Source organism: Prinia subflava, chromosome Z (assembly GCF_021018805.1).
Source record: "Prinia subflava isolate CZ2003 ecotype Zambia chromosome Z, Cam_Psub_1.2, whole genome shotgun sequence".
Taxonomy (NCBI): Eukaryota; Metazoa; Chordata; class Aves; order Passeriformes; family Cisticolidae; genus Prinia; species Prinia subflava.
Window position 1 is genome coordinate 34,446,278 of NC_086283.1, and position 144,179 is coordinate 34,590,456.

General features: G+C 38.6%; 2 protein-coding genes and 1 long non-coding RNA gene across 6 annotated transcripts; 2 read left to right on the forward strand and 1 right to left on the reverse strand.

The window, feature by feature from the left end:
• The first annotated feature begins 14,458 nt into the window (after nt 1-14,458).
• Nucleotides 14,459-31,430, forward strand: LOC134563814 (uncharacterized). The gene is made up of 3 exons (XR_010083426.1): nt 14,459-16,478; nt 22,965-23,075; nt 26,687-31,430. It is a non-coding gene; the product is annotated as an uncharacterized LOC134563814 (long non-coding RNA).
• A 752-nt stretch (nt 31,431-32,182) lies between these two features.
• LOC134563811 (uncharacterized) lies at nt 32,183-83,455 on the reverse strand. 3 transcript variants are annotated; one of them, XM_063422111.1, is made up of 14 exons: nt 83,322-83,455; nt 77,846-78,046; nt 75,867-75,971; nt 74,909-75,030; nt 72,873-72,953; nt 70,703-70,825; nt 70,008-70,100; nt 68,452-68,512; nt 67,820-67,968; nt 67,150-67,353; nt 66,679-66,845; nt 66,108-66,259; nt 65,374-65,451; nt 32,183-32,771 (listed from the first exon to the last, which is right to left on the reverse strand). In XM_063422111.1, the coding sequence occupies exons 1-13, from the start codon at nt 83,413-83,415 to the stop codon at nt 65,387-65,389; spliced, it is 1,617 nt and encodes a 538-aa protein (XP_063278181.1). In that variant the 5' UTR covers nt 83,416-83,455; the 3' UTR covers nt 32,183-32,771; nt 65,374-65,386. The 3 variants fall into 3 exon arrangements, with proteins under 3 accessions (XP_063278181.1, XP_063278182.1, XP_063278183.1); XM_063422112.1 differs by lacking the exon at nt 32,183-32,771 and adding an exon at nt 46,019-46,147; XM_063422113.1 differs by lacking the exon at nt 32,183-32,771 and adding an exon at nt 55,660-59,594.
• Nucleotides 83,456-91,236: 7,781 nt separating this feature from the next.
• ANXA1 (annexin A1) lies at nt 91,237-107,466 on the forward strand. Of its 2 annotated transcripts, none has more exons than XM_063423101.1 (13): nt 91,237-91,351; nt 94,851-94,927; nt 97,122-97,215; nt 98,006-98,100; nt 98,819-98,932; nt 99,515-99,605; nt 100,560-100,639; nt 101,570-101,626; nt 103,012-103,105; nt 103,651-103,746; nt 104,744-104,802; nt 105,558-105,680; nt 107,097-107,466. In XM_063423101.1, the coding sequence occupies exons 2-13, from the start codon at nt 94,862-94,864 to the stop codon at nt 107,154-107,156; spliced, it is 1,029 nt and encodes a 342-aa protein (XP_063279171.1). In that variant the 5' UTR covers nt 91,237-91,351; nt 94,851-94,861; the 3' UTR covers nt 107,157-107,466. The 2 variants fall into 2 exon arrangements, with proteins under 2 accessions (XP_063279171.1, XP_063279172.1); XM_063423102.1 differs by having other exon boundaries at nt 91,273-91,351; nt 94,854-94,927.
• The last annotated feature ends 36,713 nt before the right edge of the window (nt 107,467-144,179 follow it).

Sequence of the window (144,179 nt, forward strand, 5' to 3'; positions counted from 1 at the left end):
TTTAAAAATTATTTATTCCAGAAGCTAATTATTATAGCTTCTTGTAAAAATTATATCATATATCTTCCATCCATATCTATAAAGGTCAGCCTGAAATCTCTCTCAGTAGGCCTTAAAGATGAAATGGCTGGATGAAAACTTTCATCTTTTCCAAATCACTGCTTTGTTTTCCAGACCATTTATTCATTTAAGACATACTTTATCTTCCCGTTTCTGTTTCCCTCTTTCACCCTTGGATTTTATGAATCATCTTCACTTTCCTAATTATTTTCAGCCTAGGAATGCTTTTAGCATACTGCAGAAAGTATTTTGTTTTCCTCATATGCTGTCTTCCTGTTTACTGTAGCTTTCTGCTATTTTCATTCTAGGACTCCTTTCCTCATCTTGAGTCACAACTCTTTCACATTTCACCTAAATAATGATATGCAATTCAAGGACTGTAACTATTTATAGGACTGTACTATTATTTCAAGTAGTGAATTTAACAACCCTTGGATATCACAGCTACTGAAGCTTACATAGTTTTGTTGTTAATATTTTCTTGGAAATGTTATATTCTGTCTAATTATTTCCTTTCTTTTGGTCAATAATTTGGTTGTTGCTTGTTTCCACTCCTGAAGGAACGAACCCCAGAGATTCCACACCTTGGGAAGTATGTTTTCTGACTTTGTGATAGTCCTTTGTATATTCCAAATCATAATATCTATTCCAGCTCAAAACTACCAAGTTCCCCTGTTTAATACAAGTTCAGAGAGGAACAAGAGCAGAAGTCCACCATGCAAGTTGTGATTAAGCTGTGATATGCCTTGCTGAATGACATTGGCTGTGGTAAAACATGAGACCAGTGGCTGCATGACCCTTAGGTCTGACTTATGTCACTCTGTGTCAGGAAGTAAAAGTTTTATGCTAGAAAAAGGTTGTAATTAGTTTTTCTATGTGTCTATTCTCAAAGACTGAAAAAAAATTAATAACCAAACACAACATACCAAAATACAAGTTCCCCTTATATCTGACCATACAATGGGACATCAAAAAAATTTTATCATTTTCATTGAGTTCATTGCAGTCTAGGTGGGTCTATATTGAGGCTCATTGCAGCCCCATATTCATTTTATAAGATTTAATTTAATATCCAGAAATGCACAGCTGAAGGCAGAGCTTCTAGTTGGGCTAGTTGGCAATCCAACTAATGAAATCAGTGTGACACAAGAACAAGACAGATGTGACCTGTAACTGGATTCTTGTCCCTAAACACAGTGTTAGTTCCATCTGTAATGCCCTGGCCTTTCCTAGCTGCCCTGAGATACCAGTCCAGGAGCAACCTTTGATTTTACTTGGCATTTTTTATGTCAGTGTATTCTGAGCTAATACTGTCTGAAAGCCATGATTTTGTTCTATGCCCTTCTAGCATTTCATAGAGAAACATTTACTTTATATTGTAGAAGAAGATTATTCTGAGAATTTTATTTATTCAGAAATTATTTTGATTTTTCTAAAGGTCATAAACTCTTGGAATTTTACATGCCATAATTAGGCACAAGCTTGTATTTTTTCTAAACAGTCTTTTTTTCTCTTTCATTTTCTGTGGGTTTTGTTGTTTGTCTGTTTGTTTGTTTTAAATGACTGCCATGTTGTCTTCCAAGTTGCCACAGTCCAGGTGCCTCCATTCCCAGCAATAGGGGACAATTAACTTAATCTTTGTATAAAGATGAAATTGTAATCATAGTAATAAGAAAATCTGGTCCATAAGTTTCTACAGAAAAAACACTTGCCCTTCATATATTCGCTAAAGAAATCCAATTCTTATTTTGTTCTAGATATGCTCAAAGGTGCATAGGTCAGACAAGATTGCATGTATTTAGCTTTAACCACCTCTAATGTCAGAGGGCATTAGAGTGCAAGGACTTAATTGCAGGTGAACAGAGAGCAGATTGTCTCTATATATGGTCTCTACCTTTGGGTTTTGTCACTTACAGCTCTGGGAACTTTTCAAACTGAGTCTCTGGCTCATCCAACGATCAATCAGAATTACAACCTGAATTCCACAATGCCTTCTAAAAGGGAACATAGCAACTTAAGTAACCTCTACAACATTGCTATAATTTAAAACACTGGAGGTAAATTATCTTCCATGGTGACTTATACAGTACTGTCCAAAGTTCTCTGGAGTAGGAGTTGCCCAGGATATGCTGCTGCACTCAGTAGTTGTATTGCATCATCTGTGATCAATTCAGACTGACTCTTGAATGCTGAAGTACATGCTTTATAAGACCTCACAATGTAAGAAAAAAGGAAAAATCTCTGTTGACACTATATCACTGTTACTAAAAATATTGATTATCTGAAACATTTTTTCCAAATTCAGAATATACAAGGAGTTCAGACAGGGAATTATTCAAGGATTTGAGCAGATTCCCTGTTGATACTGACAGAAATGAGCATTAAATTAGAAGTGTAAGATCTAAGGATCAAAAGCACCAATACATGTTTTGAAAGTGAAAATCTCTGAGAATTACAAAATCACTGGATTTTTGTTCTGAAATTCTCTACGCTCTGGTAATCTTTCTTATGACATTGCATTAATGGCAGTAGAACGGAAACAGTTCTACTGCAGCTTATTGTGATGTGGAAAGGCAGACACATCAGAAATGAGGCGGAACTGGTGTGAAATTCAAGTTTTTTGCCCATGTAAATTGAGAGTCCAAATCTGGGTAGAATGTGCAAGTTCTCATAACTCTAATTGCAAAGCACTGAAGTAAAAATGCCAATATTTTCAAGGTTATTGAGCAAATTCCTTTGCCTTTTGCAGAACACTATTATCCTGCATTTCTGAAAATCCAAGTGTTCCTTTAATGTAAGTACTAGTATCTCTGAGCACAACTAGCAGTTCTTCACTCATAAAATTTCTGTGATATATATACTCACAGACTGAGGCAGTAGACAGATACATGTCTATTGATTTGAGTTTGAAATTTGAACTCTGTTAATGAAAAAGTTTTCCTTTTTGCAGCCTGGACAATAACAGTGTAAGAAGAAATTTCTTGGAACACATTTCTCCATTCTCTTCACTCTCATGACAAGTGACAGGATTCAAGGAAATGACATGAAGCTGAGTCAGGGAAGGTTTAGACAGGATATCAGGAAAAGGTTTTTCATCCAGAGGGTGACTGGTGCTGGAAGAGGTTCCCCAGGGAAATGGTCACAGCACCAAGCCTGACAGAGTTCAAGAACCATTTGGAACACACACTCAGGCACATAGTGTTGCTCTTAGAGTGTCCTGTGCAGGGAGGGTCAGGAGTTGGACTCAATGATCCTTGTGGGTCCCTTCCAGCTCCATGGAATTCCTTCTGTGCTTCTGTGACTTCCATCTCACAATGACGTTTCAAAAGTACAATAATAAATTGTGACAGTGGGTAGGTTTAGGCTGCTGCATTTCATCATGCATGTTGGAGGGAAGGGATGCAGATCCAGAGGGACTTGAACAGGCTTGAGAGGTGGACCTGTGAGAGCCTCATAAACTTCAACAGTCCTGCACAAATGCAGGACAAAGGTTGGGGCAATCCAAATCACAAAAACTCTGTTGGCAAAGAATACATTGAGAGCAGCCCTAAGGAGAAGGACTTGGGGCTACTGGTGGATGAAAATATCAACCAAATAGACAAATTTTGACAATTTGCACTGACAGCCCAGAAGGTTAACTGCATCCTGGGCTGTGCAAACAGAAATGAGGCCATAAGGTCGAGGGAGGCATTTCTCCCCTCTGTTTTGCACTAATGGCACCCCACCTGCAGTGCTGCATCCAGCTCTGGTGTTCCCAGCATAAGAAGGATGTGGACCTGTTGGAGACAGAGGTGCTCAGAGGGCTGGTGCACCTCCTGCAGGGAGACACACTGAGAGTTGAGGCTGTTCAGCTTGAAGAAAAGAAAGCTCCAGGAAGATCTTACGGCAGCCATCAGTAAAGGGGGCTTGGCACAAGAAAGCTGGAAAAGTGAAGTTTCATGACGACTTGTAGTGACAAGAGGAAATGGCTCTAACTGAACAAGGACAGGTTTAGATTAGGTATCTGAAAAAAATGCTTTACTGTGAGGGTGGTGAGGCACTCACAGAGGTTGCCAAGAGGAGCTCTGGATGCTCCATCCCCGGCAGTGTTCAAGACCATGTTGGATGAGGCTGTGAGAAACCTGGTCTAGTGGAAAGTGTCCCTGCCCATGGCAGGGATGATGGAATTAGATGATACTTAAGGGCCCTGCCAACACAAATCATTCTATCAATCTATGATACTAAATAAATTTTTAGAATTATTTGTTTCTCTTCATGCTAGTTGGACATCTGCTTATTTTGGCTTTTTTTTCTTTTTTTTTTGGGAGCGTGAATCATAATGTATATTGATTTTTGGAAATAGATATTTTATTTTTGTATATGGGACAATATACTCATTAATAATGATTAAAATGTGCCCATAAAAACATCAAACTAAAATAAAAGGAACTGGAGATATTATGGGACAATGCAAGATTGAGTAGTGATGCAGGAATTATTACATCATTTAAATAACAATTATCTCTAGAATCCATTTCAGTTCTAGGAAGTCATATTCTTTATAATACAAATTAGAAGACTTTCTATTTCATAATTTCAGAATTTCTTAAAAGTTGCAGGAATATTTGGTAGAATGTAGCGTCTTTTGCATCCTTAAATTGAAATGACTTGCAATTGCTTTTTTTCTTTTTTTTTTCAGTTTATCATTTAAATATCATATAAAAGTAAAAGGTATAAGACTTTCTGCAGAGAAGGCAACCAAGCAGAAACAAATAAAAAGACCCAGCATAGTCTGCTGCAACAAAAGTGTATCTATTTCTAGAGAAAGAAAAAATTTCTCACAAAACTGGGATAAGACCTACAAAAAAACCCATAACTGGCTTGTAAATGTCTGTTTCTACATTTGCCCTAAAATATGGAATATAAGCAACTCTGTTTTACTCATATCAATAGAATTTTCCATATTGTCCTGATTCCTGCTTATTTTTCGGTCCTGACATCAAATATTTGCCATTAAGGTCATATAAAGAGTAAATTAATAAGTTATCATATGACAAAACTATGGGTTTTTCAATTAGGCTAAATTAGTTTTCATGTCAACAGAGCAATTTTAATTAATAAATGTCAAACATTTTACTATATCATAGAATTCAATATTTACATATTTTTTTGCAATGCTGGAGAGTATCTGGTCTGAAAAAAATGAGAACTCTTAATAGAACAGTATTATCAGAACAATGCATTAGTTAATAAATGAGTACAGTTCTATTATAGACTATAAGCCCAGTCTTGGCAGCACAGAATGACTTATATTTAGAATATCTTTTTGTGAACCAGAGCAAATTTATTCCTGTTCTTCCTGTTAAAAATTAAAATATTTTTTTAAACTTGTTTTTGGTACACAATTCAAATGAGGGAGCAAGTAATAAGTAATGCAATAGTTTAAAGGCTTCTCAAATAATTGATTACAAATAAAGAAAAAGATTTTATGACACAGGTCACAATAGGAGCTCTTATCAGTGAACTTCATGAATAATTTGAAGCAAATCAATTGAAAAACTGGTCAGTGTTAGATCAGAATCAGACCCAACACTAGTTATTAACCTACATTGTTAGCAACAATTACTGCCAAGTAATTTTCAGCATTTCCTCCATGAACCTTTGTTTCAAAGCCAAGTTTTAGACAGCCTCAACTGATTTTACATAATTGCTATGTGTGTTTTTTAAGCCTCTGTGTCATAATTGTGTTCTTCAGCTATGAAAGACTCACAAGTGAAAACAACCCTCTTTTTTCTAATTTTAAAGTTTTGAAGAGAATCCAACAGAAGTCTCTGTATAGCTAAAAATAAAAGTAGTCAGAAGTATATTTGGCATCTACCTCTTTCTTTGATATTTAGAAACAATCCTCTGAATGAATATTCCTTAATTTTTTTACACCATTTTTATTATATTCATGTTAGTATCTTATATTAATTATCAACACCATCATAACTACTGTAGTTTTGAAAGGCTTATTTTTGTGTGTTTGGATATAGGATGTGTTAGGTCCTGAGTTCTCTGCAGGGAAAAAAATCCAAATCTTTTTACTCAAGATGAGCACCTTTTCCTTATATCGTGGTGGTTAACTGCTAGAACAGATTTTGAAATTTGCAATTAATAGAACGCATCAAGAGAACGTCAACTGAAGTTGCAACTGAACTGATGTAAAACTAATACGAAGTCCATGATTATTTGTTTTTGTCATCCTGTCACCCCACTCCCCTCTCTATCTTGCTATTTATTATTTATACTATTATTTCCAGGAATTTCCTTTGGAGCTGGCTGGAAAACATGCTTCAGAGATAAATAATCTTGAGGTAAAAACTCCCCTTTACAACACTTGAAATATAATTCGAACTGCTAAGAAAAAAACATATTTGCAGTAGGAAAGTTACTTATTAGGAATAAGAACTTGGCACAGTGACTAACGACACGGAATTTCCAAATTGACTGTGACAATCAAGCACTTCCCTTCTATTGTAATGTCAGTGGAGGGTTTTGATGGATTTCCAACTCCTCTATTACCCAACTTTTTAGTTTAACTTAAACAAACAAACAAATAATATGAAGCAAGACCTGCCTTTGTTTGCAAATTTTAGAGAGGCTTCTGTGGATGCTGTCAGAGACTGCTGTTTCTAATGAAAAGTGAACTTTAACCACGTTGTATATCTATGCATCTCTGGTCTGGGGGACTAGGACTCAGAATTCAAATTCCAATATAGAATAAGACTTTTGCTGCACATTATGAAGAGTCTCTGTTTTCCAGCTGATAGAGTCTGCTCTCTTTTTAAGGTAAGATTTAGTAAGATTGAGTAAGATTTACATTATCATGTTCTGCAGTTAAAGTCTTAATTTCAAGTTTAGATGTAGCGAGTTGGCTACATTACCTTGTTATTTGTTATTCCCATTTTTCTCTACTTTATCATGATTACAGAATCACAGAATGAGCTATTTTGGAAAAGACCTTTGAGTTAATCAAGCCCAAGCTGTGACCCAACACCACCTTGTCAAGACCATGGCACTGAGTGCCCCATCCAGGCTTTTCTTAAACACCTCCAGGGACGGTGACTCCACCACCTCCCTGGGCAGTCCATTCCAATGCCCAATTGCCCTTTTTGTGAAGAAATTCTTCCTAATGTTCAAATGATTACAATCCAATTCTCATGTGTTTGTTGGTAGAAATATTATACTACTGTGTGGATGCTACTCATTAGCATCACTGGTGAATGAGAATTAATAGCTAAAGCAGTTGACGAGGATTTTTAAAAAGGTAAAATTTAAAAGGTTTTAAAATTGATCAGTCTAGTTTCCACAGAGTCCTGTCAAGAGCTTTTGCATTCTCTTGCAAATCTTCTGAAGGAGTGGTTTTAAGTCCTGGTAATCATCTAATTAAATAACATTTAAAAAGGGATATGTGTTGTGATAAATTTGAAGTGTATTAGTAGTTACTGTAAGATGCCTTGAATGCATTTCAGGATGTAAAATAGATGATAGCAATGTAGTACAGGAAATCAGGTTAATAACCTACACTTTGGGAATTAATCTTTTAGCTTTGCTAGACAAATGTGTTAGCAAGCAGAGTTACAAAAGCAAACACAATAAAAGCAATAGTAAATCTAGGAAGGAACCAAACTTACAATGAAAACCATACCCCTGTACGTGGTGTGTGACATTATTCACTTTTCATCTAAAATTAAAAGTATTTTTTTGGATATGCTACCTGTGTTGTCTGTTTGCATTTGTTGTTTATTGCAGATAGATAGAACTTGATTCACTTTTTGGAGCTGATTCAATATATATTTCACTTCTCTTCTAAGAAGAAAATAGGAAAAAGAAGGAAAATTCTTTCTCAAAGGAGTAAGAATGTTTAAAATGGGAACGTTGTAGTCCAATAAAATGTTAAAGTACTTCATTAATTTATTGTAATTCTGAGGAAAAAATGCCTACAAACATTTTCTGACTGCTACAGAATTTATAAGAAAACAAGAATAACAATTATTTTGTTGGTTTTTTTTTTTTTTTGGTGCAAGGTGTGGTTTGTTCTACTTCTCTTTCTATTAACACATGAAACTCTACAGCCCCAGAGTGTTTTTCCTGTTTGATATTTTGTTACATTAGGCTAATGCTCTGATCATCTGTGGATTCAGCCCTGGTAATCTATATTATTAAGAATGTAACTAAATCTCTTTTTTAGATAATTTTTGTGTAACATCATCTGCTACCAAAGTGTCCCAAAAATAGACTCAAGTTCAGACATTTAAAGCAAATCTCTGAGGAGTTTTAAATATTTTTAAAAAGTAAGTTAAAATTATATCTATTTCAATTTAGCTGCACAAATTATAAGGCAATAGAATAACTTCAAACCTCCTTATTTCTTTTAATTTGTGTAAGAAAAATTATGAGAACTGAGAAGGTCAAGGCTTTTTATTCCTGAGATAAATAAGTATGTTGATAACATTTTAATGCATTTTTCAACATCTTGCTGAAGTCTGCCAAATACATATTCTCTGGCATATTGTTTTGGTAGTGAGAATGCTAGGTTTTGTACACAGTAATTATACTAAGTACAGGAAAAGTTCTTTGAATTATACATTTCCTGGATGATAGTCGTATTCTGGAGTGATAATGATAGCAATAAATTGAAATTTATTAGGGCGATCAGCACATCATGTGGAGAAAACAGAGGCAAAAATAAATCAATGGCAGAAGACAGTGGTCAAAAGCAGTGTTACTATTTAAACTATCTCTCTCTCTCTCTCTCTCTCTCTCTCTACATATATATATATATAACTAGTTAAAGCTATAAATCTGGCTTGAAAAACGAAATTATTACTTCTCTTCCTTGTTTGCTTAGCTTGCCAGACTCTACTGACACAGAAATTTGGCAGGTAGTGTAGACAGTATTTAATCTTAAGTATAAATTCACAGTTGCTTTGCTCAGAGTAGTGTTTACACAAAACTACTCCTTTATTACTACTTTTATTATTGTCAAGAAAGATTTAAAATTTCATCTCAAAACTAAGTAAAATTCTGGTGTTTTCTCAAAACGTCCCCTGAAATTTTGTATTAATTTGGCATAGGCAAGTAGGAAAACTTTTACTTAAACAGCAGCTAAAAAATGGAGAGACTGAAGGGAGAAGGAGCAGAGGAAGGAGAGATTGCCAAACTACATACGAACTAAAGCTTAGAACACTAATCGAGAAAGTTTTGATGAGATGAAGATAAGCTACTGTGGGCTGAGATATGAATTAGAATAACAGAGTATTGTTGTATTGATCTACTTAAAAAAGCTGAGTGAATGTAAGCAAACTTATTAGGAAAAATCTCAGCAGGAAACTTTGGTTTTGTAGTTTGCACTCTGAATATTTTCCCATTCTAGCTTAACCATGGCTAAATCCTCTTTGCCACCTCAGTGAGAGCAGAAATACAATTTACGTTTCCTTGTTGTGGATAAACATCCATTCCTCTGTGATGTGCCTTTTGAAGAGAACTGTTCCTAAAGCAAAAGTCCAATTTTTCAACTGCTGGAAGCTGGAGCATGAACTCAGTTCTGATTTCTGCATAGGAACCAGTTTTTTTTTTTGTCGGCAGAACAACTTTTCTTCTACTGTATCTAGTCAGTTGACTACAGTAGTTGGGGGATATACAAGGACACTCAATCTCTTTTCTAACACTGAAATTTCTCATTTTTTCATTCACCATTCCTTGATAAATCTCCTTTCCCTGTGTCTTGTTTTAAACCACTGCAGTACACTAGAAGTGTAAGTGGTAAAGCTGGCAGCTACATTCTAGATACACTCGAGTATGTTCTATTTTGTTCTTCTCTCACAGGAAACTGTTTCACTGATGAAACTGCAGTATCAGTTGGGACTCTATGGTCTATTAATTCTTACACTTTCTTGTCTGTTTTTCACAAGGTTACCTTTCCTTTTTTATTCTTTCTTCAATAGCAACTCTTTCAGCAAAATCTGCATAACTAATTTATTGTGAGAAATCAAATTTAAAAAAATTAAAAACATACTTGTAATAATTATATAGTACCTGTGTAATACCTGTCTAATATTTTACAACACTCTAAGTTCTTAGAAACTCAAACCTCTCTATAAATTCCTTTTCAAAGTGTCCGTCTTTGCCGAGGACACTTAATGATGAAACATAATACTGTCATAACTCTGTGAAAAGAGAAGAAAATATCTACTCAGTAGTTTTTCTCAAAACATTACTCAGGAGTGTTCTGAGAAAAACTACAGAATTGCTGTTCACTGAGGAGAAATTACATAAGATGCAAGTGCTGCAATTTGCAAGGAGGAGAAAGAAAAATTTTAAAATGAGAGCATGTTTATAGCTAGAAAAGGAACATAAGTTCATATCAAGTCAAAGAGTACTGTTAAGTTGTCTCAGGATGGAAGTAAATTTATCAATAGCTTTAGTACTCACAGTTCAGAAACGTTCAATGCTTGAGGAGTTGCATTTTCAGTTCCCCTTGTACAATCACAACTATCCAATCATAGACAGCAGTTTTTGGATGGAAGGATAATCAGTTTAAGATGTTCTGGAAGACAAACTGCAAAAGTTTGACAACAATATTCTCATGATTTATTTTCCCATTTCTTCTCTTTGTGATAGCATGTAAACCAAAGTAATATGAATATTTTGTTCTACTGGACTATGAAGTATTTTGTTTTAATGTAACTAAAGTTGTACAAGTAAAGCATTTTAAAAGAAAACATCAAATACACTAACCATTTTTATGAGGGTAGAGAAATACCTATCTTGCCATGCTACCTCTGTGACAACTCTAAGAGTGAATAAGGGCAAAATTTCAATAAGGCATTTCAAACCCATCCCCTTTTTATCTATCCAATCCTTAATTCCATCATGAACTGAAGTACAGAATTAGTTAAATAATATACACTGACAACATGTTCTGAAGGCTATGTACTTTTGTACATTATTTCATTGTTCAGTTTATAGAAATACCACAAAGATTATTTCTTAAAATTAGAAATTTAATAGAAATTTGTTTTAGAAAAAGTTTTAAAATTTCAAACACAAGAATGTCATAACTTCACACATATATCCAAATAAAAGTCCTCAGAGTTATTTTTCCCCAAACCTGACCACAAAACAAGAAAAGCTGCTTCCTTTGATCTAAAAACATATTACTTCTCAGAGCTCTAAATTTTATATACTACTAAGTTTTCTTTAATTTTGGAATAAATATTAATGCTAATGGAAGTTTAAAAAGAGTAGCATAAAATTCATTGGCTCAAATTAAGACTTAAAAAATACACTAGCAACCAAGAAAAGATACTAACCTGAGTATTATGCAAGGATATTTTTCAAACAGGTTTGTGCCTGTAGCTGTACAGCTGATATGGAAAATTCAGAATGAATATTAATAACAGAAAGTACTTTGCTTGATGGTGAGCACTTGCAGAAGCCTGCAGTCTGTGTAATGCCATGCAGTGGTTTAAAAAGGGAGTGTTTGTAAAAAAGGGATGGTCAGCAAAAGCTGGAAGGATATTTGGGTAGTTAACTCCATTACAGTAAGAATATGCCCACTTTCTCCTAACAATTTCAGTTATCTATCTCCATGATTAAAAATAAAAAAGGATTCAAAATTCTCTGGATAAAAGATGAAAAAGATTTTTGTATAGATTTTTGTGCTGCTCTATGAAGATGCAAAAATTTCTGTATCCAACAAGTTGTACTCATTATCACTAATTTTTTTTCCAACATTCCTTTTAACAAATTAAGGCTTATTAATCAACAAAATTTCCTACTGAACCTCTGGATTCTGAGGAAATTAATAATCCTATTAGTAATCCGCATGCACCTCTGCACAAGATGATTCTGGTTGATCATAGTTAGCATTTTTCTATATAGCCTAAATTATTTAAGTCCACAAATTTTATTGCTACAGCTCAAACATTATACCTGTGGTTGCCTTTATTCTTTTATTACCTCTTTTCTGTTTTTCTGGATTTTTTTGTTTAGCTAGCAATATCAGCTTTTATGTACTTTTTAGCAACTTGTCTAAACATATAAGCAATGAATTTTTAAATGATAGTCTGAGTTTTCATTCTGAAGGGAATTTAAGCACTATATGAAATCCAAAACATCATTGCTTCAGGTGTCAAAATACCATTGTTTTATCCTACAAGTATATTTATCTCTGTGAATCTACCTCTATATGTCTCAAAAGTAAGTCTGGATTATCTACAATGTGAGCATAAGCATCAGCAGCACAAGATAAACTATCATTATGCCTAACTTATTTAGAGCAGTTTTTAGTATCAAAGTTGCTGATCCAGTAGGAGCAGTGCCCCTTAAAGGATAGTTTATAAAACAGTTGGCTTTAAGCTTTTGTAATATCTCTGGTTAGACAACCACACGTATGAATCTCTATGTGCCACTAACCTCTACAGGACACAGACACCTTTGCATTACCTGTGCATTTTAGAAGATACTTTTCTCTTGGTTCTGCAGCTGTTTATTATCTTACCCTTCATTCTGAAGCTTTCACAGACTGTCATATTGAGCGTGGCTCAAGCTGAGCTTGCTGTCGAAACTGTGTCTGAACTGAACTTCAGAGACAGCAGTGAATTGAGAACACTTGGGGCTGTAGATTCTGCTTTGTGTTCCCCAACAATCTTCTAGACATTCGTCTCCGCTTGTGACAAATGCCTACCCTGGTTTATTACATACTGAAATGCAAACTTTTCACACCACAGCATTATCTTTCTCCTACTCTTGCTGCAGCAGTTTATATGTTAATGGAAGACAGGGTTTTTGTGTGTACTTCACAGAAAATCATGCTGTTTTAGGCATGTAACAATTTCAGGAACTGGCCTATTGCTTTGACATGAGGAAATCTACAAGATATGAAAGAACCCATGGTTCTCATAGGAGCATATGAAGGGATAAATATCTTTACTCTTGAAGAATCACCAGTATATATGGGTGATAAAGTGGAAACTATTTTCTCCCTTTCTAAAATTTTTTTTCTAGAGACCTTTTTGATAGATTTTAGATTAACTTAGTTTTACTACTCCCTCATAATATTTTTCTTTCTGACTAATAAATGCATTTATATGAGTTCAAACAAGTTTAATGGCTCTGTGTAGCACTAAAAGTGATATAGTCTCAGATGTCAAAACTTCATAGAATTATTTATGCCATCACTGAATAGAATTATTAATTTTATCTAGTATAGAGATTTTTAAAGTCCTGAATTTTTATTAAAGTATGTTTCTACCTTCTTCTTATGACACTCTTACATTGTAATCTAAAACACATACAGAAAGAGAATTGTATAAATTAAACAGTCTTAATTGCCAATACTGGAATAGAGGTGTTAAGGTAAATTCTTTTAATTCCATGGGTGAAGAAAGAACAATTTTTCATCTCTGGTGTAAAGTAGACCCACAGTAACCACTACATTTTTGCATTACTATAGAGAGAAAAGGTCAAATGAAGGAACAGTATAAGGGCCAAATCTGTCTCCTTACTGGATTTACTGCAGTTTGCACATAATTGTACAAATAGCTGGGGAAATAAATAAATAAACAGTATATTAAGAATAAATTATAAAAATCTCCTAAACTTCTTGCAACATCTACTTATGGAGATATTTGCTCTCATGTTGTCTATGCCCAGCTAGAAACTTCTTGCCCCCTGCACCCCAGTAAAATCTCCAAGGATGTCTTTTTGAGGGAGTATTTTCTTCTCCAGTGCTGTAGCACTCTGGTGTGTTCTGATAATCAAGCTTATACTTTGTCATTCATTAAGCATTCCTTTTGTGTCTCATTAGTCTGATGTCTTGCCTGTCAAAAAGAGATATTTCTGGCAGAAATAAAATTATTTTTTCTTAATATGTATAATAAGAGTTTGATGGCAGTACTTTTAATGTCTCTGTTTTCTTTTTTCCAATAGATTTTTCATTGTATATCCTGGGCATCAGATTTCAAAATAGACAATTGAAAGTTGCTTAACTTTAAAGTTTTATTGCATTAGCATTGCTAATTAATGGATAAATTGCTAACAAATTACTGTCACACAACTTCATATGTATGCAGACACATACATATCAAATCAGCAATTTAATGTAACAATTATTATAAATGAGGCTGTCTATAGTTCATGATTCTTACATAAAAGTCTTTGAAGATTCAAACTTTACATATTTATGCATTTACATATGCACATGTAAACAGCCTAATAAATGCTCAAAAGCACTCACATTTATGTTTAATGCAGGCATGTATTTTTGCAAAGCTATACCTGTCTTTCCTAAGCATGCATTTCATCTAAAGAGCACAGTATGTAGTCAGTGAAAAAATGTAAGGCCTTACCTTCAGAATCAGGGCTTGATTTCTTAGTTGTGTTATAATTCACTTCCACAGCACACTCTGCCCTAATGTCTGTAATCAGCACTACAGAAAAAATACCAGGCATGACCTCTATATATACACAATTCACTAACAGAAACAAATGAATACTTAGATTCTTGTTTCAGTTCGACATTTATCAAATGGTACTACTGTTAGAAGGAGATCCTTCAAGCAAACAATCTGCATTGAATTGGGAGTGATCTTGATGATACACTTCAGGGAAAAAAAGGACCGTGTTGTACAACACAGTAGATGAAAATACCCGCAGCCATTACACGTACCACTCATTCTGTTAACCATGTAATATAAATTGTCATTTTGACATGTAGACTATTTCTCTTCCTCCATCACCTCCATGTCAATCCAATTCACTCATTCTTGCCAATGATGAAAAAAAAAAAGAGAAAAAAAGAAAAAAAAAAGAAAAGGAAACAAGGAAAGATTGTTATCCCAGATCTGCATTTGTGGAACATTTTAAAGCCAGTTAGGTTAACCACTGGGAAGATGTTAGTCTAGATAAGAGAATCCCCACTGTTTTTCTGTCTCCCTTAGACAATGAAATCACGTAGTTGTGTCTGTGCCTCTGTTTTGGATTGTTCTGTTTTTAACACATAACAGATTGAGGGCTGCCTACTATTCCTAATTAACTCAAACTAATGAGAGAGCGAGTGGAGGGAGTGCCAAAAAAAGAAAAGAGATCATGTGTTGAAAGAGGTTGAATTACAACTTAAAGGGGATGGAGAAAGAAAAAGAAAAAGGAAGAAGGGGGAGGAGATGCAAATACCATTAAAGCTGAAAAGTAGGCGAGATGAATCGCCTGAGAACAGATTTGTTTTTTATTTCTAACAAGAGGCAAAGATGTCTTGCAAAAACACCGAAGAAACATAAGCAATACAATATTGCTCTAATGTTAGATTACAGCTTCTTTTTAGAATCTGCTTCAGCACCCACTGCTGTCCTGCTTATTCTCTCATTCTCCTATTACCAGTAAGTTAGTTGTTTGGCTTGTTAGCACAGCCCCTAATTAAACCAAGATAAAGCAAGTAAAAGTCAATTTTCAGGTGTGCACATACTGAGTGACATGTCATGTTTAGGAGAATGCCTTTTTCCCCTAGGCCCAAAAGAAGATTCTGGCCAAGGCTTCCATATTTCTGTGCCTGAGGTCTCCTTTCTCTAGGAGTTAAGATGAGGATGGGAGCCTGTGGAAGGCAGAGAGGACAGCAGGATTGTGTTTGCTGTGGTTGCAGGCTGTAGGACTGCCTGGAGCCAGACCTCACCTCTCCAACCGATGTCCCTGCTCCATTGATTCAAGCTGGGCAGGAGAAAAGAAAGGCAGAAAGGAATGGGTGAAGGAGAGGTAGAAGGGGGCACCAGACCAGGACAGGGAGGAGGGGCGAGGCATTGGGGATCAGGTTGCAAGAAAGAAGTGCTATGAAGAAAATAGATTGTCAGACCAAGGGAGTGGAAGACATAGAATGAGTCAAACTTTCACATTAACAAAATTAGGGAAGCACTGGGAAAGCAGTGAGAGAGGCTGAAAGCCGCCTGGAGCCGAGCGAGGAGGAGTTTTAGCAGACAATGTGCTGTGGGTGAAAGGAGAGAGGTGGGAGAGGCAAGGACTGGGGTTGTAGCCTAGCACCCACTGCTCTCAACCCAGAACCAGAAGCTCTTGCTGTGCCTGTGTGTGCCTGCACACAGGTGTGCACAAGCATGTATGTAGTGCTTGCTTCTTTACCGTGGCCCAGACTGGGGTTAATAACAGCACTGAACAGTTTAGCAAAAGCCACGGGGATGCGACAGGTAAGCAGGAAGAAAACAGCCAGCTGGCTTTGGCTGGCTGCGGTTCCTTGCATGTGACGAGGCCAGGTTGTTGCCAGACTCTGTGCAGACGAAGCAATGGGCTGCAGCAGAGGAAAGGAGGCGCCGCCAAGCCCTGACAGGCTGAGGTGTGACCTGACGAATCCTAACCACCCTGGACATCCTCAGGACAGCGAGGGGAGCAGGGTGAGCGCAGCGTGCAGGGACACAGCCGCGGCTTGGGCTCGGGGCAGAGGGAGTGGGGCAGAGAGGATGGGAAACCGAGCCCTACAGCAGCTCGGTTAAGACTGAACACAGATGCAAACTGAATTACAAATTCAATCAGCCGAGGACAGAACTTTGCATCAAGGTTTTCTTAGATTTTTTTTTTTCCCAAGAAAATTTTTGGCATAATTTTTTTCACATGGGGGAAGATAAATTTAAAAATTCCAACTCCTTCATCTCATTAACAACACAGAACTTTTTTTTTGGCTTGGATGATTTTTTTTTTTTCCTTCCCAGTTTGTATTTTTTCCCTTGGAGCAGGATATGTCCTACACAAGAGATATACAAAACTTAACTTAGCTTTTGAAATGTACTCTGCAACATAAGCAAATGATAAAACAGCCTAGATATCTGTGGCCCAGGTGTATCTTTGCAATCACTAAGTGGCTTTAGACATCCATAGAATTTAACATTCCACATTGGTGAACGGACAATGATCAAAAGGAAACATCACAGATAGTGCAGCTGTGGGAATATTCTTTTTGAAGATATGTGTGTATGTCCAGGTCCATATGGACCAGAGAATTTACTTACCTGCAAATATATCTCTCTCGAAAACTTTCAGGAGAAGATGTTACAGTATGCTGAGAGATATTGTAATTTAACCTGGCTCTAACACAAGCTGTTTAACAAAGCAAAGAAGACAAGGGAGTGTGAATTATAGTTTTAAAATCAAAAGTAATGGAACAAAATTCTGGTTATCTTTAAACAGTTCCTATCATGGGAACTACAGACCTACTAGTAGGCTTAAAAGCTAGCCAATAGAGATGTGAAGGAATACATGTGTATATATAGGTCAATTGTGTTTTGCATTCTCTGCTGTCATAATTTCCTGAAAAATAAAGGAAATAAAAAGAGAATAGATTAACTCAGTTAGACTGTGGTGCTAATAATGCTAAGATGATCCTTGTGGGTCCCTTCCAACTCAGAATATTTTGTGAATGATTACTGAAGAGAAAAAACAGCATATATACTACAGTTTATTTCTCTTAGTGATGCAAAGCCAGTAGATTGTACTTTTGTTCTGAGTAAGGTAGATTTGACCCTGAGGGAGAGGAGAAGCCTCAGGTGACTAGAAGCTGGCTAACTTTGTCCTAACTTTCAAAAACCACAGAAAGATTGACCCTGGAAGACAATGGTCTTTTAGTTTCACTAATACTGCCCAATAAAGTTATGGAGAAGATTATTTTGGAAGGTATTAAAAAAGTCCTAAAGGACAACACAGTCACTGGTCACAGCCAGCGTGGCTTCATGAGAGGGAAGTCCCGCCTATCAAACCTGTGATCCTTTCATGACAAGGCTAACCACCCATCCTATCAAGGAAAGCCATCTGATGTACTCTTTTTGGATTTCAGTTAAGCTTACAATAGTGTCTCTCCCAGTATCCTTATGGATAAAATGTGCAGCATGCGGCTGGATAAAAGGGGTGGATGAACAACTGGCTCATGGGTCAGGCAAAAGGGGTTTCAGTGAATGAGGTGGCATCAGACTGCTGATCTTTCACCAGTGGGGTTCCACAGGGCTCCATCTTAGTCCTGTGCTCTTCAACATCCTCATAAATGACCTGGATGTAGGACTGGAAGGGGATACTAAACAAGTTCATAAATGATGCAAAATTGGAAGGAACTGTTGACTCCCAAAAAGGCAAGGAGGCCCTGTAGAGAGACCTCAAAAATCAGAGAGCTGGGCAATCACCAGCCATATGAGTTCAACAAGGGAAAGTGCCAAATTCTGCACCTGGGATGGAACAACCCTGGTTGTGTTTAGTAAACTGAGGAATAACATTTTGGAGAGCAGTGCTGTAGAAAGGGACCTGAGGGTCCTGGTCAGCGGGAGGTTGAATGTGAGTCAGCAGTGCCCTGGGAGCCAGGAGGGCCTAGCCTGTCTTGTGATCTCTTCTGTTTGGTGACTAGTGACAGGACCTGAGGGAAGGCATAAAATTGCATTCAGGAGCTTTAGCTGGGATATTTGAAAAAAGTTCTTCACCCAGAGGGTGGTTTGACACTGGAACAGGCTCCCCAGGGAAGTGGTCACAGCACCAAGCCTGACAGAGTTCAAGAACCATTTGGACAATGCTCTCAGGCTCATGGTGTTACTCTGGGAGCATCCTATGCAGGACCACGAGTTGGACTCAATGATCCTTGTGGGTGCTTCCAACTCAGAAGTGGAATCCCTTCTGTGGTTCTGTGACTTTCATCTCACAATGACATTTCAAAAGTACAATAATAAATTGTGACTGTGGGTAGGTTTAGGCTGCTGCATTTCATCATGCAGTCTCACACTTGGGAGTGGTACTTTACAGAAGCCATATTATGTGTTGATTGTAGTCAGCATAAAACAGAGGGACAGTCAGCTGGGTGCACTTTTTTACCACTGTTTTACCACTTTTAGACATGACTAATTATAATGTAACATTTCTGCACACATGTCACCATTCTGTCTCTTTTTACTGGAAAATACACAGGTAAGAAATCTCTGGTTCCAAATACCTATTAAGAACACAAAGAAAACAAAATAGTTGGTCTGTGTTTTTGCCAGTTTTAACTGGCAGATCCTTCTGTGTACACATTGATAAATGAAAAAGATCACTATTTTACGAAGTTGTAAATTAACTTATCTTTCTGAAATGGGTTTTGTACAGTGTACAATCATGAGGTGAGCAAGGGTCTGTAGTGAAGTGGAGTTTACAGGCAGGTGCAAAGGACAGCTGCTTTATTGGTAAAAACCAGGCCTTTTTAAGCAGTTAGGCCTTTATCAGTGACATAATTTTAAATCATAACAAACATAATTCAATCAATGATGATACACCATGATGGGAACACGTAATGGTTATATAACTTGTTTTTCTACTTCTAATCCATTTGAATCACTTTTTTATAGTCCTTTTTTGCTTAGCCGAAGTAGAGGGCCTGAGCCATGATTTTACAAGGCTTTCCCTTTCTGTGCAACACAGAATCACTTTTTTCCCTTTATCAAAGAGACTTTTGCACTCATTCATAAATCCAGATGAATGTTTTATGCCAGCTGAAAATTTGCATTCAATGCAATGAAAAAGTAGGAGAAAAGGGAAAGGTGATGACAATTTGGCTGAAATTCCAGAACAAATAGGCAAAGCTCTGTAGAGAACCATTAATAAACCTGCTCCATACACACATTACATTACATATTTACACAAAGCTAATGCAGACAGTCCTCTCTCACTAGACTACAAGACTGTGTAACTCTTCTTTGACTAAATGAAGTTGTGACAGTCTGCTTTAACCATGGAAAACCATGATGCCAGAAATAGAGTTTTGCAACTGCCGTGAGACTTCGGAAACTAGATTGCTGTAGGATTAGGCATCAAGTATTTGACTCCTTTTGCTCTCAGGAAGGCTGAAAATGGATTGAGAATATAAGGAGGGGATACAGCCTCCACTTGCATGTTTTGCCAGTCTGCTTGCTAAAGGAGTGTTAGACTAGTCTTTCATTTTCCAAACTGACACAGTAATGGGAATGCATGCAGAAAAATTAAAATCAACTACCTGGACAACTAAAGGTTTTCCAAAAATCTATGTGTATATATATGCATGTGGAAGACCCAAATATCAACTCACACAAAGTAACATCCAACACCTGAAGAAGATGAAAAAAAAAAGAAATGAAAATGTGTACTTCTGTTATAATCGTAATGTAGGAAAAAAGAGGAAATACTTATTTTACAAATAAAGAAAAACTACATTCAGATTATAAATGTGTTGCAATAAATGAAGTTACACCAGGTTAAACCTTTAATCTACTAAACACTTGTGCTACACATCTGTAGCAGTCCGATTATTATTCAGTGGAACTCAATTTAATATTGAGTTGCACAGAATAATATGGAATTTTCATTCCTCTCATTCATATCAAAGTATTATTTTAATTTCTGTAATTATCTTCAAGTTATTCAATCAACATTTGTTTTGAGGAAGTATGCAAAATCAAGCCATTATTGTTTTCTGTGTGATAATTATCATAGACTTCTTGAGCAAATAACTTCAGAATTAAGTTTTGCTTTTAAAAGACAATAAATATTCTAACTGTATTAAAAGTTTATCTGGAAATCTGTTCAACCTCCTCCTTCATAATAGGAAAATGCCTTCAACATTTAGCTCATTGCATGGTAACAAATATCCCATAGATATGTTGATTCATTAGCAACCACTTGCACATTGAATTTTACATTTTACTTGAAAAAGTGTTCTGTGAATTCTGCAGGCTGGAGCTCAGTGAATCTGTATGAGACTTCTGAGAGCATGAAAAGGAATCAGTATCTGAAATATACCCTCTCCAATGTGGTGTTTTACAAATGCTGAGGCCACGCAGAAAACAAATCTAAGCTTTCTTTTTAAAATAAAGATGGCATGAAACCTTCAATTTTGTAACAATTATTGGATCACAATTGGCTCACTATTCTCCTGTTATTTTGTGTTCTAGCACACTGTGCTAGCAGGAATTTCCTAAAGCATTTGCTTTAACATAGTTTCCCAATACTCCTGCTTACTTGAAACCCAAGTGAAATGCTACCAATGTTACGAGATGTTTTGAAAAAATATGTTGTATCTCAGGTGGAATGGTACCACCTTTACTGGACTTGGTGGGAAAGAGTCCAGTAGCTACCAGCTGTGTTTTGGCCAACCTGAAAAATGACAGATAACTAAAGCAAATTGTCTCACAACCCCATGACCAGCAGTCCAAGGTCTCCTCTGGGAGCAGCCCTCTGGGCTCTTCTGAGGCATGACACCTGTACCAATACCCCCATCCCAGTGGGATGGCTCTTGGAGCCTGCCAGCAGTCCAGTGGGCAATCCTTGAGAGACTGTCACTAGTTACGAGGCCTCAGCTGATATTGCACCAACACACACATACTCCTCGAGGTACAACAGGGCTCATTAAGAGGTGCTAGGGAATTTAATGTGGGCATTTGACTGAACTTGAGGGGAATTTTGCATGGGTTCCCTCAAACACATGGATGTATGCAACTCTTTGTCTGTGTGCAAGTATGAGTTAGTTATGACATGAATGTTCTTATCCTGAATTAATAATTAATTCACCGCTATAAATGTTGCCTATCTTTTTGAATAAGTGTATAGATGTTAAATTAGTCAATGATTAAGTGCTACTATACCCTTTTGAACCCTTAATATCTTGTATCCACATCATTTGTACTTTAACCCTTTTACAGTCTCTGTAAATCACTCTACAATGATTTTAGTCTGACTTCCTTATGTATGATTCATCCATAAGAGTGAACCTTGCCACTGAGCTCTGTTAAAATTGTACTTTCTCAAATTTATATATAATATATATAAAATATAATAAATATATAATACATATTATATGTGTATATATACATATGTATATATATATAAACCTGCTCTTTTGTCAGCAGCTTTGATAGCAACTCTTTAAAAGCCTAACAATTAATATGTGACTTGAGGCTATCAAGCACAGGCATTAGTTCAGAGACAGATGTGAACACACAAGAACAGTCAACAGTCTTAGCATCCACTCTTAGCAATTCTGTACATCCTGCTTAAATTATGTCAGGACCTCACTGGACTGTGACTATCCTACCCACTCATACATGGAGCAATTACCTGAACAATGCAGCATTCGACAACCCATACCCAAGTTTTCAATCGGTTCATTTTGTGTAAACCCTTTCTACATCTTTGTTTTTCTAGCCTTGGAATACTGAAAACTCTAAAATAATTATCAGCACTCAGTGTAGACTTATGCCTAAAGCTAATGTCACACCAAGTTTACATCAGCACAACTCACTGAGTTTAGTCACACTAATGTAAAACTACCCCAGCAATGAAACAAGGTCAGATCTATATAACCATAGGTGATTTACATTTCAGTTGTGGTTTTTGCTGTTTGAAAATGTTTCTTCTAGGCAAATATTACAACACCTATTATGTCTCCCTTACTTCTAGAGTGGATTCCTGAGAAACATAAATGTGGTGCAACATTGTGCTCACTAAAGCTAAGTATCTCCCAGTAGATAGTAGTGCACTATTCACAGGGGAAGTCATATGTTAACATATGGAGAAATTGCCATATTACTCATCTTTTTTTTATTCAATCACTTGCATATCAGTGGAGTAAAAGGGGGTTTTGGCTCCTATCCATCAGATTTTGTCTTTGTTCTCCTGTAGAATGTGCTAACAGTCTGCAAGTCAAGCTAACAGGAGCTTAGGGAATTCAGGCAAGTCCATCCCCTAAATACTGTCTGGCATGACTGAATCTCCAACTGCATCATTTATCATGGGTTAATTTCAGGCACTGGTATGTTCACCAGAGAAAAATAATGTATGTTAGTTTGAAGGAAATGTAAAAATTGTGTGATACAGTATACTATTTTTACTGAACTTTTTTTCAGGACAAAACAGCCTCCTTAAGTGAACTACATGTCTAGTACACCTCAGTGCACCACCTTCATGCAGCATACAAAGTACAGCTTAGTTTAACTTGATATCTCTTGGAAATTAAGGTAAGCAGCAAACGCTTGCTACCCGAAACACAGTATTTAGCATGCTGAGAAATGGTAAAGATATTCAGTACATATTCCACGTTTACTGTAATTCAGATTTTCACAGTAAGACAAAAATGCCTAAATGTTCAATATGCTATAGAAATCTTGCATATCTGGCTCTGAGAAGCAGTTGTCTAGGAAAATTCTAGGCACAACACTGCTAAATTTGTTGCCAAGCAACAAAACTCTAGCTCCAAAACTTATGGTCATGTTTCCATAAAAAATTGAGTTAGAGGACCTTCCCCCAAAACAAATGCAATGGATGAGTCTTAGATGAATATTGGAAAATTAGTACAGCAGCCAGTTTTATGGGAAATGCTTCAGTCATTGTGTTACTTTTTACAACGTGTGGCCTTGTAGTTGTAAAGGACAGGACCAGAACAGTCAGGAAAATGCTGGAGCTTTATGAAGTGTCACATATTGAAGGAAGAGAGGACCAAGTCCCCAGAGCCCAGTACTATTCAGGGTGTGAATACTGTGGTACTGTGACAGCCAACAGATTGGCTCTGCAACAAGTGACTCACCAGGATTTCCAGAATGGGGCAATCAGAATCTCTCAGGAGAGCAATCTGTTTGTTCTGCAGTGTGGAAGTATTTGTGTTAATTACAGTTTTAAAGTAACCTTAAAGTCTTGTAGTTTGTTGTTCTGAGTTTTTATTGTAACGCATGAATAGTTAACTGTGAGGAGATCAATTTGTACCTTGTCATGGTAAGTTTAGTTGAATTGGAGCTAACCAAGCTGTGAAAAGAGCCTGTTACATGAAGCTTTATGTACCACTTCATACAACAAGCCTCCCTACTTTTTTCATTATTATTTTTTTTCTTAAGTCTACCTTTTTATTCTTGTTTTTCTTTGAAGACAGCAATGTATCAATAAAAAAACCTCTTCAGTTGCTGTTTCCTTCTGTGGATGACCACCTGCAAAAAATTTGAAGAAGAGATTTTACTGATCAAAGGGATCTGATTTAGCTGATTAGTCATTCTTTTAGGTGGAGTTTTGTTACCTTTATGAACTCTCATGTTCTCCTGAATTTTATATTTTTTCAAAGACAGCTGCTTTCTCAGTAAAGTGTTACTTGAGTATAACTACTCGTCAGGTATTTTCTACATTAAAAGAGACATGAAACCATGAAAGAGACAATGAAGGGAGAACAAAGAAAAATTCAGTCTGGGTTCTGAATTCATGGAAAGCAGATCAAGCATGCTCCAGAAAAAGAAGCTTGGCTGTGGAATTTTCATAAGCTTCAAAATTTTCAACCCCTTTTTGGAACATTAATTTATTTCTGAGCTGTTGAAACACTCTTTTCTAGAAATTCAGAACAAAAAATAACTAGGTGGGAGCTACTGAAAGCACTTTCTATCTTTTCTGTAAAACTGTCAGTTTTATTGTCAGTTTTACCCTGAGAAGTCATCTAAACAGTTTTCTTTGTTTATTCATAGTTGCTAACGGGGTTTGTCTTTACCACATCTGTATGAGAAATGTCTAGAGTCCTATTCAAGCCTATACAACCACATCACAAACTATAAAGCTATTTCTGTGTGTTGATGTGTAGCTTAAACACTGCCTATATTTAGCAGTGATATCTGGGAATCATGCACTCAGCCAGACCTTTACATAAACAATAGATCAGTGAAGTGATACTAATGTAGTGGTTATGTGATGAATTTAACTGCAATTTAAGCTCAGGTGAAATATAAATAAGAATGAACTTTGTTCATGATCTGCTAAGAGTAAAATTGTATTGGTGTTTTATTTCATCAGTGTCCAGAAATTGCTAATTCCTCTCATAAAACAATTTCTTGTTCACAGACTGTTAATGATTTAGTTGCTTTTCTGGACCATGTTCTGTATCTGCTTTTTGTTATACAAATAGCAGCTATAAATTTTTGCACTTATTTCACAGTGTAACACAAGGTGTTACATTTCCAGACTCAAACTCAGTATGAAGCTTTAAAGTGTTTATATTTTGTATTAAATGACTTGATAATAATATTATTCAACAATTTAAAATTAAAAATTCATTACAAATGAATAGTAACACTGTGTTACCCATTTTACTAAGCATAGTGGTGGATTCGTTAAAAAAGTAGTGTAACATTGTAGAGGATCCTAAACCTTAGATGAGATCTGTGGCAGAGCAAAGTAAATAAGAAACTAAGATAATGAGATACATAGAAGTCAGTAAAAAGTAAGACTCCTGCAACACAGGCTCTTTGAAGTCATTGCCAGAGATTTCAAACAATCTGTACTTAAAAGGTAAAGTTAAATATCTACTACTATTTCATGTGCAGCCATGCATCCTTGAGGTCTGTTCAGTGATGTCTGTCAAAACAGAGTGACTTTGGTGACTTTGGTGACTTTGGATGGATGATTTCAAAGGGGTAAAAAATGACTGCTGGGTGATTTCTTCTCACCAGGAATGACACCAAGAGGGCTGTAAGGAATTTTTATACTTTCTGGCACAGTGGCTAAGTGTAAGCAGAATGTAAGAGCAAGAAATGCTTCATTTCAGTGATCTATATTGCACTGAAGTAAGGAATAATTGCAGTATGAATAGACATTTTTGATGTCATTGGAGGATAACCTTTTGGAATGCATCCACAGAAAATGTGTTACAGAGCAGACCTCAGTGACTGGGTGACAGAGCCTATGGTGCCCCTTTTACCAAGATGGCTGCAGAATTAAGTAGAAATTATTTACTAACATTTCCAGCTTTCATTCACAGTAGTATAGTAATATTTAAAGATGCACAGTAAGGACTAAAGGAATCACAGTTAACATGGTGATTGAATACACAGGAAGAAGTGTGCCCTGGGAGTATTAGAACTACTTTTCTAGTTCAGGGACTGGAATTTAGCCTGAGGTGAAATTCCTGCTAGAGAACCCTTCCTATAGTACTACACTAGACTAATAAGAACTCTTTTTATTTTTTTCCCCCAAAAGAAGGAATGTAAATCAAAATGTTATCTTGGCAAGGAAATGAAAAAAAAAAAAATCCTGACTAGAGTCCTGACTGTTAGTTTTCTAGAGTACTGAAATTTCTCCATGGATTACATCTCCAAAACTCCTGTAAAAGCTGAAAATGATACATAAGATTACTAAAAATCTGAAAACTCTGGTTCTTTCAACTTGAGTCCAAAATGTCAGTCAGGAAGCCATATTATTCAACTAATATGGTTTGTAGAGAATTTGAAGATTCCCCCCTCCTTCCTCTACTTTCCCCACTGTCTACAATTTGTAGTTCACAGCCTATTCTGGCTGAAGAGAGAATGGAGTAATTCATGCTGTATTTCTGAATTATACAATCCATTAAAACTCAAGCCTTCTTTTCCTAACCACCATGCTATGTCATGACACCCTAATTCATCTATTCCAGAAAAACCTTGGTCCCTGGGATCAAATAATAGAGTGGGTTTTGACCACACTGTTTAAGGTTAGCCTTTAAAATGCAGAGGTGCTTGAGATGCCCTGTGGTTGGCTCCTCAATGCCCTAAGGTGACATTTTCTATGCATACACTTTAAATCCAAACTTCCTGAACTAATGTGATGCTGTTTACCTCTTCTACAGTGTCTGCACACTGAATTGCTGAGAAGGAATAAAGCCTGCCAGAATTTTGCAGATACCACAGTTTCTTCAAAAGTCTACAAGGTTTCCCCCTGAAGGATGTATTTGCAGATGGATTTTTTTCTTCTGAAGCAGCTCAATAATTTGCTTGAGAAGAGACACTGAAACCAAACTTAACAAGTACAGTAGCCTGGCATTTCCCAGTAAATGGGAGAGCTCTTTGGCTGTGCAGTTATGCCCAAGGGGTTTGACAGAATCACAGAATGGGTCAGTCAGGAAGGAGCCACCTTCTGGTCCAATCTCCATACTCAGTCAGGGTCATCCCAAAGCACATTGCACAGGACTGTGTTCAGACAGTTCTTAGGTGTCTGCAGTGAGGGAGACTCCACACCCTCTCTGGGCAATCTCTTCCAGTGCAGAGTTACTTGCACAGTAAAGTTCTTCCTTATGTTCGAGTGGAATTTCCTGTGTATCAGTTTCTGCCCATTGCTGCTTGTCCTATAGCTCAACATTGAAAAGAGCCTGGCTCCATCCTCTTGGCATCCTCCCTTCAGGTACTTACAGACATTGAAAAGACCCCTCTCAGTTCTCCCTTCTTGAGGCTGAGCAGGCCCATCTCCCTCAGCCTTTCCTCCTGAGAGATGCTCCGGTTCCTTAATCATCTTTGTACCCTTCCCCCGGACCCATTCCAGCAGTTCCATGATCCTGAGGAGCCCAGAGCTGGACACAGCACTCCAGATGTGCCTCACCAGGGCTCAGCAGAGGGGCAGGATCACCTCCCTTGAGCTGCTGGCAGAGCTCTTCCTAATGCACCCCAGGTCAACATTGGCCTTCTTGGCCACAAGGACACACTGCTGGCTCATAGACAGCTTGTTGTCCTTCTTTCTGAACCACTGATATTCCTGAACTAAATTTCCTTTAATATGAACTTCATATGTGTTCAGCACTATTTTCACCCTATTTTTTTTATTATGACACAGAAGGACTTATTTCAAAACATTAAACCTATGCCTCAGAACTATTTTGCCTTGAGGGCTAGATTATTCATGAACTGGTAAATTTTTCTAGTTTGTGGTTGTCTATAAAATTTTAAAGAATTGATGGCTACTCCTACATTGACATTTAAATGAGAAGCAAAAATCAATATCTATTTGAACCAGCTGAAAAATGACCCCATGGCAAATGCAGGAGCTAAAAGCACCACTTAGTTCCCCAACCCTTTCCTCAGAATGTGCCTGCATAAGAAATTGCCATGATTTAAAATTCAACTACAGGTGAAAAACCATGTCCCCACTCACTCAAACCCTTCTCTCTTCCCTCTCCATCCCAGTGGAATAAAGAGAAGAATCCAAGTAAAATTTGTATGTGGAGTTAAGAACTGTTTATTAATAAAAATAAAGTTAAATGAAATAATAATGATAAATAATAATAATAATAATAATAATTTTTAAAAAGTGGGAAAAAGCAAGTGCTGCACAATACAACTTCTCACCACCCCTTGACCAATGCCAAACCCCCCTTTCCTGAATCCAGATCAGCTTATCCTTCAGGTAATTTCTCCAACTTATATAGTGGCCACATTCTACGGTGGCCATGTTTCATGGTGTGGAGTACCCCTTTGATCAGTTCAAGCCAACAGCCCCAACTATGCTCCCTTCCAGTTTCTTTTTTGTATTTTCTTATTGACAGACAAGGAAAAAAAGTCCTTGAGTTAGAATAAACACAACCTGGCAAAAGCCAAAACTTCAGTGTGTTATCAACACTATTCTCATTCTGAATCTAAAACACACCACTGTAACAGGTTCTAAGAAGAAATTAACTCTACCCTACCTGAAACCACAAAAGGAATGATGGGAGCCAGCCCTTATTCCATGCCATACCATATATGTCATGCCAAGTTTCACTCTCCTTGATATCCCATCACCTTTCCTACTTATCTGTTTTGATAGATACATATACAAATATTGTTCTCTAAGTCTATGGAACATCTTTGTCAAATGTTCATTAAATGTCTGCACAAAAACCCAAACACAACCAACAAAACAAAACAAAACAAAAACTCAAAAAACACCAGCCAGAAAAACCCTCAAAATTTTGAATTCACGTAGTCCATGATTTTGGCCTTTATTCTTGATAACAATCTTTTGAGCAGTAAAAATGTGGTGAGATAGTGGAGGGTTAAAAAAAAATTGTACAACTTAACCGCGGGTAGTTGAGGGGGAGGAAGGTAGAAGACACACAATCTGAACTTGACGTAGCCTGGCTTTGGAAAAAACGTCAGCTTCTGCAAGTAGCTTCACACTATTGTTTTAATTGAGTCAAGTGTGACTCCAGCCCAGGAGATAATTGAGAAGCATTGTTTTAACCAAATCAAATATAACCCAGAGTAAAGCGTAGGTATGATTTAAGATAGTAACTAAGAAATAAGATAACCAGTATCTAGGGGTGGAGGTTAGTTAACATATGTATAATTTGAAACTATAAAAATCACAAATCGACTCTGTATTCTTGGGCACAAGATTTAGGCATTGTATGCCCCTGTGTCCTGCGTGCTCAAATAAAGAACCGCATATGATGGCCTTTGTGTGGTTATATGTTTTCCTACGCTAAAAAGATGTTGGGTGGTTGGATGTTGCACAATTAAGTCAGTTCTGATTCCAGTACTGGTGCACTAGTTCAGTTTTATCAAAGTTCATTCTTCATTGGTGTGATCAGAGGAAAGTCAGGCTCATACCTACAGAAGGCTTGTGGTTAAGAGCAATACCATGAGGTGCTCAGTGAGGAGATCCACATGTAGTGATCACAAGAGTGGTAATACACAGTGCTGTAGTTATAAACATAATTCAATTTAATTCATCAGCTATTCTCACCCAAAATCAAATCCCTGTGGGGCACACTCCAGACCTTCCCCATTGTCCCATATGACCTGCACCCCAATGACAGGGCAAAAGCACCATCCAACAGATGGGTTTGCCTTTGCCTGAGGCAGGAATAATAAAGATAGTTTCCTCCAGCATGTTTTTATTGTGTACTACAGGAATTTTATCCTGTTCCACAGGACACAAAAATTTTGATTGGGCTGGGCCAGCCTTATTGCAGATCCTCTGGTGTTGACAAACCAGGTGGCCTTTGCTAAATGTATATGCCAGTGTTTGAAGGTCCCACCATGCATTGCTCTCGCTGTAGTCTTTAACAGTCTGTTACATCATTTGATCTTTCCAGAGGCTGGTGCAAGACAGGGAATGTGATATACTCACTCGATGCCATATTCTTTGGTCTAAATGTCTGTGAGGTGGTTTTAGAAATGAGTTTCATTTTCTGATTTAATTCTACCTGGAGTACCATGTTGCCATAAGATTTCCTTCTCAAAGCCTAGGATACTGTTCCAGGTGGTGGCATGGGACACAGGGTATGTTTCTGGCCATCCAGTGCTTGCTTCCATCACCATAAGCATAATAGTGCTTGCCATCATGGTCCTGGGGCTGTGTGACAGTCAGTCTGCCAGGCCTTCCTGTACTTACATTTCAGCCATCATCCTCCATATCAAAGAGGCTTTACCCACTTGGCCCTGCTTGACAGCATCACATTTCATGATGGTGGATAACTAGGAGGTAGTATACACAGTTATGTTCGCCCTTTATCACCCCTGTTGGATGTCCTTCTTGATGTCCTGAGGTGTCATCGACCCATCAGGCAAGGAATAACTCACACTTATTTGTCAGTCCAAATACAGCTGAGCCATTCAATTCTAGCAGCATGATCCCCCTGCTGATTGTTCTGATGTTCTTCTGTGGCCTGACCCTTATTATGTGAGCATTTCTGCAATCTACCTTCACAGGCATGTTCTCCACCTGGGCAGTGTTGTCTTGCCACAATGCAGCAGCCCACACAGATTTACCACTACGTTACTATTCCTTTGTTGCAGCCATCCCCACAGGGCGTTTGCCACCATCCATGAATCAATATAAAGTATCATCCCTTTCTCTTGTTCAGCAATGTCTAAGGCCAGCTGTATGGGTTCCACCTGTGCAGGCTGACTCAATTCACCTTCTCCTTCAGCAGTTTCTGTGACTTGTCACAGGGAACTCCTATACACAGCTGCTTTCCATCTCCAATACTTTCCCACAAGACAGCAGGATCCATCAGTAAAAAAGGCATATTGCTTCTCACTTTCTGGTGATTTATTATATAGTGGGGCCAATTCAACATATATTACCAGCTTCTCTGGTGACATTCCAAAATCTTTGCCTTCTGGCCAGCCCACGATATACTTCTAAGATTCCTGGAGAACTGAGGTTTCCTTTCCAGGCTCATTGTGTGGTCAGTGTGACCCACTTACTCCATGTAGCATCTGTTCCATGATGTGTAGGGAAGATCCTCCCTTTGAACACCCAATCCATCATGAGTAGCCACGGTGCCAGTCGGAGTTGTGCTTCAATCACCTCTGAAGTGGCTCAGACCGTTTCATATGCCACCAGTATCTCATTTTCAGTTGGACTAGAGAGGACTTCCGATCCTCTGCATGCCTCAGTCTAAAAACCTAGAAGTCAAACTTGAGTGTCCCCTGGTGCTTTCTGCCAGAGCCTCCAGGTAGGGCCATTCTTACCAACTGCAGTACAAACACAATTTTTACATCTTGCCCTGTTTGGAGGGGCTGGAGTGCTACAGCATGAACTATCTCCTACTTGATTTGCTCAAAGGCCTGTCACTGCTCAGGGCCTCATCTGAAATCATTCTTCTTCTGGGTCACTTGACAGAAAGGGCTTACAATCAGACTGTAATTTGGAATGTGCATTCTCCAAAATCCCACAACACCTGAAAAACTTGAGCTACATATCTCACTGAAGGTGGTGTTTAGTTCACTTTTGAGTGGGGGAATTGGAAGAAAATTCCTGAAAGAAAGTAAGAGAGGTTCTGTTTTGTTGTGATGATCTGATTGTTTTGAAGCTGAAATGCTGAGTACAAGCATAAGTTAATCTTCAGCTCCTGTAGAACTTGCTATATTCATTTCTGGAGTAGTAAATGAATATAGACAGATCTGGTGAGACGTCCTTTCTTTGCAGGACAAAGAGATCACTACAATGATTACTAGAAGTTGTCACTATAGGGAGTAGCTAAGATTTCCACTGATTTTTAAGAGAGATTGATCAACTCAACTTGTTATACTAGTGCAGGTAATAAGGATGGATGCAGCATTACTGCATAAAAATAGAATAAATAAAAGGTATTCATAAAAAAATAAAAATAAAATAAGTCTTTGGAGTGGTACTTCTCATGGAGACACAGGGAGCAAAATTTCCACAAGATGTAAATAGTTTAGTTCTTGTCATTTCTTTACTGTACAAATGATGAAAATTTTTACATCCAGGATCTCAACATACTGCTTAAATGAGATCAAAAACTTATATTTCTTCAAAATACATTTTTGTCTTTTTAGGATAAGAAAATGTAAAATAGTACCAGCTTTACATAGTTTGTTTATTGACCAATGGATAAAATTTGAAAACTACTATAGGATACTATAAATATGTTCCCATCATGGGAAGAGGTATTAGTAGAGTCCATGAATCCTCAGAAGATTATTAATAAGCAAAAATATAACAGATGAAAAGAACAAAAGAAAATATAGCTTTATTGTGTAGAAAGGCTGAGTGAAAAGTCACCAGGCAATACAATCATGCCTTTCCACACACAGTAAATAGAAGAAACAATAAAGCTCAGCTGTGGAAACAGATAGCTGAAACAATGAAAACAACACACTCCAAACATTCAGAGATGAGTGAGTGGAAACTGAGTGATGTGACTACACACTGATAGAAAAAAGGGAATGGCTAAGGGATTGTTTAAGGGGGCTTTGGGGCAAACATATCACCATTTGAGTCAGATTAGTCTTGTTAATATGTCATTTAAAGGAAGAGCTAAGAAAGATATTCAGGATAAAGTGTTGACCAAAAGCAGGAAGGGACAGTGAGCACAAGGACAATTAGTTATATTCTAAGGGGATCAGCACATCCATGCAGCTTTTGAAGATATGCTCAAGGAATGTCTTTGTAGGAGGCCTGCTTCCTTCTGTCTTCAGGTTTCCAACCTACAGAAAAACATGAGCAAAATAACAAATAATTGCTGAAGCATGAGGATTAGGTTACTTTTCAGGTTGAAAGGAGGCAATACTCCTTCTCCAGAGAGAAGAAATGGCAATTGAGTTGACATGACTGATTTTGTTTGGGAGGTTACAACAAAATTTACATACAGTTCAAATGTGCTAGATCAGACTCACAGCAGATTGCACTTGAATAACATACATGATAAGCACTACCAAGGTCAAATGATAAGGTTCTTTTAATATGTTTTTTTTTCTTCTTTGTCAGAAAGAAGATTGATATAAAATACATATTGCAGATTTTTATAAATAATTTATATATTATTATATTTATATTTATATTATATTTATAATTTATATATATTTATAATATAAATAAGCCAGATACGGTCTTCACTCTGAACTAGCACTTTCTTTTTATAGTGCAGAAATACCTCATGAACTTCATCCTTAAAGTTTATTAATCCAAGAACTTTCACACCTTCTACAAGCCAAAAGAACCTCAGGATCATGACAGCAGTTTGGGGAGGACTATTTTTTACTTCCTACATTATTGCAAGCCAGACACAGGATGTGAGTTTAGCAAGGAAACAGAAATACTGTAACTGTTCCACCCAAAGAACAGGTCACACTTTAAGAGCAAAAGAATAGGTGAATTGGATATTTACTGTTTTCATATAAAGCCAAATAGGAAATGCCAAAGAAAAACATGAAAGCTCACAGGAACGTAATTGTTATTTAAGTGTGGAAGTTCAAATGAAAGAAAGCAAGAAAGCAAGCAAGCAAGAAAAAGAAAGAAAGAGAAAGAAGATCAATTGCACCTCCTTGTGGTCTTCAAAAGAAGTGATGAGTCATAGACACATGGTTGTTGTAGAGCTTTCTGACGCAGATTACTGGGAGGGTGGTTGTGGATGGGAATTGTGGATGCCCCAGCCTTGGAAGTGTTCGTGGCCAGGTTGGACAGGGTTTTGAAAAAACCTGCTCTAGTGCAAGGTGTCCCTGTCCACAGGGGTTGGAATGAGGTGACCTTCAAGGTTTCTTCCAACACTAGCCATGCTATGATCCTATGACTATTGCAAAATTGACATTAAATAGGCATCTGTAGTTTGTTTGCTATTTGCATAGGAATTGGCCTACAGAAGGGACATATTTTGAGCAGGTATATATGACTATATCAAAGCCACAAATCAAATATTGTCACTATTCCATAAAACTGTGACCCAAATGTTGGCCTCGTCTCCCCACTGCCTATTATTCACCCATTTCAAGGGCACCATGTCAGGTTCTTTTTTTTTCTCCCTTTCTCATTCCTACTTTCAAATACCATGTAGCAGCCTATCTGACAGAGACTGTTCAATTATAATGACAGCCACAGCTGACTGTAGAGCATTCAAAGTTATATTTGGGCTGCTTATGCATCCATAGGATCTTCAAAGATCCACTAATTTCACCTTGCTCTCCTTTACAAGCTATATCTACTACAGTCACAGTTTTGATATGGTTTCACCTTCTAAGCGGTGAATAAAACAAGAATTTAACAATATGTCTCCATCACTTCCTTTCAATGTCAAGCAGAAACTGATCAGTATTCACCAAACCAGATGTTTCCCTGGAACTGAATGGGAGAATCTTTTACTTGGAAATCAAAAATTTCCAATTTCAAAGGTGGATATTAAGATATATAAATTTCTCAGTAAAAAATAACATAACATATAACATAACGTAACACCTCCAACCCCCTCCCAAAAAACCTCCAACCCCACAAAAAAGTAAAAAAAAAACCCAAAAAACCCACAAAAATCCCAAAGCCAAACAAACCAAACATCCAACAGCAACAAAAAAAATCATAAAAATACTGTTTTCTAAAGAGAGATTACAACATCAATGACAAACAAGAAAACACCGGTATTAGTAGCTTTAAAGTTTAACTTTCATGTATCTTTGTATTAGGAACATCTAGGAAAACAGTGACAATTTTCTATTCTCTGCTTGTTTACTCTACTTGAGATCATGTGCACATGAACATACAGAGTTATTTTTAAATCTGTAATATAGTCTTGGTTTGAGTATCTCCTTATTGTTTGTTATTTTCAGATAGATAAAATATTTCTAACATAATTAATTCAGATTTTCTGAAATTGATTTCTGTATTTATAGAAAGTTTATTTTGTGAAGGTGCACTCCATAAACTACGTAACAAATAAGGAATTAATAAAGATCTTGTTCTTTCATTAAGCATTTCATGCTAAATATTGTTAGCTGGAAAAGTACAGAATCTATTTCAGAATACTCATTTCTTTTCTGAACCATCCTCCTATTTATTAAATACTGCAAAATAATATTTCCAGCAAAAGTAAATAATTTAGGTCCATTTTCAGAAAACACCTGCATAACCTCTGTATTCTCTTTAGTCTGAAATGCTTATTTGCAAATTATCTTTTCTGTCATTTTACATTCCCTGACCAGAAAACCTGAAGAAAGCCGAATTTCCACAAACAGTATCCATTGAAAGCATGGCATTTGTTTAACATAAAAGGCAAAAAAAGGCCTGAATTTCTTTGAATTATCATTCTTTGTGACCAAAGTGGGAATGAAATGGCCTAATATTAAAATTTTTCAAATAATATTTGATGTTCATAGCCAAACTTCCATTGTCAAATCACAGCCAGAGCATGCCAGCTTTTTTGCTGATGGGACAACGAGATGCAGAGATACAGATACAGATACTTATTCTTTGGAGGGCAAAACTTGTTCTTGCAGACAGAGAAATTTATAATTCATCCATAACCGCTGGTCCTAGTTGCCCTTAGCACTGGTCACAGACTGTTACAGGAATTATTCAGATACTATGATGCAACTCTGGTCATCTCTTCTGAAGCTGTTCAGAGCTTCTTATCTGGAAGTTGCAATTGTCATCAGGCTTCTTGGAAGCAGTGAGGGAAAAGTCTCTCACATCTTGCCTAGGCATGGGATTCAACTTATCATTACCTGACATAATTTCTGGAAAGATCACAGTAGGATTTGGTACTCCAGAACACCTGGAAATATAGCTTTCACTCAGGCAATTGTGGGAGCTTTCAGTAGAAACACTGGGACATTTAGGAATGCCTTAATTAACTGTGGGCGCTTAATTTTGCCAAATTAATGCCTTTGTTCGCTTTGATAGATTGCTGTTTGAATAAATGCAGCAATTCACTCTCTGTAGCATTTCTTTCTATATTTTTGTATGTGCAGCCCTTGAGTGAACTGGGCTGTGTGATACAATCCTCTGTTTACAGCAAGATAATGTTTCTACATTAAAGAATGGAGCACTTATATGTGTAAAAAACCTCTGCATTTAAAGTTCATCACAAAAAAATTTTGGGAGAAAGTGGATTGTGGCGGTGTGTGAAATTTAGTTTATTGAGTTTGTTATATGTTCCTTTGTTCCCTCCTCATCCACGTGTACCCCTGAGGCAAGTGACGTAACTGTCAGTTTTCTGTCTGTCAGAAAGCCCGCGAGTTTTGTATTTCTCCCTGTCCCCTGGTTGGCAAAAGTTGAATATTGCACCTGTCTAACGGTCCCTATAACTCCCTCTATTGGTTGTTTCACCTTTACCCCTCCCTGACACCCTCTGTATAAAAGTGTACGCAGAACTGCCCTCGGGGCAGTTGCGAGAGCAGGCGCAGGTGGGTATATTGTGCTTGCTGCACAATAAACATCGCTACCTTGCTGCCTCCCACCCTGCCTCTGCTTCGTCATTTTAAGGCTGCTGCCAAAGATCTCTCTTAACAAGAACCCACAGGAATCAGTATCGTCACTCAGTGTACGAACTGGTCCTCGTACCTTGTCACGGTGCCTGGGCTAGCCGTGCGTGGAGACGCTGAGGTCTCGAAATAGCATCGTGACATAAATTATGGTGCCCAACATGGGGCTGAGAAGAGATCCACGGAGCTCTCGAAAGCCCATGGAAAAAGGACTGGCAGACCCCACGCCAGGTGTGTGGTCTGAAATCGTGGTCTGTGAGCGTTGCAAGCAGCTTCGGTTGAAGCAGCCTCGTGGACTCAAGGAAGAACTCCCAGAGTGTCGGGGAGGTAGCGCTACCCTCTTCGCACTCGAGGGAAGGCGTAGCCCCCAAAAGCAGAGGTACCCTGAGATGGGTTTTTGCATCCGCCAGGAATTTGGTAAGTATCCCCGCTGTTTCTGCGGAGCGGGTTTCGGTTTGGGGAAGCCGCCGTCAGAGAGAGTCCGCGGAGAGGCTGGTCGCGCGACCGCCGGGAGCGGAGCGCTTTTGCTCGATCGCCAGTTTTCGGTTTTTCCTGGCACTTTTCTTTCTTTCGGTTTGTTTTCGCAATTTTTGTTTTGTGCGCGAGCGCGGGTGTGCACGTGTGTGTGCAGCCGCTCGCGTGGCAGTCGGCGGTCGCTCAGAAGGAGCGTGTTTGTGGCAGCCGCCTTTTCTTTTCGCGCTGTGCGCCGGTAGGGTTCGCAGATTTAGCGAGTGCGAGGTGCCGGTCTTTTAAAGACGCAGCAGTTTTTTTCTTTTAAACATGTATTTTCTCGATCTCGGTTTAGGGAAAGTGCCGATTTAAGATCTAAGCGGGGGAAGAGATGGGTGCTTCTTCCTCGTCAGTACAGGATGGGATTTTTAAGGTTCTAGTTGAATTGTTAGAATTTAAGAAAGCTAGGTTTTCTAAAAGTTGTGTAAAGCAATTTTCGCAATGGCTTTGTGTGAACTTTCCGGAAATCTTGCGAGCACACGCCCGCAGCCCGCATTTTTGGAGCGCTGCGGAGCAGAAATTGGCAGATTTGGTAGATGCAAAAAGCAGAGACCCACAAAAATTTGCGGCCTTAATTCTGCAGCTCAAAGCTGCCGCGGCGGAGTTCAGAGAATTTGAAAAAGAGCCATTGTGAGGACAGCTTGCCCCGGTTCGCCCTTCCCGCAGCCCCAAACCCTCTCCCCGCAAAAAAGGAATTTTAAGGAAAGCGGCAGACAAAAGGTCTACCAGCTCTGGTTTTTTTCAAAATTCCTGTTCCCCCCGCCTGCATAGTCTGGGCCGGACTGCGCGGGATGCTTCTAGGAGCCCTGGCCCGGTGTCTAGAAGCCCTTCCCGCACCCCAATTTCTCCCAGTTCCAAGCCAAAAGTTTATTACTTTAAAGTTACTGCGCCACAGAAGCCTTGTGGTGGTGGCTGTGGCGTCCAAGATGGCGGGGACCGCGTGGTCGGTTCACCATCCCCTGCTCCTTGTCCCCACAATCCTCTCCCCACCCTTCACCCCACCCCCTCCTGTCCTCTATCCCACCCACCTGCCCTGCCCCCGAGCCCGCCCATGGACCCACCTGCCAGGCGGGGCCACAGGCGGAGTCCCCGGCGTGTCCCCACCCCGGAATTCGGTCAGGTTGTTTGCTTGGTTCCCACGGTGACGCTTCCGGTTCCCACGGTCGGAACCAGGAAGTAAACAACTGGCAACCAGGATGTCAGCAGGCTTGCTTCACTGCTGCTCCGGTGACATTCAGGTGCTCCCGGGGGGACACCAGTGACAGTCTGAATTGGCAATCTTTTTCCCAAGAGTTGATTAAGGATCTCTGTAAAGCCCACAGAGAGTACAGAAGGGAAAGCCTGTACTTCCGTGGTCTCCTTACAGCTGATCTTTCTAATGCGACAGTACTTCCTGCTGATTTAAAGCAGCTGTTTTCATGCTTCATGAATGTCACAGAGTTTAAACTCTGGGAAGCGGCATGGAAGCAGCTGGTGCGGGAAACACTTCCACGCCTTTTACAACAGCCAGATACCACAGTGGATGGACAAGGGAATGCAATGTCCCTTGAGCTCCTTTGTGGTGAAGGCCAGTGGAACTCTCCTTCCACACAAGCCTCACTGATTCCCTCTGCAGCCCTCACACCAATTAGAGATCAGGCTTGCAAAGCGTTTTTAGCCTCCAAACCCACGCTCCCTTGCCACCTTATACCATGATCAGACAGGGTTCATCTGAGCCTTTTGTAGATTTTGTGGAGAAATTGACTCGTGCTATTGAAGTGCGGGTCAGGAATGAGAGTGCAAGGGATCAGATTTTAGGAGAAATCGTGTTTGTTAATGCAAATGATTTGTGTCGTTCAGCAATTTTAAGTCTTCCTCTAGATCCACCCCGCACACTTCATTCCATGCTCCAAGTGTGTCAGGCCAAGGTCCCTTTCCTCAGCCATGGGACTCAGACTCAACCAGCTCTGGCATATTCTCTCCCGCAACCTCCACATGTGGCTCAAGCATCCCCTGCAGGCCAGACGCTGCACAAGCCTTTCCAACGCCACTCGTCCTTCCATGGCAAGCAGCAACAGCAGTGCTACTTCTGCGGAGAAGGACACTGGGCTGCCTCCTGTCCTCACAAACACCAAGGACATACGACAACGCCCCGAACACCTGGGACTCCTCCACCTTTTCAGCAACAGCCAAAAAACTAAAAAGGGAGCGCAGGTCCACCCAGCGCGAGGACTCTAATCGGGTGGACCAGGTGGGGAAGTCAAAAGGGGGTCAACCAATTTGTGAAAACACACCGGACTGGAGAATTCTCTCTCCTGAATTTGAACTTGCAAAACCAATTTTAACAACTAATTCTCTTTATGAACCTTAAAGGTTGCAGATCACAGAGCCTCTGATTCTAAGTGACCACGACTGGCATTTTGTTATCGTAGATCCTTGCAGTGTCAGCGACTGGCCATTGGTAGAGTGCAGTAAGTACATCATCGTTGGGGACTGCAAACACACTCCGCAAGAGATTGAGGTTCTTCCTGGGCGACTTGTTAACTGTCCCAAACGCCTCATCCTCTGGCTGCGTTGTATTCACCCACCCACATTCTTGCCAAAAGGGCAGATAATTGCACAGGCCATCTCATTCGGGTGCTTTGGCCTCCAGAACAACACAGTCACAGTTAACAAAGTACACAAAGTAACAACACAGAAACCCAGGGTGAAGTGTACATTTATATTGGGTGGGGAATCCTTTGATAAAGATCTGCTTTTTGACACAGGAGCAGACCTGACTCTCGTCCCAATCAAGGACTGGCCAACGCACTGGCCACTGGAGGACATGGCAGATCACGTCCAAGGTGTGGGAGGCCTTCAATTGGCACGGCAATCTAAGAGCGTGGTGAAAGTAAGGAGACCAAATGGACAATTGGCATCTGTACGTCCTTTTGTTTTAGATTATGAAGAGCCACTGCTTGGTAGAGACCTCATGGCCCAGTGGGGAGTCACAATTAGCATTCCTGAACCCCCACAAAATTTTTGGGCAGCGGCCGCTGAGAAGCGCCACATCCAAAAACTGAATTGGAAAACTGATAACCCAGTCTGGGTGGAACAGTGGCCGCTGGCAAAGGAGAAATTACAGGTGCTTCAGGAGCTCGTAGAAGAGCAATTGAAAAAGGGTCATATCGAGGAGACTAATTCTCCTTGGAATTCACCTGTCTTTGTAATTTGGAAAGCTGACAAGACACGGTGGCGGCTCCTTCATGACCCCCTCCAAATTAATAATGTTATCGAAGATATGGGGTCTCTCCAACCAGGAATGCCCTCCCCAACCATGCTCCCTTGAGATTGGAATCTGGCAGTCATTGACATAAAAGATTGTTTCTTCCAAATTCCTCTACACCCTGACGATGCTCCACGTTTTGCTTTTTCGGTTCCTTCCATCAACCGAGAGGCCCCAAGGAAGCGATATCACTGGCGTGTGCTTCCACAAGGTCTGAAAGTCTCTCCAGTTCTGTGTCAGCAGTTTGTCGCTTCCTTGTTGTCCCCTGTGAGAGCAGCCACGAAGGAAGTAATCATCTATCACTATATGGATGATATACTTGTGGGTGCCCCGACAGATGATGCACTGACACACACACTTGGCCTTGTAACAGATTCGTTAGTTGCTGCAGGTTTTGAGCTGCAGGCAAACAAGATTCAGAAGATGCCACCCTGGAAGTACCTGGGCTTGGAAATAGGTAAGCGGACCATTGTGCCGCAGAAATTGGAGATCAGGACAAAAGTCCAGACCCTTGCTGATGCCCACCAACTCTGTGGTGCTTTGAATTGGGTAAGGCCCTGGCTGGGTCTGACTACTGAGGACCTAGCCCCTCTTTTCAATCTTGTGAAAGGGGGAGAGGAGCTGAGTTCGCCTAGGGTACTTACTCCAGAGGCAAAAACAGCACTTGAAAAGGTTCAAAATGCAATGTCTTCCAGACAGGCACACAGGTGTGACCCAGACCTGCCTTTCCATTTCATCATCCTAGGAAAGCTGCCGCATCTGTATGGCATCATTTTTCAGTGGGACCAGTCTGCAAAAACACCCACACAAGGTAACAAGGGCCAAGGCGGGAGAGATCCTCTGCTGGTTATAGAGTGGGTCTTTCTCAGCCACCAGCAGCCCAAAAGAATGACACAGCCACAGGAGCTCATGGCTGAGCTCATCCACAAAGCGAGAGTGCGGATGAAAGATCTGTCTGGTTGTGACTTTGAGTGCATTCACATGCCAGCTGGCTTGGAAATGGGCCAAATGACAACATCCATGTTAGAACACCTGCTTCAAGAGAATGAAGCATTGCAATTTGCCCTAGATTCCTTTACAGGCCAAATTTCAATTCATCGGCTGGCCCACAAATTGTTCAATTCAGAAACAGCATTCACATTGGCAATGCAAAGTATTCAGAGCAGAAAGCCCCTCAAAGCTCTGACAGTTTTCACAGACGCGTCTGGGGCTTCTCACAAGTCAGTTCTGACTTGGGAGAATCCTGAAACTCAGCAGTGGGAAGAAGATGTTCAGGAGGTGATTGGATCACCTCAGATTGCTGAGTTGGCCACAGCCGTTAGAGCCTTTGAGAGGTTTCCTGAATCATTCAATTTAGTAACTGACTCCGCGTACGTGGCTGGGGTGGTATCTAGGGCAGATCAGGCCATCTTACAAGAGGTGTCCAACACCGCTCTGTATGAGCTGCTCTCAAAGCTTGTAAAGCTTGTCTCCCACCAAGAGCATCTGTTTTATGTGATGCACACGAGATCACACACTGATTTGCCAGGGTTTATTGCTGAGGGTAACAGGAGAGCTGACGCCCTCACTGCTCCTGCAGCAATAGCCCCATTGCCAAACATATTCGAACAGGCAAAGCTCAGTCATCGGCTTTTCCACCAGAATGTGCCAAGCCTGGTCAGACGTTTCCACCTCACACGTCAGCAGGCCAAGGCAATTGTCGGCTCATGTCCATTGTGTCAGTCCCACGCCGTGCCCACACTGCATGTTGGAGTCAATCTTCACAGGCTTCAAAGCTGAGAGCTCTGGCAAACAGACATCACACACATTGCAGAATTTGGAAGACAGAAATACGTTCATGTATCTGTAGATACTTCCTCAGGTGCAGTTTACGCCTCTGCGCAACCAGGAGAGAAGGCACAGGATGTCATTAAACACCTCATCCAGGCATTCTCCTTTATGGGTATCCCAAAGGTCTCAAAACTGACAATGGCCCAGCGTACAAGTCAGGTGAGTTCTGCAGCTTCCTGCAGCAATGGGGAGTGGAGCACAAAACAGGCATCCCACACTCCCACACAGGCCAAGCGATTTTGGAACGGACTCATCAAGAAATCAAAAGGGTCCTTGCACAACAACAGCAGGTACTGAAGATTGAGCCTCCCTCTATCCGTTTAGCCAGGGCACTGTACACGATCAATTTTCTTAACTGCAGTTTTGAGGTGTTTAACCCACCAGTCGTGAGACACTTCGGATCAAGTTCTGATTTCCAACAAAAAGAAAAGCCACCAGTCCTACTCAGGTCTCCTGAGAGCGGAGAAGGCCCATATGACCTAGTGACCTAGTGACCCATATGACCTAGTGACGTGGGGACGAGCGTATGCCTGCGTCTCCACGCCCACTGGGCTCAGATGGGTCCCTGCAAAATGGGTGAAGCCCTTTAGGAAAAAGCAGGGGGAGAGAAGGGAAAATGTACCGCAAGTCGCTTCTGCGGCACTGCGCCGCAAAAGGCAAAATTGCACCTGGCTGACCCTGCCCATTCTCTGGGAATGGGAGGGCCCCTCACCTTTTTCTTATTTTCAACCATCATGCTAATTATTATGTGTTTTAAAGTCTGTTTTTCAGTTTTTTAGTGTGATAGATCCAACCCAGACCAGGGAAAGTCCACAACCATGGCACATTTCCTGCTGATGATTCTCCTCCTCACCACCCTCCTGGCTGCCCATCATGCCAGAATCATCCCTCAGAAGGAGGCAAACGTCTGGGCCACCCTCGCTACACCTACAGGCCAAGACCACATTCGCATCAGCAAAACCTCAGCCACAGCTACAACTGAGGACATCAAAGAAGCCATCAAAAAATGAGGGACTTGGTGAGCGAAATCAAAGAAGAGACATCAGACTGGTTCATCGACCTTTTTAAGAACTTGGGACTCTTGGGTTGGTCTGGATCCATTTTGAAAACCTGTTTGTTTGTATTATTTGTATTTATAATTACTTTACTTGTGATATGTTCTATTAGAAAGATGATTCGTAAGTTTATGTCTGGTACTACATCTCCCCCAAAGCCGGCTGTGAACTGTGTCTCCATGGCAACTGTTCCTGAGGAAATTGAATTGGATAACTTAGAAAAGTCCTGGGAGGACAAGAGCCTCTATGAGGAGCAGTGGTGGTCCGTGCAGTCAGGGTTCAGAGACAGCTTTTCTGAGTCTGAACAGCAGCCTCCTCCATGCCAGGTTTGCTCATCTTATTAAAAGAAAAAGAGGGAGATGTGGCGGTGTGTGAAATTTAGTTTATTAAGTTTGTTATATGTTCCTGTGTTCTCTCCACATCCACGTGTACCCCTGAGGCAAGTGACGTAACTGTCAGTTTTCTGTCTGTCAGAAAGCCCGCGAGTTTTGTATTTCTCCCTGTCCCCTGGTTGGCAAAAGTTGAATATTGCACCTGTCTAACGGTCCCTATAACTCCCTCTATTGGTTGTTTCACCTTTACCCCTCCCTGACACCCTCTGTATAAAAGTGTACGCAGAACTGCCCTCGGGGCAGTTGCGAGAGCAGGCGCAGGTGGGTATATTGTGCTTGCTGCACAATAAACATCGCTACCTTGCTGCCTCCCACCCTGCCTCTGCTTCGTCATTTTAAGACTGCTGCCAAAGATCTCTCATAACAAGAACCCACAGGAATCAGTATCGTCGCTCGGCGTACGAACTGGTCCTCGTCCCTTGTCACGGTGCCTGGGCTAGCCATGCGTGGAGACGCTGAGGTCTCGAAACAGCACCGTGACAGTGGGTGTCATGGTGCCTTTTGAATATATAATCTTCAGTCTATTATAGTGGATTGACCCTGGGCCAGGTACCCAACAAAGCACCCCTCTCACTCCCTTTCACAGTTGGACAGGGGAGAGAAAATATAATGAAGGGTCCATGGGTTGAGATACAGACTGAGAGAGATCACTCATTGAATACTGTTGTTGAACCCTGGAAAAACTGGGGACTAGAGTAACGCGAGACCAACCAGTATGGTTTCCAGCACGTACTCCGCTTTATTCCGCGAGATGGCCGGTTAAGTACAGAGCGAATAGTTTACAGTTAGCAGGTGCACTATGATAGGCGGTGAACATACAGAAGTATGTAAGCAATCTAGGATTAAGGTGGCTACGGAGATCTAGTGCCATTACCTCTATGCTGCGAGTGGCCATACCTTAACACATACCTAGTAGGAGATAAGTTTATCTGCTACTACGTATGCTGAACGTTTTGCGGCCTACTAGGCCCAGGCCTGAGGCCTAGTTTGGCCTAGTTTGGAATAGCTCAAATGGTATCTGTGAGCATATCATGCCCACGATACCTGAGAAACTCGGCCACAGTTCCCCCTCTTTCTTTTTGGGCTATCCAAACTGACGTTAAGGCACGGTCGGCTAATTTGCGCATGCATTGTATCAAGCAAGGCACTATTGTCAGAACTACTATGACAGCAATAAAGATCATTATACCAAAACGAATTAAATCCACAATCCACCCGGTGAGATTCCAAGACTTCAGCCAATTGTCAAACGGAGTGTTTTCAACTACAAGGTGTTTCATGTTGTCCCTCAACTGCGCTAACTGCTGATGTATCGACCGTGAGTGGTCTGATAAATTCATGCAGCACATGCCTTCAAACTCTTCGCATCCATGCCCCTGAGCCAAAAGAAGGAAGTCAATCGCGGCTCGGTTCTGGAGCACTGAATGGCGAATGCCACTAACATCTTCAGCAAGCTCACTCAACAACTTCGTCGTTATGTTAATCTGTTTCCCTGTCCAGCAGGCTAAATGTTTCAGTTGTGTGAGGGCTTGTGCTGAAGCAACTCCTGGGGCAAAAATGGATGCTGAGATCACGGCTGCAGGCTGCCATAACTTAACTTGATCTCTGCAGTCAGGACCTAGTTGAGACATACTGCGCTTGACTCGTTGAGCCTTCCTTGGCAAGCCTAGAACCTGGTGAATACTAGGTGCGAACAGAGTTAGTTTACCAAAATAACACGGTCCTCCGACACTGTTTGGAGGTACTGTGGACCATGCTCTATCTCTGCAAACTAAAAAGATTCCTGGTGGCAATCTCTTAGCAGCTGTTGTCAATTGCGTGACAGATCTGACCCAACTATTACAATACTCAGAGTAATTGTAATACAATGGTGAATGAGGGGACAGCCACGTAGCGTGGCCTTTCAATTGCTGCTCATCTATGATTAATAGACTTGAATTCACTGCAAAGCGCCCAAAGACAAGACAATAGTTTCCTGGCACAGAACCTAAAAGATCAAACTCCTGAGGTTCTGGACCAGCAGTTCTAAGGTTTCGCGCTATGGCAGCAGCTTGTGGCCCTAAAGCACCTTTTGGGTCAATGCTGACAGGGGTTAAAGACTTGAACTCTGCCATGGAGGTCAGTGGAACTCCAATCAAGCAGGTTCTAAAAGGATTGGATGGTGTCGCTAGAGATAAACAAAAGGAATCCTGTTTAGTTTGTTTGGCCCAAGTAACCCACATGTTCTCCCTTGTGTCAATGTTAAACATCCCTGCTCTTGTTTTTACTACCACACTGATTAAAACCAACACCCTCATGCTTAACATTTCACCCATTGTGAAAAGCACACAGTGTAGCACGCAGGCTATCAACCTAAAACCCTAACCAATAACTTATCGTGCCTCTAAGTATCACACAATAACAGTGCAATGATATAGTATTAAAACAGTCAATTTTCAGCACTCTCCACGTCTTCTTGAGGTGCTTCAGGCAAGTCGTCGCTGTCTCTGTGAGTGTCTCTAGGAGTGTCACCGCCGGTTGGTATCTTTTCCTGTGGACACGCACGAGTAAAGCGACTCGGCACCCAGACAGGTCCTGCTTCTCCTGCAGAAACACACATATAACCGCGACCATTAAACAAGACTGGACTGGGTCCCTGCCATTCACCCGTTCTCATGTCCCTATGATATACGTAAAGTCCTGGAATTGCTTGTGGTCTCCCTTCTTTCACAGCCTGGTGGTGGATGACAACTGCAGGCTCTTCTCGCCCTTCTGCTAGGCATAAGTAATTTAAAGTGAACAGTACTTTAGATAAACGATTGGTCACATCGAGGTCATTGCTTTGCTTCTGTTTTGTGAGATACTCTTTCAGCGTCCGATGAGCCCATTCCACAATGGCTTGGCCAGTAGGAGAGTGAGGAATCCCGGTAGTATATTTGACTCCCCACTTTTGCAGAAACCTAGCAACTCGTTGTCCCGCATAAGCTGGACCACTGTCAGTTTTGATTTCTGCAGGCACTCCCATCACTGAAAAGCAAACAGTCAAATGTCTCTCAACGTGCAGAGCTCTTTCCCCAGTTTGTGCTGTGGCCCAAATGAATTTGGAGTAGGTGTCAATAGTGACATGAACATATTTCAACCTTCCAAACTCTGGGATGTGTGTTACATCCATTTGCCACAGTTCCAGGGCTTTCATTCCTCGAGGATTCGTGCCTAGGCCAAGACCTGGCCCGTGATGACTGCATTGAGGGCAGGCACGCACAATCCCCTGTGCATCGTTCATAGATATTTGAAATTGACGACGCAAAGCTCTAGCATTCTGATGGAAATTCTCGTGGCTGTTGCGAGCTCTTACAAATTTGCTTTCGGGAGGGACATGGGCAACGCAACTGACTGCAGCATCTGCCCGTGCATTGCCTTCTCCCAAACCATTGCTGCACTGATGACTACGAATGTGCATCACGCAAAAGGCATGCTGACGCTGTCTGAGTATGCTCCTCAGTCATAGAAATAGTTCTCCGAGGCGCTGATTCTGAGTGGTCTTAATGAGTGCATCTTCGATTCTTTGTACCACTCCAACCACATACAAAGAATCTGACACCACATTAAGAGGTTCCTTATTCCAGGTTTGCAAAGCCCAACACACTGCTCCCAGTTCCAGGGTCTGCAAGCTGTCTCCGGCTTCACTGTGGATTAAATGCTGCTTCCATTCTCCTTGCTGTTTCCACACACACACAGCTCTTTGTGTCTTTCGGCCAGCATCTGTATAAACTGTTCTGCCTTCCACAGGTGTCATGGAACACAAAGGCTTCTCCAGCCACTGATGGCGTGCAATCAGAGTCCACATCGGACCCTTTGGCTGTCGGTTGTGAACCACACCTGTAAAACCCAACAATGCTTCTTGCAGCTCCACAGAATGTCTCAGCTTCCAGTCCAGATCTTCATTTCTGATCGGAACACTGATATCTGCCGGTTCTTCCCCATCAATCTCTAAAATCCTATCTCTCCCTTTCCTGATGAGCGCGGCAAGGGCTTCTGTTCTTGTCATAACACGACTCTTTGGCTGCACCGGCAAGAACACCCATTCAATCACACCAGCTGTCGATTTTAACCCAGACTGGTGTTCCCCCTTTTTCTTTTGCCATTGAAAAATGATGGCAAACGGACAGACATCTGCGTTGGAGAGGAACAGTGACAGTGGCAGGTGTTCTATGCGGCGAATGCTCCAACCCCGTTGTAGCTTCTCTGACACCTTGACTAAGGCTCGTTGCTGTTCAGGGGTACATTGTCGAAGGCTACTGGCATCATTACCATGTAGCCATGGTAGAAACGGTTGCAAGTCCTCATTGGTGATTCCTACAATGGTACGAACCCATTGCAGGTCTCCAAAAAGTCTCTGAGCATCATATAACGTTGAAATGTTGGTATGTAAAGTAATTTTCTGCGGCCGGATTTGTGCACTCGTGATCAGCCATCCTAAGTACTTCCACAGGGCTGATCGTTGTATTTTTTCCGGGGCCACAGGCAGACCACGATGTTTTAACTGTGTGACTAGCCAGTCCAAGTCCTCTGTGGGCAGAGGCTCCTTAGTAGCAACAAGGATGTCATCGACGTAGTGATAAATTATTGCATTGAAAAAACGCTGACGAATTGGCTGCAAAGCCCAATTGACGAATATCTGGCACATGGTAGGCGAGGTACGACTTCCCTGAGGAAGGGTTACCCATTCATATCGTTGTGCTGGCGCTGCTCTGTTAATAGATGGCACAGTGAAGGCAAAGCGCTGAGTATCTTGAGGGTGGAGCGGGATAGTGAAAAAACAGTCCTTCAAATCGATGATCACAATGTCCCACCCTTGAGGAATCATGGTCGGTGCTGGCAAGCCTGGTTGCAGAGCACCCATCGCTTGCATCTGCTCATTAACCTTACGAAGGTCATGTAGCAGTCTCCATTTCCCTGATTTTTTAGGGATGACAAAAATCGGTGTGTTCCATGGACTCACTGAGGGTCGAATGTGACCTGCTTCTAATTGTTCCTGCACCAATTGCTTGGTAATTCGCAGCCTCTTCTCTGTCATTGGCCACTGCTCAACCCACACAGGGGTATCAGTTAACCAGGTGATTTTTAAAATGGGTGGCTGCTCTGCAGTGGCCACTAAGGAAAATACCGGTCAGTAGTCAAAACCATCCCTATTTGGGAAAGCACATCTCTTCCTAGCAGCCCCAGAATCTCTTCATGCATTGGCACAACATATAGATGAGCCACAACCACTTGTCCATCTTCAAAGATGATCCGAATAGGATCTGCGCTTATTGAGGGAACAGTCAGGCCTCCTACGCCCACAACGCGGGTATAGGGGGATTTCAAAGGCCAATGAGAAGGCCAATGTAATTTGTTAATTAAAGATATGTCTGCGCCGGTGTCTGGAAGTGGTTCCATGCCAATAATTTCATCGCCCCGTTGCAGCTTCACTGCAATCCGTGGCCGCTCGTGTAAATCCGCTGTAAGGAAAACATTGTGTCCCATAGATTCAAAGCTCCCAGCTCCGCCTTCGGCTTCCGCAGGCTGCTTGTGGGACTGACGACGTGGCAGGATGTTCTCAAAGGGAATGATCTGAGCAATCCTGCTCCCCTTTGGGATTGTCACAGGAGGCTGCAGGGCATAAACCATTACTTTTAACTGTCCAGTGTAATCTGCATTGATGACTCCTGGCACCACCATAATACCCTGTTTGCTTGTGGAGGCTCCTCCCAATATCAAACCTCCAGCTGAGGAAATTGTATTATAGATGGGTTCAGAGACATCAGTTGGGATTAGGGTGACTTCTTTATCTTGTAAGGTGACCTCTTCTGCTGCTGTTATGTCCACACCAACGCTTCTCCACGCAGCAGGTCTGGTCTGTCTCAATGAGTCATTTTTGGGGTCCGGTGGGCTGAGGCATCGATTTGTGTCTTGGCACGCTGCCTCGGCGCGCTGGCCGTGAAGTTTCCCTGTTTCCTGCAGACCTCTGTGGCATGAGTGTCCACATTGCAGTTGTGACACCAAACAGGCTTTTGGCAGGTCCGCCTGAAATGACCCATTTCACCACAGCGGATGCACTGGGACTTTGCCGCTGATTTTTTGTTATTAGTAAAACGGTTAAAGGGCTTTCCTGTCAATGCAGCTGCGATAACATGTCCCTGTTGCTGCATTGCGTTTTGCATTGCCGCTGTGAAAGCTGCTGTTTGGTTCGTCTGTTCTGCTCTCGCTGCTCTCACCAACATTTCGTCCACGCCACAGCCTTGAGGGAGGGAGGCCAGGATGGTTTTCATGCGTGCGTTGGCATTCTCAAATGCCAGAGAACGAAACAGATGGTCTCGCACCTCCTCAGGCAGATCTGGGGCATCTCTCAATGCCGTAGAAAGACGATCAATAAATTGAGCAAACGATTCGGTGGCTCCTTGCTTGATGTTGGCATAGGATGGAGGCTTCTTTTTGTCTGGCACCAACAGCAAAGCTCTGTAGGCTAATGACTGGGAGAGTTGATGGATTTCGATGGGAAAAGTCAGCTGTACATTCGTTGTGGCATAGGCTCCTTGGCCCGTCAGCATGTCCGGCTGAATCCCATAAAATGGATCTCCCACTGTTTGATGCCTATTGGCTTCCTCGGTTGCCAGGCGTCTCCACTCTCTTTCAAAAATGAGAAATTGGGATGGCGTGAGCAGAAGTGCTGCACTATTAGAACTGTCAGCAGGGCACAAGAGGTCAGCAGTGAAGATGTATTGGATAATACTTTTAGAAGCTTCCGCACGAATTCCATACTGGCTAACTGTCTGCTTTGCAGATTGCAGTACTTTCCATTCATGTGGTTGCCATCTGGCAACGTTCTGCTCAATCACCACAGGGCAAGCTATAACATTGGCTGCTTCAAAGTCCTTATCGAGGATGGCATGTTTTTTAACTTCGGCCCAGCGGTTCAGAAGCGGATCAGGTTGTTCGGCAGGCAGCGCCATCTGCTGGGCATTGGATGGCAATGCCTGCTGGCTGTGTATTGACGACAGAGGTTGTACGGTACATGGTTTCTGCGGGAACGTTTTGGATAATTCAAATGTCCTTTGTTCCAGCTGACTTTGCCGGTTAGAGAGCTTAGCAAGCTCTGCTATAATTTGCTGCAGCTCCGTTGACCTCTGCAGCTTTTCCGGCGATTGCGTTGCACAGCTGTTATCAGGTTTCAAAACTTCCTCATCCGAGTCAGATTCTGGCAGAGGACAGTGAGACGCCTGTGGGTGGGTGGCGGGTCCCACTGATGCAGGCTGTGGGGGTGCAGGGATCTCAGGTTGAATCGAACTCACGTTGTCCGATCCGGACATGGGCGCCGCCATGTTCTCTGTTTTTGTTTTTGTCATGTGGCCAGCTGACGTCAGCTCCCGTTCCGGTGGGGAGGGGTTCGGCTCCACTCCGCCGGTGGCACCGCCTCTGAGTCCGCCTCCTTGCTGCGTCACTTGTGCCCGCCCTGCGCCGCTGCCGGTCCCGCCTGCCTCCTCTTTCGCCACGCCCCTCAGGTCTGGCGGCTGGCTCGTCTCCTCCCCCACGCCTTTCTCGCCGAACCGCGGCAAGGACACTTCCGGCTTCTCGCTCGGTCTCTCAACCGCATGGCTGGCTACGTCTACCACATCATGAAGGGACGAGCAGAGGGGGGCCGCGTTCCCTTTCACCGGATGCGTGGAATTAATTCCGAAAAATCTCGCAACCCTGGATACTTTTTTCCACTCTTCCGCTTTGGAAGAAACGGTCTCCGGTTCAGGAGAGCAAGGGGCCGTTCTCTCCAGTGTGGATATCGCGGCTTGGGCAGCTCTGCGCTCCGCGGCAAAGGTTTGTAGCATATTTATAATTTTCTTCCACGTGACGCCTAACTCTGAACAGAGTTTCGCGTCTTTCCCCAGTGAAACTACCGAGTCCCACAGTAAATCTCCGATCTCCTTCCATTCTGTCTCGCTGAACAAAAGCGAGGGCTGCTGTAACTTTCCTCTCTTTTTAGCCCATTGGGCCAGCTGATTTATATCAGAATCTCTGATCTTTTCGCCCCGTTTCGAGACAATGGACGCTAACAGCTGCGTGGCAGCTATGTAATCGCGTTCCGTGAGTGAATCCATCCGCGCCGCTGCTCTTACCTTCTTTCCGCTGACAGTGGGTGGCACTGTCGCCTTCTAATCAATCCAATCAGCCGACGCTCCCCAGCCTGCCTCGGAAATTCCAGACTGTAGATCGCAAGCGACACACACACGTCCGAAATCAAGCGAGGTCTTCCAGCATTTAAGCTAATTAATTGACAGCATTGAAGCTAAATAATCCACAGCATTTAAGCTAAATAATCACACAGCATCGAAGTTTATATTTCATTAAAATCCAGGGCTCTGTCTCTAAGTTTCGGGCGCCACTGTTGTTGAACCCTGGAAAGACTGGGGACTAGAGTAACGCAAGACCAACCAGTATGGTTTCCAGCACGTACCCCGCTTTATTCCGCGAGATGGCCGATTAAGTACAGAGCGAATAGTTTACAGTTAGCAGGTGCACTATGATAGGCGGTGAACATACAGAAGTATGTAAGCAATCTAGGATTAAGGTGGCTACGGAGATCTAGTGCCATTACCTCTATGCTGCGAGTGGCCATACCTTAACACATACCTAGTAGGAGATAAGTTTATCTGCTACTACGTATGCTGAACGTTTTGCGGCCTACTAGGCCCAGGCCTGAGGCCTAGTTTGGCCTAGTTTGGAATAGCTCAAATGGTATCTGTGAGCATATCATGCCCACGATACCTGAGAAACTCGGCCACAGAATACCATCATTCAAATTCAGAGAGAAACAGATTCAAATTAGAGATACTAATTGAATTTATTGCTAACAAAATCACAGAAGGATAATGACAAGTAAAATAAGATCTTAAAAATGCCTCTGTAGTGAGTTGTTACCTGCTTCATAAAAAGCATGGATGTGTTGGTAGACAAGAGGCTAAGTGTCAGAGGCTCCAGCTAGCCATGCCTCCTGCTGCAATGGGGAACTGCTACCAGAATGAAAAACTGTGACAGCTGAGCTCACCACTCAAGAATTTATTTGCTTGGATGCTGTTCAACTATTTATTAGTACTTGTGATTGGCTAAGACTTGCCTGGGTGAGGCTGCTGGTCTTTTGTCAGCCTTTCAGTTCTCTAAATGGCACTTGCTGTTGCATGAAATGGGAAAGCCGTGGTGCTGGGTTATGACAGATAAATTTTACATGAAAATATCTCTGATGCCAAAAATGAATTTATTCAGGGTGCAAACATTGTTGGTAGAAAGTCAGAGCATAAACGGAATGCCAAATTAAGCACAGATTCTCATAGCAAATATCTGATCTTTCTGCAATCTGATCAAATTTTGTCCCCATAGATACAGCAGTGTTTTTTTCCTGGAAGACTCTTCTGCATCTATGAATATCTGCATAAAAGAAAGCTGATGAGGCATGCAAACTAGAAGGGATCAGTGTCTTCCTGTAAAGGCGTAAATTTGTTAAACAGACTGGTTCTTCTGGGGATAATCTCTTGGTTGTCAGTTGCAATCTAAATGGTTGTAAATACAAATTTTGGTACTTGTACTTCAGGTCCAAGGGAATCATCAAAATTTTAATGGCTGTCCTCAAGCTGAACACCCTGGACAGCATCTTTTGCTGGTGGTTTAAAATATGTCAACTTTGGCAGATTTTTGCCTCAGGTAGGCTCATTAGTTATTTTTGTTTCCTTTTAAAAAGGAAAGGTTTTGATGTTTAGTGGAATACCTGTACATAAACACTGGGTGAGAGTGCTTAATCTCAAACTCAGATGGTTAAGATGTGAAGTGCATGCTATCCACTCATTCCCTAGGAAGTACAAATCCCCTGACTTTACAGGGAGGCAAAACCTTTCTGAAAATGGGTGTTATTACAGCTGGATTGCACACAAAGTGATACAGAGATAGGTCATAGTTTAATCAAGCATCAAGCACATACTGATATTTTCATTACAGTTTGAAAAGCAGGGTTTGTTGAAGTTTTTTAGACTCTCATTTCTGCCATAAAGGTAAACTAGAAACACAAATTTTGCTTGTGTCCAGTTTTAAAAATCACCCCACACTGGGTTTCAACAGGTTAAAATATCTCCTCTGGCAGATGGGACTCTACCTGATTGTTTAGACTGACGGACAGTTCAAGTGTTATAATACTTCAGGTAACATTCCTATCTCCAGTGTCTCTTAGCACAATGGCACAGTGACTTCAGATTACATATGCCGTGCATAGCTCTATTGCTGCAAAATATCCATAAGTCTTTTAGATCTTTTTTTTGCCCTGTTTTTGTATATGCTCTGTGTCTGTAGATTGACTTATTAAGCATTTAAACTGGGGATTTTTGAAAGTCAACATTATCTTGATTATAGGGGGAAAAATGAGCAAACTAAACAAGGAAATACATTAGTCTATATTTTCATTCCTTCTTTGAAAGAAAGTTTAATATGGCTTGGTTGTCTAGAATTATCTACATCAAACATTAAGTTGGTGTGGCATCTACACATGTCTGTCTCAAATGAGCCCTTTATGGTCACTCAAAGCACTGCCATGAAATACATCAGCAAAAATGGTTTTATTATGGATTTATAAAAACACAATTTAACAAAGTTGGATGGCAAGGCTCACTCTATTACGTACTACATGGATGAAACATACAATGCAAATTGAATCAGAATTGAGTTAGAATGCATAAAGGTAAGGGAGACTCTCCCATTGAATGATTAATTTCACAGTGAACCCCTTTCTTTGTAAACTCCTGATAGGGGCTAGATCCTGTCTTAGTCTCATAGACGAACAATGATTTATACCTACTGAAATCAACTATATGGATTTCATTAATATTAATTTGGCTAGTTATCAGTCATTTACCAAGGATTTGTTCTAAGAGACCTTTTTGCCTTGGGTAAGAAAGGATATCTCAGTCTCAGGTAGGAATCTCAGACTCTGAGAGACATGCTAGCTTACACAGAGAATCACTGGAATGCTGTCTTGGTACAGCTTTAGAAAGAGCTCAAATTTAACTTACCTATAGATCTGTTACCAGTAGAAAGTCTGTCAACCTTGAGGAGCAACCTTAAGATTTTTTCTTAAGATTCTCCCCTCAGCTCAAGGGGAGATTGCTGTCATGCATCCATGTTATCGTGTAGGGAGAGCTCAAAGAATGCTCATAAAGGCTGTCATTTTATGGGATAAAGTGGTTGGCTCATAGTCAAAATGCATACAATGGGAAAGGAAGCTCAGTGCTGTAGCAGGGGTCGAAGGCCTCCAGGTAGTAAACCGTGACTGACCAGAGTACTGTAACACTGGCCTCAGTCACGTAGCACTGAGCAGCCCGCGTGCAGACTGACCCCATCACCTCTGCACAGTGGCTGCAGCAGGACAGTGATGCCTTGAGTTTTAGTTGTCACGTTTTCAGGTTCTGTGTTGCTTAGGTCTAGAGGAAAGAGAAAGGGAGCCTGATCTGCTTCTTTTTTTACAGTTAACCTACTGCAGCCCATGATGTAAATTATACTTGTTCTGCCATTTGATTCACAGACCCACAGCCAGCCTGTTGAACACTCCTCTAGGGAGTTAGTCAGGAATGACAATGACTATGACAAGAATGACACCACAGGTCTCAAGGTGGAAAAGAAAGATGGTTCAGCACAGCACTGTCCCACCTCCATGGGACCCTCTCTTCAAATCATAACTTTTGTGTTGCAACAGTCAAAATGTTTGAGAAAAAAGATGCTTATGCCTGGTCCTCCACATTAATCATTGGAACTGTAAGTGTAATTTTAATTAAAGATGTAATATAGGAATTTATATCAAAATCTGACTTTGGGTGATATATTTCAGATATGTAGAACACTCTATTCCCTACCAAAACCATGCTTTCCATCTAAAAAGCTAACTACAGGTTAAATACCAAAGTTCAATATTTAAGTTGTATCCATAAATTAAAATTTGGATAGTAAAACTACAACATAAAGTCATTTTAATGGAAAAAATTCTTTTTTCTCTTCCACTTCCTCTGTATTTGCATTGCACACCTAATATAATGTCTATGAAACTTGAATTATTTTTTCCTGTGTATACATTGGGCTTTGTTTACACTCATGAAACTGATTTCTGTATCATTAGCCAAATCAAATATTTTGTACAGAAAACTGTATTAATACATCTAATGTAAAATATAATGCTTAATTTTATAGGTTTGGATACTACTACAGCTAGATGTATTTGGTGTTTTGTGGTGGTGCATGTTCTTTTTATCTTTAATGTTGTATGTAAAGCTTGGTTCTTTGTACAATTCAGTTCTATGTACCCCTACCCCCCCCCTAATTAATATTCCTTTGTTCTCTCCTTCTCCCTCATAAGGGGATATTTTTAGACCTTGCAGTTAAGTGTCCATCACCCTTCCCGCCTTTGGTTTTCCCCTCCCAGTTCTCTGTGATTAGTCCGAAGTGCCTTTCCCCTCCCCTGTCTACCCTAGAGACTGTATCCCATTGGCCGGAGGCGGCCAACCCCACCCCTTTCTCCTCCCCTTTTGTCCCCCTTAAAACCCTGTGCACGACCAGTATCTGGGTCCAGATTTGGGCTCAGAGCTAGGCTAATAAACCTTCTCTGCTGCACCATCTCTGGGTCCTCCTTTTTCCTCTGCCTTGCTGCTCCAGCACATCCCTCCTAAGCCCCTTCAGGGACACAGAGCCCACAGGAGTCAGTTCTGCTCGCCCTGCCTGCAGACTGACCCTAGGCTGCGCCTTGTCCCGGTGCCTGGGCTAGCTGGGGGCGAGAGCCAGTGGCTCCAGGAGGCACCGCAGCAGTGTTTAATTAAATTTTCTTTTCCAAACTCACAGGACTGTACAGCAGAAAACTAGTAAATGGTCTGAAAATTTGTCTCTATAAAAATATTTTAAATATTGATGAAGTATGATCTCTTTAATTTGAGTACTTCACTTGGATCTATGATTTAAATATGCAGCAAAGTTCTGAAGCATGTACCTCATTTCTCTTATAGTCAGTTGGGAAAAGTTATCAGTTTTGCAGGACTCCAGAGACAGAACACCACGTAGAACACAAAGAAGACTATGAAACATTCTTTTTGGAACTTCTCTGTGACCTCTCCATAGCCTTTTGTAGAATAGCACTGTGCAAGCAGAAGAAAAATGGAGAACAAGATACATATCCTGTGTGTGATGCTGTGGTTGTGGTCAAATGGTATGGTACACATAATAATGTATAATAAGGGGTATACATAAGAATGTATTTTATAGTAGTGTATAAGTACCAAAGAATACAAAAAAAACCCCAAAAACAACAACAAAAAAGGAGCTTCATTTGCTGAAGCTATGTATTTAGAAGAAGCAATCAAAGATACATAAAAGGACTGAGAGGTACTAAAATCAGCAAAAAATGCAGTTGCCACAGCAAAAGGCCAGTAATTTAGAACTGACAACTCTCTCGAGGCACTGAAGAAAGCAGTTTTACCAAGAATTCTCTGTCTGTCCCATGGAGGACTTGCTTGACTTGCAGATTATGCTGCTAATGTCCTCATGTGTCAGTGGGATGGGTTTAACTGCCAAGTGCCTCCAGACAATTTCAAATCAGGTTAAGTTTTGTGTGTTTTAATGAATTAAAAATGATTCATACTGCCAAAGCCACATATATGTCCTTTGCAGAAGGGATGAAATGCAGAAACAGAGAAATAAAATGGTGGAAAGGAAATAGAGTCAACAGTAGGAACTTCATAAATAAGGAGAAGGCAAAGAGCACTAATGCTGAACTAATGAAATCAAGACAAAGGAGGTAATGGTGGAAGCAGAGGGTTCCAAAGCACTCCGATTGCCTTCACTGCACAGGTGAGGGTTGAGAGGATTAAGCCCTGGTATTGACCTTGAACATGCCAAAAAATTTGCAGAAACATAGACTAGCAGAAACATAGACTATTTTCTCAGGAAGCAGTAGCCACACCTGCATTAAACCACAGAGAACGCTAAGGCTGTCCTGTCATCCAGGTGATCAGGAAATGAGGTCATGCTCCAGCCTGAGCCTATGGCCACACTGCCTCACTCTGCCACCAGCAGAGAGGGAGCTGGCACAGTCAAGCCTGAGTTCTACCCCAAACGTGGCAGGGATGCAACTGGCTGCTCTGTTTGTTAAGGTGGGCCCAACACTGTAGACACAGCCAGAGTCTGCATCATCAGAACCAACACTGCTCATGGGCACAAAGTAAAGCAAAAACCGCCTCTCACTTTAGGATTACATTTGTAATAAAGAAAAATATTATACACATAGCATTTGGACATGCTAATCTGTCTGATAATAATTTTCATTTATGCCACTGTATCTACAGTAGTCATTTTGAGAGTAAAGAAACAGTAGTTCATTTCTCACAGTACATTTCTTACTAGTGGGAAATGCAGCCTGTAAAAAATTCTTTTAACTATGACACCAATTTGATGGGAGGCAATAGATCTAGATGTGCTGAATGAAACTAGGATGCTATGCTTTCTCATTCATTAGCAAACTGGGGTTTTGGTTTTTATTTCAGATCATAACCCAGTAACAATTCAATAATTTAATTTTCTGCCCTAAAAAGTATTTGCTGTTTTATTCAGCTTAGAGCATCCCACATGAAGCAGGGGTCCTAGAACACACCTTAGATCAGTGCACTTGCACGAATTCCCCTTACAGGAATGTCAAGGGTACTTTTAGCCCCAAGTCCCATATACCTCAGATTGAAGTGAAGCCTACTACTTATGATATTTAGGATGTAATGAGAAAGATTTTTGGATGAAAATTTATCCTTTTTTTTAAATTTTGAAATAATTTCAGAGACATTTCTAATGTTCTAAATATAGGTGGTATAAAACCCACAACTAATGTAAAAGTTCCAGATTTATCAAACAGGAATAGAAAGTGTTTTTTAGCTGTTATTAATATTATTACTCTAAGCTTTTAATTGTTATTAATGAGAATGTCAGAGTATTTCAGAATAGGGACTTTTAGCTTACATTTTACTGCCAAATTTTGTTTGTTTGTTTCTTTTCATTTGTTTGCTTTGTTGTTTTTTCTTTTTTTTTCTATTTTTTTTTCTGTGCACATAATGACTCTTTACAGGACATCCAAATAAAATTTCAATCATAAATTTATGGGATCATATTTTAGTCAAGAAAAATTCATTATTTTATGATCAAGATAATTTTTTTTTTCAGAACAAAAGATTAGATGAGCTAAATTAGAGCTATGGAGAGTTTTCTTTAAGATTACTTGACTTTCAAAGCTAAGAGTCTTCACTGATGAGAGAAAATAATTTTTAAATTATGTTTCTGGATAATGTGATTTTTCCTGAATAATTATTATTTGTTCTTTCATTGTACTCCTCTGTAATTTGATTACATTGCTTTTTTAATCTTTTCTTTGTTTCCATACACCAGAGGAATAGTGAAGTAAAGTTTTCAGGGACAGTGTCAAATGATTTGCATAAACCCAGGTAGATGATGTCAGTTGCTCTGCCCCGATCCAGTGCTGTAGCCCCATCACAGAATGATCACCGGATTTGTCAGGCATGATTTCCCCTTTGTAAAGCCATCTTGGCTGTTACCAAGCACCTCTTCATTTTCCATGTGCATTAGCATAGATTCCAGGAGAATCTGCTCCATGATCTTGCTGAGCACTACGACTGACCAGTCAGCGGTTCCATGTGTCTTCAGCTTTCCCCCTTTTATAAATGGGGGTTTTATTTTGCCTTTTCCAGTTATTGAGGACTTCATCTGCCTGCTACAGTTTTTCAAAACTAATGGAAAATGTCTTAGCAACGATGACAGCTTCCTTGGGATCCTTAGATGAATTTCATCAGATCTTCCCATGAACTTGTACATATTCAGGTTCCTTAGGTGGTCTCAATCCTGATCCTTTTCCATAGTGGGCTTAGGGTTTTCATTATCCCAGTTCCTGAGTTTGAGTTTGCTCTCAGCTTTGGTAGTGCTGCTGGAGCACTTCCTGTTAAGACTGAGATATAGAACTCATCAAGAACATCATCCTTCTCTTTGTCCAGGGCAGTCAGGTTTCCTGTTTCCTGCTGCAGAGGGCCTGCATTATCCCCAGACTTTCTCTTTCTTATAACATCCCTATAGAAACCCTCTCTTTTATCCTAGGTATCCTTGGCCAGGTTCCATTCTACCTGGGCCTTGGCTTCCTTAACCTTGTCTCTAGCTTCCTTTGCAATTTTCCTGTATTCCTCCCAGGCCATCTGTCTTTTCTACTTTCTGAAATCCTCTTTTTTTACTCTGAATTTGCTCAGCAACTCCTTGTCATTCATGGAGGCTTCCTGTCATTTTTGCCCAATTTTCTCCTTGCTGGAATGCATTGCTCCTGGGCTGTGATTCTAAACGAAAATGACACTGTTTTCTTATTCTTATTTTTATCACTTATTGTATATTGATTAGCTTAATTACATTTAAAGTATGTAATGACTGGTATTTAAAATGATATTTTATGGATAATTTTAATTAAAACCTAGTTCCCAACCTTAATGTTGACATTTTATGTAAGACCAATAGCCTAGTATCGAAATTATTCCTTTTCTCTTTGTCACATAATTAAAAACAGATATAAAAGCTAGCAACTTGCATATGACAACATGAAATTGTTTCAGAAAACTTGCATAGACATGAGATTAGGTAAGGGAAAGAGCTAAATTATAAGCTTTAGAGTCAGACATTCAAAAAGGTTAGAGAAAGAATAAGAATAGTGGGAAAATTTCTTGATAGATTGAATCTATTCACATGAGGACTATAAATAGCTAACAAAGCTAAACAATAAAGTTAATAAAAATAATATTTTTGGATATTTTATTTTACACTTCTATATGTAAAACATTCAACTACTTTGCACTATACAGTTTGATAGCTGAAACACTGTTCAAAAGTCTCCTTTGACTTAAAACAGAGTTCTGGCTTACTACATGACTTCCACTCTTTAAAACTGATTTAAAACTGCCCTTAACTGTCTCATTACCAAAAAATCAAAATTCTGACAGCAGTAAAAAAATCAAACAGTGTCTATGTGTACATTCTGCATATAGATTGTATGTAGCTTTTATAAATATTTAGGTTTTTCTCAGTGGTGGACTGGAACTGGTTCAGTTCTGTCTACAGCTTGGACTTACTGCCAGTGTTGCTGCATCTTGGAGTGGTATGTTCTCAGCGAAGTCCTCAAGAACACCCTCTCCCTTCTAGCTGTCTTTGCCTACAGCATCTTCACATAATACATCTACACTTCAGTGACGTCTACCTCGTTTCTTTTCTCTTTCCTTCCCTTCCAATAGTCTCACAGTGCACTCCAAGATTTGAAGCACGGTAATGGCACTCAGACATCGTCTTCCCAGTACTACAGTTCCTAGGAGGACGGTTCCCAAAAGGACAGTGATGAGTACCCATCAATTTGTTTGCACAAAAGCACCGTCACAGGGATGTTTCATTCGTACAGAGTGTTCTTGGTGCACAGGTGATTCAAACCTAGACCATGCACCTTATGAACAGACATGCAGTAAAAAATTTTAAGCTTGTGGATGGTACTATTTGAATTATAGATCAGTGCTGAAATAAGAATTTTTTTCAGCCTATGATATGGGACTGGATGTAGCTGAGTAGTTCAAATAAATGACTCAGCTCCAGGTACGCATGCTTAACAGATGACAAAAAACCTCAACCAAACTCTAAAAGCGCACATTTGGTATCTAAATTTATAGTGTGCATTTACTTCCAGATCTTCAAAAATGATCTTCAACAACTACTTATTAGAGACAAGTTGTTGTTTTCAACAAAACCCATCATCTTCACATTCATTTAATTCATTACAACTACAATTTCAAAGCTTGTATTTTAAAGTTTTCTTCCTATCTGTGATTTATTGAATTTTATCTTTCATTTAAACAAAACAAAACAAACAAACAAACAAAAAAACCACAAAAAAACCCCACAACAAAAAAACCCAAAAAAACCACCCCAAAAACCTCCAACCAAACAAACAACTCCCCCCAAAAAAACCCAACCCCAAAACCAAAACCAAAAACAAATAAAAAAGAGAGAGAAAGAGAGAGTGTTAAAAGCTGAAACACCTACTATGGGATAAATGCCAGTACTTTAAAACAATTGATAAATAATTTGAAGTGAGACAAAGCAAAGTCTATTTTGGAGGATTGTGCTTCACAGATGAAATTTAGTAGGAGCCATCTCTCTGCAGATATTGCCTGTGGAGGCATATTAAATGCCCCACTTGAGACAGCAAAAGCTTCTACACCCCATCCACTTAAAACAGAACTATACATGTTTGACTCAAAAACTCTTTTGCTCAGTCACAGACTCCGTCAGGTCATTGCTAAGCTTTTTTAAAAATTTCTTTCTTTTAGAACAATTCTTAAAACTATTTATTCAAAAGCATAAAGTTTTCAAAACACTTAAATGTCTGTGTAAATTTTCTGGTATTTAGTGAACCACATGTAATTACATGCTTCCAATTTTTTTGTCCACTCAAAAAGTACTTCAGAAAGTGCTTTTTGCATCACGCTTTCTCCCCGAATGTCAAGCTCCTTTCTAAAATAGGGAGCTTGTTTCAGTATTGGTATCTCTCTTTGTGTTTCTTCATTATCTGGTAAACCTAAAAACTCAAATCAAAACCAAACACAAAAATGCAACAAATGATACGGTTAAAAATTAGCAAAAATATAATTTACTCTTTACTTACCAATGAAGAACTCTGCATTAACTTGACATGATAGTTGTTACCTTATCATTATCCTACTCTACTTATCTAGGTAGGGTAAGTAATTATTTAAATGTAATTTTGAGTCCCTCTACTTTGAGATTCAACAGCCAAAATATTGTAAATCCATTACTGCACTCTGACTTATGATGCATATCTAATGTATATAGTTGGGTAAATTTCAGCAGAGAATCACAGAATGAGTCAGATTGGAAGGGACGACTCTGGGTCATCTGATCCAACCGCCCTGCTCAAGCTGGGTCATCCCAGAGCACGTGGCACAGGATTATATCCAGATGGTTCCTGAATATCTCCAGTGAGGGAGACGCCACACCCTCTCTGGGCAATCTCTTCCAGTGCAGAGTTACTTGCACAGTAAAGTTCTTCCTTATGTTCGAGTGGAATTTCCTGTGTATCAGTTTCTGCCCATTGCTGCTTGTCCTATAGCTCAACATTGAGAAGAGCCTGGCTCCATCCTCTTGGCATCCTCCCTTCAGGTACTTACAGACATTGAAAAGGCCCCTCTCAGTTCTCCCTTCTTGAGGCTGAGCAAGCCCATCTCCCTCAGCCTTTCCTCCTGAGAGATGCTCCGGTTCCTTAATCATCTTTGTACCCCTCCCCTGGACCCATTCCAGCAGCTCCATGATCCTGAGGAGCCCAGAGCTGGACACAGCACTCCAGATGTGCCTCACCAGGGCTCAGCAGAGGGGCAGGATCACCTCCCTTGAGCTGCTGGCAGAGCTCTTCCTTATGCACCCCAGGACAACATCGGTCTTCTTGGCCACAAGGACACATTTGCTGTCCACCAGGATCTCCAGGTCCTTCTCCACAGAGCAGCTCTCCAGCAGGTCAGCCCCCAGCCTCTGCTGGTGCATGGAGTGGTTCCTCCCTGGGTGCAGCACCCTTCACCTGCCTTTGCAGAACTTCGGATGGCTCTTCTCTGCCCATATCTTCAGTCTGTGGAGGTCCTTCCGAAGCACAGCACAGCACAGCATAGCACAGCACAGCACAGCACAGCACAGCAGTGGTACCAGCCTCTGCTCCCAACTCAGAGTCATCAGCCAATTTTCTGAGGAGGTATCTGCCTCTTCATTGAATCCACTGAAAAATAAGTTAAACAATACCAGGCCCGTCACCCTGGTTTTTCTGAGTTTTTCTAAAGCCTTCTGCTTTGTTCATAAGATGAAGTCAGTTTTTTAGTTTCTGCACATTATTAGGAGTCAGTTTTTCAGTTTCTCACGCCTTGGAATATAAACAAACCTTCTTCTTTCTGTTTACTGTCGTTTGTTTACGTATTTCCCAGCCTGAAAATAATGTTGATTGACAGCTGCTCTGGCCAGTGGGGTGAAGGGGTAGTAACCCCAGCAGCCAATCCAGAACTGGACCCACAAATGTATAAAAATTAAAGAAATAAACAGGCTCGCTCTCTTTTGGAGGAGCAGCTCTCGCACCACAGACCTCTTGCCTCTGTGTTGTCGTTTCCCATGTAGGTTTTGACACCAGGCCCAGTATCAAACCTTGAGGGACACCTCTAGTGACAGGCCTCCTATCAAACCTTGAGGGACACCTCTAGTGACAGGCCTCCAACCTGACTCTGTGCCACTGATTATGGCCCTATGGGATCTGCCATTCAGCCAGTTCTCTATACACCTCACTGTCTACTAACCCGGTCCACACTCCCTGAGTTTGCCTGTGAGGACGTTGTCCACAGTGTGGAAAACCTTGCAGAAGTTGCATTAGACAGCTCTCTTCCCAGGAGATCCATCCAGGTAGTTGTTTCATCATAGAAAGCTATCAGGTTGGTCAAGCATGATATACCTTTAGTGAATCCATTCTGACTGCTCTTGAGCATCTCTGCCCACAAGGATAGAGACAGCCTCCAGAATGAGCAGCTCCATTGCCTTTCCAGGAATTGAGGTGATGGTTCTCTGTCCACTCCTTCTTGTCCTTTTTGAAAACTGGGATGAAATTTGCTTTTTTTCCAGTCTTCAGGCAGCTCTCCTCAATTCCATAACCCTTCAAAGATGATAGTGAGCAGCCTTGCTATGATTTTTACCAGCTCTCTCAGCACTCATGTGCATCCTGCCAGGGTCCATGGACCCGTGGATGTCATTTGCCCAGTGTGAGAAAACTCAATTCAAAGAGTTATTGTTTTCAGCTATATACTCTGATGTACATTCACATAAGGCCATGCTTCTTTTTTAACCTACCCTTCTTTTGTAATAAGCAAGGAATCATGTATCCAAATCATTAGATTTATGAAACCGGAGCTGCTGGAGCATGTCCAGAGAAAAGCGAGAAAGCTGGTGAAGGGCCTGGATTACAAATATCATGAGAACTGACTGAGACAACTGTGGATTTTTAGCCTGGAGAAAAGGAGGCTCAGAGGGGACCTTATTGCTCTCTGCAACTACATGAAAGGAGGTGGGAGTGTGATGGAGAAGTACCTCTTCTCCCAGGAAATTAATTATAGGACCAAAGGAATGGCCACAAGGTGAGCCAGGGGAGATTTGGATTTACATGGAAAGGAAGGTTTCTTCATGTAAAGAGTTGCCAAGCATTGGAATAGTTTATCCAGTGAACTGGTTGACTCAACATAGTTGGAGGTATTTAAAAAACTAAGTAGATGTGGCACTTAGGGACAGAATTTGGTAGTCAACTTGACAGTGCTGGGTTAATGGTTGGACTGAATGATCATAATGGTCTTTTCCAACCTAAAGAGTTCTATGATTCTAAGATATTTTACTTGTAACAGACATCAAGGGCCACCAAGATGCATAAAGGCTTGTACATGAACAACCAAATACATACACAGGTGCAAAATAGAACAGGGGAATCCCTTCATACACAGAAAACTGTAATCCTGTAATTCACTAGTTAGCAAGACTATGTAATTTTTGGATGTAATTGTGCTTAGACAACACAGAAAAAGAGCAAATCTTAAACCCCCTAAAAATAGCTAGGAAAATAAGCACATTGATAATTTCTGTAAAACCATGTTGGGTGATACATCATAATGTATTACCTTGATTTCCATGTTAAACTTCTGAATAAGTTCCTTGGAATGGTGTCTCTGTCTCCTCAGAGCATATTGCAGGGTCTTCTAGAGAGTTCCCATAATTATATAGATACACAGGATCAATACATAACCTAGTAAATCTTCTAAATTAGAAATCAACAATTTTTTTTTCAAATAGAAGAACACATCCACCTCCCTTTCCGTAAATCACCAAGACCAACCAGGCTTTGTGTTGCAGAATCATAGAAAAAGCAAATCAAATATTTGAAGACAGATTTTCTGCTAGTTCCACTAGAAGAGCACATTGTATTAAATTTGTGGAATGGGTATTTTTAAGTTTTCTTGAAAAGGGGTTACTGCCTCATAAAGTCCATGTTTTTTATTTCATTCAGTGTATGTCTGCCTAGTCTGGGGAGATTCTGGGTGCATCTACCAGAATCTCAACATGCATTGAGATATTTAGACACAATGTAAAAAGACATCTATTTTCAAAATGGTAAAGATACCAAAGAAAACATGCATGGTGGAGTGTAAGTTTGGAAGTCTTGTGTTTACAAGCCATGACCCACAATTAGAATTCATATAATAGTTCATTAAAATGCACAAAATGGAAGATGTGGCATGGAAATCCTTAAGGCATGGCAACATGTTCTTTATTGCTACACTCTTGTTTTATGTATTCAAAAATATGTTGGCTGAAAATAGTTAAGCTTCCATGATTTGACAAGAGGATTTCTCACCTGACCAGGCTACATAAAGACAATCCCTTTTAATCCAGTTGGGGATTTCTCCCGTCTGAATACAATCAAACACTATTTTTTCTGTTTCAGCATATCCTAAATCAGACTTTGCTTTTCCAATGTTTCTGAAAAGCTTCATTGGGAGGTGTGTCCTAGCATGAAAAAAAAAAAAAAAAAAAAAAAAAAAAAAAAAAAAAAAGTAGACGTTACTTGTAAGAAAGTTAATTTGTAAAGCAGCTAATTTGTAAGGAACTTCTTGCAGAAAAGGTAGGAAGAGAAGACATTGATGTTATATTTGGAAGCATAGGGCTTCCAAATAAGCTTATTTCAGCCTATTTTATAAAACTTGCACAAACCAGTTAAGTCAAAATGTTTTTCTGCTTCTTATACAAGGTATTTCTATGTTACTGATTTCTTTCATAATATAGATGTAGACCCTACTGTAATACTTTCCCCCATGAATAGACATGAAAACTGTAACAGCCTTCTCCAATATATATTTTCTCTCTGTGAAAATATATATATTTTTCTATGTTATTTCTATCTTTGTTTTATTAATTATTCAATATACCTTGTGTCATCCAAAAGTTTGTTTCCACAAAATATTTCGTAGGACAGAATGTCAGCCTGAGCATTATTAAAAACTTCTTCCAGATCACCATTTTCATCTTTGTTCTTCCTGATAAGCTCATGGATGCATTGTTGTGCCGCAGGGACATTACAATATATGGTGTGAACCTAACATGGATAAAAAATTGCAGTTCATATAACTGAAAGGCTAGAAAAACATGTTTTTCCCCGTGGTACCATTCTCATGCTTCATTAATTTATCTTTAAAAATAATGCCAAATAATGAGTGCTCAAGTTGGTCTTTAATTCCACATGTTACTCTGAAAATATTACCTGTAAATTAATGTGTACAAAACAACGTTTTACCATTTTTAAGACTATAACATTAATAAACTAAACTGCACTCTTTTTCTTTCATGAACTTCTTAGAAAACCCATTAAACTTTCATCTTTGCAGAAACTGTATTCTTACCATCTTGATAAGAGATTTCAAGAATATCAGCACTGTCATTTGAGGTTTCATTGCCTTGTTAAATCTTCTTTTGCTTTGTAGGAGCTCAGTGATTTCCCTCTCTCGTTTCTGTAAAGATTCTTGTATCTCATGCAGGATGTTGTGTGCCTGCCAAAGATACTGCTTTTCCACTGACCAGTCAGTCTTCCCTTCTTTATTATCTGCCTGCAGGCAACAAAGACATTTATACACTAAGCCAAAGTCTAAATTTTGGTTGCTTTCATACAAAACTACTAAGATTTTAATGGGCAAAGTGGAGCAGAAATGGAGAAAAGCAAATGAAATATTGAATATGATGGTTCTTTGGTTCCAACATTCAGAATATGGTTTTAATAAGTCAAAGAGGTGGATACTTAAAAGCATTTTGTAGCAAAATGTGTGCTATCAAATATATAACAGCCATAGCACACTATTGGTGATTCCTGAACCAATGAGTTTGTTCAGTTATTGTGTAGTTTAATCATTCATCATAAATGTATCATTCTCAAGCCATGCATATATTTGCACACCTTAATTACTATCAGTTAGGCCCATAGTTGATTTCAGCTTTTACTAGAATCAGCCTGATTTCCTTTGAAATATCTGCAGCAATCCCATAAACAACCAGTTAAATTTCCATTTTTGTGCTCACTTGTTCTGTTTTTAACACTAAAACCTCTGACACATCTGAATGTTCTCCTTCTGTCTTTTCAGACTTTTGTTGAAGAATTTTTGTCTGGAAATTCATGAGGTCTTGCAATCTTTTCACATGTAAACTGATATTGTGAAGTTCCTGTAAAGCTGAATTGAAAACAATAGAAAACCAGGTAAGAATAAGTTCAGCATTTCTAATCTGCAGTTCCAACAATAGTGTCTCTGTGAAATTATCTCCCTTTAGAAATCAAGACTTTATCAGCAACCAATAATTTTTTATAATCAATATTCTATTTTCAACAGTAATTATTTTTAATTTATTTAAACTCAAAGAATTATTAAGGTTTCATGCTTTGTTTTGCTTTACATTTCCAAAGGAAAGACTACAAGTGTTGAAATAAACCTACTGAGAAATTATGTTGAATGTAAACATCAAGATGTACTAAGGAGTTTCAACTCAATACAGGCAGTATTTGTGGCTTCATCATTCTTTAATTATTCCACCTGCGCACACAGTACTGAAAAATAAATACTTGTATTGATTGCAGCAAGTATGCAGCTCAGTGTAAGCACAAAAGCAAACAGGGAAGAAACAGAAACAGATCAAGAAACTGCATCTGAAACACTCACTCAGTGTGTGTTGTGTATAAAGGTAATCTTGCTTTTTACACAAATTTTCTAGAATCCACACCTGCAAGACAGGAAAAGAAGAACAGCAAAAAATTAATACTCTACCATTTTCCATTATATTTCCTTGGGAAGAATAATCAATAATATGGAAATAATGTTGTTGCTGCTTATGTGTACAACCTACACGAATGGGCTATTGAACAGTAATTAGATGTCACTGGAAATAAACCAGAGACTGCTCTGGCACCAGTGTTTTCACAAGAGCCTCAGTCAAGGGGTCATACACTTACACTTTCTTAAGCATCTGTCCACATTACTGAAAGGATAACAGAGACAAAAATATTGATTCTCCTGAAAGAGTTGAATAACAAAAGCTTTTGGAAGGATTCCTATGGCAACCCTGCAGAAAAGCTTGTACCAGCATTATCTGCCCAACAGAAAATATTGCTTCTTCCCACAAGCTTTACAACATAGTATCCTCATCACTTTTAACTCTTTGTTATAATACCTTTGCTATATTTCTTTGATATATAATAATTAGGTCAAATGATCTGTAAACCCCATAGCGTCTTTTTGTTTTGTTTTGTTTTGGGTTTTTTTTTGGTTTTTTTTTTGGTTTTTTTTGGTTTTTTTTGCATTTTATGAATAAGGCCCATCTCAATGTGTTTGAAAAGTGAAAACCCCGATTTTAAATACTGATGCCATGCAGAACTTAAACGGAAGGTGGTGCTATGACACTTGAAAAGAGAAACTAATAAACCTGCCTGAGAGCCTCACTCAGAAAACATACTGAATTCTCCATTCAGTTTCACGAATTAAAAAATAATCTGCCTCATAGAACCCGCCCCCTCCCACCCCCACCTCTCCCCAGCTCAAGGTTGGGTAAGATCTTCCTGAACTCGTGTCTAGGAGAACTGCAGTGAAAACTGGCTGTAGCAAAGCAGTGTTGCAAAATTAAAGGAAGAGTTGCACATATTGAACAGAACAGAACCCTGAGCAGAAAATAACAAATATCAGGCCATGTTTACCAATGTTATCTATTAAAACCCCCTATGCTAAATTAAAGTGTCATTACTACAGACAAATTTGGAAAGCCTCAGGAACTTTAGGGAGTTATTCTTGGGAACTACCAAATAAGGTAATTTTTCTGCTGTTTCAGCCAGATGAAATGCAATATTACAATAATTAAGACAATGAGAAACTTTTATTGATTTTTAATTTCAATTGCTAAACAAGGAAGAAACAATGTGCTGTACCATAATTTAAAAATTCTTCAAAAAAGGACACAAAATGTGGAATGCAAGAGAAATGACCATCTAATATTTTTAGTGGAAAGAAAAATATAGTAAGACAAAGCAGCATATGTCATCTTCATTTCTGTTTAAAGGGTGAAAACCTACATTTTGCTCTGAAGAAAAGGAAGGCAAATGCATAGTAGCTCAGGACTATGAAGATGTATATATCTAAAGGTAGACAGGCAGGCAAAGAGCACACACTGGAAACAGTAGCAAGAACACCATCTGACTCCAAAAAAACCCCACAAACTTTTTCTTTACCTTTTCTTCTCTCCAGTTCTCTGTTGTTTGTTTCATTTGGTAAAGAAGCTCTTTGTTCTCTTGGATCAGTTGTCTGTTTCTTTCTTTCAGGCTCTGAAGGCAGTAAAATAAGGCAAAAGGGATGACAATTGCAACATTATTTTTCAGAAAGGCATCCAGCTTGAGGTTTTTTTGTTCTATGCCTCAAAAAGTCTTAACATTTGGACCAGGCTGCTAAGGCCTGTGGACCTTAAAAAAAAATTAAAATTCCTCATTTAGCAATGACCATCTGTGGCCAGAGGTAGTCAGTTTCTAAAGACCATTTCTAAATGCTTGAGGACCCTGAACATTTTTCCTCAGTAGCAGAACAGGAGGAACAGGATAAACCTTAATATCTATTCATCACCAAATAAGCAGCACACATCCTGTATATTCTAGGAATATCCTTCACACATTATTTACATGAATGCAAAGCTATTTCCAAGTGCATAGGACAGCTAGGTCAAGCTATGGAAAGTAGTTTGGAAGTATACTGTGAAAAACCTTATTCAATTCCAGAAGGAAAAAAACATAGCTTATTTAAAATAAAATTTTGCAAACTGCATGTCTTCATTTAACTGTTCGTTAAAGAGACTGTTAATTATAACACCTGTTTCTGCAACCTCTGTAAGTACTTGCTGTGCTTATCCCCATGTAAAACGGAAACACTTGTTTACCTTAACTGTATCTTGCCAGTCTACGTTGCTCTTGTTCATGAGCTCTTGGTAAGCTTCTAACTGGGATTTCAGACACCTAATTTTCTCACTGTAATGTTTCTTTATAGTAGCTATAGTCTTCTCCTTTATAAAAAAAATATTGAGAAAATAAATAGTGAATGAGAACAGAAAGTCAGGCATGATAAAGGAAACGATTTCCACATCAGGCTCCCTTTATTCACTTTATTCAATGTTTTTTTATTGTCTGCAGACATTTACTATTGATCACAGGAGGTTTCTGCTGTCATTCATTGCAGACTTCAAGCAAAACTTGCTGCTGAAATAACATATTTATGTCTTCTTCTGCAGAAATAAAAACCAAAGCCTTTCTCAGATCAGATCAGAAGGAATTCACCCAAGCACAGCTAAGCAATTTTAAAGGAATTAAACTTATCTCAGACAGGGAAAGATTGGAAGTAGCATTAAAAAAATCCACACAACAATTAAAATGAGAGCAATTCTGTGAAGTAAGAAAATTACAGTCCCTGTGTTTGTGTCACTGCCCAGCATACTGTTGTGTCTTGCTAAGCATTGGTGTTCTTCACTGCTGTATTTCTCTTCTCTTAGTGATGTATATTCAGTTGAAAGTGGAAGATGTGACTGTGCCAGTTACATCCCTACCAAAGTACAGAAATGGATTTACACTGGTATTACAATGCTTGTGCAGATGCAACAGCCTGAGAGCAAGATTAAATACTGTTCTACACCAAAGGTTATCTAATCTTTGTACACTACATACAGGAAATTCTCTAGATTTTACTTTACATTCCAAAGAGTTTGTTTACTTCCCCTTGGTGGCTTTAGAGGAATTTCTGAATCTCCTCTTTCTGTGTGGCCAGAGTAAACTTTAATTGTGTGGAAAGCATTCCTCTTCATAGGAACTGAGGGCATGTCAAACTCTGGGATCAGAAAAGGAGAATGTGCTGGTTTGAAAGGAAACCAGTGGGAGACCCCAACCCGAGCTACAATTTAATAGAAAAATTAAAATAAAAATGCAGCAGTACAAAAACACTGACAGAGTCAGAATACAACCTGACACCCTGTTGGTCAGGGTGTTGGTAGCAGTTTGATAAAATGGTGGGTACAGTCCTTCTGGAGTGACAGATGTGATTCTGATGACGCAGTGATCCTGTAGAAGGATGCATTTTTCCTCTGAAGGTCCAGTGGTGGTGTAGATGGGTCTGGTCTTCCTCTGGGAATCCAGTGGAAAAAGGCTGCTGTGGTGTTCAAACTTCAGATTATATCCAGGCTTGGCTCCTCCCCCTGGGTGGAGCATCTCCCAGCAGGCTGGTATAATTTTATCATCATGCCATGAGACTTAATGGACCATTATAGAAGATATTCCTCCTAGGGGGAGGATGGGCCATGGAAGAGATAAAGAACACTGCTCCACCTGGTTTTAACAGATGGTGACAGAATACGTACTTTTGGTTACATCTTGCATTGCAATCTAAGACAGAGAACGATGTGACAAATAAACAGAAATGTGAAGTTGTAACTGCAAGAAAAGACTGCACAATGAGTAGCGAAAGATGATGTAGGTAATTCCATGTTTTTTGGGAGTATTGGCTAATGGAACACAGAAATGCTTCCACTATGGAGACAGGTATTGTGGAATTTTGGTCACAGGAATGGCACCTCTGGATCCTCATTATCGCCTTGAAGGAGTTTACAGGTGAAGAGCTTCTGCTATGCTGTAAATTATACCGACAAAATATTGCAAGGCTAAAACCAAACTAAGCAGGAAGCAGACAAAAAATACCCACAGGAAAAAAATTCATAAAGGCAATACAGGCTGTCACAGCCCTTAACAATGCAGTAATTCTCGAGAGACACAACCTACAGAAATGCAAATATTGAAACCATGGTGTCAGTCATGACATAAAGATACTATTAAGAGAAAATTTTAGTAACAAATAAATTTTAGAAAAATCTCTGGCATTGTACCAGACAAAAAGTAAAAGCAGACTTCACAAAGTTGTAAGATAAAATACACTTCAAGATACACTGACATTATTTACAGACACTAAGAATGGTACATGAATGGAAATGTAATTGTGAATGAAGCAGATTTTATTCTTTACATCACTTTGATTAATGGTCAATGGTTCTAATGCTCCAGGATAATTACCTGTTTTTCCTTCCTTATATTGTCTAGTTTGGTGATCAGCTTCATGTGTCTGTTTTTCATTTGCTGCATGTCTTTTACAATCTGTAGAGGAAGAAGAAAATTATAAGATTAGAGTACTAGCAACACCAGTTGTAAAGAACCAGAGATAAATAGTCTAGAACTGCAGGCCAAAACTGTCAAGCTTTAATAATAGAAAGTATGTTACTCTATTGAATAAAAGTCTGTGAATAACTTGAAATGGAATCTCTCTTTTGGTCCTAACATTGCACCTCCAATTCTTCCTTTTTATGGAAGACAATCATTATAATAATTCTAATGTTCTTGAAAAAGAAGAGTAGCATTGTGAGGCCTCTAACTGGGAAAGAAAGGGAAGCAGTGGGGAAGATCGCATTTTTGCATTTAATAGTTAGAAAAACAAAGTGGTTACAGAATACACTGTATTTTATTTTGTATTTCATTAAAATAATTTGAAATCCTACAAAACTGATATAACTTTAAGGTACACTGGCATTTTTTATGACTAAAAAAGAGATGTGTACACCAAGGATGGACAAATTGAGCATTTTCCTGCCTAAAAGTAAATCATTTAAACTTTAAATTGCATCAGGTTCCTCAATGAATCTCTTTAATTAATTTTGTTTTTAATTCAATTCATAATAGTCTCTAAAGGAAAATTCCACCAGCTCCCCTCCTAGCTTCTGCTGTCCACTGTTTTTTGGCATACTTCTCTGGTAGGTGCAATATCAAGTTTCACTGACACGTGAATGAAACTAACAGATATTGCTCAATCAATTACAGCAGCAATGAACATGATCATATGTAAATTATAAAGATCTAGAACTGTTTCAGAGATTTTCTTGGTTTCAGTTCTTCATTTAAGCTTCACATCATGCAGATTCTGCTGACAACAAGTAGCTCAGACAATTTAAAAGAATAAAATCTCAGATTATTTATTCTGGCTGATGGATTAGTTGAAAACAGTTGTTGTTTGCATGGATCTAGGCTGACAGATTAAATCTTTATGAATATTTACAAGCAGTTGATTTAGGAATAAGGAATCTCTGTCTTCTGACACTGTCACAGTTCAAATGACATAAAAGAAATCAAGCAGCAATGAAGTCTTGAAATATACTCTCCTACTTACCCTTCATTCACAAAAACTACTGTGGAAGTAGACGAATTTTAAAGAGACACAATCAAAAGTTTAAGACACAAGAAAAGTCTCTTTGAGGAGAAGACTGAAAAGCTCCAGATGGGCTCCAGATCTCATCACCCGTAAAGATCTGAGTAATTTTAGTAATTTAGTAATTGCTTCAGGTATTTAACTTGTGTCTTACAGCTAGCTCAGCAGTGTATATGTAGCCTGTACAAAAGAAATCACCACTGAACTTTTTTGACTCATACTAAAAGATCAAGAATACAAGACCATATTTAGTGGAATAAATAAAATAAGGAAACCGGTAAGTCAGGATATATGTATATTTGTATTTATTTGGTATACAGGTGAATGCATACATATGATGTTCCATAACTTAAATATGGCTAAATGCAAAATCAGGAGTTATTCTACTTTTTGGCACCAAAAATATTGTAATAGGAAAAAACCTCACACTTCCAGTCACATACCACTTCTAGAATCAAGAATAATGATGACAAATATATGTAAGAAGGCAAGGGTTTTCTCCAAACACAGTTACAACGGAGTTTTTATCTTTAGACATTTACCTGGGAAAGGCATTTAAGCAACTTATAATCTCATCTAAGTCAAGATGGCACTTTGATAATAATGTTCGCATTTTTATATCAATATTCAAAATTTAACTGCTGGCTTCCAAATGCAAATCAAAAACCCAACCTACTGGGCAAAAGGATTGTGTGAATTGAGTTCCTACAATGACAGTGATTATGACAACTCATCCAGTTTATCCTGAGAAAAGAGATGCTGATTAAAATGCCAATTTTTAAAATATTGTAAACTATCCAGTCATTGGGGACTTTCTTTGAGGGATAGGGATGTTTGCTTTAGGTTTTTTTACCTTGATGATATGCAGTCTAGCTAAACTGTACGGAATGTAAGGCACTTCTTCAGCTGTACATTCCTCCAACTCAGTTGCTTTGTGATCGGCAGAAGAGCAAACTCCAGATGTGGTAAACTGATCTAGTGTGAAACAAAATTTACCTTATCACCTAAAATGCACTGCAACTTCACATGATGTATTATATTTTAAATTTTTTAATTAGAGTTATTAACTATCTCCTTAGTTTGTTTGTTGTTTGTTTGTATCTTGTTGTTTGTTTTTGCTAATAACAAAATAGACTCCTGAGAGGAGAAATACAACTCAGACTTGTCAGCTTTTATCTCTGGACACCTTCATACAAACTTATGTTTGACAATTACTTGTTCCTGAATAATCTGATATTAATTACTTACATATATTTATGTCATTAAAACTAAAAATTAAGAGTCAGGTTAAAAAAAAACATGCAGAAACAGGTTGCCTCTTAAGAAAACTGGCTTTTATCACAACTAAGAGGACACTTCACATCCTAGGAAACTACCTTTTACAAGTTATTTGATAGACACGTATTTTTATTAGAGTATAGTATACATTTTAATTTTTTTCTAATCTTCCTTTTTGTTAAATAAGAACATAAAATTACTTCTTTCCTCCCAGTTAGATTGCTCTGGCTTAATACTGATTTCCTATTGAAAAATTAAGTATCACAAGTCTCAACCCACTATCATTCTTAACTAACAGGAGTATAAGCTCAAAAATACTGATGTAATTATCTAGAATAGTGACTTGTGTATATCTAAGCTAAAGAATTTTGTTTGAAAATCCAAACAACAGAGCTTAATTCAATCAGAGCTCATGTACAAGGGAAAACAAAAAACCACAAACAAAAAACTAAAACAAAAAAATAAACCTCTTCATGTTGTTTAAGGTATTATCTGTTCCAGAAAACAAGAATAATACTGCTTTATAAATATACCTTTGTCTTGAGTTCTGTCTTCACGCCATCCAATCACGGAATTCAGAAATGACCACTTGTTTATATTCATTCCAAGCTTGTGCAACCATGAGTTTCCTTCTCCATCTATTAATGAAATTCAAGTGCAAAAATATTGTGAAAATCATTGACATTTTTGCTCTGATTCTCTTTGGCTAAAAAGTGTTTTAAGTAATTAACAGGGATACAAAATGTGAGAGACGGGGAAGTAATTCAGAAAACCACAAGCATGAGAAGGATGTGGGGATTTGTGTGAGACCTGAATGATCCCACTTGATCCTGAAGATAGAGATATTGCATACAAAGGCTATATTCTGGACTTTTTTCTCATCTTCTGTAGGAATGTTTTCAAAATGTTATTTTAAAAAATTACAAAATAAACTGGATTTTGTCCAATATCTTGGAGTGTAAATGTGTGTGTGTATTAAGAGGTGGGGCTGCATCACATTTTTACATGGGGTGTGTCTGACTCAGGTTTATTTGTGAGCACTCTTGATGCATGCAACACTTTTGCCGAAAGAAAACCAAGCCATGACACCTTCAAATATTCTCATGTGAAATAGAAAACAGTCTCTGAAAGAAGTCCTCTGACTCTTTGAATTCATACTAACAAATATCTATGGCTGCATGTTGCTTTTACTAGCTGTATTGTAAGAGGATGCACTGTTCTAAAATACAGTCTGTCCAGCTACCAAATGGATCATCTGATCCTCTTAGGTACAGCCATAAAAGTCTTATTTTTCAAGATCCAATTTTGGTGATTTATGAAATACATAAAATACATGTTGAAAAGATACCTTTGACTCAAGCTATTCTTTGATCTGAATTCATTCTTTTCATCATTATACATTACATATATAAAAATATGAGCTTTTGTTCTGCTAATAATGTCATTGAAGGACACAAAATCTGTATAGAACAGCTGCTTTTTAAAAGACTTGACATCTACATTCTTTTGGTTCACATTTTTTTGGTTTTCTTTTTGCCATCTTGGAGACTCATAGCAGCCCTTCACTCCACATAATCCTACTTTAGGCAAAATTGGCCACATATGCATCAATGCTTGCCGACCAAGAGCATAGGGTCTATATTTTCCTTAGAGTAAAGATTAATCAGACACCCAGATTTCATTTCTAACTTAAAAAATACATTACTACATCATGTACTGATGCAACTGCAAAGTTTGTCTTCCATCTAGATAGACCATTAGGAGGAAAAATATTTGAAACTCCAACTGGCTAATTAATGAATGCTGATTTTAGCATTCTGTTTAACTTAGCATTTCACAGAGCAAGTAACTCTCAAAGCTACTGAAGAACACTTTTCACACCACTCCCGTGAGCTGACTCACACAGAACTCTGTAGTGTGAGAAGGATGAGACATCCGTAACTGTTTTTTCCATTTCTTTCCAATGCTTCTGGTCAGAGTGCTCTCAAAGGGCACTCTGGGTATGGCAGCTCCTTGCAGTTCAATTCCTTTAGAATATAAGACTCCTAAACCAGACATCTCTCCTTTCTCAAATTACAGCTACAATGAAGTATCCAGCAGAGTCTAGGCAGCTACATCACTATTTCTGAATAACTACAACTGTAGTTTTCAACAATTTTCAGAGAGATTGGACACTTTGTTTCAGAAGTTACAGATACAGACCATATTAAAAATCTAGTCCTGTTCTGATGGTTTAGTTTTAATAGGCACAAAACCAGTATGCATCTGTTGTACATGAGGAGCTTGAAGATCACATCCATAAGCTATAAATCATGACAGGGACCCTTCCACTTAGTCCATACTGATTTTACCCATGTTCAAGGTATATGAGCACTGTTGACAATGTGGACTATAACATCTATACAGTTCTGCTTCTGTCACTCTACAATACAGATACTGCCACTACCTCTTGTGGAAAGCAGTGAAGTACAATCTCATTCTGAACATCTGAGGCACTACTAGTACCACTTACCCTCCTTAGGCGTGTCTTCTACCACAACACTTTCAATGACACACGAAGGATGTTCCTGCGCGTCCTCTGAACAATCAATAACGCTGCCTGGTAGAAGAACGGTGGAATGTGTGGTGGTCTGTGGTTTAGTTTCAGGCTCAGCTCGTACTGGATCTTTGCGGACCTGCCAGCCTGAAAGGTCAACACTTTGCCCCCATGCTTCTGAAAAACAAACAACATAATTGTTTTTAATAAAATGCTAGGGAAAGGCATTCAGTTGAGTGTCTTAAAAACAAATTTTGTGAAACAAGACCAGATTTGTAATATCACACACCAAAATGGATTTAATATCAAAATATTGCAAACTGTCAATATTTTAATTAAACCTGGGTGACTTTCTTAGAAACTGATCAGAGCAAAATTTTGGGTTTGGGTCTTTCTGTCTTTTTTGAAATCTAACATGATTTGGTGATTTAATCTTGGTTTGATTGTCAGATTTAGCTGAATTAGTAAAGCACATCAAGGTTTGTGAAATAAAGTAGTCAGAATTCACCATCTATCCTGAAAAAACCTAGCAAGTTTTCCATCCAAAAGCACATCTCAAACACACTCCTCAGTATATAACTCTTGGCCAACTTTTGTCTCTGGATATCTCTAAGGTATTTCATCTTTTTTATGATTGATATCTATTTCCACAGAAAAAAGTTTTCTTGATGAATTTTAAAGAAACCAAAGATATTTATGAGCAAAACCTTTTTTTGTTTTTTTAATACGTTGCCAATCTCATAAGTTCTGTAGAGAAACATGTTGCTTTTCTGTCTCTTCAAGGTTTATGGAAGAGCCAGGAAAAAAAACAAACCCTTGATTCTGAACATGAAATACAAACAACAGGTTTTTTGGGGAGCAATTATAGCATATGCACAGGTATAAAAATGTAGGCGACTACAAGTTCAGCAACTGAACTCATGTCTTTGAAGTAATTTCAGCTATCTGGCTAGGGTTGTCAGCACTAGGACTTGCTCACTGCCTGTCAACATCACAAAATAAGTGCTAAAACCTTTAAAACTTGGTCTGTGCCCACTGAAAAGCCTGAAAATTACACTTAAAAGTGGTCATAAAGAATTATGATTATAGCAAAGTTATCATTGAAATGACCATGGACCAGTTGAAGTTCTACATAGCTAATGAAGCTGCCAGAATGTTTTCATATGATGGATTACAAAATAAAGCTCAGAAATGCAGTATAACAAATCTGGTTTAACTAATGCTTCCCTCCCACTATCACCAGAGTTTGATTTTTTTTTCTTGGTCAATTCAGTAAGTAGCACTACCCAAAGAAGCAGCACAAGAATATGTTGCTAGATTGATACCAATTTCTGCTGTGGTTTAAGCCTGTCTGGCATCTCAGGCCCATGCAACTGCTTCCTCACTCCCCCAGAGTGATGGGTGAGTGAATCAGAAGATAAAAGTGATAAAAATCATGGGCTGAGTTAAAAAGAGTTTAACAGGTAAAGCAAAGAGCTACATGCAAGCAAAACATCATAAGGAATTAATTCACTACTTCCCATTGGTAAGTCAACGTTTAGTCATCTGCAGGAAAGCAGGGCTCCATTGCATATAATTGTTACTTAAAAGACAAATTCCATAACTCAAAAAATCCTTTTTTTCTCTTAACTCTAAATTTGTATTGCAGCACACAGTATCGGATGGCACTGGATATCCCTTTGGATGGTGTTGTGATTTAGGAATGGTAGTCCCCAGTTCAGTGCCTGCACCAAGATTTTCCTAAACTACACACCACTCTCTTATAATGTAAAACAAACACTCTTTTAATAACTTTGTGTAGAGGGGCTGTCTGAGAGCAAGTTTTTTTTTTTTTTTTCTTGTCTGTCTTTTCTTTCTGTTGATGCACAGACTCTCTACTATTCAACATTGCCCATTGCAAATGCATTGCAAATGTATGCAGGCAGGCTTTCTTACAATAATATCAGCAGACTGAACAGAACCTGTCCCACCCCCTGTGCTCTGACAGCAACAACAGCAGTGTGAGAGAGGACTGGTGGGAGTGTCCTTAAAGGGTGGTTCATTAGACTAGCCAAACTGAAAGAGAAGACCATTGCTTCTGGACTTGGGCAGAGAGATATAAAGAGTGTTTCTTCCTTCATCAAGTGGAAAATGGAGCATGAAACTTGATGTGCATAGAGAGTAACTGTTCTCCCAGTGTCCCGACAAGCAAGACAATAATTTTTCCCTTTGTGGCTTACAAAAAAGGGGAAATCGTCATTTTTTTCCCTTCTGCTAATTACTCAGAGAAGGAGGAATGTAGCAAAGTAGTTGCAGTATTCAGTATACCTAGTGGTTGGAAAACTGTCGGGGTGCTCACTCAGAGCTTACCGGCTCTGTCATTAGCCAGCCCAGATGCCGTGACAGACGTTTGCAAGGGTCAGCCTGCACGCAGCGCAGGCAGGGCTGACTCCTGTGGGTTCTTGTCTTATCAGGGGCTCGGGTGAGCGATGGTAATTCCACAGGCAGTGGAATGAAAGGAGGAAACAATTCCAGATGAACAGAGGGTTTATTACAAACACCTCTCCAGCCCGGGACTGTTCGGGGGGAGGAGGGTGCAGGGGGTTTTTGTCAAGGGCGAGTCAGGGGAGGGCAAAGGGGGTGGTCAGCTGCTTCCAGCCAACCAGGGCAGGTTGCTAGGGGATCCAGGGGTAGGAGAACATATTTTGGACTAATCAGGAGAGAGTAGGAGGGGTTTTACAAAGGCGGGAGAAATAACAGACAACTAACCGTGTGCCACATAACAGGTGCAGGTGCAGACAGGAGTCATATGAGTTAAACAAAGGAAGCATCAGGGGGAAGGGTTCAGAGAACCAAACGAGTACAAAAATATACAAAGCATAACCGATTAAATCAATACACTGCCACAGAAAACGGGCCTTCTGAACACTCATCTCTTTTTTGTGCATGGAATAGTGGCTTTCTCTCCTATTTGCCAATTGCCTGGATTGTTTCTGAAGTCCACTCCTTCCTCATTAGTACTACATCACATTGGTATCAGCTGGTGTGAAGATTCATACCAGGATATCTTTTATAATGTCATCTCATCCCCTGAAAGTGATTTAGCAATAAATTTGGACAGTGTATTACAAGTAAAGGCTTATTTACAATGTTACAAGCTACAATTCAGTTCTTTTACAGAGGAAAAGGTATTATGCAAACATTTTCTTTTTACTCTGTCTGGTCAAACCACATTTTTATCTCTAACATTCTCGGGTTACACTGCCTTAAGAAACAACCTTGCCCAGTTGTATTGCTCAACTGAGCTGACAACCAAACATGTTTAACTTGTTATTCTTCAGTTCTGAAGTAAAGGTTAAACAGTCAGTCAGGATAAATATGTGTGTATATATATATGTAGTATATTGGCAAGAAGAAGAGAATACATAGCAGCTATCACCTGATAAGTTGCCAGTCTGGAGCAAAACATCCATGTCAAAAGTCGATATTCCAGCTCGCTACCACAGAATGCAAAGCTTTTCTTGCTGTATTTTGTTGATCTTTCACCTTGAAAATACAGGTATTTTTGATGATTCTTGCATTCATACAGAGATGCCGGACGAAATGCAAGAATGTAGATTTAATTTTCCTTGGAAAAAGATGTGTGTCTGTGAGTCTATTGATAGGCAGAGTTTTTCCTTCATGTTCATTAGACCTGAGATTCCATGGTATTACCAGACTGCTCATTCATTAGTCATCTGCCTGACACTACAAACAGACCACAGTGCCCCAATAATGGTGCTATTCATCTCTAAATCAGACATGGCAATTCAACCTTAATCTTTACTATTGCATTTACATTTTAAACATAATGCTTGAGAACTATGACATCTGAGGAAAAACTACTTTTACAAATATTTGTGTGTGTGGTAAGGTCTAATATTACATAAGAGAAGAGTGTTCCCTCATGATATATGGACAGAATTCGCAGGTTGCATAGAACAAGCTGTAAATCTTCCTCATCTTTCCTTGTACTGCTTTTCAGCACCCTGATCCCTAAGGTGGGGCAAGACAAACCACCCTGCATTTTTGTTACAGGCTTTGCATAACTGCTCATTTATTTTTTAATTATACACCCTTGAGAAGGAATTATAGAATCTGGCCTTCTGCTTTCACTTATCCTAACCCTAAACACATACTTAATAAAAGTCTCAAACTATCAATGGCTGGGGATGCTGAATGTTTCAACTTTTAAAATCCAATCTTGGTTACCTGTCAGCCCTCAAATGTGGCCACACCTGGGTTTGTATCAGAAAAAAAAAATGAAGCCTGAACAGCCACAATTGTTTTTGTAGGAGGCAATCTGCAAACAACAATTATTTTAAGAGTACAAGTGCAATTTAAAGAGAATTTTAAGATATCACTGTTAGAATACATGTTATCTCTGTGGAAAATCTAGGAGGAAACCCATAACTTTTGGCAATATAATATTTTTTCTTTTGTTGTCACGTCATCTCTTCTTTGAGGCATAATCCTCATAATAAGGGAAACCTTATTTGCCTTGCAGGTTAATTTTTTTTTCAGGAGAGAGAAGTTAAAATTTCAGGAAAGAAATAAGCAGCAGGCATGTGAGACTTTGAGAAAAGATCTAAGTTTGCAAAAAAAACCCAAGTCCTAGATAAAATAATGGCAAAAAAGAAATTAGGACCAATTTAACCCATTTTTAGTCACTTATTAGTAAAAATGATTTATGTTTAAAATCCAACTGAAACTCTTTTTCCTTAAATTCAATGCTTGCTGTCCTACAATCAAATTGATGATTTTTGAAGATTTCTAAACTCAATCTTCTGAGAAATAACTAAAGATTCTTACATTATTAGACAATTTTGTACTTTTCAGACATTCTCCAGAAGCCATATTAATCCGCCCTTTGATGATTTCCCTGTACAGTCTCTCTTGCTCATCTTCTAAGACTGTATTTCCTGAAATTACATAAGTATTGTGCCTGAAATACTCAATAACTTGTTGAACTGTGAAATGTCAGGCCTATTTTTCTAAAAAATCACAAACTATTTGTAAAACCGGCAGTGACTTTATTTAGAAAACCTTAATTCATCACACTTTTTAAAATGCTTATTAAGGCACATATACAACTTTCCAAATTACCCCTACCATTCAAACACACATTTCCTAGGTTAGCAAGACAGCTTTTGAAAAAAAATCTGCCATGTTTAAAACTATTCTCATTCATTTGTGCTTGTCTTTCTGTATGCAATCAACTTAGCTCTTTTAGTATGAATTTCACATGCACGAGTTCTTTTCTTTTCTTCCCCTGAAAAACAGATGGTTGTCCTCTTCACACTTTGCACTCAACTTATTTGAGAAAATAGTGGCCTGGCTCCACCCTTTCACTCTCAATTGCTGTGTGTCATAATGCAACATACACAAACACTTCTTGTTTTTACTAAATACATACTAAGTCCTAAACAATTACCTTCATCCATGGTTATCCGTCTGTTTCTCAGAGTTTCTAGAGAGATGAGAGTTAACTTCTGGTATTTTCTGAAAACCTCCCGTACTGTGTACATAAATATTTAACCTGCAAAAAATGCAAGAGCCTCACTAGGCAACAGGATACCTGGAGAAAGTAAAATAGACATGGATCAGGTTTCTTCTCACCAACTCCTGTGTCAGGCAATGTCTGTTTTGCCAGCAGACTAAAACTTACTAGATGAAGCTCAGAGCTGTGGGAAACTTAACCATAAGTGAAAAAGAAATACAGGTTGGTTCTATGTATATCTGAAAGCACAAATACCCACAAAATGAGAAGGGCTTCATTAGAATAATTTATAATTACACTCTACACCTGTTTCAGCTGGAGGAGTGTGAAACATGATTCTCTTGCTACACTTCCAGGAGTAGTCAAATTGATAGGGTTCCAAGTTGTATTTTATACAATCTCAGCTCTATTTTCATATTAACTGAGTGATTAAATTGGTCCAGATGAAGCTGTTACTCGATTAGAATAAAGTTTTCCCTGCTCTTTACAATATTTTTTCAAGGAAGTGTTTTGCCATTTCCCTTGTCTGCTAATTAAAGGTAAAACAAGCCCACAAATTTATCGCTGACTATGCCATTATGCTGTGACTGGCCTCAGCTGAGACAGGCAGGTTATTTTGAACTGTCTCTTGGAATAACTCCAGGCACAAAAATTCTGATATATTCTTATATTAATATGAACAAAATAGCAGCAGAAACAGGGACAAGCAAGTACTATTTAGCAATTGCAAAAGAAAATACAGAATGAGATTTGCAGGCTGACGTGATGCAGCCTGGGCAGGTGAGACCAGTGGCTCAGGATTTCTACCTCATTGCTTTTTGTATGTACCCCACCCTTATGACAAAAGGGACTAAACCAGGAACTTGCCTCAATATTATAGTACAAAAGGAAGGCTTTTGGTATCACTAACTCAACAAGCAGTTTCACTGTGAGTTTACAGGAAACGGCTTCCTTGTGAACTTTTGTACAAATAATCTACAACAAAAATTTAATTTCCATGACTATTTGCTCTACTGTGCTAATTTGAATATTTTACAGCTTCAGTAGGATGTAAAAAATACAGCATGGGACCTATACAAAAGGCTCTTATGAGAGAGTTTTTTCTTTTTAAAAAGGAACTATTTTGTGATTTTTCTTTTTTATGATAGTAAAGAGTATTTCTGCCATCCTTCCTCTTTCCTCTTACAACAGAGGAAAAAAAGAATAAAGAATGGAAAAGGAGAAAAAGAAACAATAGAAAATCAACCATCTGAACAAATGAGGGTGTTTGATTTAAAATAGTCACAATCTTACAAAAATAAAAGCATACTTGACAGAGTATATTTTCAAATTATTTTTACATTAATAAATTAGGTAAGATGTATTAGGACAATAACTACTGCTAAATGAAGAAACTGGCAAAGCAAACACAAAACATTGTATTCCCAGCAGTATTTAAATAAGGTATTTTGGTTTTCTACTTAAATTTTTAATTTTCACTGTGATGTTTCTTGCTTTGTTTAATCTTTGAGGGCTGAGTAGCAGTCCCATTCTTGAACTAGAATGTGACTGTGCTAGCTATTAAACAAACACAATAAAACAGATTGGTAGTGTCACAGATATCTAGAGATCATTCCTTTCAGTATGTTTGTTTTGGCTGGTATTCTTGCTAATTTTACTCTAATAAGAATCTTTACCTGACAAACATTTACTTTTTTTTACTGAAAATGTCCTTCAAAAGATCCCTGCAGTAATCAGTTACTCTGTATGTATTTTTCTTAAATTGCCATCATTGGGACTCACTATACTCACTGTACTCACTCACTCTTCTCTCTTGTATTTTGTTATCCATGAGAGCTCATGCATAATTATGTGAAGATAAATTTGTATGGCTTGGAGTTTCATGTTCCTCTTTGTATATTCCCAGTGACTTTGATTGTCTTGAGAAACTTGTAACAGCTCCATAAGTAAGTAATAGGTAATTTACACTGGTATATAATTGGGCTATGTTTGAAGTGTTGCATCTGCATACTTCTCCTTTGAGGAAAATCAAATGCAAATCAAACTCTGAGTTATGTACCTTTAGGCAGTTCTACAATGGAACAAATTACAACAAATACAAACATGTCTTGAACCTTGCTCTCTCTGAAGGAGAAACAAGCTTAAACACTTTAAAATTTCCCTTTAATCACACCATATCACCCATTGTGCCCTAGTGGTATTTCTTCCCCAGCAGTTTGAGGCAATCCAGTCTAGAGTAAAACTGAAACAAAAGTGGTTTTAGCTGGAAACACAATAAGGAATTCCTGTTAAACATCACAATACAGAAACCTGTAGGAAATCTCCTGGATACAAATTATATTTTGCTGAAAGTCAACAATAAACTTATATTTAAACTGAGGAAACAAAACAACATAAAAGGGAACAGGGTAGAAAAAATACTTTTTCAAATGGAATACTGCAGCTTAGATTTTTTACTACCAATACTTTTGTTTTGTGAATATTAAAGGGAAAGGTACATGAAAAGATTTATTTTGTTTGAGGTTAAACTATTCTCATGTTCCATAGAAGCAAATCAGTTTTGCAATCACTGACTAATTGCGAATTAGTTCTGTCTCCTAATTTTGGCAGGTAAGCTGCTGAGTGAAATAGTAACAGCCAAGCAGTCTCCAAGAACTTCTCCCAGCCCCAAACCACCCCCACTGTTCTGAGAACAAGTTGTTGCAAGAGTGAATGGAATATATAGTTTTCCCAGGTTTTTTATGACTGTTCTTACCACACCTTCAACTTAGACAATGAGCAAAACATGATTTACTATGATGCACTCACTTGTTATGTAAATTCTTGTTTCTTCACAGTAGTGGGACCTAAGTCAGGGTGATGCCACTCAGAACAATATCACCTTGACTGACGGGATTCTGAAAATTCAGACCATGATACTTGCTCCTTGTTGTAGATAGGGAATGAGATATGTTTTATTGTTTTAACTCAGACATTTTTTGTCAATAGATCCACTCACTGGTATATATCTCAACAGGAACCCAAGCAGCAAAGTTTGCTAAGGGCATATTTATAAATGTTTATAATATTAATTTTCTTTAAAAGAAAAAGTGGCACAAGAAAGGCCGTAGATGTAAAGTTCCTTCAAAGAATCAATTTCAGAATGCCAAATAAACTAATTTTAGTTTAGCCATTGAAATCCCTAATGGCTAAACTTAACCTGCATATTACAGTACCATAGGTGGTTTATCTGCTGATTAAATTTTTGTTAATTAGGGTTGTCTCTTCTTTCTTTGAAGCTACAACAACCTAGTTGTGAGGCACGGTACAGTCTCCTGTAAATCAGGGGACTGCTCATCCTGCTGCTTGATTTCCATAGAAGAGATGGCCTGGTTCCAGTCCTCCTAAGATCACCAACTCTCTTGATTTGGTTTGGTTTTTTGTCAGGGAGGATGTTTGGATATTTTCTCCATTAAGGGGATCAACCTTTCCCTAGCTCTTATGAACAGTTCAATTGTTGAAGTCATTTGTGTTCCCTCAACCTGAATGAGTCTTCTGTAATTGTTTACACCCTCTGACTAGCATTGTACACTGCACAGGACAGTAAAAAGCTTGTGCATTCCAACTTTTTCTTGTTCTCTTAGCTCTTTACCCTGAATGTGCCCTGAGTTTTACCTTCCACGGTAATTTACTATTATTGTCAGAGCTTCATCATCAAATAGGTCTGTTTTACTCTACTGTGATTTGGAAGAAGATATGTGTAACAAGGATTTCCAAAGTCTTTTTCCTAGAAGCTGTCTAGAAGGTCTACATTTTCCTCATATAAATTACTCTGTCACGCAGTTATAGAGGTTCTTGTCTGGAAGACAGTCTGAGAAATTTAAAATCTTCTGAAAGCATTTTTCTGAACTTGAGTTCATTTAAACTGAATGAGATTTCTAATCTTCAAAATGATGTTACTTTGACATGGTTTCTCATGGTTTCTCATGACTCTGTTTCTATGAGAGGATGGGCTATTTTATTTCTCTGTGCAAGGGGCTGCTCATCTTTTGTCTTCTGGATAGCCAAGCCATGTTTAACAATGAGACTCAGAATATCCCATTACACTTCTAAAAATTTATGGAACTGCAGAAATATACTTAGTGTAACTAAGAGAGCAGTAAGTATTAAAGCTGATTATAGAAGCAAATGCATAATTAAAAAAAAATCAGCAAATGTTTAATTAAACCATGGGATTCCTGTTTTCTGAGAATTATTGCTAATTCAGTATTTCATGAGGCAATAACAAAAAGCAAATCCATGTTAAAAGACAGAGGTGCTAAATATTTTATGCAGTGTAAATAAAATGAATCCTTGTTAGAAAATCCCTCAAAAATATTTATGATTTGTTTTGCAACATTATTAGCAAATACATGTTGCCCAATCTTTTCCCTATTTACAAGCTTGCAAAAAAGTTCAGATCTGAAATATGATCTGAATGGGAAATACAATATTAATGAAAATAAAACCTTTAACAGAGAATCCATAAGAAATATTATGCAGTTCTGAATATGTCCCATTGTGTCTAATGAATACATAAAGAAAGAGATGAAGGTCTGAGGAGACCTTATACCTTAATATGCAGGAAAGATGTTTTTCTGAATAACGCAACTGAGGCATGCTTCCTGAAACATGAGTTGATAAATATGCATTAGTGAAAACACAGCATTATGTCTGGAATGTCTTCTTGGAAGTACTACAGCCTTTAGTAGGCCTGCTGTATGTCCTACCTGCCCTTAGATCGGTGTCATTGATATTAATGTCTCTGAAACCTGAGGGCAGGTGCTACTCTGAAGGTCCTGGGTGCCTAAGGGAATCGAATAATGTGTTCCTCCTCAGTTTCTGAGGAGGTGGATAAAAGTTGCTGAAGATAAACAAAGCCGTAAGGTGCAAAAGGTGAGAAAGGCAGATTCCAGTTGGCTCTGGATTACTGTCAGATGGTTCAAAATAGATGGCTGCCCTGGCATGCAATGGGCAGAGCTCTGTTTTGGGATTTATCACCTGACCATACTGCCAGGGGCTCTTTCAGGATAATGCTACTTTATAACAATGCAATTTGGGACCATCAATTTTCTCTTAGAGTTTATCTCATAGGCAGTCACAAGGTCATCTGTAAAATGGAGTCTTTGATTTAGTGTAGGTAGAATCATCATTTCCTAATTTTCCCCAAACTTAACTCTTCTTTAAGGCACCAAGCGTAGAATAAACACAGATTTGCAGCAGCTTGATAGCAGCCTCTGAAATATATGTCAGGGCTGCTGCTCTCGCTCTCAAACTCCATGACAACTCCTGACTCATTTTTCTATCATTTTGTGTGGGATGGATTGCTTGGGGAAATCCCATCTTCCCAACTGACACGTTATTACTGGTCTTAAGAGAAATATTTGGCATGGCCATATCTGGCAGTTTATCAAGTGACTATTTTTCTTTTCTATTTTCAATGAACATTTCTCTTTCTCTCAATTGCATTTTATTTATTAATTAATAAATGCTTATTTTTGTCACTTTTAAAACATTTGAGCCTCTACATCAGTGGCTGCATGCTTTGTCACTTCTGAATAAATAATGACAACTCAACAATAAAAAAAATGCAAACTGTGATAGCTTTATGAAACAAATACTAGAGTAACAGTTAAAAACTTAAAAATAAACAATTGTTAAGAGTTCTATCTAATTAAACTGCATTTTTTAAGTTGCAGCACTTTGTACAATAAAGCACACTAGTGCAAATGGTGACTCAGTTGGGCTCCAGGAAGACAGTGAGTCAACCAGCATCTGTCCACCCATTAAAAAGGAGGAAAAGCAAATGCAAACAGCTTCTGCAATGAGCACAATGCCTTCTTGTGACATCACTCTAAAGGTGGAAACATGGGCCTGAATGACAATAGAATTAGATTTTTTAAAAAAACCCAAAGCAAAAGAACTAAATCAGAAGTTAAAAAATACTATGATAAAAATCTGATTAATCTGATGGTAATCTGATTATGGAAAAACTATATTAGAAAAAAGAGTTGATGTGGAAGAGTGTCTTACCATGCACTTGCAGCACACTGATTCCTACTCTTAGCCATGCTCATTAATAGACTGGGTAAACAGTCCTAGAAAAAGAGTAAAAATAGAGATTCTGGCCAACACCTGACCCAAATGAAATAAGACTACTAGTGTCAGTCTGACATGGAATTCAGGTGGGCTAAGTAATCTCAACATTACACATCATAATTAAACAAACAAATCAGCATACACCTGACAGCTTGCTCATTGTATCATTGTCAGCTGGTAGGCCCCTTCAATAATTCAGCTTACTGGAAACATCTAAAATACTTTTGTGAAATGACATATTAAATGTACAAGGGGAAAGGAGATAACAAAACACAGGAGAAAATTGCTCTCAGAAAGCCAGGGTGGCTGGAGACTCCCTGGGGGTCAGAAGTGTTCACATGGGGGTCAGCAGGCAGGGCCTGGCAGCCCCTCTTATCCCATCACTCCAGCCAGGAGCAGGACACCGGGGGGGGGGCATTGTAGGCAGCTCCAGCTCCAGGCATTTGGCATGGATGGGAATGTGACAGGCCATAGGCTGAGTCCCACTTTCAGTCCCAGCAGCAGGGTAAGGCAGCAGGGTAAGGCAGCAGGGTAGTGGCTCAAGTGGGGAATGAGGGTTGAGGCCACTGCTGAGGGCAGATCCTGGGGCTGGGGTGGACTGACTGCTGTGTACTTCAGTACCCCCGGAAACTCTTCCCTTAGGCTACTGCAATGGGGACCTCCTTGACTCTGATGAGCAGTTTACTCTGAGCACCACACATTCGGGTGTAGGGAGGAATATGTAAGCTATGTTGGAATGTGCATGTGTGTTACATTACATTTGAGAAATTTGTGTGGATCCCCTCTAATAATCACCATCAGTCTATTCTTTGTCCTCCTCATATAATTAATTGTTAGACACGGGATTCAAGGGCAGACTGCATTTCATATATGTTCATGTGAAGCAGATGAGCCATACTTGTGATACCTGTGCATTGCAGCCAGTCAGCAGAAGGAGGATGAAAACCTGCTGGGAGCCCTATCTGCCCATTGCAAACACTTCTGGTTCCGCAACAGGTATTTCTTCACTGGGCATCATGATTGAGGCCAATCTGAGATGTTAGTGATATGCACGGTGTTGTGCTGTGCTGGCTGGGCAAGGAAGTACTTGCAGAAAACCACTTCTAGCAGATATACCCTGGTCTTGTGAAAACCACTCTCACTTTGAACTTCAAAGTTTAATCTGATTGCTTCAATCTCTTTCTAGTTATGCAGATGCCAATTATTGCCCTTCTATTAAGCCCGCCTTTTTCCATGTGTTTCTTTCCAAGAAAAAAAAAGTTATTTGTATGAAATACTAGACATGTTTTATTCCCTGCTTATTTCTACCATGGGCCCACATGCAGAAGATGCAGAGCTGATAGCTACTGGATCTCAGTGAAGTAAGGATGCTGCCTTGACTCTTCACTCTTCTCTCAAAGTTTCACTGAGCAAAGATGTATCTTAATATATTCCCTTTTGAAGTTATATCAGACATGTCAATATGTGAAGAGAATAACTCAAGTTTAGTTTTCTTAATATTTAGTCATATGATCCCAAAAGATTTATGCAATTTATTAAAACTGGGGATGTGGTCAGGGCAGGAGAGGAGAACTACCATGGGTTGCTCATTTGTTATCTTTTCCCTTCTGAAATCTGCTCATATTTTCGCCAGCGCATAGTTTCGCAATGACTGGGGTTTTTTTTTCTCCTAATGTTTCTCCAGTTTGGGTGGCACCCAGCTACAGCTGCTGTAGATGATTACTGGGGCTGTGGAAACACTGGTTGCTAGGTGGAGTTTCCTGCACAGGATATAAAAGCTTTGAGAGCCCTCTGCTCCTTTACTCCTGACCGTGCAGCCCTGCAAGGCAGTGTTTGTGAGAAGGAAGGTAGGATTTTGTAGTTTGTTATTGCTCTCTATAGACCCAGTACATTTGAGAAATTGTATGAATTTGTCAAGTGACCTGGTGCTAACTTTCTGTGGGTTGGACTTGCTGTCAGGCAAAAAGATGGGTGTGGGCAGGAAAAATTCTTTCCATTCTGGAACATTTTAAACAAGGGCTTGGACAATTATTGCTTTTATTTAATGCAATTAAATAAAGGGAATAAAAAATGGTTACAATTTCAAAAGCAAACTTATTTGCAGTTGACTATTTCATATGCTTTCTCTTTGCCTTTTTAGTAGGCAGATGTAGAAACCTGCAGTAAAAACAGAGTTCCTAGAAAACTACTATGCTGGTAATGTAAACTTAAAAAATAGAAACAGCTGTTGTTACTTCAACAACAGTTTGCTGCATTGTGACTGTAGAGGAGTTCATGAAAGTGATGAGAATCAAATCTCTTAGAAATCAAATCAGAAATAAAATTTTAGAAGTCAAACCCATTTTTTAGAAACATGAGAACAAAATGCTGCTTTTATGACTAAGAACCTGGCAAAGCTACGTAAAAGCTGTATCATCTGGGGTTCTTTTTGCTATATTTTTCCATAGAATTTTACAAGGATGAGACTGTTTTTCTCTCTGATGTTTGCATATTCAGCATTGCCACTGCAAAGTAAATTACTCTATTAGATCTTCTGCCTGTTTTTCTGACCATGTGTCATGACTGTAGTTTACATCAGGATCCTGCTTTTAAGCCTTTGAAAGTTACAAGGATCTGACTTGCTTCATGATATGGTTAAATAAGCACAGATAAATGCTGTCATTTGACTGTAGTGTAAAAATCTAGTTTATGTCTTTAAATATTTTTTAAAAGGTATTTTCTCAAAACCTTGAAAATTTTTGATTGTTCCTGTTTGAGGGTGCATCTTCAGGGGATTTAGAGCCAGACAGAAAGCAATATTATAGTGATTTTTGTGGAACAACAGTTAGGGCTTTCAGTCTGGATGTCTGTTTCATTTTTCAATCCCATTGCGATGTTGATCATTCCAACTGGGAATCAGTTGCTCCAGTCCTTTTCATACTATATTGAAGTAATATTTGGATTGAATGTATCCCTCCTGGATCTAGGTATTTTTTACTTCATCTTTTTGCATTTTAGAGTGAAGGGACAAAGTACAGGTCAAGACCTTGTCTCCATCAGGGGCCTGGCTGTCTTCCTAGATTCCAGTCTTCTTTTTTCTTACCAGTTGTAGTTTCTTCTAAAGCAGAAAAAGAGTTTTATATGTAAGTTGGTTTCTTACCTTGCTAAACTAATTCAAGCAGACTAAGGTCTTTAGCTCCTCCCAAGGGCTGCTGACTACTTTGACTCATTAAAATTGCATTATTTCTTTACTAGATGGATCTACATGCCAGTGGCTTTATTTCAACAGAAGAAAAATAATTTGAAAAGTTTTTAAGGCATAGATTTTTTTCTTACTGTATAATTTAAATAATAAAAAATGAAGTTTTAGAGGCTTAATAAACCAAATTTAGTGTAGTCTAGTAGCCTTGTGCTCTAGCCAGCCCCAGAGGCATCAAAACCTTTAGAGACTGGTGTCAAGGGTGGGGATATGTAGACAAAAGGGATGTGTTAGCAGTGCTTCCTGAAGGCAAGTCTCCCTAAAAAGGGTTACTTTATCAGGAATAATCCAAAAGTCACTCTGCAGAAAAGGAAAAAATGAGAGGTCTCAGCCTCTTCTCAGATCTGGTGCTGGGAGACGGCATCTTGTTCCATAGCTTGGGGTGTTTCTCTGCTCTGTGAATCAGTCAGTCGGCAGATATACCAGGACATGTCAGCATTGATGACTAAGTGTACCCAGCATGGAGACTTAACTGTTTCCATCCCGCTGCATTTGGCCTTCCTGCGTGCTGTAATGAAATGCAGCAGAATTTTGGGTACCATGTTGCTTCGTCTGCCCTAGTTAACTTCTGTCAACAGAAAGGTGCAGGAGTCACTCTGACAGCTTGAGAGAGATAGATGTTGCAATTGTGATGTGATCAGGCTTTTCTGATCCTGAGTAAATCGCAGGTCATAAATGCTGGTCCCTAAATCTGACTGAATACCCAGTTGGGATCTACTGTAAATAACACACAAATACAGATTTTAAATCAGTTTCAGCTTTTGTGGCAGCATAGGCAGAGTTAATTCCTCCCTAAGGGAAGGAAACAAAAGCAAGAGTTTTTTGGGAAAGAGAGAATTTGGCTGGCCCTTACTTTGGAGTGAGCTGCAGGCTGGCTGTGTGAGGTATTTTTGACTTTGTTGGCTGCTGAATGCAGAAGCAAGCTTTACAGTTTTGCTGTGAGGGAAAGAGAGAGCTGGGCTGCAGCTACACTCATTGGTTCTAAACTTTGCATCAATTCAGAAGACTGGTCTCTGCCCTTCCTACAGGATGAAGGGGATATGTTACCAGCATAACTAAAATGATTTTTTGTAATTGTGTATATGTTCCATACTCCAAGACTGCAAGTAGAACTTTGTCTCTTAACACCAGCTTCAAAATCAGTTTGGTTTACTCAGCAACCTTATCTCTAGTTACTGCTTACACGTGTGCTTTAAAACCAAGTCTTTCCCAGAGTGTGCTGAGGAAAAGTGTTTTTAAGTAAAAATCTAGTTTGAATAACTTTGTTTGATAAACCATTAATTTCTTCTTTCTATTTCCTTGCTATTTCAGTTAGCAAACAGAATATTTCCCACGCAAACAACAGAAGTTTTTATGAAGCAACCTATTCGTTACTTTTGAGTACTTAATGTTACATGACCTCTCATTTTTTCCTTTTCTACATAGTAACTTTTGGGAAAGCTGGGTAGACTTTTTTTTTTGAGTGATAAAAAGCAAAACTTTCTTTTCTTTCTTCTTCTTAAATGGGTAATATTTTATTATTATTTTGTAGAATTTTTAGAAAATATGTAAGAAAAAGCAACATGTATAAAACTATCTAGATTTACCCATCTTCCTTAGAAAACGTCTAGTCAAAGAAACTACATGAAAGAATATTTAACAAGAGAATATCCTTTTTCCTAGCATAATACACAGGAAGTCCAGACTCAGTAAATGATGAGACAAGAATCCTGGTTTACTAGGGAATTTCAAAATGTTCAAATTAAATGAACATAGATGATAGATTAACTAATGAGAAAGACAGACTAATTGGTTTCTAGTAACTTCCAGTTGTAAATAAATGCAAATGCTAATGTATTGCTAAAAACAAATAGTATTACTGCTGTTCTTATCTAAAACATCTGAAGGTAGATAAGAGTGTAGGAGTGAGGAAGCAGCTGTGGATCATCACATCACTCATGAAACATCAAAGTTGCCTGCCTCCAATAGCACAGGCCAGTTACCGTGTGGGACATTAACCACAACATGTCATAGTGCTAGAGAAGTGGTTTTGGGGGTGAAAAATCTTCAGTTGCACTGATGCTGAAAATGATAAAAAATGGTTTGTAAGTTGGTGCATCTCTTCCCAGAAGCTGTCAATATGGCTATGGTATCAGAATTTCTGAAGCAGGCATGGTTCATGGACAATCAGGAGCAGGAATGTATTGTAAGTATTATCAATTTTTTTAAACTTTATTTTCCTGTATCCTTGCAAATGGTTTAAAAGCATTTAAACATCTTTCATAAATGCAAATGGAAAAAAAAGCAATGGCAAAACTCCAGCAGATTACAACTGGAATCCAATTTTACTGCAGTGTATAATCTAATGTAACCATATAACCTAGGATGTTTGCTAGAAGATGAAAAATTGCTCCTATTTTCACCTATCAGTGTAGTTATCAATTCCTAGGCAGAACTAGTTAATGCAATTAAAATGTAATTCCCAGTGGCCAGTCACTTATTCTCAATCACCGATACTCAGATCAGCATCTTTAATTTGGCAATCTGATGCTGAGTTATGTGAACATGTATGAACATATTCAGGTAATGCATGAGAAAAAAAACACGGACTCTTTGGCTGAGGTTTAGGAGGCCATGAGTTGGAACCCAGGAACATAAAGGAGGAAGTGAAGTTCACTAGTATATATGCCAGCTTTCATATGTCATGTCACGGTCACGGTGGAGCGAGCCACAGCACGTAGTAAAAACCCTCAGACAAAGATTACTGTTACACATCAGAAGGGAGGGATATGGTTGTGATGAGCCAAGAGTTACTGTGCCAGGATGATATGGAAATTCTTTGTGATAATGAGATGAAGATACTGACATGAAAGCAAAGGTAAAGCAGTACATCATGAAATCACACAAGTTTGCTAAAAAAATTGCATTTTGAAAACAAAATTATATGGGGGAGCTTTCAGTAAAAAACAAAGTTTTCTGCTCTAGGCCCCTGTAGATTTTTTCATTTTGACTCCACAACATTTTGTGCACAAACCTTTGGCTCCACCATCCTATCCCCCTCCCATTCCCAGGGTCCTGAGACATTCTTGGCTATGGTGATTAGAGAGATTTTTTTGTATTGCTGGTAGACAAATTTGGCATGGAAACCAGTACGCAAAGGTTAGCCTGCAAGATTGAGAAACGGGCAGTGAGACAGTCCCATTTCTTTGTTGACTTAGCACACAAGACAAAATGACCTCTTGAAAAGCATGCAAGAGACTGATTTAATTATGCAGTCTGTCTGCTCTTTTACAACTCATATTGAGACAATTGTGTAGGGAGATGAACATTTAATTATCAGATCCTAGAAGTGTACAAAGTTCAGTACAAATTGTTGTATGCAAAACTTGTATTCATAAAACCTTGCCCTTTCTCTTGGGATATTTAATTTTAATGGCAAAGGATTAAAAAATTAAAATACTAGTTTTTGAAACAAGAAAGACATTAGGTGATTCTGGGTCATCTAGCTAAAGTACTGGTGTCTTCTAATAAGAAAAGCAACCCTATACCAAAACAATGGGAATTTTCTGTAAATCTTTGATCCAAGAATCTTGGAGCATTTTATGGTTCTGTCATAGCAGTAGGCTAGAATCAGTTATTTAGTGCTGTTGGGTTGAGTGCTGAATGACTTATTTAGTCCTGTTAGGTCCTACATGTAACTTGATGTGTCATATTGCTGACTTAGGGCAAGCCAAATGATCTGTTGTACAGTTCGCAGAGACATTCAGACATTGACTATGGAGTGTCCATCTAGGAGCGGATTCACCAAAAACAGTGAATAATGCTTTGTGAAGACTGTGGTTTATGTTTAAGGTTTCAAAGAAGTTGGACAAGATGTCTCTACTTCCTTGTAGGTTTAGGCTTGAACACTTCCTCAAGATCTTGAATGCAAGAAGTGTTTGAAAGCTTAGATATGAATCAGCTGAGGACACCTATAATGTGACACACAGTCAGTTTGCATAAGATGAGTAAAGACATTAGCACTTTACTGGAAGTGCCTTTAGGATTTAATTGTGGGTTTAGAGCCCATAAAATTTTAACGTAATTTCCTAATTATGATGGTTAATTATTTTCTTATGCAATCAAACTTACACTAAGAAATAGATGTTCAGGTACCTAAAACAATTTATGAAGTACTTTTTTGCTTAATATGAGAGCTGTGAAAATAATAGATCCAATGCATATCCATTATTGAACCCATTCAATTACCTGTATGTAAACATACAAAACTGTACGTTCCTTGATGATAAAAGGCAATGTCAAATGCACAGTTTATGTGGGCATTCAAATCTGCTTCTGTATAAAAATATTCTTTGGTATGAACAATTTTTGAAATTTTGTTTTTTATTTTCCTTCTGCAGAAGAGTTCAAAAGGTATCCGTGGAGTACAGTCATACCCAAATTTTGATCCATCAGCTGATGTTATTGCCTTAGACAGAGCTATTACTGTAAAGGGTAAGAGGAGTAAATATTTAACTTACTCCATCAGGATTCTTCCTTAGAAAATTTTGAGAATAGCACTGAATGAAACATCAAAGAGACAGTGGCAAGCAGGAGAGGTGCCTCTGCTTTTAAAAGCTTGGCAATACATTAAATTATGCTATTTGGTAAAGAATCTCAAGTCTTTGATAGTCTGATGTTGTATTAGGGTTTCAGACCTTAATGCTATATTAAAGTACTTGAATATATTGAAGAAAGGGTTGTAAAAAATTAATTTCCAGGGAAGGAAATAATATTGCAGCATACTGTACTAACACTTTTTGGTTTGATTTCTATAAAATTCCTGCAAGAAGCAGTGATTATGCTGACAATATACTGTATTCTTCTGTTACATTTCTCTCTTTTAATGAAATTAACATTTGGCACTTTGTCTGTACTTCAAAAGATTTTTCAGTTTGACTTTCTGAGATTAAAGGAGTATGCCATCAAATTTGGTTTTTAGTGTAGGTTTCTGGTTGTTTGGGAATTTTTAGTTTTTTTCAGTATAGTGGAAGACCTACAGTCAGAACACTTGAAGACTTTTTGTATGACATTTCTGTGTCCTGGATAGATCTATTCATTTGGTTTCTTAGCTACATCACTAATCTTGTGAATCTGTAGATGATTACAGCTTTCTATTTGTTTAAATTTGAGTTTGTCAAGAAATCAAAATATGACATAAAGCAGATAGATTTTCTTAAAAAACCAACTGGCTAAAGGATGTATATATTCTGAATATATCGGAATTTTGTTTGGTGATTCATAGGTGTGGATGAAGCCACCATCATTGACATCTTGACTAAGAGAACAAATGCTCAGAGACAACAGATCAAGGCTGCCTATCAGCAGGCTAAAGGGAAGGTAAAGTATATTCAAACCAAGCTTAATTTTCACCTGGAATATCAATGTTTCTCCTGACTCAAATGGTATATATGAGTAAAGATGGAATACTGAATAGGATAGGAGAATTGTAGGACTACAACACTGTTCCCCAAGTACACCAGCACCGGTACAGGGAGGGGCTTCTAGTGTTTTTTAGAACATTTTTAGATAGGTGGCAGAATAAATCAGATTTTTAGGAGTTTTTCACCCCACTTTAAATTAGGTCAAATTATAACATTGCCTCTCTCTTCAGAATCTGTGTTTTTGTTTAGGGTGATATCGCATATGTTCATTTCAAACTTTATGCAATAAACAATGAGTTCAAATGTTATATAAATAAGCAACTCAATCATAATTGTAAGGGTAATATGGCATTATCTTCTCTTGAAGAATGAGCATCTTATTTTGAGTCTACTTCTGATGCTGTAAATGTTTCAATATAGCTGAACTGCAATGTGTGAAAGCACTCCAGAATCCTTACTGAAAAACTCTCCCTGACACTTTAATTAACATAAAATGTCAAATGCAACAAATTTAAAACTGTAAGTGGTGCTTCATACTTCTTCCTGTTATAGATATAGGAATGATATAAAATAAGATTGATCAGAGGGCAGACTAATTTTTGGACTGCTGCTGAACAGCAGCTACACTTTTGCCATTCATTTACTTAGTGTGTTTCTTATTCTTCCTGAAATAGAGTCTAGAAGAGGCTTTGAAAAAAGCTCTGAAAAGCCATCTAGAAGATGTTGTTGTGGCTTTGCTCAAAACTCCAGCTCAATTTGATGCTGAAGAATTAAGAGCCTCTATGAAGGTAAGGTAAAATCTTCAGAGAAAAACTTTCCTAGAGAGCATCTGTGCTTATCAAGACCTATAAGTAACACTGGACATAGATTTCAAGGTTTGTATATTATCTTTATTTTAGCTTCATTTTCTTAAATAAATCTTTATTGGCAAGTCAGTTTATGAGAACAAGACTCAGTAGTCCTTGCTGAATTTCATAGCTGGAGGAGATCCTTTTCTGTGAATGAACCCTTTCTGCCTTCTGAAAACTGGTTGCTAATGGGAGCCACAGCATTTATCTTCATGTTTACAGAGGAGAAAGAAAAAAAGGGAAGGAGGGGTTTTTTTCATAAATTTTACATTCTTATCTTTTATGTGCACTGTTTAATCCCTTTAGCACTTTTTTTGAGCACCAGGATATTGAATATAATAAAAAAATTAATTCCAAAAGAGCTGAAATGACATTATATTGAAGCACAATATTTTTAATTTTTATTTCTCATTCCATGTGGTGCCTTCAAAGCCAAACCAATGATTTCCATCTTATTTCTGATAAGAATTTCAAGGTTGTTCCGTTGAATAACATCTCTAAAACTTCAATTGCTTTTATTAGGGGCTTGGAACTGATGAAGATACCTTAATTGAGATTCTGGCCTCAAGAAACAACCGAGAAATCAAAGAAGCCAACAGATACTACAAGGAAGGTAATTCAGAGCAAGAGATAAGTATTAAGAAGCGAGAAAGAAGTTCTGCCATTGTACAACCCTATAGCAGACACATTAAGGTCACAGCCTCACTTAGTATGAGGAACTGGTCAGCAAAACTGACAGGTTTGCTGGGAAGGGAGGTCATGGTGACTTTTGCTACCTTGTGTAGATCCCAATAGTGAAGGAAATGATACATCACCACTGCTGGAATTGTGGGTGTCTCATGGAATAAGTCACACATATACGTGTTTACTTGGTTGCATGCAAAGCCAAGTTACTCTTTTTGCCCTGTAACTAAACCTTGGCTGACATTTTAAGATAAAAGCATAGACTTGAAAAAAACCCAAAAACTTACAGAGTTAGCAACACAGACATGTTAGCAGTAGGAACAACCAGTGAACTAAAAGGGAAAAATATTTGCAGAAATTACTACAACCTAATGAGATGTCTCTTTTTAAGTCAAGTTTACTGTGTTGTCTAATTAAATTCTATTTTCTGAGATGTTGAGGTAACTTCTACCAAACCATTTCTTCTTAGAAGCCTATATGAAAAACTTGATCTTTGGGGAGAATTTTGTGTTTGAGTTCAATACTGATAAGAACAGCCAGAAGTAAAAATGAAAAAGAAAAAGGCTCAGAAAAAGATCTGTGTATTTTATAAGCAGAAATCTGAGACATTGCTACCCACAATACCTTAGAGATGGAATTTTTCAGCACATTTTAGGTTTAACCTCCAATTTCACAGCACATCTCAAGGTTTAAAGGATATGTTACAAATAAACTCCTTTACTTGAAAGCAAATGAGAGAAAGTAAGAAAACCACATTTCTAGTGGGCATATTTAAGTGGGAAATTAACAAATTACTGAAAAAGATCAGAGTGATTTGATGGGACCTTTAAATATTATGTAGTCAACTAACTTGATAACTTCAAAATAAACAATTTGATTGCAGTGCTGAAGAGAGATCTGACACAAGACATAATCTCTGACACATCTGGAGACTTTCAAAAGGCTTTGGTTGCTCTAGCCAAGGTATGCTATGCTTAAGCATTTTGAGTTATGATATTTACAATCAAAAATCAATGCTCTCAAGACCATTTTAGAGAGACATGCAATAAATACTTATGCAATATTTATTTCTTTGAATTTCTGTGAATTTTTCTGCTTTCACATCCTAGACCATTAGAAACTGTTCTTAGACAAACCATAATGAGATTTTAACCCAAACATCTTTTAAAAAACTTTATTGTAAAAGAGTATTTCTTTTTTATCAGTTATACTTTTAAGGTTTTTTTTGTGCTATCTTTCATCACTAGAAAAAGTAACAGGCATAATGTCATGTCAATTGACTAGAAAAACAAGAAATGTTTAAAATTAGAGATATAAATTTTTTCCTGTTAATGTGTGTTTCTAGTAGTTAGATAATGGGACAAGAGCAGGGAGTTAACAAGTGGGCAAAGTGTTTTGTAAATTTACATTCAAAAGTAGACAAGTTCAAGCACTGCACCTTCCCAATAAAAATACATGTTTAAAAATAATAAATATTTGATTTTTGAGTATATGTATGTGAACCTTGTACTTGCATACAGGATAATTTTTTGGTGCATCCATTTTCATGGTTTGGATTTCCAGTTTTAACTTTCAAATTAGCTTAAAAGGAGTTGAATGATCATCAGGGAGCAGGTCACAGGTTTGAAACCTGCAATTTCAAGTCAAGAAACAAATACTTCCTGTGGTTTTTTGGGTAGGAATTAAGAAATAAGTTGCTGATGGCTGTAGAAGTATGTTCTCTGACTACAAATACAACAGTTTTATTCACAAGATGATTGACATAATTGCACCTATTTCCAGTTATGCATAGGTTTATGTATGAGAGTGGTGCTGCAGAACTCTTAAATGTTGAGCTTTAGTGAACTGAATGATTGTGAGTACCAGTGAAATTTTATTTATTTCTTTATATAGGGTGATCGATGTGAAAATCCTCATGTGAATGATGAACTTGCTGACAATGATGCCAGGGTAAGATCATACTTGGCACTTTGCAGAACTTCTCCTTCTGACTTACTTAGATTCCACTGCCTGTCTGGATCTTGTGCATTGCAGACCTAACAAATTTCTATGTCATACAGGAATCATTTTGGAGGTGATAGTATTTTACAAAGTTCATGTAAGTTAATTATATGAAGGAAATTAGATCTTCACCCTAATATATAGTTTTGGAAACATTTCTGCAAGACCTCATCTAGTTCATGAAAAGCATGCAAACCATTTGAAGTACATGTCAACAAGTGGAGGAATCAGACCCAACCTTGCTTCTGTTTATAAAACCATTCCAGAATTAAGATGATAAGAATGTGCTCATCAGTGTGCAGAATTAGCTACCCTACAGTTGACCAGTGTGAACTCTGTAGTATATTAGATACAAATACTGTTTTTTAGTGACAAACCTTTCAAGACTGTTGGTAAACCTCACACTTATTTTCTCAATAAATCTGAAATAAACATCTGATCTTTTTCTTATTTCTTTCAACATTAGTGGGACTATCTTCGCTAAAATCTTGACAAAACTTATTGTTTTGTCAAGAACAAAAATTCAGTCATTGCTGAATTTTCACCTATAAAGTGTTACATCACATTTACAATTTAAGTTTAGATGACTTCAAATTGATTTTTTAAAAAACCCAGCCAAGAAAAGGACATTGAGACATACTGCTTTAATTCCTGTTACATAAGGAGTTTATTTCTGTCATCAGCCCTAGATATGAAAGTAAATTAATACTTTTTCTAAGTTTAAAAGTTCAGTACTGTTTATCTTGATGCAGAGTGTTAAATCTTCTTCTGTGTTGAAATCTTTTATTATTACTCTTCAAGAGGGTTGAGGCAGTGAGAAAAATAGAGGAGACTGATTTGGTTTTTACTTTCCTGGAAGTCAAAGTCACTCCTGGAAAGATGAGGAAGTAGCAAGTACACAGGTTTCTCCTGCATATTGCACCACTTAGTTGCAGAGATAATTTAGTCAGTCTTATGAAATCCTACCAGGCCTGAACTTCCATAGTTTTGTCAGTCTTAAGAAATACTGCTAGTCCTGAGCTTTAATGCATACTGCTATCATGACAAATGAAAAATAACTTAGTTCAAGGATGTAGTATACCCAGGAAAGCTAGATGATGATTGTAAAATGGCTGAAAATATGTTTTCTAGCTGCACAGTGTTTGCCAGGTACTATTATGACATAAGTGAAGTATGAAGAGCTGGACTTAGTCTGAGGTAGGGTACATTTTGATCTGGATTGTGTCAAGGGACAGTTTTCATTACTAATAAGCAATGACCCTCAAAATACAGTATTCCTATTTGAGTTTTACTATTCTTATATTGACCTTGCCACCTTCTTTTCTTTATAACAGGCCTTGTATGAAGCAGGAGAGAAAAGAAAAGGGACAGACACTGGTGTGTTTGTAAATCTTCTTACTACAAGAAGCTATCCACATCTTCGAAGGGGTAAGTTGGACAAAGCTTCATGCGTCTCTGGGATGATTTTTGAACATCTCCTGGTCATGAATTCAGAGAATGTAGAGATTACCAAGACATGTCTCTAATTGGAAGTACGCTTGCTGACTAAGGGTGTAGTTGGCAGCCTAGCTGTTCTTTCATTAGTAGAGATGAGCAATATTATTTAGTCTGTTAACAGAACTAAAGTCTCAGCTGGGTTGTGATCACAATGCCAAGCTATGAGAACTCCCCCAAATGGTTTTGTTTCTTAGTCAGTTTGCCCTAGACAGGGGCCTATCACACAGTGTCACAGGCTCTGCTTTAGTCAGTTGGCCACCTCCACCCCAACCAATGGGAAATGAGCCCTTCCTTCCTGCCAAAGTCCCATTCCATATGCTGGCTCCATCAGTCCATGCAGTAACACTGCTCTTTACACTGTGCTGTCTGAAGAAAGTGAGAAAGATGACCCACAAACAGACCTCTGCTGCAGCAGTGAGTACAGAATAGGGCAGATACAGTGCAGGGAGAATACTGTTTTTTCCCCCATTATTTAGTCTTTCAGAAGTACACCAAATACAGCAAGCATGACATGAACAAGGTACTGGATTTGGAGCTGAAAGGGGATATTGAGAATTGCCTTACTGCCCTTGGTAAGTGGTTCTGCAGATTGAAACTTACTGTATGTTCTGAATATACTTAAACTTTTATTTCTGCCATAATTGTTCTGATCAGAAACTGTGCTGTACTTACTCTGCTTCATTGAGAAGCTTGCTAAATAATACTTTGGAAAGCCTAATTTAATCATAGTGATCTAATTGACACCTAAAATCAGTTGAAGTTTATGAATGAGTAGAAATAGCTCTCTTGATATTTGGAAAGGTGTTTTAAGGAGAATAGATGGGTTGCCAGCATACGAAGGCCTTCACAAGAAATAAATATGCCAAAAAAAGCTGTCAGACAGGTACAGTTTGTATCAAAAATCCAATAGTTTTAAACCCATCTTCAACAAAAGCCACTCTTCTCCAAGTTTCATGTTGCAAGAATACTTAATAATATTGATTTAATAATCAATACAAAAACATAGAAAAATTCCTTCATTGGTTTTGTTCAAGAAAGTATTCATATAAAGTTAGTGACTGTTATCATGAACAAAAAGGAAGAGACTCCCTCTTACCACTGGATCAGAGATGTAATTGGGAGCCAGGCACCCATATTGTTCTCAGCTTTTCTATCACAGTCAAACATACTTTGAATAAAAGAATAATTTCCATCAGATCCCTCTTAATATCAAAATGGAACTATAACTTGGTTTACAAAATATCAGATTATAACCTCCAGCTCTGTTATAGAAGGCATAAATGCTTTCACATTTTTCTTCTTGGGAACTGCAACACCTTCCTTAAACTTGTGTCAGTAAACTAGGGAAAAATGTGTTGTATTTATAATAATTATTCTCCCCTGACTCAATTGCTTTCTGAATAAACAGAGGAAAGGATCTTCTTGTCCTCATACATTATGAGGAAAGGCAACAAAATACATAAACAGGGTATACGGGTAGGAAAAATGAACGGGTTTTGAAAGTGCTTTATTGGTAGACTTTTATTACATGTATAGCAGAAGTGACCTTGTCTCATTGCTTCATTACAGTGAAGTGTGCCACAAGCAAGCCAGCTTTCTTTGCAGAAAAACTCCATTTGGCAATGAAGGTAATTTAAATAGAGATCTCCTCTTTGTTACTTGAGGTGCTTTATAAGCTGAAAAATAAATCATCAGCTAAAGGTCTCTAGGCCCTTTGTGTGATAGAAAAAGACTGCAGAGAGAAATTCAGAGTATTTCTCTCACTCCTTCCATTCCTTCCTTTGAAGTCTTATACTTTCTGTTGGAGGGGTTGTCTGTTTGCTATAGTGTGTTTAGGAGGACATCTGTCCATCCACAACTTATCTTTTATTGTTACAGTGACAGGAAGGAGACTGGAGCCCTTCTTGGAAAACAACAACTATAGTGATAAGGGAAAAGGAGAGCAATTATAGATCTTGGCAGGAACCTTGTGGAAGCCTAATCTATAATGAGATATCCATGATCCGTCTGGCACTAAGTGAGGCAATTGGAGATCATGAAACATGATGAAACATGATCTAGTATGTAGGTGTTGTCATGACTCCTGTGACTTGGTTAGGAGCAGTATGTGAAAAATTGAGTGAAACCTAATGAAAATGAAGATCATTGCACTATTAAGAAAGGCAGTACAGTCTAGGCTGTCCTTAGTGTACGGCAAACAGTAGTCTTCCAGTTACAAGAGACATTAAAAGGAAAGGAAAGGGGTATGTTCATCTATAAAGAAGTCTGATAGATTAACATACAGGATTTGATTAAAGGCACTTCAGTGATGAAAGTGATGAAAGTAGCATAATTATTTTCCCTCTTTTTTTTCTCCCCCTTTTTTCTTTGTTTCTTTTAACAGGGTGCTGGGACCCGGCACAAAGACCTCATCAGAATCATGGTTTCACGCCATGAAGTGGATATGAATGAAATAAAAGGCTATTACAAGAGTCTGTATGGCATCTCTCTCCGCCAAGCCATTATGGTAGGTTTTCTCCCACATGACACATGAAACACAAAACAACTGGATGATTTTTGAAGTCCAGTAAAGATCTGTTAATTTTCTGCTCCCCAGTCTCTGGTTCACCCAGTCTCTGGTTCATCCTGCGTAACTCATTGTAGATGAGTACCCTATGTTTTCAATGGCCCACAGGCTGGGAGAGCTAATTTCTTTTCCAGGTCAGAGTTTTTTGTCAAAAGAGCTATAGAAACAGTAGTGATGCATGTCTCAGGATGTCAAGTTGCAGTAGAATCCAAGAGCTGAATGGAGAGTACAATATCCCCAAATTCTTAAGCAGTACCTTGGCAGGAGAGTGGAGATGATTGCCATGATAGGTCTAAGGGAGGTATTTGACATAACTAGATATTGGTTTTTAACTTTTTGAGTACTACAGTAAATGAAGTTTTAATTTTATTAATATTTATTTGGCCTATTTTCCCTATGACCTAAGTAAATGAGTTAAACTAACAAAAATATTTTGTTAAAAAGGACTGACCACCCAATGTACTTTCCACAAAATTCAAGTGATGAGAGACTTGAAGAAAACTAATCTGGCAATGCACCTTTGTGGAGAGTAGTAGACATTACTGAAAAAAAAGAGATGTCTTGATTGGAGTAAAAACATACTCCCTACCTGTATGAAAATGCCTTTTGGATATTTAGTGATGTCTGCTATTTTTTCAGTTAGGTGACAGAAGGCACTTTTAGTCTTCCCTTAAATATATGTATGACCTGTAACTTGTTATGTAATTACACCACCTCATCATATTGCAAAGTGGTGATTGCATCCAAATGTCTTGAGGCATAACTTGGCTACACTAAACAATTCACATATCTCTGAAAACTAGATTCAAATTAGAGAAAAGAAGAAATGCATGTAATAATTACACTGCATACTTAATGCATATTATCTGTTTTTACCAATCTGAATAAGCAATCCCATGGTGAGTAGAGGATCACTGTTCTCTTAGCCTTTGTTTGAGATGCTCCTAGACACAGTGCGTACACACAAAGTGTTGTAATATTAATGAGCACTGGACACCACTGATCAAGAAAGAAAGTTTCACTTTATTTTGAGTAAAAGCCTAAGCTCCTGGGTGGATAAAAATCTTCTGTGCTTCTCTTCTTCACTTATGCCACTAGACCTCCCAGTTTCACTAGCTTTGTCTACCTATGCTCCACTCTGAAAATTCATGCCTTTATTTCTAGATCATACAAATTATTTCCGTGAGGTTGCTTGGTTCCAGCTCAGTCTGTGGCTAACTGGTGTCTTATCAAGTGATTAATTTATATAGATGGAGCACTAATATTTGATCAATGTATATTGAATATTAATTGAAATTTGTTTTACTTGAGACCATTATTCTAACATTCGTGCGGTTTTCATGCTTAAATTTACAGGATGAACTCAAAGGGGATTATGAAACCATCCTGGTGGCTTTGTGTGGAAATGATAACTAAGTTTTCAGTGCTCCTGAAATGCATTCAAGCCCAGTTGCTGAAAATCTTTATATCTGCATGTCTATGTAAAACACAGGCTTTACACACAGAGGTTTTTATGGAATGACAGTACATATGTATTATGTTTAAAACCTGTAACCCAGAATGTACTTTTTCAATAGCCTTACTCTGAATGGCATCAATACTTCTGGTTGCCATTATTTATTAAAAATGAAAGAATGCCCCCAAGTTTCTCTTCATATGATTAATTATTAAAATGGTAAAGTTTTTTTTCTATGCTAAGCAAATAAACTTTTAAAAATAAAATTCAGCCATGTGTAAGTTTGTATATCCTTTGTTACTATTCTGGATTTAATTTCAAGTTGTGTGAGTACAGTGTGTGAGGGAAAAATCAGTAAATAGCTTAATCAAAAAATAATGTAGTAATATCAAGTATAGCACTGATCTGCATAAGATTTCTTTTTGGCAGAGTGCAAGAGGGTTTCAGTTGGAATGCGTCTTTTGTGAGAGCTCAGCCTAACTATTCAACTTCAAAATGGGAATGAGGGAGCACTTAGAATTTTTATTTGAAGGAAGAAGATAAACATGTTATTCATACGAAAACAGTCGTTATCTGATTACAGAGGCCTTGCAGGATCATGCAACAGAGGAACTATTTACTGTGCATTGCTGCATTTGAAGTGCTTCTCCTAATTTTAAGGCATTTTACTATTTTTTGAAGTATTGCATATACTCATCTTAGCTAGAGGCAAGAATAGTTGCATTTTGATGGTACTCTATTTTTTTCTACTTCTGAAATGCAAATGCTGATTGTTTTGAAGAGGAAGGATTGGTTTGTGTAGTGCTGTATCAAGGAGAAGTCACAGTTTTACTGCAAGCCAGCTCAATCCCCCTAGGCATTCACTTCTGTGTGAGAGGCACAAGTTTCTGTACAGTTAAGAAACTACTTACTTAAACATCTAAAAAAACCCAGAAGTTTTTTTTTAAATTACATTCATATAGCTCTTTCATATGGCTATTTCACAATTGTTTTAAATGTTATGATCTATATCACCATGGAGACCTGGAGCCCATTATTATAGTGTAGAAACTTTCATGCTGTAAAAAATAGGACTGAGGTTAATACTTGTGAAACGGAACACCATCTATTTCACTGCCAGAAGGTCCCATGATGATCTGAGCAGAAGTGAGAGATGTTTCTAAACAAAAAACCCCAAACAAACTCACAAACAAACAAAGATTTTTAGGTATGCTAACATAAATGGAAAGGTCATTTCCTAGCATTAAGAAGGACAATCCTTGTTTTAGAGAGCTATGCTACACAGTAAAGGGGAGAGACAGAGAATTAAATGGACCAGTAAAAATAACCTTCACTTTCAATGCAAACTAATAGGAGCACTAGCAGTGCAATGTAAGTGGAAGTCTATATATGCTAGCTCTAGTCAGGTTGTCATTAATAAAGACAGATTACCACAGGAGACCAGTAATCAAAGACCGTTTGGATTTTTATTTTATTTTTTTTGTTTCTATCTTTTTCCTTCAAAGGAGAAAATGACATATAAAATCACTGCAAGTGAGTTTTAAGAAGTCCCTAAGGACTGCATTCAGTAACATGCTTCTCTCTGTGCTGAGCTTCAAGCATGGGAAGAGTCCACAGATTTGTACGAAGGAAGTAAATGTACAATTTTTCTGCTGCTGTTTTCCCAACCAATATTAGATATTAAGCACCAGTTTAACGAAAAATGAAAAAGACAAAATAAAAAAGAAATTTTTCTAAATTTATCTCAACATCCAAAAGTCAACTGTGAGAATGTTGTACTCTAAAGAACTTGGTGCTTGTTCAGATAGTCCAGAGGAAGGTTTACTGGGGTAAAGTGCTGGAACTTTCACCATTATTGTAGTAAAACACAATTTATGAATTTTATAATCCCTCTTCTGAGATGGGGCAGGTTCATAACACTCTACAAAAATAAAGAAGCCTTTAATCACACGTGAACACGGAATAGAAGGAATGTACCGTCATGTTTCAAAGACAGTAAGATATGATTTTATTGGAAAGTCATGTATTAGAATTTAAATTGCATTTAAATGTGTGAGGAATAGTGATCCACTCTATGGGGAATGGCTATCCAGCCATATAAAGAGGGTAGAGGGGAGGTGAGTGGTGAAATCAAGAGGGAATGTCAATAAGTACGTTACAGTAAAGGCCATAGTGAAATTCATAAGAAGGGCTTCCTTTGTTGTAAATTGGTCGGAGGGGAGGAAACAAAAAGGGTCACAAGAAAGGCAAAAAGAAGATTGAAATACATTTTTTAAAATTATTGTACACTTATAGTCTATCAGTAGAAAGCTGCTGTGAGGACACAGCTTCAACACAAGCATGTAAATGAAAGAGTCACCCTGCATCTTCACCAGGAGAAGCTTTCCTAAGGGCTGGTAACTTTGAAATAATTTAGAAATATATTGGAAAACCATTCCTTCAAATAGCACTAATTCTTTCACTGCTGTCTAATAAAATATGCTGGAAATGCTACATTTGTCACATTTAAGTTATTATTACTTTATGATCAGCCATCTGCTGCATGCATTGGACATATTCTTCAGGTTCTCTTTCACTGTGAGTGCTTATCTGACACTTTTGGCTTTGCCCTCATAAAACAAATAATGGATTTACAAGAGGCTAGAAAAAGGATTACGAGTTTCCAAAATAATTTGAGCTTTGGTGCCACCTTGTGGCTGTTGAGAACAAGGACAAGGGATTTCGACGGAAATTCAGAAATTCAGTCTCAAACAGTGTCAGGTCTTATACTGACACTCTTTCCAAACTGTCATAATAAAGAGAGATAAAGTGGTTCAGCATGTTATGTAAAATGGAGGGTTTCTATTACCTCCCAGCTCCAGCATTCGTTTTCTCACACTGGTTTCAGAAAGAACAAGTAGAAAAAAGAACTAGCTGATGCATTCTCAAGGAGAGGGGCAAAGAGAAGTTTCTCAAAGCACCGACACAGACAGTTGAGGAATATGAAAAAATCTCCAAAGCCAACACATCACCAGACCTCTCTAAAACTGTAGCAAACGTGTATGGGTGCTTATGACAAACCCAGTACTTAAAAGACTCATCCATCCTGTGGTATGTCACTCTTATTTACCAAATTTGGGCAAAGAAGGGTGAACTTCTAATAAACACCACTACAGAAGGTGCTATGGCAAGGTGATGCAGCTAAACAGCCCTGTGTGTTTATTTAGGGTAAAGATAAAATGACATAAATTTCTGGAAATTAGGCTGGCCTTCCATCTCCATTCCAGAAGTGGCCTGTGTCAAATTCTGTCAATTGTTCTGTGCTTTTATTGTATTTCCATTTTACTTCAAATCATTGGAATAATGTAGACAAAAAGTTATTTAAAAATCTAGGCTTTAAATTTTTTTTAATTTAAAAAAACTGTATTTTTTAATGTCTTGTTTTACAACCTATTCAAGTGTCTCCTTCATTCAGTGGGATATGTAGAAATATAGAAAAGCTAAACGAAACATAAAAAAGTTAAACACTGCATCTATGGAGTTCAGATTTACAAAAGTCATGGCAAGATGCCCATTACCATATTTATTAATTTTTTCTATGTTATTCTTCACAAATTAATGAATCATAATATTTCTAGCATTGTCTGAATAAAGAAAGGCAGAAATTAGATCTTGTATGTTCCTTGATTATGCTATCTGGAGCTTTACATTAAAGTGAAACTAACAGAGGTTTTCTGAGCAGCTGCATTTAGTAAGTATTGCATAACGGGTATTCATGACTGGCATAATGATTTACCTTGGCAATTAAACTTAATCCACTTCTTTCAATCTGTTCTTAGTCCTTCCTTCTTATCCAGGTTAAGTGGTTGTTGGTCACTATAAAAAAACTGCAAGTTGATTTTTCAAAATAGTTGATTAATGTAATTTAATATATGAAGAAAAAATTTTAATTTCTTATTGCTCAGTTTTACCCATTTTAAATTTCAACACTTTCTTCTTCTTCCACAACAACCTCTTGCCATATTCTAGCCTATGCTAGAACTTGTCTGCTAAACAACTGACAAATATCTTAGAAGTTTCTTGGGCAGTTATGTCAGGCTTCAAGAAGTCCAGTTGAATTGTAAAGGTTCTTTTTCTATTTCTGCCATTTTACAGTGAAGCTCTTCGCTCTTTTTGGAGTCATATGTTTAATTATGGGGATGATTAGGAGTATTTTAATATATTTTCTTTGCATTGAACGTTTCAGTTAGTATGAGTTTATTGGCAAATGAATGCTTTTGACTTCTGAATTGGTAATAGTACTTCCAAATACTTGCTTATTTCAAATAATACCTGGATATTAATAAATACCATATGTTTCTAATTATTCCTGCTAACACTTTCCGGTTCTTCAAAAAAGACTGGAGGTTTGTGTGTGCATTTTTTTTTTTTAATAGAATCTGAAATGACTATTATGTGGAATTGTTTGAAATACAGGATGTTTGCCTATAATTGATTGTGGCAAATGCTTCTGGAGTATCTGAAAAACAGGATAGTTGATATTTTTGAAACTTGAGGACTTTGTTATCTGTGGTTCATCTAGGTCTAGAAACAATGTGATAGTTTAGTTTTTTTACCATACTCTGATATGAACCTGTAACAAGTTACCTGAGATTATTTATTTCCACTCCACAAAATTTAAATCTTAGTATTTGGAATTTATAATTTTATTTATATGCATATTTAACCTACTATAAGGAAAATACAAGAATATAGTATATTCTTACAAACATATATAAATACATGCTTTTGCAAACACACAACTGAAAATTTACAAGGATAAAGAACTCCCAGTCTCCATAGATTTATTAGCAAAAAATGAACTGAGGAAAAAAATGTACATTCAAGGAAGCATCAGTGCTGCTGCAATGCCTTACAGTGGAGAAGAATTTAACTTTTCTTTTTAATGCAAAATACAAAATGTTTCCCTAGGACATGGTTTGGCTGTAGGTAAATTGTCCATACTGCCTAAAACCACTAGATGTAGCTCTTGATGCTTGCAGCAGGAAGAATGCACACACCCAAACACTGACCGACACTTGCCTGTCCCCCCCACTCCTCCCCTTTCCCAGCTGGGTATTTGTTTGTTCATGTAAGTGATGTTTTGGATTTTTTTTTTAAATCAAATCTTCGTATTGTGGCTTTCCTTAAAATATTACATAGGTCTTTTCACAGTCTGAATTTGTCAGAACCTCTTCATTAGACATGATGCAAGAAGGTAGTGTGAAATTTAAACATGATATGACTGTTCATGAAATAATTATAAATAATAATCATTGAAAATAAATTTACACATATGCTTCCAGCAATTGGCTTGACACTGTGACTGGAGTGGTACCTCTTGCAGCATTGATGCATTTCACATAGCTGGGACATAGCAGCAATCTGATGAGCTGCAATTGCCATAATACCAGATGAATCCCTGAAAATAGGAGTCCTCTGCTAATCTGTCTAGATTATTGAATTCAGTGGACACTTGGCAATATGTCAGGGAATGCTTGTAGAACTGGATCAAAATAAATTGTGAGGTTTTATTTTCCATTACATCTATAAATGTTCTGTATCTCATGTTACTATTTTCATGGGAAATGCATCTAAAAAGTTACCCATTGCTATTATTTATATTGCTTTTAAGTTGTTTTGTTTTTCAGCAACCTGTGCCACAGTAATATTTAAAATTGTATTGACAGTACCGTTCTGTAAAATTTTGTGTAAGAATTACCAGTTTAATTAGGAAAATTATGAAATAAAAAATTATAAAATAATATATGAAATATATAACCAACAAATATATAATATAGATATATTTATTTATATAAATATGTAACTCCAACAAATTTCCTTATCAATAAAAATAAGATGCATGTGTAAGCATATACAGAACTTTTTGTATCATTTTCTTCTGCAATGATTAACACAAGTATGTTTGCAGGCACATGTATTTGCATTTAGATGCTTTTCTAGACTGTAATTGTAAAATGTATGTTTAGGGAGACAGAGACAAAAAATGATGGATATGGCAGAGAAGAAAGTCATGCATTTTTCTGGTTGCCATGCTTCATTCATGCACTATGAATGATGAAGTACTGAAGCTAAGGATCTGATATTGCTATTCATTTGTAGCTGATAAATGCAATCAAATACTTGGTATAAAAAAATGCCAGTTTTAGAAGCATGTTGACTGTTGACAAGCTCCCATATCTGTACATTTACGAATGTTGAAGAACTGGGAAAGATAAGTGAATTTTTGGGTTTAGTTTACTGTTAGTGAAGGTGTTTTATTTGTTATTAACATGAGTTTTGTTGTACAAACAAGTGGTAGAAGACAGGCATCTACCCTCTTACCTGAATGAAAGTGAATGCCCTGCAGATACAAAAGACCTACAATATAGAGTGTCATGCACCCACATGTATGCCTGTCATTTGAGCCCGTGTCCTGTTCCCAGTTGTCCTTCTGTGACCTACTACAGATCCTAGGGTGACTGCTGTGCTATAAATACACTTATGTCAACATTTGTATATCTGTATGTGCTCCTTTGACTCCACAGTTCACAGCTGATTTGTGCAGAAGCCCTGATAACTTGTCCAGACATCATGATAGCTTGTCCAGACATCTCATGACAAATGCCTGGTCCAGGCAGCAATGCAAGTGGATCATCAATGCAAGAAACCACAGTGAGAGGATTATAGGTATTTAAGGAAATTCAGAAGCTACGCTACAGGAATTTTGCCATAAGATACTCTAGAACTCAAAGTAAAATTAATCCCTGAAGAATTAAATTAATAATGAAGTACACTGGTTTCTTAAGCATCATTCCCTGCTCAGCCAAGGCAAATTCACTGCAGCCTCTTAGCCAGGAGAAGAACAGCAGCAGTTTTACCCTTTCTAGTAACCTAGTCCCTGCTGCTGCTGACCTCTACACAGTTTTGCCCTCTCTGTGCCAGTCTCACAAGAGGTTGTTTCCCCTCTCCTCTTCTTCCCTCCTATTTCCTCCCTCCCCCATGTTCGGGATAGCTGCTGCCATTGTGGGGTCTAGGTCTTCAAGTTAAGAGCTGCATTACAAAACACGTACACAGGCCAAAGATATTACAGAGAAACTACCACAGAAATGTCTATCAAGCAATATATGTGAATCAGTAAAGTAAAAAGTAAAATTTTTACTTCAGTTTCCCCCATTGTATTCAATCTGTGCTTCAAAACAGGGATCTGCTTTCCTTAAGTCATGAACTTTGTGCTGCTCCTCACAAAGGTATGACAAAACAATTTTAATTTGTATGTTTATGGTACAAAAGGTCATGAAAATAAGCTCTCTATGTTTATACAATGTTTGTATAGTCCACAGAATGATTTAAAGAGTGCCCAGTCTTCATATTTTCTTTAGATACCTGGAAATGCAGACAAAACAAACCACTGCAGTTTAAAAGTTCCAGCAATGACTCAGTCATTTCATAAAAAACAAACAAACAAACAAACAAAACCCCCAACAAACAAAAAACACATCTGTTGGGGGTTAGATTTGTTTTTTTTTCTTCTCACAGAATTTTTTCCCATAAGTTTCCAAGAAGCCTTGATGACTACTTAGTCAGAACAAAAGGAGTACTTGAGGGATATGGCAGCACGAGGCTACACCTATTGTTGATGAGTCCCTGGGAGTGTCCCTCAGAGGGGAGAGATGATGAGCTTTGGGAAAGGCAAAAAGACAGATCTGGGGGAGGGGGAGGCACTCTTGCTCTCAGCGCCGAGGAGGACGGTCAGGCTGCCCTCTGCCTCTGTCTTGTCCTGGGAAATCTACCGTCATCTGCTCCTGTACCTGGGAATCCTGAGCTCGTTTTCTCCAGCCTCCCCCCACCGCCGCTGCTTCTTCAGAGCTTTGAGGTTCCCCTGCTACTCTGTAGCCCTGCACTGCCCAGCCCTGCCGGGACACCCCTGCTGCTCCAGCTGCCAGCGCAGAGCTCCTCATCTCATCCACCGGTCCGGGACTTTCCTTCCTTCCAGTTCAGCCTCTTGGAGCCCTGCAGGGGCACCCAGATCAAACTGCTCTGGGCTTTTGTAAAGGAAAGCCCTCAAAGTTCTTGGTTCTGTTTATTACTGATGCTGTAGTTGTTGTTTGTTTGTCATTTTGCCATATATACTAGTAAAGAACTGTTATTCCTACCCCCATACCTCTGTCTGAAAGCTCCTTTAATTTTTTTTTAATTGGAATAATTTGGAGGGAGGGGATTTGAATTCTCCATCTCTAGGGGGGTCCTGCCCCCTTCCTAGCAGATACCTGTCTTTCAAACCAAGATAACATCACAAAACAAACAAACAAACAAACCCCAAATGTTGAAAATAACGTCATCTGTTTTACAGTGATCTTACAGTAACCTTTACTTTAACAAACCCAATCTGAATGTTGGGGTGGGGAGGGGAGTTGTTTGGCTTTTTGGTGTTTTGTACGTTGGTTTGATTTTTTTGTGTATTTTTTTCCTTTGAATTTAGAGGAATTCATTAAGAAATTAAAAAATTGATTCTGAAATTTTTTGCTGCCATGCAATGGTGTTTGCTTGGAAAAGAATTGTAAATAGAATGCATTACAAACATTCTTAATTTGTTTAAACTCTCGCTTTGAGTACTGACTAATTTTTTAGGCTGCTATGATTACAATTAATTGGTTGATCCAGTTCAAAACAGATGCTGCACTGATCTTCATGCACAAAGAATAAGTAAAGTTTGAATATAGCTGAAGGTCTGCTCTGTCCTTTGTTAATTTTCTGGTCCCTAGACTGTTAGAATAGGTGGCTTTTCTTCATGGCACCTGGAACCTGCAATAGGAATCCCACTAGCTGCATATATTATGGCACTCACAGTCAACACAGGACTGCTGGTGGAGAAAAGTAGGATGCAGGTTGTGTGATCTATTTACAGCTGTCACAGCTTAATAGAAAGGCAGCCGCATCCAGCATCAGAGTTTCAATAGTCTTTTGAGGATGTTGTAGGGAGTACTGAAGTGATTTGTTCTAAAAGTTACATGTCCCTGACCCACTGTGATTAGCCTGACCTTTGATAAAAAGCTTGTGAGATGCAGGTCAGTATAAGTGCCTTCAGTCTGGAGAACCAAAGAGAAGTATGGGAATGGTCCAGGTTCAAAAAGCAGTCCTAAATTACAAACCTAGACTGATGTTATAGTCTCAAATAGCCTATTGCCACATACTCCCCTTTTAGTTAGACCTAATAATCTTCAAGTAGGTGAAAAGCCTTTTTGACCCTGGAAATTTTTTAATGCCTGTCTTGGATTGAGACAGTGTAAAGAGGTGGGCAGTCTGAAATGAGCAACCTCCCTCTTGATTCCAACCAATCTCTTCCCCACAATGGTGAATGAGATATGAGTAGATGCAAGTGAAAAAATAACAGTTTAGTAACAGAATGCAAACAGACAAGGGAAAAAAGGGAAATAACACAAACTTGCTATCTGCCACACCAACAGAGACCAGAAATGCTGGAAATGCCCTTCCTGCCCTGCACTGCTGCTGGCAAGGGCCTTGACTGTGGACAGGTACATGCGTAATGCTCCCCAAGGCAGCCCAAAACCCCTACTGCAACTTCTCCTGCTGCAGAGATGAGGAAAAAACCCAAAAACTGAAAAGGGAAGAAAAGAACCATTGCCTGAGCAAAGACCAAAAACACAGGAAGTAAATACCACACAGCAAAGAAGGTCTGCAAGGGAGACAATTTTAAAAACACCCATGATAGCACCCCCAGACATACTCACAAGGTATATGGCTGTAGGGTCTTACAGACATAGTGACAATTTTTGAGCACAGATGGATATGGAATTGGAATACAATGTTATGGATCACAAAAGAACACCTTAAAAAGAGAAGAAAAATGCAAACACAAGGCTGTTAGTGTTTAGCATGGACTCCTCTGCTGGTATGCAAGGACTTTGTGAAGTTTTAATAAAAATTAAATTTATCCTTTTCTTTATATGTGATTTTTTACAAGTATTATTATTCTTCACCAGAAACTAAAATTACCATATTCTGTTAAGTGAATACTTTACAAGAATAAGTTTTCACAGTTCACTTTATAGTATTCATACATTGAAATAGGCGGATCCAAGAAACAAGCAAAAGATCAGCAGAACTACATAGTATCAAGTTGTCTTATTAATACATCTAAGCACGTACTCACACACAGTAGTTACCCATTGATGTTACATTACAGATTGCATCCTCAAAATGACTGTCAAAATTCATTTAACACGGAAATGTCCTTTAAGTTCTCCCGCAGATGCCTTGCCAGCTCTTTGGCTCCCATAAGTCTCCAAAGTCTGCGCTTCAAAACATCTCAGTTTTAATAATGAAGCCATTTTAGCACATTGTTTGCTGTGGGATATAGAAAGCATTGTTGCTTTCATTTTACTGGAAATATTCATGAAAGCATGAGAACACACTCAAATCCAGAAAATATAGAAGAGTGACACCACTCATCTGAAACGGTGCTAAGGGCGGATGCTGAGGCAAATGACACAGGTGGTGCAGGAGCTGAGAAGAGCCCAGAGCGGGTGTCGATAGGTCTTTTGCTTTCTGATTTCACTTACCTTTTCCAGTTGGTTTCTAACTCCACTGACAGTTTTGGAACAATCCTGAAGAAATTTGAAGCCATTTCCAAAGCAGGGGCTGTATTTTTGCACTTGCTCTGGACTCCTGGGAAATTTTCCTTAAATCTTCTTTGCACTCCTAGAGTGCCCAGCCTTTACTCTGGAATTCCCTCTCCTTCCAGGATGTCATCCTCTAGAAACAGCAGAAGAGTTAAAAGGCTAATTTGTGTTGCACACTTACATTCCAGAGACAACAGCTGTCTAACTTTTTAATGGAGATCTAGGTTTTGGTACTGAAAAAATATGATTATTCTCAAAACTCAATCAGCAGGTGCTAATGAATAGGGACAATGATTCAAATTAATTTTGATTTAATTTTGTCCATCTAGCCAGGAATCTTGGTTCTCTAGTGTTTTAGAAATAGAAACAGCAAATGAATGAAAATGTGATAATAAATAACATTGCTTATGAAATGTATCTCATGAAATTTGATTTTTCTTTTCAGAAGAACAGTAATTTAAAAATGACCTAATGGAGATAAAATCTGCTGGAAGGGATCTCTGTAATTTTTCAGTTTTCATACATTCTTGAAGGAAAGCTTAAGACAAATGGATGCCCTTAAATCCAATAGATAATACATATCTAACATTCCTATTGGCATTGTAAGAAATGTATGTTGCTTTGTCTGGTTTTGTTCTGGATATGAAATACTCTCCCATCTCCTACCCCCTAAAAAGATGTTCAGGTGTTTTCTGAGGTAATCTCTCTCTTTTTTTCTAATTTTGCATCAAAGTAAGAAAGTCAGCATAACTATTTCTGATGCATGTTCAGACATTGTGTACAACATATTGGTAAAGAAGCACATGCTCCTGAAAATTATGGAATATTTAATGATTGACAATTGATTGGAAATAAAATGAAGAAAAGTAAATACTGATCTCAGACTTTTCTCATCATCTCAAATTATTATTCTCTCTTTCAAGCTAACTGCTTTTTCTAATCCAATACAAAGTCATAATGGCAATTAATTTGCAATGAATAAGCACCAGAGAAATCTCCACTCTCTAATGTAATGTCCGTAGAGGTGAAACAGGCAGCTCTTTTTTTAATGCTGAAATTCACAGTTCTGTTCCCACTACTTGGGCTCACTGACATCAACAAAATTGCATTTGTGTAACTCTGCTGCTACAAAAAAGCACTAGACTCCACATTCTAGTCTGTTGTGGGGTTTAGTTATCTGGTTATTACTCTTCTGAAGGGTGCTTAGGGCAACACTGTGCTGTGCTATTCTGAGTTGTGTCTGGACTCCTGCTTTCACAGGGGTAAAGGTGAAAAGAGCACTTGCAAGCAAACAGAATACCAGAATGGGCAGAAGCTGTTAGTAGCAAAATACAACAGGCAGTAACAGGTAAGCCTGTCACAACATTGTTTTCAGACACAGTAACAGAAATATTTGCAAACCAGGGCAGTATCAGGTTGCAGTGTGACAATGAGGGGCACTGGGGGCTGGGGGAGGGGAGGATGCAGTTTCTTTCAGGTGCCTATGGAAGAAAGTCCCTGTTCCCATATCTTTAGAGCAAGGCAGGCCTTTCTCTTTTCAGCTTGTAATTACAGTGACGTAAAGAACCACAAAGACAGTGGTAGTCAGTCAGCACCCAAAAATCTATTATAACATACTGAACATCTTTTATCTACATTCTTGACTTAGGTAAAATATTAGAATTTGGCATAAAGTGACAAGACAATAAAAAAATTCCAGCAACAAAGAGTTACTGTGTTAGTCTTGTGTATTAAATTGGAGTCCTGGCTGCAGTAAGAGATGGTCTAATCAGCAAGGGGATAAAATGGTCTGAGGTCAGGCTCAGTGAATGACAACTTGGCAGAAAAGACATTTCAGCATCTTCCTACCATGTCCTGCAGGTGATTGTAATAGCTGTTGATTGTAATGGTAGTTTGAGCCATTTTATATTATGGGAATTGTCAAAATCTGTATGATACAGTCTGTATGACTCTTAGGTTTACAAAAATAATCATTAAGAGTTGTGGCTAATGCAATCCAAAGCATTCCTAAATACTAGATGGAAGGCCTCTCTTAAAATACTTTCCCCCCATTTTCTGCATTTATCTGTCTTTTGGTATGCTATTATAGTAATTATTTGATTTTCACTGTTTCATTCTAAGGACCATTGCGTGGATTGCTGGTTTGTTCATGGTAGGAGCCTGTCATAACCTAGGAGAAGAGTCTCCTGCTGTTATGTAAATAACATTTAACAAAGCTCATGCTAGAATGACACTTTTGACCTCCAGACCACACATCATTACAAAAGAAGCATTTAGAAATTGCTGCTATTTATATGGTCTCTTCCAGGATGCTGGTTTTTCAGCTGAATTTTACATTATTTTATAGCTGAGACAAAGTACTAAAGAGCATTCTAAAAAAGGATTGTTCTTCACCTTCCTTATATCCTGTTCCTATCACTGTTTTCTTATTTTTCTTTACCTGCTAGAACAACATGTAAAACTGTCCTGTACCTTCAGTCGTCCCTCGCACACAATATTTGGTACCAGCATTTTTTAAGTTTGTATTTGAGAGTATGATGGTGCAACCAGCCTGAAAGTTTACAATATCATAGAATTAGTATTTACTACAGCAGATTTTTCACATTTATTTTTTACAGATAATGTTTAAAAATAATCTAGTTTTTAAAGACTGTAAGTTGCCAGTGTGCCCCTGAATGCACCTTTTTAGCATATTGAATATCTACAGTTGTGGCTTCCAAGTGTGTTTTTGACTTTTGACCATCACTTTATTCAAACCAACTAGTCTTCTGGAAATTAAAATTTATACCATGATGAAGAGAAATAAAATGAAACTGAAGATGGTTGATGCATAAAGGATTCATCTGTTAGATATGTCAGGGGAAAAAAGCAAATTAATGAAAAAAATTTGGCATCATTGACATCATAATGTTTGACATTAGTCATATACTTTAATGGGTCTTGCTAGAACTCATAAATAAGTTTGCAGACTATTTCTGATCTAGTTGTTTCTGCTTTCATTTAAACAGTCTGCGATTGTGGAGGGTAGGGAAGGCCACAACATTTCTATAATCAGTAAGAAATGTGCAGCTGTTAGAAAAAAACCTGCAAAAGTAGAAAACATGTTTTCAGTATAACTCTTTGAGACTGAGTCTAGTTGTATTAGGAGTCTCTTCAAATGGAACTGGTTTTCATATTTTAAAATTCTTTTCATAATTCCCCACAACTTCTTTTTTCCTGTTCTCCTACTATTTTTCTTCACATAAAAAATACATCTGTGGGGAAGCAGAAAAGTAACAAACACCCAACACTTTCAGGTTTTTTCTTAATTATGTTTAACTTAGGTATTCTTTTCTGAAGTTACAATTGGTTAAAGGAAAATAATAAAATGTTGTGCTTTTCTACTGCATTTTTATTGGGAAGGGAAACAGAAAGAGAGTTTCTCTTTACAAAGAATGGAAAACTCAATTAAGAAAACTTATTTTTTAAAAGAAACATTTTATCATCTTATGTGAAAATTAGGTTTTTAAAAAAGTTTTTTGTGGACCCTTAGTATGGATGTTAACAGAGGTATTTCCAGCTATGGTTGTTACTAAAGAGGAAATAGAAGCCTTATCATACAGTAAAAGAAAAGGTAGTTTTCATTTGATCCTAAAGTGTAGTTGTCAGTGTTTTCCTGTTGGATTCATTTCCACAACAAAAATGCAGAGTGCTTACTAAAAGTATAACATTAATAGTAATAACAGTAATGATAGTAGTAATTCCAGACATACATTGACAATAAAGTCAATTAACAAAACTAGTGACATAACAGAATGTTAAGAGTAAGAATATCTCAGCAGGAGGATATTTTTCTTGACATTGAAAGTCTGTGTCTATTGTATTAAAAAGAAGGACAGCTGTGAATGCAGAAAAGAGGTATTTTTGATGGAGGTAGCTGACCATAGTGACACTAGACATTTTAATTTTAAACTATGGCTTAGTCTTTTAAATTTTATAGTTTGAAGAAATGAATTGCATGAGCCTTATTTACTCCCTTTCTTCCAGCACAAGTTTTTCACAAGCTAGACTCCTCTGCGGAGATCCTGTGAGGTCTGTCTCAGCTTTTCCACTATTGTTCATCTTTAAATTTTCATGCTGCGATTAAGAGCCAGAGATCCTTCTAGTATTCTAGTGTTCTTGGCCTCATATTTATCTTTTTCGCATTTATAATTACAATGTAATTTTAAGAATCCAGGTATTTTCTGTTTAAATAGTAAGAATAATCACCTTCCCTCCCAAAATACCAAACCACCTGAAAAAAATCCTAAGACCAAAATGAACTCCTTTTTCTCATCCTCATCATTTTCCTCTCTCCCGTCTCAGTGAGGACTAATAACTACCTGAACTCTGCATGCTGTGGCTTATATTACACAACTGCAGCACGTAATCAAAGCTGACAGGTGAACCCCCAAATAAAATTATTTTCTGTTGGTGAATAGAAAAAATCATACATAAGCAAAAAGAAATACATAAGCAAAACCATGCAGCTAACACAGATCACAGATCCTAGAGAAACACTGTGTTATGCTTTCTCACTATTAAAAAAGCACTTACTGTAAGACACTCATAAAAGGAAGTACCCCAAATAATATTTTCCGGAGCTTTTTTCTTTCTGAAACTATCTAAAAGAAAGAGGAAGTTCTTTCATTTTCTCTCTCTCTCTCTCTCTCTCTCTCTCTCTCTCTCTCTCTCTCTCCCCCCCTATGTCCTTTTGTACCTTTTCCTATTTTTTTACTGTGTGACAGTATATATTTTGATCTGACTTGAAAGTAGTCAAGGGCAAGAACAGATGGAAAAAGAACTTTTGATTTTAGACCTACACCAAAGCTCAGTGACTAGGCAGGAAGACAACTAAGAAGACTAAGAGAAAATCAGAGAAAGAGAAAATTGGCCACAACCAACATGTAAAACCCCACACAGATTTCTAAAACATGAAGAAAAACTGAAATAGAATTTGATTCCACTGTTCTTCCTCCTGCTGCTCTCACTGTTGAACTCAGTGTTACTGAGAAAACCCAATTTGCAATGCTGTCCTTACCCCTCAATGGAAAAGAAAAAAAGAAAAAGAAAAAGAAAAAGAAAAAGAAAAAGAAAAAGAAAAAGAAAAAGAAAAAGAAAAAGAAAAAGAAAAAGAAAAAGAAAAAGAAAAAGAAAAAGAAAAAGAAAAAGAAAAAGAAAAAGAAAAAGAAAAAGGGAAGATGAAGAGGAGAAAATAGGTATGTAATTTTAGGTCTTGGACACTATAAGAGTTTCCCATCAGGAACTACTAGCAAATTGGTTTTGCTTTCTCTATAACAGATAGTGGACAAACATTGAAGAATCTCTTGAAGTTTCTTTAAAGGTTCAGATCTCTTTACTCAAGTTAACAAACTTCTAAGAAACATCTACGCAAGTCTCCTACAGGCTTACAATGGTTTAAGATCTTCTCTTAAAAGAGACTCTGTTTTCCTGCAGTCCATAATATGTACATCAGGGACTTGCTTACGTTTCAACACAAATTGGATAAAAAATATTAACTTTGTAATTTTGGGAAAAATTTTACAACATCTTGTATGCTAACCAAAGTAGAGAGTAGAATATTTTTTTTCATTCTGACATATTCTTGAAGCATCTTTGGAGTTTCATTGACAGCAACAGGAAAGCAGTGATATTTTTTTTCTATCAGATGGATATTAATATATGATATTCTGAGGAGAGGAAAACACATTTCAGCAATAAAACCCAGAAAACCAAACACATTTGGTATAGGTTTGTAAACATACAAAAATTAGGACAAGCTTTAGGTACCACAATGCTACATACATTCATGCCTGTACATGAGAGTGGATTTTGGTGGGTTTTAGCTTTTCTCTGTTGAAGGAATCAGAGGATAGCAATAAAGAATATGAGAGTTCAGTAAATAATTCCAGCCAAAACCATAGAACATAATTCTCATCCACCTTTCCATTTTGCCACAAAATTTAATAGAACATTTATTGCTCATTCCTCCTTTTAGGGTTCATGTAACCTGGTAACACTGTTCATTCTGCAAAATGGTAACAGAACACAGTAAATCTTATGGTTGATTTTTTTCCCCCCAACATTCACTTAGGAGGCTTGAAAAGAGCTGAAGAACCTGGGCAAAGAATCTATCTCTTAGTTTGACTTAGGTGCATTGTCCTTGAGGAGATATCCTTTTCATACTCCCACATTACGAAGACAAGGGAGGATTTTTTCCTCAGATTCTTCCATTTCTCTGCATATTGCACAATCACAGCATGACTTCTTAATATTTCTCTGTTTTACAGCTTGAAAATTCCACTAAGGATAAGCACAGATTTTTCCTCTTCTTTTTTTTTTCTGATTTAATTATAAAATATTGTAGGTTTATCATAATTAGGGGAAGACATCAACTTGGGAGGTGTCATTCTTAAAGAGAGAAGACATGAGAAGCCGTAACCAGATCCTATGTATGTGAGACTAAGTTAATTTCTGTTTTATGCTGGTAGTCAGTAGTGGGATTCCCTGGGGAGGACTAGGAACGGAGCTTTTATTCAGGCCTGAGAACAGTGAATGTAAACATTTGGAACCAAAGAATATTTTAGTTTCCAAGAGAGATCAAGGGGAGTCTTGAATCCAAGCCCTACTCAATACAGGCCCAGCTAATATACCTTGCTCATGTCTATGCCCAGGTCTGCTAGGAAGGTGATTTCATACCCTCTCTGGGCAATCTCTCCCACTGCCTGAACCTACTCATGATGAAAAACCTTGGATAAATCCTAGGATTTATCCAGAATTTCCTAACAAAGATCCACGCTTCTATGCTCTTCATTAGGCATCTGTGGACAGCCATCAGTTCTCTTCCCTGCTTTTTATTTTTTTGGAGGGCAAAAAAATCTAGCTCTCAACACTCTTTGCATGTCCTGTGCTCGACCATCCTGAACAGTTTGGTAGGAAGAAGGTGTGTTGATTGTTTGCCTCATTTTTTTGCTAGTTGGATTTCCCTCATTTGGAAATACTGCTGTGGAAACACAGTCAATCAAAACAAAGTACACTTGCTGTGTGCATAAAGGTAATTCATATAAAGCACTACCCTTACATTTAAAACAGGAGATGAAAGGGACTTTTGTGAAAATATAAAAGCACATATTTTTCAGTTTGCCCTCTCAATTTAATTCACAGAAAATTTTATTTTTTCAGGACTGCTACCAAAGATTTGCTCTGTTGGTAGAAACATTAATGAGCCTGAAATGTTAGTTCTATCACTGGACAGAAATGTCTTTATGTTTTTCTATTTTCAATCAGGATATGATCTTGGAATATAACACTTTCAGTAATATATATGTATATTAATTTATTAGATTTATTGAATCCTCAGACAAAAGTTTCTGGATTTCAAATTACTTTTACAGAGTGTTCTGTTTAATGAAGTACTAGAAACATTTGCCAATACACTTTTTAGGAATCCTAAAAGTAATTAAAAGAAGATTCTTTTGGTTGAGGTTAAGCATTGTAAAGGTCATTTAAACAATCTGTGTAGCATTAGTGACAGCTGGAATACCTGATATTGACAATTTATTTCTGAGAAAACAAGTTTAGTTCCTGAAAAAAGTATTTAATTCTTGAGCTGCCTGCAAAGAAGTGATTTTTTTCACCTTGGTGAGAATCTGACAGAAGGGTCAGTCCTTAAATACCTGGTATTTTACCTGTGCCAAGAGATTCATGGAGGAATCAAGGTTGAAATGAACACTTTCTCTACAATTGCAGTGTTTAAGAGAGAATACCCTTCCGCAATTTTCATTTATATTTTTTAGTAGTGGTACTTCTTTACTGGTATTTTTGTTTTTATTTTGTTTGGTTTTTTTCCTAAGGTATTTTACATTTCCTCTGTTTCTCCTGCAACTGCTTTTACTGCTATCCAGTAATAACAGCAAAAAATAACAGCAGTAATAGCTGTAAATGGTCACATGATCACATTGATCATGATTTTCTCAGCAACTCTGGATGGAGATTTTCTTAGCAACTCTTTCCTTACTACCTGGTTATAGAAGGCACACAGAGCTGTAGTTGCTGGAGGCAAGTTTTCAAAGACAGCCCACAGTTCTTAGAAGGCATGTCCTAGCATCAAACTTCAGAATTTTATTTGTGAGGCTATCCAGCCTGGTAAAATAGATGTCTTTGAAAACTGAGGAATGTTTAATCTGAAGTTTCTGGTGGTACCACTCCCCATAGATAAGCAGAATCTTACAAACAGGATTTTTCAAAGACTATGGCCTAACTCCTAAGCAAGATCTTTTCCATTTCAGTAAGATGTTACAATGACAAACACAACTATTGCCAGAACTGTTATGGGGAAGATGGGGAAGGTGTTCTTTGGTTAAGAGAACAAGCTGGGTCAGGTTGAAAAGGGATAAAGTCAACCAGGTTAAACTGGACTTTGGTCTTATTTCAAGACTGTTTATGCTTTTCTGAACCTCTGTGTTCTCATGCCTGTTGTAGTTTAAATTTTGGGGGGGTGATCCCGGGGAGGGTTCCCTGGGAGCCCCCTGGGTCCTCGGGGTCGTGGAGTTCCCGTGCTGGCAGGCAAAGAGACTTCAGACGGCTGCTGAGGTGATGATGAGATGAGGGTTTATTCAGAGTCTTACCCCGGGAAGGCAACATGGTCACTGAGGGAGAGGGGGAAGGGAAGGGGAGAGAGGGAGAAGGGCAGAGGGAAGGGGAGAGAGCAGTCTGCGGAGACCACCAGGGCAAAAGAGGAGGAGCCCTCTCGGTTTGGACCCTTAACACCGAGGTTCAAAGTAGGCACGGTAAGATTCTTCAGCCAATAGAGTTACAGATACACCATACTGCAGGGAGGGTACAGACTTGGGATAAACCATACATTTTCCAGGGGTGAACCAGAGTATACCATTTCAATAAAATGCAATCCCACACATGCCTATGCCCAAGATAAATTTTCCTTTTCCCATTTACTCAAGGACTACATGTCTGATGTGACTTAAGCCTAGTTCAGGTTTCTATTCTGTTCACAAATGGAAACAAAGAGAAATAAAGAGAAAATAAACTGGTGTTTTCCCACAAATACTTTCTGATTTCAAATTGCAAAGCATCAGATCCTCTTGGGCTGGAAAATTAAGTGGCGAACAATTCCACACACAGGAAAAGAAAGGCTTCCTGTTTTTCACTTTGGAGCCCAGAATGAATCTTCACTTTCTCTTTTTAATTTTTTACACCAAAATATTATTTTTTAAATATTTTTTGAAATAAACAGACATAACAGAAAAGCATTATGAGACATCAGACCATCTGTGTGGCTGCACAACTTTCTAAAAAAGAAAAGGAATATACATAGATGAAAATTCTTGACTTGATTTTTTTTTTCCTTTTTGCTGTTGTTACAAAGTTGAAGAAGACTTGTTTTTTGTTGAAGTCTACTCATTCTTCTGTACTATAAAGAGAAATTCCAAGGGATCTGAGGAAGATAACTAGACAACATTATTTAGAAACAAGGAAAAAACTTGCAATTTTCATATTTCAAACCTGGCAGAAAGTACATAATTTTCTATTTTTCTGTTGCTAAAATGATTCATTAGAAGATATCTTTTACTATAGCTCATATGCTGTGATTTGGATTGAATGACAGAAGATGATTCAGAAAGTGTTAGGGATACCATAAATGAGAGTATAATGGACTGCCAATCTGCCTGTTTTTCCAGGGAATGATAGACTATAAATAGCTGTCTTTTGCCCTCCAGTACACACATTCAAGTACTATTGAAGTCAGCAGTGCAGAAATCAATGGGAACTCTCTGAGTATGTATCAGAGCAGATTTTTTGTTCAGCCAAATGCTTTATACTTAGTGTAGGAAGATCCAGAGATTATAAGAAATCTGAAATGTTCAGAATAGTAATATCACCCATAAATCCAGCTAATCTTTGTTGTATATTTGACTGCACTAGGGCTTTCTTAATATAAGTGTAAAACACACATCAAAATATATTTAAAATAGGCATACATATGTATGTATGTTTTACATATGTAAAATATACACAGACTATTTTACTTACATTATAAGTTATATTTGAGCAGAAAATAGAGGGTGGGTTATTACTATTTATTTCATTTGTGATTATTTTTTGTGTTTTCCAATTCTCGCACTTGTATGAAAGGCATTATTCGTCTCACTTGGACTGTGTTCTAAGCCTGTTTACACAGTGACACAAGTTTCAGCTTTATATTTATTTGTGTCTGCATTCTCCAGTTTAATCATCTGAACATAGAGAATTGCTCATTTTGGCAAAGGACCATAGAGTAATTAAGATTGAAAAAGACCTCTAAGATCATTGTGTCCAGCCATTGACCTTGTTTACCACTAAACAATAACCCTAGGTGTTACATTCGAACACCCTCTGAAAACTTCCAGGAGTGGTAGTTACACCTCTTTCTTGGGCAGCCTGCTCCAATGCCTGACCATCCTTTCAAAGAAGAAATATTTTCTGATATACCCCTGGTGGAACTTGAGGCCATTTCCTCTTGTCCTGTCATGCATTACTCAGAAGAGGAGACTGATCCCCATCTGTCTTCAGCCTCCTTTCAGGTAGTCATGGAGAGGGTTACGGTCTTCCCTGAGACTCCTTTTCTTCAGGCTAAACATCTCCAGCACCTCAACCACTCCTCATATGGCCTACTCTTCAGATCCTTTCCCAGCTCTGTTACCCTTCCCTGGACTCTCTCCAGCACCTCAATGTGAGGGTCCTGAAACTGAAAACAGGATTAGAGGTGTGGCCTGTTGGCCACATCCTTTCTGATCTAAGCCAATATGCTCTTGGTCTTCTTGGCCATCTGGGCACATGCTGGCTCTTAGTCAAGTGTTGTTGACCAGCATCCCCAGCTCTTTTTCTACTGGGCAGACTTCTAGCCATGCTTTCCCTAGTCTGCAATGCTGCAGGGGGCTGTTGTGACCCAAGGGCAGGACCCAGCATCTGGCCTTGTTGAGCCTCATACCACCAAGCCCCTCCCATCAATCCAGCTTGCCCAGGGCCCTCTGTAGCTCCTTCCTGCCATCCAGCAGATCAGCACTCCTGCCCAACTTGGTGTCACTGCAAACTCACTGGGTTTGGGGACTCCATGCCCTCATCCAGACCATTGACACAGCTGTTAGGCAGCACTGGCACCAGGACTGAGCCCTGGGGAACACCACTGGAGACTGGCTGCCAGCTGGAGGCAGCTCCATTCACCACCACTCTCTGGGCCTGTATTTCAGCCTGTCAACTGTGCACATGTCAAGGACATGGGAAGCCAGCTTCTCCAGGAGAATCCTGTGTGAAATGGTCAAAGACCTTAGTAAAATCTAAGGAAACAATATCCAATGGATGGACTAAATGGGTCATCCTGTCATAATGGAAGATTGTGTTGCTCAAGAAGACCTACCTTTCCTAAATCCATGCTATCTGGGCCTGGCTTCCTCTGTTGGTCCTGCAAATGCCATGCAATGGCATTCCAGGTGATCTGCTCCAAGGTTCTCCCTGGCACCAAAGTCAGGATGACAGGCCTCTAGTTCCCCAGATCCTCCTTCCAGCCCTTCTTGTAGCTGGGCCTCATATCTGATAGTTTTTAGTCAATGAAGACCTCTCCAGTTAGCCAAGACGTGCTGGTAAAAAATGGAAAATGGCTTGGTGAATTATGCCACCATCTCCATCGGTACCATTGGGTGGATGTCATCTGACCCTGTAGACCTGTGTGTCTGTGTGTCTAAGTGGTGTATCAGGTCACTGACAAAATAGTTGACCCTGGATTAGGGGGAACTTAATTTTCTCCCTGTCTCTGTTTTCCAGCTTAGAGGCTGAGTGCCCTGAGGACAACTGGTCTTGCTGTTCAGGACTCAGGAAAAGGCATTAAGTATCTCAGGCTTCTCCTCATCCTTCATCACTATGTTTCTGTCTACATCCAGTGAAGGGTGGAGATTGTCCTTAGCTCTCCTTTTGATTCTGGTGTATTTGTAAAAACATTACTTGGGTCTTCTACAGCAGTAGCCATGTGGTGGTGCAAAATTAAGATTGTTAAGTGTATTAAGTTTATTGTAATGGTTTGTTCCATGTACCCCATTTTCTTAGTTGGTTCATTCTGGAAATCCCCTAAGTTATATAACTGCCAGTGGCAATTATCTGTCAATCTTCCCCCTCTGCCCATGAAAGCCACTCCTATCTATTCCCGATTGGTTTGTGTTAGATTACCTCATTGTTGTACAGCACCCTGAGTTTAAGCTTATTGGTTGTTGTCACCTCACCGCTCCCCTCACCACCTTGGTATAAAACACTGTGTCACAGTAGCCTGGGTGGCTAGCTGAGGCTGTCCTGCAGGTGGCGAGGGGGTTGTTCCCTATCCCTCAATAAATTCCCTGTTGGATCCCTCAGCTGGCTCCTCCTTTTCTTCCCTCCGTCGTGGTCAGTGCACGTACATCCGTCACTAGAGCTCTCAGGAGCCAAGAACCCACAGGAATCAGCCCAGCCTGCGCGTCTCGCTGGCTGATCCTCAGACAACTGCCGCCAGTTCCTGAGCTAGCATGGTAGGCAAAGAGACCGTGGTCTCTAGTGGCACCGTGACATAGCCAGATTAAATTCTACCTGGGCTTTGGTATTTCCAATTTTCTCCCTGCAAATGAGATTGTAACAAGTTAAAATGGTGCCAAAAATGTGGATTTTGAACAAGCAGAAAATTTAAATGGGAATAAACCACTAGGCAATCTGGGAATATCTGTCTTCCTGCATGGAATTTGTTTGCACTTATAAATGCTGTCTGTGAATGTATTCCTAAATTTATTTACTACTAAAGTGAGAAACTTAAGGCTATTTTGCCTTCGTTTCATATTTTCACCCTATTTCACTCCATAATTGAGGGCACTGTTGGACAGGCGACCCGTAAGTTGTTATTATGCAGAGGAGACTTTCTCTCTCCAGGTGCTAAGGTCTATCCAAACTGGAAATAAAAGGCTGATTTGTCCAGATAGAAGTCTGTGGTGACATTTTACCAGTCTCAATAACAACTGATAAGTGCCTCCTGTTGACTGCGGTACTGTGCTTCAATGAACAAATGAACAGCTTATGTACCATTCTTGGCAAGAAACCCCACTCACTGAGGAAAAAGGTGAGGCTTACTATTCTCATATAAAAAATGGATCTTCTCATATGTTACTAAGCTGGATTTTTATTTAATGTTTTCCCCTAATTCACTGTTTCCACTCATCTGTATATAAACCAAGAAGCACTGCAACAGAATAATCCTAGAACAATTATATTAACAACAGCCTAGCCTCTGCAGCTAAAGGCTGGTGAAAGAGAAAGAAGTGGGTCTTCTTGTGATGAGGGAAAGACTCCTTTCCTGTGGTGACTTCCAACATCACTGACCATTGGACAAAGTGAGAATTCACTCAGGAAATTTTCTAAAGCAGAAATCTGTCCCTTCTTACTCTATACAGAGAATTGCAATTGATCCTTTTAAAGTCCTTTTCCAATGTGTTCAAGGAACACTAAAGAAATACCAGTGGCATGGACTATGGGAAGTGGTCACCTGCTCATATAGCTGTAACTATTTTAACTGTTTTGTTCCAGCTCTCTTTGTAAACATGAAATATTTTACATTTTCTTACACCTTTTGCCCCATTTGTATGACAGGTAAAATACTACCGTAAAAAGGAGTACTCCAAATGTATAATATATCCAAAATTAATGAAATTCCTTCAGTTTGGACTGAAGCACTGCCTTTTTTTCAGGTAGCAGGCAAATCTTCAAGAGATTGTGACCTGAGAGACAATCTCTTCTAAGATGTAAGACTAGGACATTTATGTGTATGAGAGGCTACTTTGAAATGTTGCACAGAGCAGTGAAGTCTTTAGCAATAATATTTAGCTTGTTAGGAATCAGAGTATATTTATTCTTTTCTTCAGAGCCTTATTTACGGTACACTGGCACTTCTGAGTGAAGGAATGGCAAACTTAATGAAACATTTGATTGGTATTAATTACTTTCCACTTAATTACCTGCCATGTGGATCTTGTTGAGCTATTGATTACTGGGAAACATACATCCCACTGGGGATAGTGTGATTTAACTTCATCCAATGAGTCAATTAGCCCAAGTAACACTGGGAGAGCTGGTGCTCTGCCTCAGTGAATGGGGTTTCTTGCCAAGAATTGTACATAAGCTGTTTATTTGTTCATTAAAACAGAGTACTACTGTCAACAGGAGGCACTTATCAGTTGTTATTGAGATTGGTAAAATGTCACTGTTTCATCAAAGATTAGCAGCAGTTCATAGCTCCAAAGTGGGTGAAAAACACGCTCTGGTTTGAGAGCACAGTTGAATGCATAAGGTCAAGACATTAACCCCTGTTTGCTTCTCATTTGTGAGAACTTCAGTTACAGATTTGTGTCAGCTCTCCCAAGTGCAATCCTTCGTTGTCATTAATTCAGAAGCTGTGGGACAACAGACCCTGAACTGTGGCATGTGACATTCAATTAATTCCACCAAGAGTGAAACACATGGTATGTCCTCCACCTCATCAAAACTAAATACTAATATTGTTCTTTAGTGAAGATGATCTTCCTAACTGACAAGAACAGCCTGCTGTCTTCTCATGAATTAATCTGAGAAAGAAAAGATCTTTCTTTCTTTCTTTCCTCCCTTGAGATTTAAACGAGACAAAGAAACCATTATTCCTATTGATAGTTCCCCTGGTATATAACTGAAGGTACAAAAACATCCCTCTTGGCTGGAAACAATGAATAAAAAACCAAACCCCACAAACAAATAAACCAACAACAGTAAAAAAATTCCCCAAAATCCAAAAAAAATCTCAAATAAGCTAAAACAAAAGAATAAAGACAGAGAATTAATTTTGTTCCAGGAGGCCTTGAAATGACTCTTTCATGGAATGGTTAAAGGAAAAATTTTGAGTATTCGAAGCAAATACCTAGAGAAGCTACTTTTAATTACGATGTTTTGATTGAAATATAATTTGGAGATCATGTTATATAATATACTTGAAAGACAGTTTATCTCAGTGGTGATTTTAAAAGGCCATTCTAAAATGAGAATCCTCTAAGAAAACTGAACAACTAAACAAAAACTGACCACAAGTGCTTGATTACATTAAATGAGATATATACAAATGTATAAGCCAAAAACATTGACATGGAGACAGATTCTTCATTTTTTTCTGTTAGAGAAGACATAAGAGATTATTGATGAGATTATTTACTTGGCAGTGACCTGCATAAAAATTTGTAAACATTGAGAAAAGGATTCAAGTATCTGCCATAAATGAATGACATGTTTTACTGATGCTACATTTTATTTTGTTTAATAGGATACAATAATTTCCACTTTGCAGTTCTCTTTATATGCTTACATAAGAGTATAAACTGTCTTTTAAATATTTTGGATAATGAGAAATGGTACAGATTTATTCTAACTTCAAGTTTTTCCATGCTTGAGAGGCCATTGGGTTTGACGGGTGTGAAAATATTATTGTTGCAAAATAAAGAAACCAGACAAATTCAACAGCATTCATCTTGGTAGAAGATACATTGTTTTTAGGGATGCATTAATTATATTTTTTTAAAATCAGAAATATTTAATGTAATGGAGTTTTTAAAGGTTTTGTGTCATTTAAAGTTAAGTACAGTAAAGTATATGAAGACTTTACACACTACTAAAACAAAGTCATTCATTAACATCACCTTTGTATTTGCAACTGAGAAAATAGCTATGCAAAAGTGGAAGCAGCAAGAGAAATTTCTGAATGCGTTTGAGATCTTTTGGATGTGATTTTCCACTTTTTAGCCTTGTGAATCAAATTAAGAAGAAATTTTTTTTTTTAGTTTGTTTTCCATGTTTTTAGAACCTTGTAGAAGGTTGTAGCAGGGTTTTATAAACTAGCTATACAAGCTGCTTTGCTCTTCTAAATTACATTAGTTGTACACAGCTGTATAAAATCTTATTTATCCAGCAGAATCATTTTGGATGGTTACAAGCAGACAAAAAGTATCAGGTTTCAAACTGCTCCTGAAATGTAGCTTACCTTATGACATTGTTCAGTAGTGTACCTGCCTGGCTGGAAGATGGTTAATCTTCCTTGTAGGGGCCCATGTGGTGGTGTGTTTCATGCCTGAACAGTGTTGGTCACGTCCTGGTGTTCCAGCTGCTGCTGCACAGTGCTCACGCAGCAACAAGGCTGGATCACCAAACGCTCCTTATTTCCCCGCTAGAAGGCTTAGGGCTGGGCAAGAACCTCAAATTACCAAAGGTAATCCCATGCCATACAATATCGTGCTCATCAACAAAACCTGGAGGGAAGGAAGGAAGAAGATAAAACATTGGAAGTTTATAATGTTCGTCATCCCAAGAAACTGCTATGCACAATGAGGCCCTGCTGCCCAGGAAGTGGCTGGAAATCTGCCTGATGATGGCAAATTAGTGAGACTAAATTTCCTGGGTTTGCTTTAATTCCATGTGTGGCTTTTGCTTTCATTATTAAATTGCCTTTATCTCAGCCACGAGCTTGTCCATCCTGGTATCTCTTTGGGGTTGGGGAGAGTTAGAGAGAAAGCTCCTGGGTAGGGATTTGAAAGCCACCCACTACAAATTGTTACAACAATAGCTGGCTTTTAGAGAGTTTGCACACAAGGTAGGAAGATACAGTGTATATATTTATGTATGAACGTCTCATTTTCTGGTTAAAGATATTGGAGCATAATTAGGGTGTGTTGTTTAATTCAGCCATAACTTCTACTGCAATAAAACAAACAACTTAAAAGAAAGACATGACCAATAAAAAGTTTTATTAACTGCTATAAATCTCTTTGATGTGGTCAAGGCATGAGGCCAAGGAAGGAAATTATTAAAGTTTCTGTTTTAAGAAAATTTTTTATGCAATATAGATCTCACTGTATCTGACATTAGAGTTCCGTGAAGATTTTAGATTTTAGACTATGGTGACGTTTTTCTGTATGTTGCAGAAGAATTATTCAGTGGAGTGTTGTGCTTTAATGTGTTTAATGGTAGTACAAAAGGTGAAAGGGACCTTTTTTTAGCTTATGATGTAAACAAGGTTCCAGGGGAAATTCTTTGAAGTGCAGAGATCTAAGTTGTCTGGTTTTGAATTCCCCCTGAGGTACTACAGAGGGACAGTAGGTATCTGATAATGTTTTAACTTCAAGTAAATATTTTTGGGCATCAAACAGTACTGATGAAAAATATAAAAAGTAGATTATTTGAAAGTGCTGCTTAAGATAAATAGGATACTCATATGACTTGTGACATTGAAGTTTTTAGTCTCTCTAGAGTTACAAAAGAGAATGTAAGGCAGTAAAGGAGTGAAATTTGGAAATGTACTGACAATGTAACCATAGGGACTTAATCCCTAATGTACTCATCTCTTTGGAGAAGCTGAATATGAGAAGCAGAGTGGCATTCCTTATATCTTGACTATTTCCAAAGATCTGGTCTAAATGCCCGATCTTCTTTCAACAATCCTGACAGCTGCCTTTCTTAGATTGTCTATTTAAATGTGCAGAGAAATATATGAGCTACAACACTGTAGCGTGGAGTCAAAATGATATTCAAAGATGTAAGCAGTGCTGACAAAAGCCTGCAGGAAGCACTGCAGTTTTAAATACAACATCTCAGGTGTTACAAATTCTGCCACAAACAGCGATAACTTGCATAATGATTATAAAACTATTACCTTTGTTTGTCTATATGTATGATTTTATTTTCTTTCCCTTTATCTCTGAAAAAGAAAACAATAATAAACACTTTCATAAACAGTTTTAAAGTTTTAAGTTTGGTTATAGTTATTATTTATATGGCTTACGAGTATGTTTGAATTCAGTCCATTTTCAAGATCACACTGGTAGCCATATGAGATGCAGGAATAAAGTTCTCTTTCTGCAGTGTTAAAAAAAATATCTCCAAAGCTGACCTATTTACCTACAGAACTATGAAATTCTCATTACATTTTCCATAAAATTTTCTTGAGATAGACTCCGGTTGTTTTTCCTAATATGTATTTGACCTGTTATACCACTAGCATTACAAGTTACTTGAGATGCTGAAGATTGTGGCAATTGAAACTTTAGAAAAATAAAAAACTTAATAGAGGTTAGGATACTATACTGCTCAAAACAGTAACTATTGGCTTTGTCATAACAATTGACAGAGACATTGGCCAAGCAGTGTGCCCAGCAGAGGGCACTGTTTGGGCAAAATGAAATCTTCGTGGATTTTTCAGTGTTTTGTTGTTGTTGTTGTTGTTATTGTTGATTTGGGGGTTTGTTTTGGGTTTTGTTTTTGTTTTGGGGTTTTTTTGGTCTTTTTTTTTCTTTTCTTTTTTTTTTTTTTTCTTTTTTATATCAGTGGTGCCATTTTTTCACAAAATAAGCCTGTGAAACATGGGAATTTATTCTCAACTTCCTTTGACTGCAGCAAGACACAGGGTGTGTGTCTGGGTGTGCTAGGACAAAATTTTCACCCTGTTCACAAGGAGGTTTTTCCTGTTAGAGTGTACAGGAACTGGAAGGGGCTGGTGGGTAAGGTCTGGATTTAAGTCTTGCCCTTCCTTGTTAGTGATAGAGAAGTTCAGAAATGGAGGTGGCAGTGGCAAGCTAGGTGGGACACAGCTGTGAAGAGTTGGTTAAGCTGGGAAAAAATCTCAGCTTTCAAGGATTGACATGATATTCGTGAGAAGGAAGAGGATTTCTAAAGAAAGAAGATAATTTTCCTTCAAGTATATGTGCAATGTCTTGTGTAGCAGGCCTGACCATCCCTTGCAGAAAAATCTCAATAATGCTATGAGCAAAGCCTCAGTTATATCTACCAGCCACCTAAAAGTAAAGACAGAATGGTCTTCAGGAAATGGTTAGAACACTGAAGAGCTACTAAGGGCTTACTGTCTTCAGCAACTCCTTTTATTCAGACCCTCCAACAAACATAGAGATAATTACTTTCCAAATGCAAAAGAGACCTAAATGACAGAGACTTAAAACTTCCAATAGGATTTAGAGCCCCCTGTGAACTGTATATTTTAGTTCTTGGGAAACACAATCTTGCAGCACAATGATCTCATTAAGGATTCCCTCTCCTTGAAGGGTGTTGAGAAAAAAATCCCTGATATACTGCATTGACCAGTGCAGTCCTGGCCTTAGCAATTTGCCCTATCACACCTGGAAAAGAAAGAAAATCTCCTTTTGGACTTGTGATGCATGCTTTCTGTAACGGTGTGGACTGAACTGTTGCTATGCGCTTCCCCAGAGATGCATCTGAAAGAATCGCATTTGGACTCCTTCTACATGATCCAGCTTTACTGAGGTTGTACACTAACTTACAGCCCAGCTAACTATACGTTGAGGCTTTTATCAGACCTGGACTTCCAGGAAAAGGTGGTCATGGCCTTCTATTCTATTCTGCTTTGTATCTGGGAGCACCAGACCACAGAACTTGATCTGGCCTGTAGCTCGTTCATGATCCCAAAAGGAATGCAAAGTATTTGGGCTGCTTTGTTACGTTCTTTCTCTCCTAATTTTTTATTTTCTCACATACTTTTTAATTTCCTCTCTCTTTTTATTTTATTTTGTTCTTTTTTTTTTTTTTTTAATTTTTTCTGCTTGGACCAGTTTATGCTTTGTTGACGTGAACTGAATGAGCAAACGCCCCACATCAAATATCATGTGTTTGATGACAAAGCAAAATTCTTAGACTAAGGTCTTTTAATACTAACAGTAAGATTTAAGTGTACTTTCATGTTAGGCAAAATATAAGGATGTTTTTGAATACATCAGGAGTGGTAAAATGTGGTGTTTTCTTTCAAAACTGGAGAAGAAAAATCCCCCTACTACTTTCATTTGGGGAAAGGAATAATAGCTTTTCTGATCTTGTCACATTTTGCAGAATTCTAAGAAAGCTCCAGTAAGGTGGGCATTTTTGACCATTTCATTTACAAACATTCAGAAAACATGTACCACAGCTGTCGAACTGCACACTACCAGTGATGTTGTTCAATAGGGTACCATGTCAGAATGGGAGAAAGAGGCAGCCTTTTTGCAATGACAAGCAGTCTACCTGATTCTGGTAGAGTTAGGCTTATTTATACATCTGAAGACCTGTCTCCCAGAACATAAATCTTACCTGTCCAGAAGATAGAGTCACAGAAATGAAAAATACACTAGCTTGGAAGAGAGCCTGTGTAAAATGCATCTTTCAAGAAAAACAACCTCTTTCTTAAAGCAAAATGCAATTAAGGGATAGAAGTTGTCTGCTCTAAATAGTGGGTCAACAGGACACAGTATACTTGCAGGAAATACACAATTCCCATTAGTGACTGCAAACACTGTGGGGTCCACATCTCTATGGGTAAAAGCAAAACTCTGTTAGCATACAGATGTGTGGTACCTTTTAAAATCTCTGCAGTATCTTCCTACCTGCTGTGCTTAATTTCAGATTCAAGTGCAGCCATTAAAGAAAAAAAAAAACCAACCAAAACAAACAAACCACAAAACTGCTTTTGCCTTTATCTGTGTCCTACACTGGACTGGCTCTTCCTCAAATATTTTCCTGGTGCTCCAGATCCCCAGACATTTCTTTAATACTTAATATTTTAGGGCCTCAGTTTTCACTTTCTGTTTTCAAATGTCTCTGTCTTAAAGTGATTGTACATTTCTGTCTAACAGCTAAAATCACAAGTTTTTGTTTTCTTACAAAAGCTTCCTTGCAAGCCTATCTTTGCAACATTCCATATGAAAAACTAAAGGTTTTGTTTAGAACTGTAAAAAACTCTTATGATCTAGAAGCCCTAAACTCCCTTCAAAGGCTGGTTGTACTAAGCCTAATTCTCATTTTGATTTATTTCACTTTGAGTATAATGGTATTAAATTAGCAAAGACAAGCAATGAACAAAACTCTGGAGAGGAATTAGCCATTGTATCCAGTCCATTAATCTCTTCTTCAATTCTTGAGAATTGTGGCTCACCCAGACCCAGAGATCAAATAAAATGCCTAATTGGGTAAATCCTAAACAAGAGCATCCTGGGGAGCTTGAATTTATTTGTCAACTGTTCAAACAACTATGTTGTTTATAAGTCTCTAAAACCCCGAGACTTTTCTGCCACTATAACTTTATCCAGATACTTTAAACACAGGAGGGTGATTGAGAATTGCTTTCAATTAACTGGAATAGGGAAAGACACTTATTCTAAAAACAGATAGCTGTGTTGTGAGCATTCTGCTGAACATGCTGAGAATTTTAGATCTAAACATCAGGTTTGAGGGATGCTCTGAAAACTTTCAGAGAGTCATAGTAAACACAGCTAATGGATATCTCCTCTTGTGATAGCATTTGTTCTAAGCTCTGTGACTTAATATGAGAAAGAAATACAGTATAATTTAATGGTGTTTTCTAAAAAAGAAATTCAGTAACATTTTTCCAGATGTCTGAAAGACAACAGTTAGTTGAGCTTTTTCTGTCTGCTTGTGATTACCCTGAATTACCTGTTGATTCTTCTGGAGGTCAAAGAACCCAATCCACAAGGCTGACCTTGATCTGCTATTGCAGCAAAATTGCAGAAACAGTTAAAAGTCTGTACCTGGGTTTGTGTCTGATAACATCCCATATTCCTTCCCATCAGTGCTAAAAAATTAGATAAATGTCATCTAATATGAAATAAATTTTCTGACAGCACAGTGACTCATCAGTAACCTGATTGCTCTATCTATTTGAGAAAAGAAAAAGAGTCTATGGAAATATCTCTGGCCAGGAAACACATGCTAAGGTGGTGGGTTCCCCCTGCCTGCTCCCCCCTTACCTAAGTTTTGTGGTCCTAATCACCAATTTAGATTTGATATGGCATAGAGTTCACAAGTGTCACATGAATTGATGCCTCCGTCTTGCTATAGAGGATTTCTTGTTCTTAGCTGCAATGAATGATTATAAGATCACATTAAATTGGGTGAACAAACTAGCTCCAGAATTACAAACATTACATATTTTTATGGTATCCAGAGGGGTGTCATCATCAAAACTAAAGATGCTTTTGTTTATGTTGCCAAGGAGATCTGTGTATGACAACCCTCTTGTTCAAGCCCATAAATTTTCAGAGAGCTTACTTTGAATTGATGATATTAATGACACGCTGTAGTACAGGGCAGAAGAAAGTCTGTCAGGGACTGTTTAAGTACAGTTGAGAACAGATCAGATAACTTCTTGAAGTCTCTTCTTCTATGCCTATTCTTTAACAATTTCATCTTTGCCTCCAACAAGCATGTCAAACAATGATACAATAAAACTAGTAGGAACTTGCCAGAATGGAAAATACTCTGGACCACAAAAGACTGATAAAATACATTTTGTTCATAAATTTATCCTCTTTTTCTTTCACACATCTAAGAAATAACAACTCCTTGATGAAGTAGAACCAGAGAGAAAAAGCTAGATTGATTATCAATATAGAAACCTTCCTCTGAAAAGACCATAGTGTATAAATTTTATTTTTAAATATTATATGGATTTGCTGATGGTCATTAAGGTTTTATTCCATAAGTTAAAAAGATACCAAAATCTTTCTTTAATTGAAAAGAAAAATCTATTTTTTTCATTCATATTGGTTTTAAAAAAAGTGTCTCTGGAAAATTAAACTCTGCTTAAGCTTCTCTCTTTCCCCCCACCCCCTCCTGGTTAGAGGGAGTCTAAGAGCAGAGCTTCTGAGCTGAGATATGAACCATTTACGTGGAAAAAAGAAAGTAGCAATAAAATAAGAAAAAATGAACAGTAACTGTAACCATATGGAAAGAACACAAAATGAAGGTGATTGATGTACAAAAAAGGTGTTCACTGCCCTAGGTGCCAAGAGGCCTGGGGCAGACAAAAATGGCACCGACCCCACCCCATCCTTCTCCAGAGCTGGGGCCAGAGGTGTCTGGGAAGCTCTTTGGTGCAGACAGGGTCACTGCAGACAAGTGCTGGCTCTGGCTGTCCCAAGGCAAGGGCTGCCTTTCCCCTGGGGTGGCAGTGGGGTGGCAGCAACAGCAGCAGAAGCAGCAGCCCCTTGCCCCGGATTAACAACAGTTATGGCTTATGCTCCTTAAAGGAAAGAGTTTATCTTTTCCAAGGACCAAGGTACGATGGAAATGACCTCCTAACCAGGTGACTTTCACTAGAAGTAGATCCCAATGTTTGAGTGTCATTTTGTATGTTTCATTGTCCTGTTCTGTTGCATATGGGTAAGAATCTTATAAAAGAAAAGCATTATAAAATCAGGGCTTAGACCTGGTACTTTTCTAAGTACAGCTAAGCATCTAGTTAAGTTCCCATGGGAAGGAATTGAAAGAATGAAAGTCATTTAACACGACAAGTTATTCTTGTGAGAAAAATAAGTTTGCACCTCTATAAACAATAAAACTACCCCATGAGAATCAGTTAAAAAAAATATGTAAACAATCCAAGAACAGAGACATTTGATAGACAGGTAAAATATCATTCACTAACCAATGAATTGAATGGCAAGGAAGCTACTAGCCAGTTGGAGCTATACATGAGGTCTGTTAAAACTGCATAAAAATGTGTTATGTAAATAAAGAATGAACTTTTCCTGCATGAAGAAATGGAGTCCCGTCTACTTAATTACAACACTCTTTAATTTTCCCAGAGGCCAGTGCATGGTAAGGAATATGATACTGAAGCAAATAAAGCAAGGACAAAGACTGTCCAGCTAGTTAAATTAGAAAGTGGTATGTTTAATTTCAGCCCCAGGCATACAGGGAGTATCCTCCCAAAGATGTGTGCAAAAATCACAAAACTCGGTTCTCTATTTATCTACAAAAGTCTTACATATTCATTCAGTTATCTCATATGTCTATACATATGCATCACCTAATCCTGCCTACCCCCACTTCATACTAAAATGAGCTCAAAGTCCTTTTACGCCTGTGCAGTCTCTGCTTGAAATGGGTCAGTGGGCCTTTAAATGTGTCAGTGGTCTTGAATGATGAAGGCAAAAGCATCTTCCTCAAAGTAAACTTTTCACCTGTTGTCTTGTTGGCAGGCTCTCTAGCTCCTTGGGCATAGTCCAAGCTCTCCTGCCTGATTCTGACTGGTTTCAGAGCCCAGGTGCAGGTACGGTTTCTTCATCTTCACAATGGCTCATCTTTCTTGTCTCCTTCCACAAACACAACTAAATCAAGCAAGTAATACATAGTCTTGCTCCAACTAATCCCATCTGGTGCTTATTAGTTATCCTACATTGTTTCTACTCTAAGCTCTTAATCAATATAAATTGCTTCTATCCTGTTAGCTACATTCTTATCTTCTAAGTTCTTTTAACCCCTTGATTCAATACCTGTTCAATATCGAGCTCTCTGGCACAGGGGTCTATGAGGCTATTCTTGAAATGAGTGCCATTGTCCAACCAACCTTTTTCTGGGGTTCTGTGTCACCACAGGACTTGCTTTTCAAGGCCCAAGAAGGTGTTTGGGACATGCGGTGAGGCACGGGATACCTCTCCAGCCATCCAGGTTGTTTCCACCACTGTCAGCACACAAAATTTGGTAGGTTTGCAGGAGCATGATATTGTCAGTCACCCAGGCCTTCCCATATTTGTATTTCAACCATTTTCTCCCATACCACAGAGGTTTGACCTCGTCTGTTTGATTGCAGCACCTTTCACAGGTATGAATAACTAGGGAAATAATGTCTGTGATTAAGTCCATCCTTTGATCACCTGTGTGTTGTGTCTCTTCCCTGATGACCAGGCCCACCAAGCCAGAAATAATTCACCCTTTTTTTTTTGCCGGTCCAGATCCACCTGAGACACTTTAATCTTGACAGTCCGATCCACTTGTCCATTGTTGTGATTATCTTCAGTAGCCCAGCTCCCAGGTGCATCACATGATGTGCTTTTACAGCCAGCTTTTCTTCAGGCAGTGGCATCTTGTCAAACTGCAGCAGCTCAGATGGGTATACATTTCTGCTGCTAATTGATCTTTTTCCATCAATCCAGCTGCTCTTAACGAGAATTTGCTACCATCTATGAGTCGATGTAGAGTGCTGTCTTTTCCTCTTGTTCAGTGATATCTAAAGCTATCTGGATGTTTTTCAGCTCTGCAACCTGACTAGATCCCCCTTGTCCCTAAGTAACTTCTGCAACTTACCAGAGCACAATGCAGCTTTCCATTTTTGAAGTATCACTTCAATACAGTGGGGAAGAGAATGTGTCTCCTTTCATGTTCTGGTACCTGATTATGTGGTGCGGCCTCCTCAGCATAAGTCACTTTCTCTTTCTTTTCCAATGATAGTCTGAAATTTTCACCTTCAGGCCAGTTTGTAATGACTTCCAAGATCCCTGGGACTTTTTGGGACTTGCTGTTGAAGATTGTTGTGGGATCATAGCAGCCTACTCACTCCATGTGTCATCAGTGGCATGATGTGTGGCAGGACTTTTCCTTTAAACACCCAGCCCCGCACTAGCAATCAGGGTGCCAGGCGGAGCTGTGCTTTGGGGCCAATCACCTCTGAAGCAGCTCAAACCCCTTCATAAATTGCCAGTATCTCTTGTTTAGTTAGGGTGTAGCAGGCCTTGTATCCTTTGTATCCGTGACTCCAGAACCCCAGGGGTCACCCTTGAATGCTGTGGCTATGTCTTGTCAGAAACTCCAGGAAGGACCATTCTCGCACCCGGTAGTGTAGAGCAAATGTTTTTGTCCTGTCTTGTCCTGACTGGCCCAGGGGCTACTGCATGAACAATCTCCTGTTTAATTTTTCAAAACTTGTGGTTGTACAGGACTTGAAATCTACATCAGCAGATAGAGAGCCTTTACAACCTGACTGTAGTTTGGAATACACAGCCTCCAAAACCCCACAGCATCTAGGAAAGCTTGTGTTTTCCTCTTGCTGGTTGGTGGGGACAAGACTGCTATTTTGTTAACCACATCTATTGTAATGTGATGGTGTCCCTCTTACTATTTTGCTCCGAAAAATGAATTTCCTGGGTTGGTCTGCAACCTTATTTTGCTTTATAAAAAAACAGCTTCCAGGATGATCTGGATTGTCTTCTCCCCTTTCTCAAAAACTTGCTCTGCTGTGTTGCCCTACACAATGTTATCAATGTATTGGAAGTGTTCTCACCCTTTCCCAGAACAGTCTGGATCAGTCCATGGCAAATTCTGTGGCTGCGTTTCCTACCCCTAGGAAAGTCTGTTCCTAGGAGATTATCTATCTATCTATCTATCTATCTATCTATCTATCTATCTATCTATCTATCTATCTATCTATCTATCTAT

Coding starts and splice junctions, on each gene's coding strand:
- LOC134563811 (XM_063422111.1), bottom strand. CDS start 83,415: ATGTACACAGTACGGGAGGTTTTCAGAAAATACCAGAAGTTAACTCTC. Junction 78,047..83,321: donor ACGGATAACCATGGATGAAG/GTAATTGTTTAG, acceptor TTTGTTTTTCAG/AAGCATGGGGGCAAAGTGTT. Junction 70,101..70,702: donor ACTGGCAAGATACAGTTAAG/GTAAACAAGTGT, acceptor TACTGCCTTCAG/AGCCTGAAAGAAAGAAACAG.
- ANXA1 (XM_063423101.1), top strand. CDS start 94,862: ATGGCTATGGTATCAGAATTTCTGAAGCAGGCATGGTTCATGGACAAT. Junction 103,106..103,650: donor CTATCCACATCTTCGAAGGG/GTAAGTTGGACA, acceptor CCCATTATTTAG/TCTTTCAGAAGTACACCAAA. Junction 104,803..105,557: donor AACTCCATTTGGCAATGAAG/GTAATTTAAATA, acceptor TTCTTTTAACAG/GGTGCTGGGACCCGGCACAA.